The following is a 144,179-nucleotide window of genomic DNA, read 5'->3' as shown; positions in this document are numbered from 1 at the left end:
TAATAAAGAATTTGTAGATATGGTAGAGGAATTTTTAAATATGGTAGATTTTAGGTTTGAGTGGTGTGAAAGAAGTTGATAGAAAAAAGACCTCCGAGATTTAACGATAAGAAAATGAATCACAAATACCTAAAATCCAAAAAAAAATTATATATATATAATTATAATTATAATTATAATTTACAGTGAAATGTGACATGATAAAATTTCTCATTCATGAAAAAGCAGCTTTAAACTATTAAACATCTTACTTACAACCCAAACATATCATGGTTAAAATAATAATATTTGTATTAATTGTGAATATATATAATATTTATTAAAACAAATGATATTTATAGCTTAAGTTTTTAATCTTTACCCTATATATGATTTGGTTTACATCTTTTATTAAATTAAAAGTATCCCTGCAAGGAACCTAATGCTTTTTGGGTTTTGAAGAATTAACGAATCAATATAAAGCATTACTTCAAACACACGCTGGTTTGGATTCTTTGTTAATCATTTTAAAATTAAAACTAGTATCACGAGGGATTAGTTCACCATTAATTATAATTGCAGGATTTATTTAAAAAATAGTCTATATTTTCTATATCTTCCTTTTCCTAATTATTCTTTTATGGCTTTTTAGCTTAAAAAAAATTAGTTAAAAATTAAAATAATAATTTTGTGTTATCAAATTTAACCATAGTTTATTAAATTTTGCTAATTTTATTTTAGATACTTTATCAACTTTTTAAAATGGTGTACTTATACTGTTATAAATTTTGAGGTTTTTTATACAATTTTTTTTGGTTAAATTTGTATAAAATTAAATAGAAAATTATTGAAATTATAAATTTACATTGTAAATTTTGGATAATATGAATGTTTAAAAAATCTAATATTAAATTTATTTATATATTTAAAAAACAAAAAATCAAAATGTAATAGAAACTTTTTCACAAAATTTAAAAAAAAAAACTAAAATACATTTTTAAAAAAATAAAAACTAAAAACTAAAAACTAAAACTTTCCATGCGAACAAATAAAAAACTCATGTAAGTTTGGAAAGCCATTTTACCCTACTCCAGAGACAAGCACACTTACACATTGGTCAATTTTATGACATAACAATACCCTTGTGAATCAATATTCACATTTTACATTAGTTTCTGTATAGGCAAAACGTACCACTACTTTGAAAATAAACTTGAAATATAGATCATGTGCTTACACAATTAACAAAATTATAAGTCAAACCATGCACATACTTAAGAAATTACTTCCAAAACTGTAAGTCAAACCATGCATATAGTTATACAATTACTTCGAGTAATATTCTTTTAAATCACCCTACCTCTGGAACTCTCAACAAAGGATTTTCATACAATCAAAATGAATGTTTGGAATAACTTTATTTTGCTTATAGTTCTATTTTGGAAGTTCTTCATGCAGGCTTCTAAGCAGTGATAACTGCATATTTTACTGGTTCCTGTTTGAAGCCGTCCAGCCATAGATGAATAGGATTTGCACCTTCCATAGCCTTGAATGTTGTCCAAGAAGCCAAACCAAATTACTGAACGATAATCAAGTGTGAAATTTAGGGCAATCTAATAATCAGAAAAGTAATCCAAATTTCAATTATCGACTAAGTATATCAGCCAACATCAAACTGAGATCTTTAGGTAACTGAATCCTTCTTTCGATTATTTGTAGACATGAATGACATTATCTTCTTATCTTAATCTATTTACTAAGGATAAAACATACCAAAAGGAATGTGAGGACCATTAATCATAGCAGATTGTAGTAAAAGGGAGAACCGGAGTTAGTTTGTCTATTATTGTCGAAAAAAAGGGAACTACATTTTCTGACCAGTCTGCAATTTTGATATTCTGCTAGAAAAAGCTTCAATTAATCAGAACTCTACAAAGTGCAATCTCTTTTATTGTCTTACTTGATTTGTTTCACAGCAAAACTACGAGTTCACCTGTACTGACAAAGCTTGAGCCATCCTCACATAGTCAGCAGTGGAACACCAAGTAGGAAGGCAACATGCACGACTAATGTTGTCCAAGAGCTCCTGATGTCAATTCAAAATTTTTGATGTCACAGCGCAACACTTAAAATGCCTCTAGCTGAACTGGAAAAGTTTATTCTGCTAGCTATACATGCATGCACGTTCAGTGATTTCCATCCTTTCTAATTGTTGCAGACTCTTTTTAATAGTTTTGCATCTATTGCATGCCCTATAATGTATGCTGGAACTTCATATTCACATGGGTTTCAATTGATGCCTCCATCGAAGTAGACCCATAGCCTAGTTGCAATCCACATGGCTTAGTTGCAACCATGTACATTGTAACTAAACTAAAGGATGCTTCACCCTAAGTGGCATTGTAACATTTTAAATGATTAAACCAAGCTGAAAAGAGTTGCAATAGTACTCTTAGTGCAAATGCAATTCACAGTTGATTATCCATATACCTGCTCACTAGGCTACAGAGAGGTCTCCCCTTTCAAGAAGTCTCTATGGCAGTAGGTCGTCATTATTATCAAACCACCTGGAGTGACTACTCGCGCCAGCTCTTGCATAAACTGTTAAATAAATCGAGACATAGACATCATTTTCTATTTCTAGAATTGCATAATAAGTAATACATTATATATTATGTGTTTAAACTCGGACTCATGTCAACTTACCAATAAAAAAAGAAAAAAACCAATCTTAGCTCAACTTTTCTTTATCTGACATGTGCTCTCCACTCTCCATTGCCCATCTAGATGTTAAACAAACATGGGAGCAAGAACAATATGAATGATAAAACATGAAAGTACATTTTTTATTAACAGGAGATATACATTTATAGTACATTGTTGTGACCATTGGGTTTCACATCCCAGGGTCTCTTGGACTCCTTTTGTCCATTCAGCTTCCACACTAACCCATTGAGGATTAGGTGTCCAACATTCCCCCCTTAATCCGAAGGGTTATGTATGAGTCCAAGAAGAGAGCTGTAATACAAAATGTGCAAAAATGCATGGCAGCACTAGGCTGAATGTGCTCTCTAAAATGTTGGTATAAAGGGCAGTTGTTTAAGGATGACCACCAACACTGGAACGCTTAGTGCAGTTCCCAGAACTCTTCCAAAACTGGCAAGAAGCTGAAGTCTTCTGCTAGAGGAAGTGCTCCTATTGTTTTGAAGAGGGAAACCTTCAACGGTGAAAGGGAGGTCTCACCCTGCATAAAAGGGAGAACTTCAACCTGAAAAGGGAAGTCTCAACCTATGGTGGTTTAAGGATGACCAACAACTCTGGAATGCTTAATGCAATTTCCGAAACTCTTCCAAAATTGGCAAGAAGCTGGAGTCTTCTGCTAGAGGAAGTGTTCTCAATTATGTTATTGGAATTCTTTCGAAACTGGCAAGAAACGGAAGTCTTCTGCTAGAAGAAGTATCCCAGATTACTAACTGAAGGCATGTTCACGGGCATCTTTGTTTCTGGCTACAACTCTGAAACTGGTGTGGCAGGTTGTGGCTCAGGCTCACTTGATGTGGCTTTGAAGCTTGTAGATGACCATCATTTCCCCCCTGTCAGATACAAGGTGAGATGATGGAGAAAACTCAACTGCAAGATTGTTTAATACTCTAGAACAAGTTCTGACATGCGTTTGGAATATCTTCTTGGCTGTTGATGCCCATTGCCAAGAAGCGATCCATCCAAGATGAATTTTTGTTCTTGCAGGACATTTGTTTTTGAAGCATCTGTTTGAAGAATGACTGGTTTTATGACAGTGCTTACATGGATGAAGATCAAAACAGTGATCTTTCATATGGCCAACTCGGTCACAGTGTTGGCATTTTACAAACTGTTGTTGTTGTTGTTGTTGTGGAAGAGGGGCAGAGTCTGGAACAGTTGAAGCTAAACTGTCATGAGGAGCAGGTGAACTGTCATGAATGAATCCAGCACTCTGAAACTGAATGGGCTTTTAGTAGTCTGGAATATGGAAGGACAAGTCCTTGTCATATCCAAGACCAGTTCTATGCTTGTTGTGGACAAGTTGTTCCCAAGGTCTGATGATGGGCTTGGGAAGTGCAGACTGAGTTTCTGCATCTGCATGTAAAACTACTGCTTTATTTGAATGAACTGTAACATTATTGACTTGCTGCTAATGGGTGGTTGTCTCAATGTTCTGAACAAAAATAGGTTTAGAATGATGTCTATTTTGATGTAGCTCTTCTTGCTGTAGCTGTGATTCAAGCTGCAAAAAATCGATCTTTTCCTATGTATGTTGCAAGCAAGTTTGAATGTCAAAAATAGTTTCCTTGCTAATGTTGATTGTGCTTTCGGTAGTTGACATAATTAGAGTTCTTAATAACTCTAATAAATTGCCAATTTGATTCATTTTTAAATTTCAGTAGGTCAACTCAATTCATGAACAATAATCTAAAATAAATAAAACTCACTTCGCAACCTTCAATGTTTCAAACTAGCCCAGAGAGCAACACCAAAATTTTACAATACTAATGTAGAGAATACACCAGGTAATTTATCCCAATGGACAAAGATTGAATGGGCTGATCTAGGACTGTTTGAACCCAACTTGGCACTCCAAACAAGCTGCTCAGGAATCACATCAGTTTGTCCCCTTCCAAGAATGAGCTGCTACAGGAATAGGAAATGCAGCTCTGTAGTGATAGGCTGCTAGCTTGCTACAGAGATGAGAACGGATCGTCTTTATTTCAAGAAAAGTTGTCGAGGATGTACAAGTCTCCACTAACAGGTTGGAATCCACATACAGAAGTTGGGTGTCTAGGGAGAAATGTAGATCAAGTGGCAGGCATAAAAAATTTGCTATGGCCAACCAGATTCAACTAAGTGGCATAGAAAAAACCATTAGTGCAGTGCTCGATTGATTCGATCTACACTTGATAGAAAACCTAGATATGTGCAGTCTCTCGAGCTCACACCCTGTGTAGGTCTACGCTTCAAATTTGTTTTAGATAGCACATTTATCTGTGAACAAGAATTTGGTATTGAGATAGTTGTACGATCTGGTACACTTCCTTTGCACAACGTATTTCCACATGAATAGGACAATTCAGCGAATGCCGACGTCAGAGAGGAAAAAAAAACAAAAACCTTGAAGTGTAGCGATCGGCTGGATACTCTTAAGAATAAGTGCCAGCAGAATAAGTTTTAGCAAAAAATAGGCCAATAATTTGAAGCTTTTGTCACTGTCGATGTTGAGAAGTCTCCTGGACTATTTACGACACCTATTACTGCTTCTTAGGAAAGCTCTACGCTATACAATAGTTCAGTAACTTTTCCAAACAAAAAGAGCAAACATGTCAAGCCAACAGCGTGAAATATCAAACTATGGTATGGAGACCGTTGTATGGAAATATATCACGTGTAGTGGTTAGCACTCTGGACATTGAATCTAGCGACCAGGGTTCGGCTCCTGGTAGGACCTTCACGTTGTATGGAAATATATCACGTTGAGGTATGGAGACCGTGGCTCGTTTGCTGGAAACTATTTTAACCAATCAAGTAAATGAAACTCTCTCAGTTTTGGCAATCTCCTTGATACCAAAAGGCCTAGAAATGACTCCCTGTCAGATGCTACAAAACTGAATGTTCTTTGCGAGATAGAGCGACCACCACTTCGTGAAACGATCATAGACTTAGACCAGCTCAATCGCACAAGCTCTGAATCGTTCATTCGTGCCATTTTCGATGTAATTTTGTTAAGGAACTCTTCCCTTTTTCACTGTCATAATATCTTCTAGTTGGTTGTAGCAATCGCTAATGAAATGTCATTGCAGCTTTTTAGATACATAGATTTTCCCCTGTGTATCTGTTTCATGCACTGTACCTTCAACTACAACATCTTATGATCGTCATGTCGAACGAAAGAGATAACTCTTGTGGTATGTCTTCGGGAAGCACAGTAGTTTTATATTAACATCAACTCATGTGGCATTTTGTCCCTATCAAATCATTTCACTGTTGCACCTGTGGTAGCGTTTTGGGCCGGACCCTCTGCAGCTTCTTTACTCGATTCCTGCAAACATTTCCGCTGCCACCACCACTCTGATACCACCAACTCTTCCAAGTTCCTAATAAGGGTGCGACGTCAATGACATCCTCTATCCATGAATTACTTGTATGTTAATGAATGACTTCTCCTTGTCCCTCATGACAGGTATTGCTCTAGCTTCTTTTAAATCTTAATGGCTCAGCTGTAAAAGCCTCTGTAATTTTAGCTCAATAAGCCTGCCAGGTCCTCTACCTTTCCCTTGCCTATTTCACATCCTTCAGAAATGCGAGATCCGAAATTCCTCTGACCCGCAGTTTATCCCACAAGCATTTACTTTATTCGCAAATCCAAATCAAATAATAAAACCCTTCTCTCCTCGTGGGATTTCCTGTACTCTGACCGCATTAAAGGGTAGATGAACGTTCATAAATTTTCATACAGTGTTGATATATAAATTTACAAATATCAATGTAGACAATTTCGTCATTTATTTACAACATCTTTTGCATAAGCTGCTGCCAATCAAGGGTATTTTAATTGGGATTGAGGAAGAGCACTATGGAGATTCACACGACTTGTTTCACGAGCCTGTGAAGCAAGCGAGCTGCAATATTATATGAACAGAGATTTTGTGAGCCAAGACATATCCTTTGACGGCGAGATTTCCACGGGATGGAATTTGGAAGCAGCAGACTTCTTGTAATCGACACAAAGACTCATTAAGGCTGTATAAGGCGTCGATTTTGTGTTGCAAAATATGGGTGCAACATTTCAACATGGAAACTACTGCATTATTTTTTTTGAATCTGCAGCAGAATTTCCAGAATTGTTGTACACTTGTATCATATATTGATGGCAACAGAGATTTAAAATCGACTTATGGGGAGAATATAATTCCAAAGTGGTTGTATATGATCTATGCATGAATACCAGAAACTACATCATTAACCTTGACTGTCGAGCGGTATAACCGAGTAGTATAGAATAATAGCAGAGAATAATAGAGAATCACAGGTGAATAATAGAGAGAGAGGAGCGTTTTGTATGCAGAGAGCAGCGTTTTGTATGCAGGTGGAGCAGTGACAGGAGCAACGTTCAGGCCAGTGGAAGCGTCAGAGCAGGAGAATAATGATGCGTTCAGGCCAGTAGAAGTGTCAGACCAGCGCTCAAACATTTCAATGTCAGGCCAGCGCTCAAACGTTTCAAACCAGGTCAGGATGACAGCGCAGAAGAGCAGGGCGCAAGTTTTATAAATGGTATATGGCAAACAGACAAACATTCATGGACAAACACCTTCTAGCTGATAGAGAGCCAGGTAAAAGGAATATGGTAGACAGAGGTCAGGTAACGCAGAACTGACATATATATAGAGACCACAAAACAAGTTGCTCAAATTGGAGCAGGACCAGCAATCGCCCGCTCTGATACCATGTTAAACACACATGGGAACAAGAACAATATGAATGATAAAACATGAAAGTACATTTTTTATTAACAGGAGATATACATTTATAGTACATTGTTGTGACCATTGGGTTTCACATCCCAAGGTCTCTTGGACTCCTTTTGTCCATTCAGCTTCCACACTAACCCATTGAGGATTAGGTGTCCAACACTGGAAAAGGCTGGTCTAATGCATTAACCAGTTGAAAACAAACCTGTGTGAACGTCGACAAATCAAAATCCAGTTTCAGTCTAGAAAACTTAAAATATTGGAACCAACATCAACTCAATCCAGTTTCAGTCTAGAGAACTTAAAATATTGGAACCAACATCAACTCATTACGATCTAAATTGGAATATCTCAGCTGAGGTTATTCTATTAATTAATTAAGATCTAAATTGAAATATTCATATTAAAGTTAAGTCATTAAATTCCAAAATATTATCAAAATTTACTATTTACCAATTCAACTAACCAAATTACCTTTTAATACAACAAATTCCAAAATATTATCAAAATCTACCTTTCACTAACTCAACTAACCTAATTAGCCCTTTAGTACATCAAATTCTAAAATATTATCAAAATCTACTTTCCACTAACTCAACTAACCTAACCTTTAGTGCATTTACCTTACTAGCGAAGGTGCTTCTTTAGGTGAAAATTTTCATATACCTTACTAGCAATCGTACTTAGGTTAGCCTTTAGTTGAAAATTTTCATATACCTTATCACCGAGACCTTCGGCAGCAGTAAGGGCGGCGGCCCTTTCAACCTGCCATTCGCTGATAATGATGCCCTCAACATGGGCTCCATACTTCCTACTCAAATACCGCAAACTCCCTCCTAATCCACACCCAACATCCAGCACACGCCATGGCTATTTCGATTCCTCGTCTTCAACACAACAAACAAAACTTTCACGTCCAATAACAGTCGAAATCTCACTTTCAATCACTCACAAAACTAGCCCACTTTAAAAATAAAATTATGATAACTCCCAAGTGACTGTTTAAGTAGTGGACCAACTTAACTAAGTAGCACCGAAGACAAATCCATCAATCAACTACCCAGAGAAACGAACAATCAAACTATCACTATCGTGGTAAGATCGGCATCCTTGACTATGACAAAGAATTTATCACTATCATCACTATGGCTGATCGTAGATTTTAGAAATATTTTATTAACAACAGCAAAGTTAGAAGATATTACCAATCTTACTGTTGTACATTAAATCGTGAAATATTCCCAAAATTTATACTCCAGACAAATTCAAAACGATAAAACAAATCTTTAAAATCAAATCAATACTTGTATAACAAACCAAAGGACGATGGTACGAAAATTTTCATGGCTACTTGTAACTAGAAATGTCTGCAAATTTTAGAGCCTCTTCCACCATGTTGTCAAGCGGAGAAGGGACGTCGTAGAAGCCGACGTGTAAGTGCTCCCCACGCACACGAGAACTGATCGTAGAACTCCGCAACATCCGAAAGCACCTTCTCGACGCTCACCTCACCATTCTCCCCCGACATTCTGAATACAATCAGTCAATCAATCAGTCAGTCGCTCCTCAGAATCAAACACAACACAGAAGACTGAATCCCACACCACATATCAAAAGGTTCGTACATTCATCTCAATTTATAATGCTGGATTACAGCGTTATCATCGAACATAGTCATCAAACATCAAGATCCAATATTTCTTATTCAACTGGTAATTAAATAATTTTTTGTCTACTAACTCCATTGAACATCTGTCTCCAACATCATATTACTGTTTTCTGGATCTTTAAGATCCGCTCCATTTCTGCTGAACGTCGACCGCCACCACCGAATGCTCATTGTCAACATTATTTCCGTATCATCCTATCACAATAAAACGAGTGCTGCTGGAAACGGACCCAAGGATTAATAAAATAAATTATATATTCCCTGTACTGGCATACTCCCTGCCCACGCAGATACGCGACTCTCAAGTCTTTCAGTGTGAAATCAAAGAGAAAGTCTCTCTTTCGAAGCAAACCAAGTCATCTTTTTGGCGTTTCCCTACGGATTCTAAAATTTGATATTTTCAGTGGGACAGTCTGGTTATAATCCTCAGTGACCATATTCCAATGGAAGGTCATGTCAAAAGCACTATCAAGTGTTAAAAAAATAACGAAGTCAGGTACATTGTCCATGTCAGATCAATCTTGAATGAGCGATTACGATCATTCATCCCCTTTCAAACAATAATGGCCAAAGAACATTATAATATCTTACTGAACAATCCATTCTTTGATAATTAAAAGTTAAACAAGAAGATTGGAAGCTAAGATTCAATAATATAATCGGTATGATAATTTGTACTTTTTTTTGTTTTCAGTAGAAAAAAAACGCTACTTCTACAGGATTACGTTACAGTTTCTGTCTTTCTGCGATATATCTCTGTTATTTTTTTCCCTATTACATCTTTCATTTTAAATTCTTTCTGAAATAAAAAATACATCACTTTAATTCATCAACAATTTCCATTCTTCTTGTAGTGTCCTATCACTTTAATTCATCAACAATTTCCATTCCTCTTGTAGTGTCCTATCTTTTTCTCCTTCGGTAATTTGTATTCAAGACCCATTTCCATTTCCATTATTTATGCCAGGAAATCCAATAAAAAATGCGATCAAAGTTTTCTTAATCAAGTGGTTATGAGTATTTTAAAAGTTCTAAGTTAATTAAGAGAGGAGAAAAATCACTTATGATAGATCAAGTGGGTGTGAGAATTTTTATTAATTTTAGATTAAGTGGTTGTGAGTGTTTTTTAAGTTGTAGGTTAATAAAGAGATGTCACTCTAAAGATATTATGAGTTAAAGAATTTTTTATCAATTTTTGATAGATTAAGTGGTTGTAAGTTTTTTTAAAAATGGTAGGTTAATTAAGAGATAAATTTGTAAAAAAATAATCACTCTAAAGATATTATGACTTAAAAAAATTGTTTTATGTTAGAATTTTTATCATTTTTTGATAGATAAATGGTTATGAGAATTTTTATCAATTTTTGATAGATAAGTGGTTGTGGGTTTTTTTTTAATGGTAAGTTAATTAAGAGATGATCCTGTAAAAAAAAATAATCACTCCAAAGATATTATGAGTTAAAAAAAAATTGTTTCTAATTAGAATTGCTAGAATTTTTATCAAATTTTAATAGATCAAATGGTTATGAGAATTTTTATCAATTTTTGATAAAGTGGTTATGAGTTTTTTTTTTTTTTTAATTGTAAGTTAATCAAAAGATGAATAAAATCCCAGGGAATACAAATCTAATGTGACTGAGAGTTAAACAAAACTGAAACATAACTTTTATCAAAAGTAGAGATGTTTAAAGCAATTTTTATTTCACAACCATTATAATTGATCTTTGCCTTTTAACAACGGATAATAGGATTATTTTATTATATTAAATTATTATGTTATTTAATCAAATTTAAATTAATATAAAAATCATATCAATAATTGTATTTTTATTTTTTATTATAAATTTGAATTTTTTTGTTTTATTTTTTTATTTATATATAAATTTATACAAGTAACACATTTCTCTATTCAAAATGTATAATATATTTTATTTATGTTTATAGAATTAACACATTAATAAATATGGTTGATATACTCCCATAAAAATACATCAAATGATTATTAGGTCTATAGTTTGGATTTAACATTAATATTAATATTAATATTAATTATTATATAATTATAATTATTTCTTTTCAACTAGTGACCTAGTGAGATATGTATGGAAGGTTTGAATTTTCGATCGCTTGGGTATACAAAGGCTTGCCAACATGCTTTTGTCAATTATGCTACCACCCATAGACATTATATAATGATATAAGTAACAATTAAGTTCTATAGTATTAGGTTTAAGATATTATATTTTAATATTAGACTTTTATTATTGTAGTTTTAATATTGTTTTTAATATTGCATTTTAATATTGGGACTTCAGTATTAGGTTTTAATATGAGTTATATAAGTTAAGTATTCAACTAAATAAGTTTTAATTAACATTGAAGGCCTAGTTTTTAGCCATAATCTTTTGCTTACAACCTTAGTTTTTTTATTCTGGTAACCTAAATTATTCTTGAAATTAACATTGATCCATAGCTAGATGATATGTCAGAGTTGATCACTAGTCAAGAGAACACCAAAGACCACTCTATCGAGATGTATGCACGTTAATGTTAATATCATTAAAACCCTTATATTAAACCCAACATTATAAAACATAATATTAAATCAAATATCAAACCTAATATCATAAGAACTAATTTTAAACCCAATATTAAACTATAGTACTAACCTTAATATTATAAATCTTAATATTAAATCCAATACTATAAACTAAATATTAAACCCTAATATTATACCCAATAATAAACCTAATCTTACAAACCCAATACTAAATCCAATATTATAAACTCAATATTAAAACTTAATATTAAACTCAATATTATAAACCCAACATTAACCCCTAATATTAAACCCAATATTATAAACCCTAATATTATAAAACCTAATTTTGTAATGTTGTAATGTGACGTTGAATAAATTGTAATATAATGTAACGCTGTGACAATTGAATGTCAACTATAGGTGTGAAAACAGGAAGGTCAACTTCTGAGCGGCATAACTTTTGCATATGGACCTTGATTGGCGCACTTCTTGCATTGTTGGAAAGGTCTCTATGTGTAGAATAGCATGAAAAGTTGCACGCGGAAGTGCTAAAGTTTTGCCCTCAAAAAAGGTCATTTGATACCTCGAAACACTCTCAGAAGGTTTCAAACCTCGTTTCACCAAACTAGGTCCTGCCAGTAAAAACGACCCTGTAAGTTGATTCATCCACTTTTTCCACTCAAAATGCATCAATATAGATGAAAAAAAAATATAATGATCCAATTCTGATCAACAACATGAGTTTCTAGGCAAAGAAATCAGATTGTGTGCATAATTTTGGAGGTTGCTTCATAGATTTGTTTGACCCAAAATTCAAGAGCACTCTCAGTTGTCAGAGGTCACAGAATCGGGGAGGAATTTTGGCAAATTTTGAGGTTACCTACAACAAAAATATTATGTGCCTATCAACATAGATTTTGAGGCTCCTTTAGTGGGATTTTCAACGTAGTTTTGGTTAGAGCTGAGGAACAAAATTTCAAGGAATATTTATGTTGTTTTTGGCACAAAATTTGAGGCATTTTCAATGGGGTTTATGCACATAATTTGAGGAAAATCTCATGTTGAGTTATATGACTTTGTGGGGCACAAATTTCTACATAAACCTAGGCAATGACATCAGCAAGAAAAGAGAGATAAGTTTGCTTTATTTTTGTTGTGTAATTATTTACTTTAGAAGTAATTAAATCATCTTTGAAGACTGGTTTTCCCATTCTGGGTTTTTCCAGGGACATGGACTAGAAATAAGTGTCTATTTTATTGTTATGTACTTGCATTTAATTTCTTGTATAAATTGATAATGTCTAAAGAGTAGAGTAGTCTTATATTTTGAGTTAAATGAAAAGTTAACATTTATATCAGCTTATGTTATGTTGGGTTTGGGCATTAAACCTCATTCAAAAACTTGACACTGGGTTGGGGATACAACATACAAAAATTCTACACCCAATTATCCAAACTAGGACTTGCTAGTAAAACATGGCCTTGTACATTGATTCTTCAAAGTTTTCCACTTTGAATACACTTAGATGGATGAAAATAATATAATGATCCAATCCCAATCATATACAATTTTTTTGTTTTAAATTAAAATGGTGAATCTTTATTTTCATAATTGCATATAATTGTTTGCATATATGTTTTCAAAACATATATTCTTTACCTTGTTTTCTAAATCAAAAAATTTAAGTGACCCCCCAACTCCACCAAGGGAAACTCAATTGGTGATGATCGTGATGATGAACTATTATGTTCCAAGAGGTTCCAAGTTCAAATCCCCTTGAGTTTATCCATGGGTCACGTGGTGGGGGCAACATGGTTCACCAAGAGGTTATAGTGGCAGTTGTTGGAATCGACCCCGTGTCACACGTGTATGAGACTAGATTGATTGCCAATTCCTCTAGATACTACTACTACAACAACAACAACAACACAATAATAATAATAATAATAATATGAGAGAGAGATAAAACATTTATATGGTATGATGCTCAACATAATGAAAAATTGCAATTCCTTCCCTATTCAATATGGAAATGACAAATGGCACTTCAAAAACCAACACAAGATATGCAATTTTGCACTATATGTGTTTGTGGGTGTATGGTTATAATAAATAAATTATGAAATGTTAATGCATCATGCAAATTATGAAAGAAATCTAATACCAATCCAATATGAACCCTAAATTTCCAATACTAATTTCCACTCATTGATTTGAACAATAATGTCAATAAGTTTTAAAGATGAAATATTACAATTGTTGAAAAAAGTTCTTAACATCTAGCTAAAAACTTTGTTTACATTTACATTTTCTTAAATGGTGCTATTCAGTTTCATGATATGGGTTAGTTAGAGAATCAATGTATTGGTTTATACCCACCAATAACTAAACATTAGAGGAAATTTCAGCCTAAAAGTGGCATTTTAAGTAAAAGTAATAAAATAAAACATGTTAACTCATTCAGTTTATCATTCCAATGTCACAATATTGAACCCAATATTATAAACTCTAATATTAAACTCAATTTTATTAACCCTAATACTAAATCCAATTTATAAACCCAAATATGAAACCCAATATTATAAACAATAATATTATAAACCCTAATATTGAACCCTACATTATAAACCCTAATACCCCACTATTATAAACCCTAATTTTGTAATGTTACAATGTAACATTGACTAAATTGCAATGTAATGTAACATTGTGAGAATGATTGTCACATTGAGACAATGTTTGTTGCAATGCGATGTTGGATATATTTATATACCCAATATTATAAACCCTAACATTAAACCTCATATTAAACCCTATAATAGAAACCCTAATTTTGTAATGTCGCAATGTGAGATTGAATAAATTGCAATGTGATATACATTGCAAGAATGATTATCACTTTGATAGTGATATTGGGACAATTTTGTCACAATGCGATGTTCGATATTTTTTTGTACCATTCCAACATCACAATATTAATCCCTAATATTAAACCCAATATTAAATTGTAATATTAAACCATGTATTAAAAACTACATTATAAACTCTAATATTAAACTCAATATTAGAATCCCTAATATTTAACCCAAGTTTTGTAATGTTTCAATGTGAGGTTGAACAAATTGCAATGTAATGTAACATTGCGACAATGATCGACACATTGATTGTCACATTGCAACAATGTTTGTCGTAATGTGATGTTGGATATATTTATGTACCTAGTATTATGAGCCCAAATTATAAACTCTAATATTAAACCTAACATTAAACCCTAATATTGACCCCAATATTATAAACTCAACGCTAATATTAAACATAATATTATAAATGCTAATATTAAACCCAATATTATAAACGCTAATATTAACCAAATATTATAAACCCAATATCAAACCTTAATAATAAACACTATATTAAACCATAATTTTGTAATGTTGCAATGCAATGTTGAGTAAATTTCACTATAATGTAACATTGCGACAATGATTGTTACATTTATTGTCATATTGCAACAATGTTTGTTGCAATGCAATGTTACATAGATTGTTGTACGAGTCCAATGCCATAATATTAAACTCAATATTATGAACCATCAAATTATCGAAATCTAATCTTATAAACCCAACCTCATAAGCCCTAATATTAAACCAAATATCAAAAAAGTATTATAAACTCTAAGGATAGTCACTACAACAGTGTCCCAAAGTGCACCCAAACCTGTCCAAATAACAAGTTTGTTGCTTCTTGTCCACTAATGGTATTTTTACAGGTTATTAGAACACACATCTTGCTGAACTTGTCAACTACCAAGAACAAGTATTCATGTCCCTTCCTGGTTGTCGATAAACCTCTAACAAATTCCATGGAAATGCTTTCCCTAGGGTGAGTAGGTATAGGTAAGGGATGATATAGACCATGTTTCATGTTGCTAGGCTTGTGGTACAACAAAGCCTGCATCCTCTTATGAACTTAGATACTTTCTCTTGCATCTTGGGCCAATGCACATACCTCTTCAATTTAGCCATGGTCTTCCCTACACCAAAGTGCCCCGCAACCTTGGTGGTGTGAGACATTCTAATCATCTATATAGACTCACCTTTAGGAACACATAGCTTATCCAGTTTGTAGAGTAATGCGTCCTGGAGATGGTAGTCAATGGTATTGTTGCCATCATGCACATGACTCTGACTTTGCAACTGTTGATACACCTCCTTGAAGTCCTCATCTTCTGAACATGCCTCTCTATATGCATCATTGGCGAATGGCTCCATGTGCATAAGAGTCCCCAAAATTTTAATCTTCGATGTGAGTGGCCTTGTAAGCATATCGACCAACTTATTTGTGCTTCCCTTCTTATACTTGATCACCAAATGACTAATGTAAAAACCACATCCACTTGTAATGTTTGGTCTGTTGTAGCTTACTCTGGGCCTACAATTACTATAACAACCAGAGATATGTGTGGATTATTGTCTCCTTTCCCATAAAATAGTAATTTCAACTCTTCACATCTTACACCATGGCATAGACCTGCTTATCGTAGGTAGGTTGGTTAAAACTTGCCCCACGAAATACTTCAGAATGGTAGCAAATTAGCCTTCCTCCTTGCATCAAGATAACTCCCATAGCATACCCACATGCATTTGTCTCCACTTCAAAGGGCTGCTGCAAGTTTGGTAATGCCAAAATTGGTGCTTGACTGATCTTCTTCTTTAGCTTCTCAAAATCCTTCTGCTAACCTTTTCCCCACTGGAAACTCTTGCCACTTGTTGTTATGGCTTGGAGTGGTGTTGCTACAACTGAAAATGAGGCTATGAATTTCCTTAGGTACTGTTCTACCCCAATGAAACTCCTGGCCTCAGAAACATTAGTAGGCATCGACCATTTCATGATGGCCTCCATTTTGGAAGCATATATCTTCAACTCTCCTCCACCAATCACATACCCGAGATACACCAAATACTGATGCGCAAACTCAAAATTCATGAGATCTGCTAGCAGCTAGTGCTTCTTTAATTTTTCCAACACCTGGGTCAAATGTGAAATATGTTCCTCCCATGCAATACTATATACTAGTATATCATCTAGATAGACAATAACAAATGAATCTATAAACGAGTGCAGCATATCATTCATTAATATCATAAACTTAGTTGGTGCATTACATAGGCCAAATGACATAACTAACCACTCATACAAACCTTGCTTGGTTTTGAAGGTGGTCTTCCATGCATCTTCTCCTTTGACTTGAACCTGGTGATATCCAGACTTCAACTCCAGCTTGGTGAAATACTTTTCTTGTTGCAACTGATCTATCAAACCGTCTATCCTGGGCAGGGGGTATCTGTTCTTGAGCATGATTTTATACAACACTCTGTAATCTATACATATCCACCAATTCCCATCCTTCTTTGGCACACTGATGATGGGTGACCCACATGGTGATGTACTCAGTCGAATGACACCCTGTTCCAACAATTGCTGCAACAGTTTCTTCACCTCACTTGCTTCTATAACAGACTACCTATACAACCCAATATTTGGCAATGGGGAGTTTGGCAATAATTGGATCTCGCAATCCACTTCTCTCTTAGGTGGTAACCCTTTAGGTTCTCTGAAAACATTCTTGTATACTTGTGAAAACACCTTCAATTGTTGTTTTTATTTCTTAGTACACCCCTCCAGAGATGCCTTGCCTCTTGTTGTCTCCTCTTTAGACTAAATTTCTCTTAAAAACAATAAAACATACTTCTTGCTGGAACTGATCAATTTCTTGGCTTGGTTGGCACTTACTAGTGAAATTTTCAACTTGCTTTTGTGTGCGTTGATTATGAACGTTTTTCCATCCTTGATGAGTCGGTACTAGTTAGCTCTCCTCATGAATATTGCATCATGCATGTACATGTATGGACCCCCAAAACTCAACTCCACATACATCAAGGGGAACCACATCCATATCTACTTCATCAATAAAATCAACGCTGATAGCAAATCTAATTTTGCACTGTTTTGTTACCTTTAGCTTTGCATCCTTATTTACCCATCTTGGTGGATGGGTTTGGATGATCACGAACATCCAACAAAAACTTCTTGACCATCTTTTCTGGAATGAGATTCTCTTGTGATCCTGAGTCCAACAAAGCATCAATCTTTGTCTTCTTGATGTGTATCTTTATATGAAAGAGTTTGGTCATTTCTTTCTCTTCATTTTGTTGAAGGCTACTAAGATTGACCTCCTTTTCCACAGATGTACAAACGATCTTCTCATCTACATCCAAGTTGCTTTCAAATTTGTTGTTTGAATCAATGATCATGAGATTATTCTTCTTATTATCTTTCTTCTCGTTCTTTAGGTTTAGTTCTGTATGCAGCTTCCAACACTTATCCTCTATATGACCATCAATGTTGCAGTGGTTGCTAGGATCTTTGCAATGCTGTGTTGTGGCTGTTGTCTTTTTATATTTTCCTGCTTTTGCTTCTTCTTCCCCTCCTTATAAGATTCTTATTGCTCCTTCTTCTTTGATCCACTTGATTGTGCTCTTTTCAAGCCTATGTTCTGCAGGTACTGTCCCTGTACACAAGCCTCATCCACTGATTTGGGATTGAACAACATCACTTGCTCATGCAGATGGCAATGCAATACCCAAAATACTTGAGGAGTACATTGATTTCTTTGGAGAGATACCCAACATTACAACCATCTTTCTAACTTTTGTGGTGTGTTCATGCATGCTTTGGCCCGACTTTTTCCTGAAGTAATGTCGCCAAATCCACTGGTCCTTCACGTACCCAATCAGATAAACTATGAATTAATGATGGTTTTGAAATCTTCCAACTTAGTCACTAGAGGTTCTCCCTCCAACCTCAAGGTTTATGTGTGGCTCTCCCTCCAAGTCAGTGCATGGCCCTCTAATTTCAACCACGTGAATGAGATCTTTTTCCCTTCCTCGATCTGATGGATGCTGAAATAAACTTCCAGGTTTTGCAAATGATGGTTTAGCTCCATTGCATCGATCTTTCCATGGTACGACTTGATATCAACTTTTATGTCCATTTTTAACAGGGATTGATTTACTACACTCGAGCTAGGTTGATCTCTTACGAATTCTTTCTTTGGTTGGCTTTCCGTGTCTTCCCGATCACCTGATCCCCCTTCTGATTTATCCTCTCCATCTAAACCCCCATATCCTACAAATATCCCCATCTTATTGCTTAGGTCTGCCATTAGGAGGTTTACATTTCGTTTTATATCCATGACTTGTTGTTCAACAACGAAAACCTCATCTCCTTAGGATCATGAGGTTCATTTACAAATTCATCGACCGTGATTAAGGTTTTACAATTTTTGGTCTGGTTGATATAGATCCCTACAATCTCCACAAAATACCCAAAGAAACCTACTCTGATACCAAATGATCCATAAACTACTGTGGATATTCCACTGGATAGTTTGTCACAATATATCTAATAATATTATATTAAAACTCTGAAAATTCTACACTATTACAATTTTTTAAACTTTAAGATCTGTGGATTTCACTATAATTAGTGTGTGCATGTGAATGGAATTAAATATAAAATTAGAGAAAAACAAATTAAGCACACACACACACACACATAAGACACAAGATATGTTCTCTGGGAAACCCTTTCGGGAGAAAACCCAGCTGGAAGGTGAGGCTGGTTCGCTCTCTTTCTTTGTCTAGAAATATGTTTGCAGGTACAAAGAAGGAATGTTTGTAGCCTATGGGTTGCTAAAGTGTATAGATATTCTCTGTGTGCTCTACCCCCTATCTCCCTTGACTATCTTTGCTCAGTTGTGGAACAAAATTCTCTCAAAAGAATGGAATGCCTCTTCCTCTTAGTGGTTCAGTTATAATGAAGCCTAATAGGCCACTAGTGATTAATTTTGAATACATCAACTCTTAACTAGTGTTACAAAATAGACTCTTTTAGAGTCTTTTACATCACAAACACGTGGTTATCCCCTTTTCCAGGAATAATGGGAGCTGACGCGACATCCTCTCGAACTATAGGTGTGAAAATAGGAAGGTCAAGTTCTGAGTGGCATAACTTTTGCATATGGACTCTGTTTGGCGCACTTCTTGTGTTGTTGGAAAGGTCTCTATGTTTAGAATAACACAAACAGGTGCACACTAAAATGATAAAGTTTTACCCTCAAAAAAGATCATTTTATACCTCAAAACACTCTCAAAAGGTTTCAAACCTCATTTCACCAAACTAGGTCTTGCTAGTAAAAGTGGCCTTATGAGTTGATTCGTCCACTTCTTCCACTCCAAATGCATCAAGATAGATGAAAAAAATATAATGATCCAATTCTTATCAACAACATGAGTTTCTAGGCAGAGAAATTAGATTTTGTGCATAATTTTGGCAGTTGCTTCATGGATTTGTTTGACCCTAAATTCGAGGGCACTCTCAGTTGTCAAAGGTCACAGAACCAGGGAGGAATTTTGGCAAATTTTGAGGTCACCTACAACAACAAAATTATGTGCCTATCAACACAGATCTTGAGGCTCCTTCAGTAGGATTTTCAATGTAGTTTTGGTCAGAGTTGAGGAACAAAATTTCAAGGAATATCTATGTTGTTTTTGGCACAAAATTTGAGGCATTTTCAATGGGTTTTATGCACATAATTTGAGGCAAATCTCATGTTGAGTTATATGACTATGTGGGGCACAAATTTATATGTAAACCTAGGCAATGACATCAGCAAGCAAAGGGAGATAAGTTTGATTCATTTTTGTTGTGTAATTATTTACTTTAGAAGTAATTAAATCCTCTTTGAAGACTAGTTTTCCCCTTGTGGGTTTTTCCAGGGACATTGGACCAAAAATAAGTGTCTATTTTATTGTTATGTACTTGCATTTAATTTCTTGTATAAATTGATAATGTCTAAAGAGTAGAGTAGTCTTATATTTTGAGTTAAATGAAAAGTTAACATTTATATTAGCTTATGTTATGTTGGGTTTGGGCATTAAACCTCATTCAAAAACTTGACACTGGGTTGTGGATACAACATACAAAATTTCTACACCCAATTCTCCAAACTAGGACTTGCCAGTAAAACATGGCCTTCTACATTGATTCTTCTAAGTTTTCCACTTTGAATACACTGAGATGGATGAAAATAATATAATGATCCAATCCCAATCATATACAATTTTTTTGTTTGTTTTTTATTGTTTTGTTTTAAATTAAAATGGTGAATCTTTATTTTCATAATTGCATATAATTGTTTGCATACTATATGTTTTCAAAACAAATATTCTTTACCTTTTTTTTTAATCAAAAATTTTAAGTTACCCCCCAACTCCACCAAGGCCAACTCAATTGGTGATGATCGTGAAGATGAACTATTTTTTTTTCTAAGTATTGCTAATTGTATTAAAAGAAACAAAAAATATAATTACAAAGAGGCCACAGCCTCAGTCGTTAGCATCGAAGTCCATCAGGAGTATCTGAAATGCCCCATATTTGTGGAAACCAGTTTTCCATAACTAAAAACCATACAGATAACCTGAACCCAATCACCAAAGAAACCAGAAGAAGTTTTGACACAGCATAACATGACACAGCTGAAAGTATGACAGATTCGCCGATTGATTAGACAAAAAAAAAAAATCAAATGACTGGAACATACCAGTCAACATCAAAGACCTGAGATGGTGCATGGGTGGTAGAAGATGCCACATGGATTCACTTGGGCTTATGCTGGTCAGGGGTCTCCTCAACAACGATGTAAGTGTACTGGTACCAAACTTCGTCCGCCTCCGCCACGCCGCCTTCCTCCACGCCACTTGGTGGCTCCCTCACAGGAAGAGTGTCGCTCGAGCTACTGGTCATAGCTACTAGAAAAAAAAGCACCAACTAAGTTGCCACCTGGTGGACGAATGTCTCTAGTGTGTCCTCCTCTAGCATGCAAACCACCATGCCAAATTCCCTTGCCTTCTTCCATCGGGAGCAACTCAGAGTCGCATCCAATTCCCTGTCCTCGTTCCTCCTAAAGCTGCGTTTCAGAATTTCTCACAGGAGAATTGTGTTGCTTGTTCTCTTCCGAGAAGACAATGGTGACATTGGCCGTGATGACAGGCCTGTTCAGGTTTCTCTAGAACCTTAATTGAGTCGAGTGAGGGACCGAACTGGGGTGCAAAGGAAAAGTGGTTGTATGAAGCCTAAAATCTCTGTGCTCATCAGATGAAGCCTGCCCATGACCCTGGCCACTGCATGTCTAAGGATAAAGTCTGAGCGGTGAGCTAGGAGGGGGAGAATTTTCATGGAGAGGATATGGAGAGGTTGGTTCTGAGCTCTGCGTTGCCTGTGGGTGAGTGTTGCCACCATGGGTACCACCTCTGCATCTCCTCATTCGGTGACGGACCATATCAGTGTGGTGGGTCTGGAATTCAGTGGGAGAGAAAGCCTGGAAGGATAGCAGAGTATGAACAACAGGCGACTGGGTGGGATTCAGAGGGCAGAGCCCGGAATGGGAATAATGATGCCCATTTCCAAGGTCAATACAGCACAGAAGCCAACAACGTCTTCCTGTTACAGTTCTACTGCAGGGATTTACAGCAAGGGGCGGACAAATTGTGAGGGAAGGAGGGCAAGCTGAGGGGTTGAAGGACTCCATGTTATGTCAAACAGTGTCCGGATCTCGGCTTGAGCAACCATTTAATGCATTATGCAGGCTGGCCTACTCTCATTTCAGGTGGACTTGGGATGGTGCGTTGGCTACCATCTGTCTGGTCTGAACGCCGCCATTCCATCAAGTCTTCATTAATTGCTTTGGTTGTCACCCGCATCCGGGTTGAAGATGAACTATTATGTTCCAAGAGGTTCCAACTTCAAATCCCCTTGAGTTTATCCATGGGTCATGTGGTGGGGGCGACATGGTTCACCTGGACATTATAGTGGTAGTTGTTGGAATCGACCCCATGTCACATGTGTATGAGACTGGATTGATTGCCAATTACTCTAAATACAACAACATAATAATAATAATAATAATCCTTGAGTATATATATAGATAGATAGATAGTTGAATTGATATGAGAGAGAGATAAAACATTTATATAGTATGATGCTCGACATAATGAAAATTTGCAATTCCTTCCCTATTCAATATGGAAATGACATATGGCACTTCAAAAACCAACACAAGATATGCAATGTTGCACTGTATGTGTTTTTGAGTGTATGGTTATAATAAAGAAATTATGAAATGTTAATGCATCATGCAAATTATGAAAGAAATCTAATACCAATCCAATATGAACTCTAAATTTTGAATAATAATTTCCAGTCATTGATTTGAACAATAATATCAATAAGTTTTAAAGATCAAATATTACAATTGTTGAAAAAAGTTCTTAAAATCTAGCTAAAAACTTTGTTTAAATTTACCTTTTTTAAATGGTGGTATTCAGTTTCATGATATGAGTTAATTAGACAATGGATATATTGGTTTATACCCACCAATAGCTAAACATTAGAGGAAATTTCGGCCTAAAAGTGGCATTCTAAGTAAAGGTAATAAAATAATAAAATAAAAGTTATAAATTTTGGAAGGAAAAGAAGAAAACTACATATTTTAATTGTAGTTTTTGGCTTATCTCTTTATATGTTTACTCAAATTTCAAGTTTAGATACTCATTGGATGAGGAATTAAATTCTACATCCAACGAGTACCAATTATGCATACTTATGAGAAGACCCACATTGATAAAAATTGAAGATACATTAAAAAACGTGTTCAACACACTTTTTTAATGTATCTTCAGTTTTTTTATCAATGTGGCTCTACTCAAAAATACACATTTTTTTTAAATTTATCTTCAATTTTTATCAATGTGGATCTATTGAGAAGTATGTATAATGGTACTCGTTGACATGCTTATTTAATGTATCTTCAATTTTTATCAATGTAGGTCTTCTTAGAAGTATGCATAATGGGTACTTGTTTGATGTGGTATTTAATTCCACATCCAATGAGTATTTACACTTGAAATTTTAGTAAACCTATAAAGAGATAAGTAAAAAATACAATTAAAAAATAAATAAAAAATAAAATTCCCTCCAAAATATTTACATGTACCTCTTTTTAAATTTAAAGGATTTTGATTGGTTTACATATTATGTATGTGAAAGTTCCATGGGCACTTTTAGGCTAAAAAATTGTCTAATGAGCATTAGATTTATTAATTAAGGATAACATATTTGTTTTGATTGTAATAAAAAGTATGAGGGAATATTAATTAAGTATAACGTATGGATTTTTGTCTTAATTTATGTGAGAGCTTCATCCTAATTAAGATTTAAAGGAAAATATGGAAAATCCAATTGAATTTAATTCCCTCAAATGTTATTAATAGATAATATTCATAGATCCCAACTCATATTTAGAGAAATAAAAATTGCAAAATTTAATTCTCTCAAAATTTAATTTAATTCAATTCAATTCCTTTAAGATTTGACATGAAAATAAACTATGACACTTTAAAAAACAAAAAAAATACAATGTTGCACACTGTGTGTTGGGGGAGGGAATCCCACTCATTAATTTAAACAATAATATTAATAAGTCTTAAAGATGAAATATCACAAATGTTGAAGAAAATTCCTTGCATCGAGCTAGAAACTTTGTTTACATTTATCTTTTTTTAAATTGTTTTACTTAGTTCCATGATATGGTGTAAATTAGAGAATGGATGTATTGGTTTATACCTATCTATAACTCAAAGAATTGGATGTCCTAATTAAGGTTAAAGTAGTTGTTTTGATCATAAGAAAAAGTATGTTGAAGTATTAATTAAGGATAAAGAATGCAATTTTGTCTCTAATGCCCCCCTATGTGAGAGTTTCAATAGTGATTGAATTTTAAAAAGAATAAAAAAAAAAGGAAAATCCAATAATTTAATTCTTTTGGATTAATATTAATAGATAATATTCATCAAAAGGCTAGATATTCAAAAAATACAACATGTTAACTCATTTAATTTATAATAAAATCGAATGCAAATATTAAAATGTTTATTGTTTAATTTATTAGTAAATGAGGTTTCAAGTCATTTTTCGCTTTAGGTTAAAACTCTAAATTCTAATTTAAAGAGATAAAGAATGCACAATTGGATGAAAGGCCTTCCATATTCAAAATAGAAATAGAAATGATATATAGCACTTTCAAAAACAAACAAAATAAAATAATAATGTCTTACCCTATATGTTTATTCATTTGTGGTTTTAATAAAGAAATTGTGAAATGCTAATACATCATGCAAAATATTAAAAATAATCAATACCAATCTATATAATAATTCCTTTTTTGATTTATAGAATAATATCAATAAATTTTAAAGATGAAACTTTATAAATGTAAATAAGCGAATGTAAATTGTAAATTGTGCTACTAAGTTTCATGATATAGTGTAAATTAGCAAATGAATGTATCGAAACTTATATTCACGTATAACTCAGACCTTGTTTTTATGGTAACTAAAAGTATGGTGGAGTGTAAATTACCAAATGAATGTATTGAAACTTATATTCACCTATAACTTAGACCTTGTTTTTATGGTAACTAAAAGTATGGTGTAGCATTAATTAAGTATAAAATATGAATTTTGTTTCTAATGCCTTTTTAATGTGAGAGTTTCAATTGAAATTGAGATTTAAAGAGAAAATAAATAATTGATATTGATAAATAATATTCATGAAAAACATTAAAAATGTAAATATTAATATATTAGTTATTCAATTTATAAAAAAAAAATAGAAATTCAAAACTGTAAATATAATAATATTTTTTATTTAATTTATAAATAACAAAGTCTCAAGGGGTAGCTCTTTGGTGATCACCATGATATGAAGTCTTTGTAAAGTGTGTGGTTCAAATTCAAATCTCCCATGAAAGCTTTGTGATCCATCTATGGGGTGCAATTAGTGATCACCATGATATGAAGTCTTTGTGAAGTGTGTGGTTCAAATTCAAATCTCCACTAAAAGCTTTGTGATTCATCCATAGGGTGCACATGGGTTCACCTAGAGACTAGACACATGGATTAAAAAAAGAACCAAGGAAAAAAATATTTGAAGTCAATTTCCCTTTATATGAGAATTCCCAACTCATATTAAAAGATAAAGAATTCAAAATTCAATTCAATTCAATTCAATTCCTTGAAATTTTTGTTGATATATAATAATCATAATTATGAAATATTAGACATACAAAAATGTAAATATTAATATGTTAATCATTCAAGTTTTATAAAAAAGAGATGGGATGTGCAAAAATGAAAATATTTAAATGTTTTAAAAAAAAAAAATTAGAGTTAATTCTAGATTTGTTTTTTCTTGAAAAGACAAAAATCAATGCTTTGAGTTAAAGTGTTGCACTTTAAATAGTATATTAGTGTAAATCCAGGATTAGCTTAGTGACATGTATAGAGATCAAATTTCTCAAGGTGAAAACCATTTTTAGATTGAAGAAATTTGGAAAAAAGTTTGCACGTCAAGGAATTTGATCACTTTAGATACATGATACTTCCTAAGTTAAGATGGATCCACACTAGTTTTTTGTAAGGTGTCCTTTAACCTTATTTTGGTCACAAATTATACTAATAAATAATATGTATTTATCACCACTATTGAAAATCAATGCTTTTAGCATTAATTTTGGGATATCTGATTGAAGATCTAACTCTATCAATCACCGATCACAACTACTCTCTTATATGGGTGTGGGGTTTGGAAACTATATATATTCTAGTAGTAGATTGAAACAAGATAGAGAGAGTGTTTGTTACAATGTTTTTAAACATTTTTGTGGGAAGAAATTAATGCATCATGATATTATTCTTGCAAAAGTTGACACAACCCCATTCAATACTTTTATGATTTTTCCTATCGTGGTCTTCTTAGATATCAAATCTCGGTTTGAGATTGTCTATGTATCAGGGAGAACATGGGATCAATTCATGTTGGTATGTGAAAGGCCATTTGTTGCTTCACCTCATTAACCTTGACAATGATAAACTACTCTGGCATATCATAGCTTAGAAAATTGATTTCTCCAAAAATCCAATACTACCCATATTTTGTATCTTCGTTGCAATGATGGATCCATTCTATCACTAAGGTATAGTAAACTTTAGCTTTATTGCAACTCGAGGGTCCCTTTTATCTACCTTAGAGTTTGCTCCCAACAAAGTTGCATAGAAATAGATCATCTAGGAGCATCTTATTTTCAATATTTGATCCTTAGAGCCTTACAACAAGGACTTTCATTGCAGCGTCTTTTGTATTGGCTTGGCTTTTGTTTCATGTGGTTTCTTTTGTATTGGCTTTGGCTTGGCTTTTGTATTGGCTTGCCTTTTGTTTGATGTTTGGTGGTTCAGTAGCATGGCCATTCTCTTGTTTTTTCTTTATGGGTTTTTGGTGGTATGGATTGTTTTGGGTTGTTTTTGTTTTTTTTCCTTTCATTTATTTTCTTGTCTGTGAACTGCTCGGCCAACCAATTTTATTTTGCTACCAAACGTTAATAAATAAATAGAGACGAGCTGAAATCATGATCTTTATTTAGGGCGTAGTCTACTCATGTAGCGTTCCGAGAAGCTGTTTCTCTCTTCAAGGTAAGATAAAGACTACATTCAAATTTCAATGTGTTATTCCTGAATCCTTCGTATAAGTAGGTAGGGCAATCTTCTCTTATTTACGATGGTCGTGTTGCAGGTACATAAAACCTGTCAGCAGTATTTCTCTCTTTATCATTGTGACAAGTGTTCTTTAAATCTAGGTTTGCAGTTAATTATTTTTAGTTGAGTTGTACATCTTTTTACAGAAATTCATTATATGTGATACTGAATGTAGAATATCGCACTGCCGGTACGAACAATCAGGTAGATCAGCGGCTGTTCTCTTTGCAGTTAGAGACACTTCAGATGGCGGAAATTTAGGAGGAAGAATGGACAATGGCCGATGGACGGACCCATTTCAGTTCAGGTAAGATGCTCCGTGGAATTACCTATCTAAATTTCATTTGCCGATGGATGGACCCATTTCAGTTTAGGTATGATGCTCCGTGGAATTTATTACCTATGCTCAAATTTGTTCACTTCTTTGCATTCTTTTAATCAAAGCGGCTTCTGCCCAAGATACCTAGTGGGAAAGGTCCCTTTCAGAACGACATTCACTGTTGATTCGAGGAAATGTAAGAGAGGATTTGAATCGACGAAGAAAACAGAGGCGGAAGAGGAAAGGAGTTCATTGGCGAGAAGTTATTCAGAATGGTGGCAGGGACAACTTCTGCCCCTCTTGGGTGTTTCATTGCTTCTCCCCCAACTTCTCTTCATTCATTGGATTCAATTTCTGTGTCTGTTTTTACCATTTGTTGATGAAATTTTGTGTCGGCACATAATGAAGCAACAATATTGCAAACTTAGGAAGCTCCCAGTTAAATGTTCGGTGGCTCTGTTTATGCTCCAGTTTTTATAAAATGTTTAATATTAATCCTATTCACATTATTTTTATTCTCAACTTCCAATGGTGCGATCCCGGCCTGTGCGGGTCCATCTCATCGACTTCTCCATTTCTCGGTACGATTATATAAGGTCCCGTTTCCTCCTATACGGAGGCCAGATCGAATGAATAATTTTTTCCCCGATTTACTCTAGCGGGCATGCTACCGAAGATTGCGCTGACCTGATCGACAAGTGGGAAGTGGGAGGCTCTTGCAAGATACAGGGCTATCAATTTGGTGAATTCAACCATTGGCATTTTCAGTTTCTATAACCATTCAATGTAGGTTTGGATATATGTTAGTTTTATCAAATTGCTTATAATTAAAATTTTAAAACAATAAAATTTTGGTAATAGAAAAACAAATAAAATTAAGAAGTCAAACTCTTTTGTCATCTTTAAGATATGCATTACATATAATTATAAATCTGGTTATATTATTACATATATAGTTATGAATCTGGTTGTATTATATATAAGTATTACTGGTTATATTATTACATATATAGTTATGAATCTGGTTGTATTATATATAAGTATTACTGGAACCTAAGTTAGAGTTGACCTTGGTGTTGGATTGGTTATAATTTAGTCGAATAGAATTGATTTATTTTTACTTTGGCATGTAATTCGATATAAGTATTTTTATTTTACATGTTAATTTAATTTTCAACTAAAATAATTATTTATTTATATAATTTTAAAATAAATATATTATTAATAATTAATTATTCAAATAAAAATATAAAATATTTTTAATAAATATAAATTATATCTATGAAAATAAATAAACATTATTAATAATATTTATATTTTATATTAAATATATAATTATTTAATAGTAAATATTAAAATAAAATTATTTAATAATTATTATGCACAAAAATTATAATTAACAATAAAGTAAATAATATTTCATAAAATATGAATACAATTCTAGTGATCCATCCCTATAAAAATGTATTAGATTTTAGAACGTGTATTCAGAAAACCTAATTATGGTACTATATTATTTACGTCCTTATTGCATCACTACACTTGAATATTTAGTGCCTGGAAGTGAGGGTGGGTGCAGGCTTTACCACTTACACATAAAGTTGAATGAATTCTCATTAACTTGTTTACAGTGACAAATGTAATTTTATATTTATTTTTAATCTACAATTTTTTTCAGGATGGTTATTATATGTTATTATATACAAGTAAGTCCGTAATTTTGTATCGATTTTGTTTTGTGAATTTTTTTTTCACTTACAAGATTCTTTTGATCCATTTATATCTATGGCCTAGTTTTGTGTATAAGGTTAAAGTTGAGTATAAGGTTAAAGTTGAAAAACACTCAGATTAAGTATATAAGTTATTATTATTAAATTCTAGATTTAAGAAAAAATAATCTTTTGTAATTAAAGAATTTTTTAACTATATTGCTATTTAATACCACGGTTATATAACTTTTTCTTTCATCTTCCATTATGAGTATGTTTCCTTAAGATGACTTATATAACAATACAATATATTATCTTTATTGCATCTTGGATGATGTTTTGAGTAGTATTTTAATGCAATCTCCTCTCCACTTTAGAATTTATCCACTGGGGAAGCAAAATTAGATGTGTTTATTTTCACTTGTATCTTTCATGTTCGTTTAGTTTGATTCTTTTTCAATTTATAGGTTTATTACAAAAAAAAAATTAAATTCAAAATTTATGTAATTTTAGACGGAAAAATAAACATCCAATTGAGAAGGTTTTTGTGGTTAATTTGTGATGCAAAGAGGGATGCCTTGCTTATGCTCCAATTTTTTGAGTAACCAAGGATACCTTGCTTATGCCCAATTTTTGTGGCAACTAAGGGTACCTTTGCCAATGCTCCAATTTTTGCTTCTAGTAAGATTTACTTTCCATTTTCCTCTTTAATTAACTATTTACTAGAAAGTTTGTTTTTTTGTTTGTTTGTTATAGTGAGGACTTTTGTTAAAATGAAATTAAAATTCATTGTGATATGTTATCATGTGTGATTGAAAAGGCAGTCTATTGTCTAAGATCGATATACTTTGGGTGTTTATTGTATGTATGTTTAACATTTATGATATTTTCAGTTCTCATAAGCATTCACTATAGGTACACTATCTATGTAATAGAAATCATAAAATTTATTTTTGGATATATGTTAGTTTCATCAAATTGCTCATAATTAAGATTTTAAGACAGTAGAATTTTGGTAATAGAAAAGCAAATAAAGTTAGGAAGCAAAACTAATTTGCTATCTTTAACATCTGCATTACATATAATTATGAATTTGGTTGTATTATATATAAGTAGTATTGGAAGAAAAGAAAGTGTGAAAACAGTTTATGTTAAAATTTTATATTATCTTTAATTTATAGTTAAATTAGAATAAAATTAATTTATAATATAAATTAGAGTATGTATATAAATTAAATGATTGGTCAAATATAATTATGAATCATATTGTATTGTATATACAAATTTTACTGAAAAAGATAATGTGAAGAAAGTTTATGTTAAAATTTTATATTATTTTTAATTTATAGTTAAATTAGAATAAAATTAATTTATAATATAAATTAGAGTAGTTATATAAATTAAATGATTGATAAATTGATTATTTTTAAAAACTTTTTTTAATAAAAATATTAGTATTAGATTTTAAAATTTATTATGTAATCCAATATAAATTGTATATATGAATATAAATAAATAGATAAAATACATATTATCAAACTAAGTAAATCTCTTGAATAATATGTAATCCAATATGAATTATATATAAATAAAATATATATTATAAAACTAAATAAATTTGTTGTACCAAAATAAATTTACATCTTAAATTCTTAAAAAAATAATTCACATCTTAATTTTTCTTAATCTCTCTAAGTGCTTAATAAAAAGTAGGGTTAAAAAGAAATTCACATCTTAATTTTTCTTCAATCTCTCTGAGTGCTTAATAAAATCTAGCGCTAATTTAGAATTCAGTTAATTTTACCTTAATTAAACTGGAAAAGAATCTATTAAGCTGAACCAGCCATTTCACATTAATTAGTCTGAAATAACACCTTTTGTCAAATGACTTCCAGTTTTGGCTACGTGGCTTTGTGATTCTTCACTAAGGGAAGCACATTTTTTTTCCTTTTTCTTGAAGTAGCTGGTGGCCTATTTCAAAATTTTGCAGGTATCTATCGTAGTTTAATCTAAGGGAAAATTTGCCAAAGGATTAGTCAAAAACAAGAAGTTTGTGTGAAAGGCTTCAATTATTTTATACTGATACTTGTTTGGCATAAATAACCATTGTATACAATTTAGATCCTATAGTTTAGGATCATAATTGACCAGTATAAGGAAAGCTATAACTACTGAGATAAATCACATATTTTTAGGGATTCTAGTGATTCTCGTCTATCTGTACAGCTAGTGGTAGAGACAAATTAGGAACTTGAATTACGGAGAACCAACTTGGAGATAATTGCTCCCAATTGTCAATACTCCCCCTCAAGTTGGTATGTATATGTCACTCATGCCAAGTTTGTTGAGACAGCCATTGAATGCTTGGTTTGACATTGTTTTGGTTAGCACATCAGCAAGCTGGTCTTGAGATCAAACATGAGGAACTTCAATCAACTTTGCTTCTAGTTTCTCCTTGATAAAATGCCTATCAACCTGAACATGCTTAGTTCGATCATGTTGAACTGGATTATGAGAAATATCACATGATTCCTTGTTATCACAGTATAACTTCATAGGACCGACTTGCTTCATATGCAAATCCTGCAACAAATTTCTGATCCACAAAAATTCACATATTGCCTTAGCCATTCCACTGTATTCGGCCTCAGCACTAGATCTAGCAACTACCTGTTGTTTTTTACTTCGCCAAGTAACCATATTTCCTCCTACAAAAGTGAAGTAGCCCGAAATAGAACGTCTATCCTCAATTGACCCAGCCCAATTAGCATCTGTATAACCTTTAACATCCAAGCTATGAGATTTTGTCAATAAAATTCCCTTTCCTGGAGATGACTTCAAATAGCGTAAGATCCGGATGACAGCATTCATATGTTCTTTGCTTAGAGAGTGCATGAATTCACTGACAACACTTAGTGCATAAGCTAAATCTGGCTGAGTATATGCAAGATACATTAATCTTCCAACCAATCTCTCATAGTGCTCCTTGTTAGCAGGAACTTGGTTTGGGTGCACACCTAGCTTCAAATTTTCTTCCATAGGGGTGCTAGCTGGACTACATCCTATCATGCTAGTTTCCTTCAATAAGTCTAAGGCATATTTCCATTATGACAGAAAAATACCTTTCTTTGATCCTGACACTTCAATTCCAAGGAAATACTTCAATTCCCCAAGATCCTTTATTTCAAACTCACGGGAAAGCTACTCTTGCAGTGCATTCCTTTCTTCAGGATCATCTCCAGTTACTATCATATCATCAACGTACACAATGAGGGTTGTGATTCGTTCTCCATTATGTTTCAAGAAGAGAGTGTGATCTGAGTTACTTTGCTTGTAACCAATAGACCTCATAAAGCTAGTGAACCTTCCAAACCACGTTCTAGGAGACTGCTTCAAGCCATATAGAGATTTTTTCAATCTACAAACCTGTTTATTGCCTTTAGTCTATAGCTTACAACCAGGGGTCAACTCCATATATACTTCTTCTTGGAGATCTCCATGTAGAAATGCATTCTTTACATTGAATTGATGCAAAGGTTAGTCAAAATTCACCGCAAGACATGGTAAAATACGGACTGTATTAATTTTGGCCATTGGTGCGAATGTCTCCATATAATCAATTCCATATGTTTGAGTATATCCCTTGGCGACAAGTCTTGCTTTGAACCGTTCTATGGTTCCATCAGCTTTGTATTTAATGGAGAATACCCACCTACATCTAATAGGTATCTTCCCTTCAGGAAAGTCAGTGACTTCCAACGTTGAATTATTTTGAAGAGACTTCATTTCTTGATTCATTGCCTCCCTCCATATAGGATCTTTCAAAGCTTCCTACACACTGTTAGGAATAGCTACAATAGATAATTGATTCACAAATGCCTTACTCTCATTTGACAGTCTATGGTAGGATACATAATTGCTTATGGGATACTTAGATTTGGAGTTGAGAACAGGTTCATAGCTAACTTTGGGTTTCCCTCTTGTGACTCGATCTGGTAACATTTTTAAGTGAGGTTCAGATTTAGAGTTTACCTGAGGCTCGACCATGGAATTTGCTGGAGAAGACAATTGGTTTGATGGTACATCATGAGAGGAGGAAGACATAGATGATACTTCCACTTCCATTTGATCCGAAACCTCATTCTCCAAAACTTGTTGCCCATCAGGACAATCACTTCTGTGAGTTACAGTGTCACCATCACTTGGACATTCATCACTAGTTTCCAAATGGTCACATTCACCCCTACTGTCCAAATTATCTCCATTTATAATATCAAAGTCCAAAGAATGATGCAAAGTCTCCATTTCATCTCTATTCTCCCCCTAAAGTGGAGACGCAGAGGCGGAATAATACATATCATCTTCATGAAAGACCACGTCAAGTGTAACATAAATTTTATGAGAAGAGGGGTGATAACACCGATAACCTTTTTGATGCAAGGCATAGCCAACAAAGACACACCGAAGGGCACGGGGTTCCCATTTTTTTCTCAAGGGTTTGTGAAGGTGCACAAAGGATACACACCCAAAAACTTTAGGGGACAGATTCGGTATGGTAGGGGCACTCACAGTATTATGGATAACATCAAAGGGAGTTTGAAATTGTAGTGGACTAGAGGGTACACGGTTAATGAGATAAGCTACGGCCGTAATGGCTTCTCCCCAATAACTAATAGGCATATAAGACGAAAACAAGGAAGCACGAACAACTTCAAGAAGGTGACGATTTTTTCACTCTACTACCCCATTTTGTTGAGGGGAGTAAGGGCAAGTCATCTAATGAATAATGCCATGTAAATTCAGGTATTGTTTCAAATCTTGATTAACAAACTCTTCACCATTATTAGTATGAAGAACCTGAATATTTGATTAATATTGGGCGGCTATTATTTTGTGAAATTGCTGAAACAGGGAACTAACTTCATTCTTTGATTTCATTAAACAAACCCAAGTCATGCGAGTATGATCATCAATAAAAGAAACAAACCAACGTGCCCCACTCAAAGAAGAAGTATTTGCAAGTCCCCAGACATCAGAGTGAACAACCATAAAATCTGCTGGACTTTTATGCATACTAATGGGAAATGGGACACGGTGACTTTTAGCCAGTTCACAAATGTCACACTTAAAATCTAAAACATTTAATTGAGAAAAGAGCTTTGGAAACAATTTCTGTAAATATCCAAAAGATACATGACCTAAACGCCTATGCCACAACCAGACTTCTAAATTCTGATGTGTGTCAGACTTACTAGCTGAGAATACTCGAGCCAACTGATTGGAGCTTGCCAACAGTAGATCAAGATAGTATAGCTTTCCTCTCCTAGTACCATAACCAATTGTCTTTCGAGTCCGAATGTCTTTAAAAACACAAAGGTTAGGCTAAAATATCACAATACAGTTTAAAGTGAGTGTTATTTGAGCAACAAACAATAAGTTATGATTAAGAGAAGGAACAACTAGAACATACTCCAAATTCAAATTTTGGGTAAGAGAAACTGAAACTTCTCCAACCACAGGAGAGGGAGTACCATTGGTTGTGGAAACTATATGGTGGTCTGAGGATTTCATGGACTGAATATGTTTACTATAAAAGGTCATGTGATCTGTGGCACCTGACTCAATTATCCATTCACTATGACTAACAAGGATAGAGGTATGAAGAGACTTACCAACATTCCCAGAAGTAGCAATGAAAGAAGAGGCTTCCTCAGTAGTGCTGGTGTTGGTGGAGGGCTCAGCGACAGCAATAGAAGCATGATGATTTGAATTTAAATTTCGCTTGCGAGGTGCCTTGGCAAGATGCCACCATTCTGGATATCTAATTAATTCATAGCAACATGACTTTGTATGCCCGGTTTCTCCACAGTGAGTACATACACGTTCTGATTTTGTAGCCCCTATTTCATAGCTACAATTTTGTGATCCAAGTGACCGATTTTGATCGGTTGTGTGATTCAGCGGACCAAAAGTGCGATATGGTTTCGAATGTGTTTGCGATTGGTAAGGCTTGCCTCGACGAGCCACCATAGCATCGGATTCAAAGTGTTTAGGTTCACCATGAAGTGCAGCTCAGCGAATGGCATCACGACGAACATATGCATAAGTTTCTTCAAGATCGAGTGGAGGATCCTTTCTGAGAATCTCACCTCGAATTTGTTCAAAGCCTGCATCGAATCCATTCAAGAAGATATGAAACCATAGTCTCTCAACTGATTTTTTATAGGCACAACATCTTCGGGATCCTTCATGACAATCCTATCACGATGATCTAGTTCTTGGAAGATTTCTACTAGATCAGCATAATAGGTGGAAAGAGAACGACCAACCTATTTGGTGGAGGATGCCCGTTGATTCAGTGCAAAGAGTTGTGATTCATTGGACCCATCATAGAAAGCTTTAGCAAGCGCAGTCCAGATTTCACGTGCAGTAGACAGTCTAAGATAGTGCTTCATAAGCTCCAGTGACATAGAAGTCAGCAACCATCCTTTGACCTTTTGATTTTCAGCGTACCACTTTGCATAGGAAGCATCAGTAACCTGCGGAATAGGTGTTTTACTCATGAGGTATTCAAGCTTCTCATGCCCTGCGATCTGCGTTTCCATGATTTGGGACCATACATCATAATTAACTTCGGTAAGGATGATATTGGTGGTGAAACTGGGGTTTTCTAATTGAACATGAATAGTTGGTACAGAAGATGATTCGGGTTGATCCTTAGTCATGATGCGAGGGGTATATGAGAATTTAGGCTATGAGGTGAAGAACTTGGCTCTGATACCAAGTCAAAAACAAGAAGTTTGTGTGAAAGGCTTCAATTATTTTCCATTGATACTCGTTTGGCATAAATAGCTGCTGTATACAATTTAGATCCTATAGTTTAGGACCATAATTGACTAGTATAAGGAAAGCTATAACTACTGAGATACAATCACATATTTTCAGGGATTCTAGTGATTCTCGTCTATCTGTAATTAAGAACTTGAATTACAGAGAACCAACTTGGAAATAATTGTTCCCAATTGTCAACAGGACCAACCATTAACATGAATTTACTCGTGATTTACTAATTGACATGTTGAAAGGTGGATTAATACAACTATTGAATAATTTCGCGTTTCTCTTCAAGTTTCCGTAAGGATAAATTATAATGAATAGACTATTTTAACTGTCTGTTTTGTCCAGATAACTATATTTTCTCTTCAATGATCAGCTTGAACAGCAAATGAGAAGACGCTCCCAGAAAATGAATTTTCAGGGAGACATGTCTGCAATATCCTAAAAAGCTATTTTGATCTTTATTTAGCTTTCCGAGAAGCTGTTTTTCTCTTCTAAAGGTAAGATAAAGAGTACGTTCATTGTGTTCTTTCTTGGAATATCTTTTTGAGTTGAAGAAGGGCTTATTTAGAATGGCCACGTTGCAGATACATAGAACTGTTGGCAGGTACATAAAGCGGTATTTCTCTCTTTATCCATTGTGACAGGTGTTCTTAAAATCTCTGTTCATCTTTGCATTTGGCTAATTTGAAGTTAATTATTTCTTGTTGAGTTGTCGTTCATTTTTACAGAACATTCCCATTCACTATAGGTGATACGGAAACATAAAATTATATATGACATTTAGATTCAAAAGCCCGATATTGCACTACTGGTATGGACAATCATTTCTAATTTAGGGATTCTTATTTATGCCAGGTTTAATGTGAAGGAGTGTTGCCCATGGTGAGCGTGGTGAGAAGTTATTCAAAATGGTGGCACGGTCAACTTCTGCCCCTGTTTGGGCAATTCATTGCTTCTCTCCCAACTTTTCTTCATTCATTGGATCCAAGAGTGAAGCAGGTCAGTCTCTGTTTTTTGTTGATAGAATTTCCTGTCGACACAAAATCAATCAATAGTATTGCAAACTTAGGAAATTGCGAGGAGGTCATTTGAGATGATTAAGTCAATTTAGCTGGAGTTGACCTTGGTGTTGGATTGGTGATAAGTTAGTCGACTAGGATAGTGCAGTCGCGCGGATTAAATGGAGAGTTTGGTCTTGTGATCCAATTTAGGACTATGTTCGCCTAAAAGCTAATTGAATCTTCAATATCTTAATCCTAGTAGTTGAATCTCACGCCGGTAGCATGCAGGTGTGAGTTTAATGTTTCAAGTATTTAGAGATAGCCTTAGAATATCAAATTAGTGGCGCCCTCCGCCCTCTCAAGCATTGTGAGATCTGTCCGTTTAGATTCTGTATCTTTTAGGTCGGTTAAATGTTTCTGTAATGAACATAAAATTTCTGAAGCTTCGGAATGGAATATGAACATGTAACCAGAAATTTGCACAGTTATATTGAGAGGCTTTTTGTGTTTCTTTTGCAATGCAGAGGGGTGTCGAGGAGGCAGCTGTGGAATTTCCCTTTTAAATATTCGAGTGGGTGTCTGTTTATGCTCCAATTCTTCGTCTCGTTAAGATTCAATTCTTATTTTCATCTTCAATTCGTCGTTTGTCAAAACGGAGATAGACCCCACTGTGATATTCTATCATGTCTGATTTTTACCATTAAGATAAGCTGGAAGAGGCAACCAGTGTATGTATTTAGTGTATGTATATTGCTGAGTGTTAATTTTATCAGCAGTTCTCGGAGGCATTCATTGAGCTCTTGGCTTGGTTAGCAGGGAGACCATGAAATTGGAGTACCATTAAGGTTAAATTAGAATATGGTTAATGTAGAGTGTAAGTATTATTAAGGTTAAAATTGGAGTAAGGTTAGATTTAAATCTGAGTAGGGAGATCAAAAAATTATATTATCATTATTATTTTTTATTCAGATTGAAATTATTGTGGGATTAATTTAGATGTATTCTTTTGGGTATATTAAAATAAATTTAGGGTAATATATTTTTTATATAAAATTTTAAATTTACTATATTTTATGAGAAAAAGTGTTACATTTTTAAATGTTTTTTATATATATATATATATATATATATATATATTTTAAATAATAATTTATGTAGAAGAATGTAATAATTGTTTATTGATGTATTATTTTTTTAATTTTAATTAGAAATAATTTTAATATATTAAAATTAAAATTAAATTTAAATAATTTATAATTTATAATTATGAATTAGTAATATAATATAATATAATTATAAATATAAATAAGAAATATTCAATATTATTTTAAGAATAAATTATTTAATATTATTTTTTTTAATAATAGTTAATTTATTAATTTTATATTTTAAATTAACCATTAATAATAAATATTTAAAATTACATTTTATATTAAATATTTTTTATTTTATAATGATGCTAAATTTTATGAAAGTGTATGCACAATTTTCTTACAAATTGTAATTACTTCCGCATGTGGAGTTAGTTAAACATAAAGAGTGACTTAACTAAGTGATTGAGTGATTGAGTATTTTTGTGTTAGTGAAGTCTAATTAAGTAATAGACATGTGGCTGCATGTCAAGGTGAGTAGCTAGCTAGAAAAATATAAATACTCTTGACCAGGTTCATTGTAAGATGTTTTGTGTGATTAATAGAAGAGTAGCAACTCATGATTAATAGAAGAGTAGTGACTCGTGATATTTGTGTGAATTCGTGTTTTGTCTCCTAGTTCATTCCAACAAATTGATATCAAAGCAAATCAAACCCCATATATCAGAGAAATGTAGCCGCAGTCTGCAAAGAAAGTTAATTGTTTATTATTAGAGCTGGAGGAGCCACGATGTGTGAGTATATTTCGCAGGAGATATTCGCGCGTGTGTGAAATCACAACCTCAGCCTGCATAGCCACGCTGTGTGCAAACATCAATCACAACCAATCCTCGAGGAAGAGGTAGTGAGTCCCAGTTGCTAATTAAAGAGAACCACACGTGATGTAGCCGGTACAGGAAAGAACGAGAGAAAAGTCACATTAGAAAAAATTAAGAGCATGCTGATTTCCTTCCATTTTGGTAGCGCAAGCATGTTGCGTTGAATTCTTTCGATTTTGGTACCGCAAATTCATCGTGATATTTGTTGAACGTCGAGCGATAGTCAAATCCAGAGGAAAAAGGCCGCAACCACAACTGTAGCAAGCCAAGTATCCTTTTAAGGTTCGTATTCATGAACCCGATTTGAAACTATATTTTTCAGATATATTTTTAAAGTCACGTGGTGTTTGCCCTCGTATGGTATTAAAAGATGGTCTTTTGAAAAATCAAGCGTAAATTAGTTTTAAAAGAAAAAATGATTATGGAGGTTTATGAAAGGATTATTTGAATGCGCTGGAGACAAGGTTTTTTTTGTGGTTTTGAGTATTTTTGAGTTGTCAACACCATAAAATTGAAACCCATTATTCAAGCATGCATATGGATGAAGAATATGCAACAAAGATTGCAGAGAGAAAAGTTGAAGCCTCTGTGTTTATGTGTGAAACAAAGCAAGAGTAAATAAATGTTCAAGGACTCCACTATAATGTGGATGATACAGATGATGGTGAATCCTACTGTGATGAGACACATGGATGATGACTGCAAAGTCATATGTGAATTGGTGAATTGAGCCACCGCTGATGGATTTGGTGAAGTTGAAATTGTGAATGAAATTGACAATGAACACATGCATACTCGGATATCCCACCATAGTGTGAAAGATCATTATGTTGATGATATTTGTAGTTTCTTTTTTGAAACAAGGATTAATTGTGACAATATGGTAAGTGCAATGTTTGATGAAACATTGAAAGTTTGAAGCTAACATTGTAGCAGCAACATATGAAGCAGTTGGAACTCCTCATGAAGCAGTGTGTCATCTATCAGCAGTTGATGATCAAGAACATGATAAAGTGATTGAAGAATTTTTTATTAAAATTTCCGCTAACAGCATAACAGTGGAAGACAACCTCCATGCAGTTGAAAAGAAGGCATATGTATATGTAAAGCAAGAAGCTCTCACTGAAGAGAGCCATATTAAAGATGTTTTTAACATTGTTTTTGAATATGCAGGAGTTCAGAATAGCATGGGCAAAGAAGTTGAAAACAAGGTTGTTAATAAATTTGATGTAGATTTGAAGCTTATTGAAGAATGGATTCAGAAACCAATAGAACAAATTGATGTGAGTCTTAAAGCAGTAGCTAGAATAAAAGAAATTAATGAAATGGTGAATAATGATCTTGAGTGTGCAGATAACACGGAAAAAGTAGTAGTACTTGATGATGGAAGTGAAAAGAATGATATGGATGTTTTTGAAGACAAAAATGAATGCATTGAAACCATTTTTCAACAATGGAGTAAAAAAGAGATAATATTTTTCTATCAAGAAATATGGCAGAAAGAACGTCATGAATATGAAGCACAAGAAGCAGAGAAAAGAAGATAGTTTGAAGATGCAATGTTTTGGCAGTTGGACTAATATTTGAAGAGGAAGGTGTAGTAGACAAGATAATATTGTGTTTCAGCACAAATTCAAGAAAAGTAAAAGAAAAATTGATGCAACAACAAATAAAGGAATATGGAGCCTACAACAATAAAGCGCAACAGAGAATGAAACAATTTCAAGGATATAAAATTTGGAAGACGAGAAAAAAATGCAAAATTGTGAAAGTCTTGAGCCATTGTAACCCTAGTTGAGACATAGACCAGCAGACAAGTTTGAGTGATAGCTGAGTCAATTTCTATTGTAAGCCTAGTAGATATAGTTGAGTCATGTTGAGTTATGTTGAGTCATACAGTCGTAATTAAGGGGGAGTGTTAGAAATTGTAATTACTCCTGCATCTGGAGTTAGCTAAACATAGAGAGTGAGTTAAGTAAGTGATTGAGTGATTGAGTATTTGAGTGTTAGTCAAGTCGAGTTAAGTGATAGACATGTGGTTGCATGTGGATACATGTCAGATGAGTAGCTAGATAGAAAAGTATCATTGTAAGCATCATGTTTTGTGTGATCAATAGTAGAGCAGTGGCTCGTGTTATTTGTGTAAATTCATGCTTTGTCTCCTTCGCCTTTCCAACAATTTTTTCTTTAAATTTGAATTTATACTCATTTAAAAATAAATTAAAAATTAAAACAATAATTTTGAATGACTAAATTTAATTATAGTTGTCAAACCAGGCAGTGACTCCTCAAAAACAACTTATTCATATTCATTCAGGTTGGTCTTTATTATATACATGATGGAGATACTGTTCACTTCATCTCCTGATGACTATTCATATTTCTTATTATTTATTTACATTAGTTACACTTATTCACCCAATCTTGATGATTAGGTGTCAACATTCCCCCCTTAATCTGAAGGGATGTTGGTGAGTCCAAGCATCGTTATGAATCGTTCATGCTTTTCTCTTTCGAGCTCTTTAGTGAAGATGTCTGCAATTTTCTCATTAGTGGAACAATGGCGAAGATGGATTGTTTTGGCCTCAACATGATGTCGAATCAGATGATTTTTAGTATTGATGTGCTTTGTTCGATCATGAAACTTTGGGTTCTTGGCCAACTTTATTGCCAAGGTATTGTCAATCATGAGTGGAGTCGATTGTTCTTGTTTTACCTGCAAATCTTCAAGAATTTTCCTAAGCCACGCAATTTCTTTTGTTGCCTCAGCTGCTGCCACATATTCTACTTATGTTTTGAAATCTGCTGGAACTAATTGTTTGTGTGATCTCCAGGAGACAACTCCTGATCCAAGACTCATAGCATAACCTAAAGTAGATACCCCAGTTTCTTTGTCTCCATTGAACTTTGAATCAGAGTATCCAATCAATCTGAAGTCGTCCACTTGTGTATACTTGATTCCAAAGTATTGAGTTCCCTTCAAGTACCTTAGAACTCTTTTTGCAGTAGACCAATGTCCCTCACAAGGCTTTTGCATAAACCTGGAGAGGATTCCAACAGCAAACGAAATGTTTGGTCTGGTAGTAGTTAGGTAGTTGAGACTTCCTACAAGCTGTCTATACTTTGTTGCATCCTCAAATTCTTTTCCTTCAATGGATGTGAGCTTTAAGTTTTGTTCCATTGGAGTAGTAAGAGGATTGCATTCTGTCATGCCAAACTTGTTCAACAGATCTCCAATGTACTTCTTTTGGGAAAGGAATATGGACTTTGGATGTTGAGCTACTTCAATACTAAGATTGTAATGAACATAGCCCAAATCAGTCATTTCAAAACCTTTTTTCAATTCCTTCTTTATGGATGCAATGTAGCTTTCATTGTTCCCTGTCATCAAAAGATCTTCTACATATACCACAAGATATACAACTGTTTTTCCAACTTTCTTGACAAATAAAGTTGCATCATCAAGATCATAATGTTTGAAATTGAGTTTTAGAAGATGCTCTAGTTAAATTAGTTCCAAACTGTTTGAGGAACTAATGGTGAGTTAACAGTCCATTGATGCATGCATGCATCCAACTAGTGTTACTCCATTTAACTAAAGATTCCCTCATCAGAAACTCATGCATGTCTATTTTGAGAAAGACCGAGTTGAGATTAAAGTCAAGGACGGTGTTCTATTAGTTACATATGTTTTCTTATAAATAAAACTCATGCATGCAGAAGGAATTATTCCTTGAGGATTGTGTAGTTCTAACAGTGTGTGAGATAGTGTTCCACTTGGTTGAAGGAAAATCATCCCAGAGAAACAACACAAGGAAATAGGAGCTTGAAGGGTAAAGAGGAAGGCTTGAGAGAAGCCAAGATTGACTGTGAGCATCTGTAAGGATTGTACTAAGAGCTTGCTAGCTGTGAGAGCTAAGGCTTTGTATAATTCCTATGTATTTCCACCTTGTATGATAATACAGCTAGTGGGGTTTTTAGTGAATTCCCTACCTAGTTTCCTTTAAAAGGGAAGGTGCCCCAATGGTGCTTCAGACCTCTAGAGAGAAGTGCAATTTATGAACAAGTGATTTACCATCTCTCTTTCATGTAGGGGACATTTTCTTGGGCCTTCCAAACTTTTGCATCGAATATTATTGCATGTGAAAATGGTATTTCTTAGTGCCAACTATGTGAAGTGGATGGATTTGGGGGGAGCCTTGACCTTCCAGATAATGCTCCACTATGAAGGTGGTGGGTCTTGGATTTGTTGGTGGTTAAAAATCAATTCATATGCCAATTTAATTGAGTAGGTACCCTAGGTTGGATTTTCACTCCAAGCATTTGAATCCTCTTCTCACCTTCTCTTGATTCTAGCCTTATTTAGTTGAAGTCTCATCTCCTCCCATTGGATTGTTGCTGGCCCTATTAGCCCCAAGTTGATATTGCTACTCTAGACCTAATCTAGGGATTGGTGAGTGTGTGGGAAATATAGATCTACTAGGTGCTAAATGCCTTTAAAGCTTAAAAGCCTCCATGAGCTCACCTGGCATTTTGTAGTGTACCTCTTTTCCTATCCAAAAATTTGTAGCCACTTGGATGCTAGCCTTGTTTCCTACTTTCCAAATTAGGTAAGATCCAATTAAATGGTAAGAAGATGATATATCTTTCCAAAAAATTTACCCCCTTTTTTGGTTCTTGTATGGGGATCTCATTCAATTTGTGATAGTTCTGAGGGAAATGTATTTTAGATGTAGGATTTCCTACCATAATCTTTTTCTTGTGAACAATTTATAGCCTCCAAATTATTGAGCTTTACGTTAAATGCTAGCCAAACCTCCAAAGCCTCCGATAACAGCTTTAACATCTCTCTGTATATTGTAGACATTTCTTTATCCTTGGGTTCAAAATTAGGAAGGCCACTTTATTTTTTAACTTTCTTGGTTAAAGAATCTGGAAAGCCTGAAGCATTAGATGGATGTTTTGCATGTACTGTTACTCTGATCATGTAACCTCCTACAGTTGGAGTCAAAAGTGGCATATCCATAGATTGAACATGCCCCTTTGTGTCTGATGTTGCCTGTGCTTCTGCTTGATGTTGTTTTTCCCATGCAACAACAAGCCCAACGAGCTCTATAGCTAGATGTCTATTTTCTAGGGGAGTGTTTTGATACAGTCCAAGGCGACAGAGAGAATTTAGCATCTATGACACAATTTGGGCTTGGTAGCTATAAAACAAGTTTGAATGTCATAAGTAAGCTAGAAAATGTGAACCAAATTAGAAATTGAATGGCACTCTTCAACTAGTATTTCATTCATATAATGGATCCTTAGAGGTATCTTGCTTTCTACCAAGAGAAATATATGTGATAGTTGTTGTATGAATATATGCAGAGCTCAGTTAACTATATCCTTGTTGTCTGGCTGGGACATTTTTTAAATCTAAAGAAATGTGTGAAGTATGGTTTTCACAAGAACTTCATGAGCCTGAAGATATTGGCAAAAAATAACAAAGGCACACGACTTATTGGCACTTTCCTTTTGAGTGAGACAGTTTTCCACTAAATTTTCAAGTTCCTTTTTATGGTCCATAAGATCATTAAGGACATACTTCAACAAGTTGTATTAAAGGAATTTATGATATATCACAAGTACCACTGTGTGTAGAATTAAAGGAATTTATTATGCCAGATACTAAGGAGGATAATCTGTGTAGATAATATTATCTTAATGAGTAGCTATCCATAAATTGTCTTCAAATCAAGGCATATGATTGGTGAAGGAGAGGATCGTCATCTTGTTGGATAGACAACATCAATAGCTGTATCCAAACTTCATAGTTCCCTTTGAATATCGAGAATGCAATCATCTGCAACATGCTATTAATCCAAGGATTTTATAGCTTCGTCTTAAGGTGATCATATGGCCTTAAGTCATGAGGCAACTAATCCATAGTGAGGAAAGATATTTTGCATTTAGTTTCAAGAAAACTTTTGGTGACCACCTAGTAAAACTGTGAAATAATACCATCTTGTAATTTCACTTAGTAAATAAAAGTGAAAGATCAATTTCACTAGATCTGCTAACTCTTTAAAAATCTAAATGAAATATTCTAGATATTTTCATAATATTAGTGATTTGTATTTGATCTAATATTAGTTGTACACATAAGTGTTGAGAAAAGGTGGTTGCTCAGATTAAGGAGATTAGTTGCTAAGTTAGGGGAGATTAATTTTCTCAATTAGAGTCTGAGAGCATAAACAGAACAAGATGAGAGAAGTTTTATGCAAACATTTTTGAACATCAAAAAGACAAGAGATTAGAGAAAGATCAACTGAGCAGATTCAAAGCACAGGAGAGGAGCCAAGGTCATATCATAATCCATATTGAATAGTGTTATACAACAATTCAGTAAAGTGTGGGTTTGAGTATCCAACGACGAGATAGAGAATACCTGAGTGTCCAGGAAGTGGGAAACCTCAATTTTGATGTGTCCTTGTAATTTTTTGGTTATTAATGATAAGCTAATTTGAAGGACAAAATTATGTGTGTACTTGAAAAGCTATTCTGCGTCCACTGTTTAGGCTTTCCAGTTATATGTGTGACTGTTGCATGTTTATAATTTTATTCAGTTATTAAAGTAATTCAAGATTTGAGTTATTTGAGAAGAAACATAGGACAATTGTCCTCTTGAATTAGAATAATCTTACATGGTATGAGAGCATTATCTATAATTGAGATCCTCAAGGGTTTAAAACAATAGATCAACTACCAGAATCAAAGACCAGGAGTTAGAGGGTTTCATTATTGTTGCTTGAAGGACTAACCACTCTTGCGGGTATATTTTTTTTGTTTTATTTTCATATCTGAAAAGTTTGTAAAATAGATCTCAGAGATGGAAAAAGCTACATCAAAACTCTTTGAATATGCAAGTAGATAACCTCCACATATAAAGGTAAAAACAACTCTTTGAATATGCAAATAGATAACCTCCACACATGAAGATGAAAGCATATTTTAAACATGTTTAAAGTGGATTAAAATATAATAATAGAAAAATCAACAAAAATCTTGATACAATAATAATTCAAATAATTCTATTTAACAAAAATATATTAAAAATCACTATAAATTAACATTAATAAATAAATAAATAATTTATATAAAATCCCAATTTAATAATAAATAATTACCTAATTTATAAATGATTTATGTATAATCTTAATTTATATCAATTTAATGTGAGTTAAAGAATTGAGATAAACCATTATTATCCCACACACTTAAGTTCATTCCTTTGCCCTCTCTCCATTTATGAAGCCGAGGACTATCACAATACTTCCAAGAAAGCATTTGACACATCAGCTAGATAGCCACAACAAGCCAGAGAGCAAAGCTATCTGTGTAAATACTTGTTCATAGATTCTCTCACATTTGACTCATATCAAACAGTTCCGTAGGGGGCAAAATGGGAGGAAACCAGAGCTGCAGCAGAAGCTACATCCCTAGAAGGAGCCAAAGCCCTCCTCATAGAAGACGTTACGAGGATTGTAGCGAGAGCAATCAATACAAGGAACGAGAGAGGTTTAGAGACATGCACTCCATTCTACCCACTATCCTTATGGTCCAAAATATTTCTCTAGACACGAGGTTCGTATCTTCATGTTTTCTTCTTAGTTTGAGGTTTCATACCCAATATTTCTAATGAAGTTGTCTTAAGTCAGCCATTCTTGGCTATACATTTTAGTCATTGAACAATGTATTGGGTCTTCAATCTTATTTCTTAAGTAAAAAGACTATTTTGGAATAGATTGTGGTTTTATATGTGTTTTTTTCGGGGGTCTCATTAAAATCATCAAGGTCTGATAAATTTAGGGCTTGTAGTTTTTTGGTTTATTTTAAGCTTCGAAAATGACAATGTGGTTCTGTATGCAACCCCATGACGAAGAATAAGTTTCCATGTTGAGTAGATAGGGTCGCTTAACTGTCATTTTGTAGTGATAGTTTAATTAGATTGAATAACTTGGAAACCAGCCCCTGAACTTGGGGGTTTGCAAGGGTAAATAATTTTCTTAAAGAACCTTGGGGAGCGACTTCAAGGGTAATGATTTTCTTAAAGAACCTTGGGAGATACTTTAAGAGAATAATAAAATTTGTGGGATTTAATTGAACATATTTGTCTTCAATTTTAACAAACGAAAATTACATAACATCATGCAAAATGGATGGTTTCTTATAGGAAACCTATCTCATTTTACTAATTCAAATGACACTATTTGAAATAATCCTAAAATTTCCTTTGAATATAAAACAACCATAACTAACATTTGCGAATTTTTTATTAAGTTTTTATTTTGAGTTTTAGCAGGGATTTCTTCTGTTTCATTTCCAAAGTGGCTTAAGAGAATTGTCAAGACATGAATGGCTGGTAGGATTAGTATGGTCCAAACTTTGAAGGGTTGCCAAAAATATAGTAGGTTTTAGCTCTTTTTTTATTGAGAGGGCTATCGAAAATACATTATGTTTTACCTTCTATTTCTAGTTATCCAGATGCATTTCAACGCAACATTTTGTTTCCAAATGGTTGTAAAAGAATTTGAGGTTTTAACTGTGTTGTTAGTTATTTTGATATATTCCTATACATTCGTCAACACTTATCTTATATAAAAAAGGTTGAGGAGTTTGTGTATTATTTGACACTTGTTCCCACCGAAATAAAAGAGATCATTTTATGCTCCTCTCCAAGGAATTAATTGTTAGTTGCTTTCTTCAAGTGTTCCATCTTAGCAACAAAATAATGAGAAACCAAATGATAAACTAGAATGAAGGATTATAACAGGATTTGGATTATTTTAAGGGTTTACTATTATTGTGAAAGTTAAAAATCCCATCACTATACCCCAAATAAGTCAAAATCAAAATAATCAAGGAATTGAAGGAAATGAGAATTAGGAAATGTTAAGGAATGAATTTTTGTAAATGGGTAGGGTAACAGTCCAGAAAGTGCTAGAAACTCAGTGTATACTTTTTATGAAACTGCATGAAATAGGGAAAATGCCAAGAAGTTGATTCTAGCAACTTCTGCAATTTCAACTTGCCCGCAAGATTTTTTTGGAACTTCGACCTACCCAACACATTCTTTTGTAATTTTGATATGCCCAACAAACTCTTCTGAAAATTTGACTTGCCCAACAAATTCTTCTGCAACTTCGACTTCCCTAGCAAATTCTTTTGCCCATCAAATGTAGAAAACCTAACACGAGAGAGAGAGAGGCCCAAAAACTTAGATCTAGTTCTTCTCCTTCCTTTCCATCTTTTTACCATCTTCTATCTTGAGAAGATTGAACTTTATTTTGGTGAGTCATAATGAGGTTGAGTTCCTTCTTATTTATAGGCTTGTGAGGGGTACAAATTTCTCTCTTTAAGCCGACTTGTCCCTTCATGTAGGCTGACTTGATCTTTGTGCCATGACGAGGTCTTGGAGGATCTTTTGATTCTATTTTGAGGGCCTCTCAAGGATATTTTGAGAATCACTTTCTCAAAATCATCGAGAATGCGATAAATGATGGGGGTGAGAAACAAAATTTATGTGATCAATAGTTAATGGAATTATTACCATCTTGGAGGTAAACAAAGCATATGACTAGGTTTATTTTGAACAAAATGATTTGTATTAGGAAGCTTAGCTTCTATTTTAGAGACAAGCATAAATGTTACTACAAAATATCAAAAAATAGTTTTAGTTCCTTCCTTACTATGTAAAAATAACACATAAATGATCATAACTTGAAGAGTTTCTTTAAATTCTCTTACCTCAAGTTTCTATGAATAGGAACTATCAAGGCAAGTGAGGGAACCCAACCTTAAACTCTATTAAGAAATAATAATCCCCTAATTGACATGCCAATCTAGAAAGTCTTCCTGCCAAATAATAAAGGCCTCTATCTTTTCTTGATTAATCATGATGCATGTTGATGTAGTAATGTGTTAGGTTCCTATACCAATAGGAGTCATAATTTTTTAATGACTGAGATTAAACCTGTAATATGTACATACCTTTGCTTTCTACAAATGTTTTCCATATTCAAAAAATTAAAAAATGTAAAGAGGGTATGTCCTAAAAGAAAAATCAAATGACAAAAAGAATAAAATGTCAAAAAAAAAAGATAAAAAAATGAACCCCAAGAAAAGAAAACACAATGAAAGTGTGCTAGTCAAAATTCCACTACTATTTACTTTTTGTGCAAAATAAATGATTGCGTGTAGCTTGTAATCTTTGCCACAATCCATGATAGTAAAAATGTTTAAACTTGACTATTTCATGTTTCAATTTCATGTCTATAGTTAGAGAATAAAATCTAACCAAACTATTTAATCTTGGAAGATAAGTAGATTAGGTAGAGTAAATAAAAGGAGCTCAACTGTTTAATCTCAGCCCTTGGATGTAATAAGGTTAGATTTAGTTAGATTCCCATTGTAAAGAAAAGAAAAATGTTTGATAAGGGTTTGCTAGCTTAAATGCGCCCTAATAAAGAGAAGTAAAAATGGTAGGATGAGTAGATGGGTATGTAGAAGAAAGGTTGTAGAATTGTGATGATTGTTAGACAAAAGCATATTTATCACCCTCATCATGAAATTTCTAAGTATGAATGAGAAAATGGATTGGCATAAATTCACAAAGTCAAATTAATTAATTTCCCCTCACTCATTTCACCCTTTACTTAACCAATTTCCCACAATAAGTTTGAAGTACCCAAAATCTTAAGTCAAAGGGCTCATAGCATTTCTGAGACTTCTGGAGGGAGCGGACCTTCGGCTCAATGACTTATACGTCTTAAGTAATAAGATCCCCTCAAAATCATTTATCCCTTCAGTTCATTCATTTTCCCTTATAAATCCCTTTTCCTAAGGTCAAACTCTATTTTTTCCTAAGGAAAAGAAATCACCCCTATGGACACCCCTTTTTATGAAAACCCACAAAAATACACTTTGCCTAAGTTATAATGTTTCTATGTAAAAAGCAAATGAATCACAAAAATGCATTGTGCTTAGCGCAATCCATTTTCCGCCTTTTTCATATTAACTTTTAATATTATTTATGTATTAATTCCCGAAAAATAAACCCTTTCCCATATATATTTACCAAACCCCTTTAATATTAATATCCCTACCCCGAAGTTTGAAAAATAAACTTTATATTATCTTAAACCTGACAAATGACATAATTAATCAATCTTTGATTAATTAAAGTCAAACCATCCACCAATCATATCTCGCCCAACGCTTTAATCCCCGCCTTAACCCCCCATTAAGCTAAAACGACCGTGCCTAAATGCTCGTTGGGCCCCTCCATTACCTTCCATGCAATTGCCATGCCCAACCACTACACGATATTTCCCCTCCCCATGCGACAGCCCATGCTGATTTCGGAAGGGCCCGAAATCCTAACAATACCCGCCCGAAATGGGTTGTTTTCTGTTGGGCCCCCGAAGTGACGTGGCACTCAATGAATGGAATCGAGTGGCCTCCCCCCAATACCGCCAAGCACCCAAAGGCTGTGCAAAGTAAACCACTTACTGCTAGCCTGCTACCTGTCAAAACAATCACTGTTCACCTCGCTATGCAAAAAATTGTCACTATTCACCCATACTCGCCAAACTGAATTTTCACGCATAAATCCAAAAAAGCCCCAAAGCATTGTTTTATCATTTTTTTAACTGTAATTTTCCATGCACGCGCCTGTGAACGTTGAATGCCATCAACTCACGTACACTTTCACTTAGAAGACGCCAAAAGCTCCCAGATTGCCTTCCAGCCTAATTGAAGCCTTTTCAACCATTCAAAATTTCTAGTTACCTGGTTCAGACCCAATTTACTCCAAATTCTAGGTATTTAAGCCAGAATCCACTAAAAGCCCTATTAATTTCCGAACCAGTCACTAAGCTTTCTTAATTGAAATTAAAGGGAAATTCAGTAACTTAAAACCCACCTGGAATTGAACCATCATTACCTTAAAGACAGGAAATTTACCTTCCCCATTCTTAAATCCACAAGAACTAAGAATGGTTGCCCTAATTGCCATGGATGTCAGGCCAATTACTACTCCTCACCTAGACCTGGATTACCTTCCCCTTGCTAACAAATAATTCCAAATCAAGGACATGTCTGTCCATGAATCCCCTCTTAAATTATATTGTTGATACAGAGACCAATATCTAAACCATGCTGATAAAATAGGTCTTTAGGAGTCTAATTTGTCCAAGTACCAATTCCCTGAGGTGCACATATTTCCAGAGATTGTCCATTATTGCCATGCAAACTACATTCCTAGTCAAAGAGCAGTGATGTCTCCTGACCATACCATACTTTTCACCATCACTGTCGAGTCAATCAATGAAATGTTGCAGCTGCAACCAGGGCAGAACTTAACCCCTATTTCCATTAGAGACCTACTAGACAGCTTTCCCAAGCTTACCACTACCAATCTTGCTGAAATGTTCCAATCTTTTATTGTAGAAGAAAAACATATCCCAAAAGATCCTCCCCCATACATATATACCATATTTTCTCAATTTAGCTAGGACATTGTAGCAATGATATCTAGTATTTTAGGCTATACCACCAGTGAGTACATAGATGAAATCATCTTAGCCTTCATGTCCATTTTCTCTCCAGGACAGCCTCCTACTGTCATATATGATTATGCCAAGTTCATAGTTGACAAAATGCATGACCAATTCCTTAGAATGAGTACTGAGAGATTTTTTAAGTATTCTTCAGTTTTGTGCCACCTTTTCTTACATTACCAAGCTGACAAGTTCCCCTTCACTCTCCAAAAGCTTGATAGTAAAAGTTATCCTAGGTCAGTGATTTTCTAGACTCCTTTGATCCATAAGTATGATCCCCCATATCCATACATAGACTTCATAGATATTTTTGTATATCCAGTATTGACCATTCTACTAGGAAGTCCTCCTCCAAGAATCAGTTCAGATATCAGGAGGATCCTGCAACTGTCAAAACAACACAAAGTGGGAGATTGGTACTTGTACCAAAATCATACAGAAATTAGGATCTATGGTTGTGAGTCGGCCGCAGATACCTCACAATGAGGTTATTTGCTCTGGAGTACTACAGACAGATAATCAACTAATATGAGGTGCATTTTATTAAGGCCAAAAAGAAGGCCCAGCTCAAAATCAAATATCAACTAGGCCCCTTTGTATGTAATAGCCGAGAAGCTGGAAGAAAAGCAGATGAAATCCTTCAGAGACTTAAACTAAAATAGAGCTTCATGTGGAGATATGACCCTTGTGACTTCATCTGCAACAGAAGACAAAAAAACAAGATGGCTCCCTACATTAACCACCAAATCCTTGAGATAGAGAAATATGCAAATCAATTGGAATGGGTGGAGAATAATTTAGTAGACAGGGATAGCACTGAAGTTGCAGTTGAAAATGATCTAATTGATCTAGAGAAAAGGCTTGATGAGGGTTCTTTCCTATAAGTGCCAGGAGAATCTAAAGTCCAAGGAGAGTCTATAATCCAAGAAGAATCATAGGCACAGGGAGCATCTCAGGCATAGAGTGAATCACATAAAGAAGAAGAATCCAAGGTGCAAGAAGAGTCAGAACAGACAGGCATATCAAAGGAATTGACTCAAACAGGTATATCAGAGCCCATCATGAGTACTCCCCCCACCTTGTAAACTCCTCTAAATGAGGAGAAAAGCCTCAAAAGGAATACGGAAGAGGCCACCACATCAGGCAAAGCAACTACACAAATGTATGCAGAGACTAGCCTAGTCAAAAGTCAGAGGTTAAATCATGTTTCTGAATAGCAATTCATAGAAGAAACAGTTGAGGCCACCAGCACAGAAAGAGAAAAAAGCAGGCCTGCCACCCCTTCTAGGGGCACACTAGAACCTTCCATATCACATACTTAGATGTTGGAAAGGCAACAGAGTGTTAAAGTGTCCTCATTTAGTATGCTAGCTGACAGGGACCAAGACATTAGAGAAAAGTAGAAGGATATAAAAGCCAGGAATGAGAGGCTAAAAGCCCAGATTTATGCATAGTACCTAAAAATGGCACCTATAAACTAGACAAGGCTTATGTCAGCCTATGATGTTAAAGAAGGCAAAATGCAAATGACATTTGTGAAACCTACCACTCAGCAACCAAGAACAGCAGTTGACTTCAAGAAGATATATTTCTAAGTGTTGGCGAAGGACATACATCCTATTGACCAGATTGAGCTGCACAAGCAAACAAGGGAGATGATTCACTCCACCTTGACAAGGAAAGCCATTACACCTCACTAATTACAAAATTCCCTAAATAACATATCAGATCAATTCCAATTGGAGAAGGCCTGTTCACGGGCAAACGACACTAGAATCAAGTCCTTCGAGGACTTAATCATTGATTTGGAACATGATCCCAAAGATGTGAAGGCCACCAAAAAGTTGATAAAGAAGAAAAATGATGACATAACTGCTTTAAAGAAGCAACTCAAGATTCCACCATTACATCATCCACAAACAACAGAAGTCTTAGAGACCCAAAAAGGACAAGAAGAGCTTATGGACTTGGTCCTAAAGCTAAATGACCAGTTGAAAGAAACAGAGAAAGAATTGGACACATTGATTCAGTCCAAACAAAGTGAATTTGCCACCACTTCCACAACTGCCATTCCCACAGTAACAACTGCAGTTCCCTCAACACTAGCAGCATCTTTAGCACCAAAAAATCCACCTGCCATAGCACTGCCAGTCACAACTGAGCCTACAACAGCAGGTGCTTCAATAGAAAAGACAACAGAATTAGTGAAAGCCATGGAGGAAATGTCCATCCAAGAAAAAAACTTAAAAGGCTTAAGGAGAAACTGGCAAGCTTAGAAACTGACTGTAAGCTTGCCCAAATACAGCAGAGAGAAGAAACACAGAAAGCCCTAAGGATGGGTGAGAAGAGTAAGGTCCTAGAGAAAGATTTAACACTGCAAAAGCCACTAGGACAGACCAAGGAGATTCTTTGGGCCAATATCATTGAATTTGTCAATGATATTTGGCCATCAATTCAAGTAATATTTGAGCAAATAGAACTGGTGAAAGTAACCACTAAGGCTATTAAGAAAGTAAGGGAAGATTCAGGAGAGCAGCCTAAGGATGCTAATCAACTCATCCATTTCTTCAATAGCAAGAACAGACATGAACTTAATGAGATGGGCGTAGAAGATAGAACTAAAGTTATCTTAGAAGTTAAAAAGGTTCTTTCCAAAAGAAATCTTATGGTTAACCTAGAGGAATAATGCCATAACATGAAAGTAGGCATTGACAGATTCATGGCAAAGTTTCAAATTTTGAGGGATAAAGGCCTTCCTAGTCCTATGGTCATCCATGATAAACTTATGACCCAATTTGACTACACTGACAGATTAAGGAAATTGGCCAAGGATCAAGCAAGCACTTCAGGTATCAAGGCCTTGCCAACAGGGAAAGTATTGTATGATACTTTAGAGGATCTATTCTTTCTGGAGCATGAGATGAAGCACGTGTTTGTCACCAAGCCTAATTTTTCCAAATACATAGAGGCAGATGAGATCTACAGGAGAATGCTCAAAGTAAAGTTACCTGAGGATGAATGGTGGAAAAATATGACAGATTTACTATTAGTTACCACAGTAAATCTGAAGGCAGGTAAGAGACAGATAAACAGGGTCAAAGAGTAGTAGGTTAAAGAGTAGCAATGAAAAATGAAAGATAAAGATGATTCCAGCATACAAATATCAGCTAGCTCAAAGGGCTAAAACTTAATTGCAACAGCCAGCACTGTGATCTAGGTGGATGTTGGTGGCCACCCACCTATCCCATTTGGACCCCCACAACTGTCTCTTTCAGTCTTTTCAGTTTCCTAAATTGTAGCACAATTTACTATTTTTAACAGTTTTTCGGGTCCTGAACTTCCAGAGCCGTTTCGAGGCCCTAAACGACATTTTTTTGGAAATCTGGGGCTACATGGGTCCATGGACCCATGTTGCCTCCCAAAGTGGTAGTACTCGGATAGATCTTTCTAACGAGCCATCATACGCGTCAAACGGAGATCGTATGCCAAAGTTATGACCCTGGGAAATTGATGTACCAATTTACCCAAACGGGGCCCACAATTTGGCGTTTCATCTTCTAGGGTTAGGTTTCAGGATGTGAAGGGTTTTCCATTGTTTCTCAACAACAAATAGGCCTTCGAGCCTCATTGTAACACAGTTCAGAACAGTTCAGAGGCATGTAGCCACCACATCTCTTCTCAGAGATAAGCTACCATCGCCCTAGCTGGTTTATTTCCATTTCTGGTTGTAAGCATATTTCAGTATTTTCCATTAATGCAATGAAGTATTATTTCCGCTGCATCTTTGTGTATATGGTTATCTCTGTAATTTGTTGTGTTCCTATTTAAATCCGGATCAGTGGTATCAGAGCGGTCTGCTTTTTCTCTGTTTTTCTTTGCATGTCCCCAACAAGGTCAGGATATAAGGAGTTAGGGCTTGAACTGGTTGAACCTTTACAAGACCAGCCTCGCAAATCCTGACGGTCTCCCATGGTGGATGAGAAGAAAGACAAGGGGGTAGGAGATCCTACCAAAATCTTGCTCGAAGAAGCCCTCGAGTGGCAAAGGAATGCGATGATGGATAGCTTTGCGCAGATCCTTCAGCGGCTACCCAGAGGTGACGCATCGGCTTCCAACAGCTACTCTGGAAACGCCACACCCTTTAAGGTACAAGTAGGTTTTGAAATCCCCATATTCGAGGGTTAGATAGACGTAGATGCTATAGATAAATGGTTAAATATACTAGATGGGTATTTTTCTGTTCACGAATTTTCAAGTCGGGAAAAGATTGTTTTCGCTCTTCTCAAAGTAGCCCCCCACGTCAAGGACTGGTGGGAAACCTACTGCGAGCAGAAGGATGAAAGCACTGGCTCACTATTTTCAGCCGCACCCACCTGGAATTCATTCCGGGATGCCATCAAGGAGCAGTACTACCCTGTCGGAAGCTATGAGGATGAATACATAAAGTGGACCACACTGCGGCAGGGAAGGGACCAAGACGTGCCGGAGTTCACCAATCTTTTCCATACCCTTCGCACAAAGTTGGGTATCAAGGATTCGGAGCAACATTTGAAACTCAAATACCGTGGCTGCCTGCACAAGTACATCCAGGAAGAAATACAATTCTTGAACATCTCCTCACTCGGTACAGCATACCGATACGCTGTCAAAATCGAGCAAAAGTTCAAATAGAAGAAGCGAGACTTTGAATCTGCAAATCCGAAGCCCAAAGGACAAAGCCAAGGTGGGGTGACCCAAGACAACCCGTTGAAGCCGCAAGAAAAGAACAACACCACGAAGCCAAAGAAGGACACAGGAAAGTGGTGTGAGTTCCCCAAGAGTCCCACTCATAACACAAGTGAGTGTCGGACCAAGCAGTCGCTAGTGGCCGAGTTGAAGGCTTCCGAATCAGATGCATGTTTCGACCCTGAGTCGGAACTCGACAAGGGGAATGGCAAAGGGAAGCAGATCATTGATGCAGATCCCAGCGCCACTGTTGCCACCGCCAAGATTCAGAAAGATGAGCCCGAAAATCGAGAGGAAGGGGAGCGTCTTTTCCACTCACAGATGTGGGTGAAGGGTTCACGGCTACAATTCATTGTCGACAGTGGTAGCCAAAAGAACCTCATTTTAGCAAAGGTCGTGAAGCGGTTGGGCCTACTGACTACACCGCATCCACAACTGTACAGTATCGGGTGGCTTCACGAAGGACGAGATCTGAAAGTTCGCCAGCAGTGCTGCCTTCCCTACAGCATCAAACCCTTCATAGACAAGGTATTGTGTGATGTTACACCTCTGGATGTTTGTGATGTACTATTAGGCCAGCCATACTTGTGGAGGCGACATGCTGTGTATGAGTCAAGGCCTCGTGCTCTCATTATTTCTTTGAATAATTCATTATACAGGATACCAGAGGTAGCCCCACCTACTGCCACATCCTTGATCACTACCAAGAAAGGCAGCAAGCTCATGTCACAGACTAGGAAATTCATCTGTCTGGTTCACTGCCAAAGTAAGGGGAAGATCGTTGCTACATTCATGACCCCTGCAAAGGGTTCCTCCACGCAGCAGCAACAACAAAGGGATACGGTCATGAGAAAACACAGGAACGACTTCTCCTCACCCACAGGGGTACCACACAAGTTTCAAGTGGGCAATAAAGTCTGGTTGCATCGACAGAAAGAACGCCTTACCAGAACCCATCAGAAGCTCAGACCACTCCGACATGGTCCTTACAGCAGTACCAAGGCTATGGGGAACAATGCTTTGGAGCACGTCATTCCTCCATTCCTTCGCCTGCACCAAATGTTCAATGTGGACCATCGTCGACCATGCTTCCCACCATTACTGGACACATCAGAGATTGCAGGACAAGTTCAACAGATGGAGGAACTCAACGCAATGGGGACCATTGCTTCCTAAGGGGGGAGGAATGATCCAGGTGGATGTTGGTGGCCACCCACCTATCCCATTTGGACCCCCACAACTGTCTCTTTCAGTCTTTTCAGTTTCCTAAATTGTAGCACAATTTACTATTTTTAACAGTTTTTCGGGTCCTGAACTTCTAGGGCAACATGGGTCCATGGATCAATGTTGCCTCCCAAAGTGGTAGTACTCGGATAGATCTTTCTAACGAGCTATCATACGCATCAAATGGAGATCGTATGCCAAAGTTACGACCCCGGGAAATTGATGTACCAATTTACCCAAACGGGGCCCACAATTTGGCGTTTCATCTTCTAGGGTTAGGTTTCGGGATGTGAAGGGTTTTCCATTGTTTCTCAACAATAAATAGGCCTTCGAGCCTCATTGTAACACAATTCAGAACAGTTCAGAGGCATGTAGCCACCACATCTCTTCTCAGAGATAGGCTACCATTGCCCTAGCTGGTTTATTTCCATTTCTGGTTGTAAGCATATTTCAGTATTTTCCATTAATGCAATGAAGTATTATTTCCGATGCATCTTTGTGTATATGGTTATCTCTGTAATTTGTTGCATTCCGGTTTAAATCCGGATCACACTACCACAATATAAGGGACAGCATGATGCAGTTTTCCATCTATCTCTATCTTCATGCTTGAAGATATTTTTATTTCCTTAATTAAATATCAAACTATTATGAGATACTTTGTAATAATTTTTGTATAAATAATTCACATTTTGAAGTATTTAGGGTGGATTCAAAGACATTTCTATAGACTTTCCATTCAAATCAAAGTATTATTGTATCAAAAACTGGATTGGCTTGCTGGATCATGGAATAAAGTTCAGAGATTTTACAGGATCCTTGTGTAAAGTGAAAATCAAATAAGTATTTTCTCATGTGTATTATTGTTTTTCCTTATGTTTCTTAATAATCATATGTGTTTCTATGAAATCTGAATGTTAAACTAGGAATGATATTTCAGAATTTTCTTCAATGCACTCTGTCTTGACTGCTTACATTCTTAATGTTTTCTACTAAACTATCTTAGCTAGGGAATTCTTATCTGCTTCTTAGATTCCATAGTTTCCCTTGTAGTCTATGTAGCAAAGGATTCTTAATTGCCCTTTGTTAATGATCACTCCTTGTTCCTCATTCTGATCCCGGTCCAAGGGTTATTAAGTGCCCTTTTACTCTGGTCAGAATCATTCCATCCATCAACCCTTGAAGATTTGCCTTTGGTTTTGCTAGCCTGCCCTGTAAACACTTCCTTTAATGATCTGATCCAGTTATGCTATCCTTTTATTGACTCTATAGCCCAATGGCTTGAAGAAGCTAGCTCTACCCATCTATTCCTAGAATTCCACCATCCAACCAAAATCAAAACCTTATGAACATTAAGAACCAGCCTAAAATCCCACCCAAACAATTTTAAATTATAAAGAGAGAGCCCTCTCTGGACTTAGGTTAGCTAGAACCTGAGTCTGAAGATTGGTTTGTGGTTACCTTCGGATTATTCCTTCTTTTGATAACTTCTAGGGAAAACTTCTGAGTGATAACATAGTGGCGACCATACTGGGGACTCAAATCCTTTGTCTTAATAAACCTTTGAGAAATTTCAAGTATTTATTTCAAGCCTCTTGAAGGGTTTATTAGAAGTTATTGATGAAAATTTCATAAAAAGAAAGTAACTAGAAAAGTTTGAAATTATGGCTTCAAGGAGAACTCATTATACTAGGGCCAATCCTAATCCAAACCCTGCCCCAGTATTTGATAATCCCAACTTGATTTCAAGAATATCTAGAAGACAAGAAAGTTTAGTTTGTCCTACACCTTCAACCAAAGTAGATTCATGCCCTGATGAGTGGTTGTTTTTAGAAGACCTCCCCTTTGATGAGTCATTTGACCTTTCCTTATTTAGAACCAAGTCTGAAAGTGCACTTGATGACATAGTTCTAGATCTAGAGTTTATTGCAAATCTTGAAGTCCAAAAGGAAAACCTGTCAATTGATCAATACATTATAAATTCCCCTCAGTCATCCCTTACTACAACTAAAATCCCTGAGCTTTCTGAAATAGTTTCAAATCCCTTTAGTTAACCATTATTCCCTTCCACCTCTGAAGTTCATTCCTCACCTCCATTTATACCTTCACTTCCCCACCAACTTATCATTATACATCAGTCACCCATTACTCCCAGTTCTCCATCACCCACTGTATCACCTCTTGGTACCCCAACTCCACTTCTTAGTCCTACCCAACTTGGAGCCATGGCAAATAAATATGCTCCTCTTATGTTGCCTGCTCCACGTGGTTCCATGCCACAAGGTTACCAGAATAAAATTGTCCAATTCGATGCACAGGAACTTACACAGCACAACAACATACAAACAAAATGACAGATTTCTTTGAATTACATGAAATTGATATTGGAGATATGCAAATGAGACTTTTTTCTCAGACTCTAGTTGGCGATGTAAGAACATGGTTTAGATATTTACCTGCTAATAGCATAGACACTTTAGAAGTATTTTATCAGCAATTTTTAAATAGATGCGAAAAGAAAAAGAACTCTCTACAGATCCTTTTAGAATATGAAAACATCAGAAGAGGACCAAATGAAACAATCTAGGATTATTGTACCAGATTTAACAATATATACAATGCAATACAATGAATCTCAGACCCCCACCTGGTTTAGCTCTAATAAAGTTTCCTAATGGGTTTGATACTGATATGGCATTTCAACTAAGAGAGAGAAATCCTCCTACCTTAGAAGACATGCAGAGTGTAGCAGTTAGTGTAGAAGCTAATTTTCTAGCAAAAAGAGCTAAGGTTAGGAATGAAAGGAGAGGACCATTGAAAGATGAAGCCTCACCCTCTGACCTTAAAATAGATGCCCTAGCCAAAGGAATGGAAAAACTGATAAATAGGATAGAGAACATTGAAAGGAAGCCTCACTAGGATAATCAACAAGCACCTCCAGTGAGAAATCCACATTTTAGAAAGAATCAAAATCAAAACACTTCAAAAAATGGACCTGATCAAAATATTAGGCCTCATTTTCAAGAAAACTATGCTGAAACTTCCCATTCAGAAGACTCTGAACAAGACACACAAATTAACTTAATGGGATTAGATGAGGAGGAAACTATCTTTTTGACTCAAGATGATTAGGAATTACATATGCTTCAGCAATTACAGACCCAATCCAGAGAATCATTCGAATACAAGCAAGGTTATGATTCTTCTATCTTTGAAGTGCACAAACAGTACAACTTGAGGTGTCAAAAGAACACTGATACTCCTCACCAAAATAAGAAAGAAGTACCAAATCAACCTAAGAAAATCAAAATAGTTCCAGTTACTAAAACTCTCCAAATCCTCTCTAGACCAAATCAGAACCCTTCTGGTCCCACCATTGTAGATATAACCAATGACCAACCCCATGATAATCAACCATCCACTTTAATCCTCTCCAAGGAGACAGTGGAGGAATCTCCAAACACCACAATAGAAAATCCATATAAAAATACTTCAAATGCAGAAAAAGAAGACCAACCTACTCCAAATCCTGCCATGAAAATTCCAAATCCTCAAATAGAGAAAGCCCCTTGTCTTTCAATTTACAAGCAGAGGTGGCTAAGGTAAAAATCTCAGTCCCCTTAACAGAGTTGATTAAAAATGAAACTTATAAATCTCAAATAAGCAAATCCTTAAACTTTGTTGAGAATGAAGATTCTGTTAACTTGTTTGATGATCAGCCTGAGCTTATATTCGATCTTGATGTTAATGGCAAACCATTAGAAGGAGGGATACCACCCTTTTATATTAGCCTTAACATTCATGATAAGATCTTACACAATGCAATGTTAGATTCTGGGGCTTCACACAATTTAATGCCTAAATCTGTTATGGAAAAATTGAACTTGGATATCACTAGGCCTTACAAGGACCTGTTTTCATTTGATTCAAGTCAAGTAAAGTGTCTAGGGTTAATCAAAGACCTGTGTGTTTCCTTAGTACAATATCCTACTAAGACCATTCTCATGGACATAGTTGTTGCTGATATACCACCTAAATATGGCATGCTATTGTCTAGATCATGGGGGGCTAAACTCCAAGGATCTTTGCAACTTGACATGTCATATGCCACAATTTCAGTCTTTGGACATCCTAAAAAACTGTATAGAGAGACTCTAATGAAATATGTAGTGAGTAGCCAGGCTAGGCCTCAAAACTTTCCTACCTATTCCATGCATTCTGACATTGATTCTTTAAGAAACTACTTCGAACATCATTATTTCATAACGAAAAGAAATTGCAGTTACAGTTCAAATTGAAATTGTCCAAACTCAAGAGATTTCAGATAAAAAAGATGATCAAGACACCTTAATCAATGAAGATTTTGTCCCCCCAGACAAGAAGAATTATGGACATGAAATATTATGGCATCTTGAATTTGATGGATCAATGAACAAGTTAGGGGTAGGAGCAGGAGTGTGGATTTATAATTCAAAGAATGGTTATTCAGAAGGCCATGCTTACAGATTGAATTTCAAATGCACCAACAACATGGCTGAGTATGAAGCACTTATTCTAGGTCTCAAATTGGTTACAAAGTTAGGAGCCATAAGGGTGTCTATTATGGGAGATTCTGAGTTGGTTATAAAACAAATTAATGTTGTATATATGACCAAAGACCCTAGATTAAGTTTTTATAGAGGAACAATTGTAGAAATATTGAACACTTTTCTAGAAACTAAGCTTGCAGTCATTCCAAGGAAACATAATATGCAGGCTCATAGTTTAGCAATGTTCACCAGCACTTGTAAGTTACCATTCCACCCTAACCATCAGTAGACTGCTGAGGTTAATCACAAACCTGCTATCCTAGATAACTTGAAAAAATAGCAAGTATTCACTAATGACCAATAGATAAATAATTTTTTAACGTTACAGGAGGAATTTGTAAATAGTAATATAGATATTGACATAGCAGTAGATCCTGATTTTAAAGATAAAATAGAAATTAACAAATTAGAAGATGAAGAGATAGATAGATTTCATCCCACAAAGTTTACAAAATCAGATATTCAAAACCTAAAGCAAGTTGAAATTGAAGATATAATTAATGAAAATTTTGAAATCATTAATCTCAAAGACAACTTTTTGCCCAAAGGATTGACCCCTTTGGAAGACTTGTTTGACTCAAATGATGTCCCTAGAAAACCAAAAATGGAACCCTTAAAATCTGATATAGAGGAGTGTAATATAGGTACTGAGGAAAATCAAAAATTGATAAAACTTTCAAATTCCTTACCTCCTACTGAAAAAGTGAAATACATTGAATTGTTAAAGAAATTCTAAGATATCTTTGCTTGGAGTTATGAGGACCTCAAGTCCTATGACACCAGCATAATACAGCACACCATTCCCATAAAAGAAAACCAGAAACCTTTTAGACAAAAGCTTAGGAGGATTAATCCTATACTATTGCCTTTTATTGAAAAGGAAATTAGAAGAATGTATGAAGCCAAGATAATAGCACCAATTAGGTTCTCTGATTGGGTTTCCAATTTGGTACCAATAAGGAATAAGACTAGTGAGATTAGACTATATGTTGACCTCAGGAATCTCAATAAATTTTCACTCAAAGACAATTACCCTCTCCCTAAAATGGATCATATATTGCAAAGGGTAGTAGGGTCAACTAGAATCTCATTATTGGATGGGTTTTCTGGTTACAATCAGATTCTAGTTCACCCAGATGACCAGGATATCAAATATTTTAGAGTTTACATTTTATATTCTCATATAATAGCTTATGTCCCCAATGCAGTAGTCAAGGATATCCTAACTCAGTATGGTCCAGATGGAAAGAGAGGGAAATGGATTGCTACTATATTAGAATATGACCTAGAGATCAAGCCAACAAAGTTAATAAAAGGCCAAGGTTTAGCCAAGCTCATGGCTGAATCGAATGGTCAGGCCTTAGACATAAATTTTATTGCAGAAATGGATAATGGAGAGGAGATGGCGACTCCACCAATCAGCCAGGCCTTTATTGAATCACCATGGTATTCTGACATCATATATGTTTTACAAAATTTACAAGCTCCTCCTGAATTATCCAAGACCAAAAGTAGCCTCTTAAAAATGAAATCTTTAAAATTTTGCATACTTGACAATGCTTTGTTTTGGAGGAATCATGAAGGTATCCTTCTTAACTATTTATTGAAATAAGAATTTGACAAGGTGTTACAAGAGTTTCATGCAGGTGATTGTGGAGGACATATTTACTAGAAAACCACTGCAGACAAGATTCTTAGAGCCAGTTTCTATTGGCCCACTTTATTTTCTAATGTAAAGAAATTTGTAACCTCATGTCATAAATGCAAAATTTTTTAAGGAAAGAAAAATATTTTACCCCTCCCCCTGAAATGAATATCTGCTGAAGAACCTTTTCAACAATGGGGTCTTGACTTCATTGGTGAAATCCACCCACCTTCCTCTGCAGAACACAAATGGATCCTCACTGCTACAAATTATTTTACCAAATGGATAGAAGCCATACCATCAAGGCAAGCCACTGACACTGTTATAATAACCTTCCTTCAATCCAACATCCTATCTAGATTTGGGTACCAAACCAAAATCATCATTGATAATGCAGCAACCTTCAAGTCTAAGTGAATGATTGATTTCTGTAATAAGTACCATATAACTTTGGGCCATTCCACAGCTTATTACCCCCAAGGAAATGGAATAGCAGAGTCCTCAAACAAGAGTTTAGTGAATATAATCAAAAAGTTGTTAGAAGACAATAAGAAAACATGGAACAAAAAGCTAGTATATGCCTTATGGGGAGACAAGCTAACCACAAAGAAATCCATTGGTACTAGTCCTTATCAATTAGTTTATGGAATGGAAGTTGTTTTCCCATCATCCTTGGGAACACTAGGGATGAACCTGCTCCAAGATTTGTAGGGTGAACCAAATGACATCCAAAGAAGAATCAACCAAACAATTCATTTAGAGAAGACCAGGGAAGAAGTGTACATCAGATCTCAAGTTGTGCAGGAAAGGATCAAGAATGATTTTGATAAAAGAACTAAGGCAGCATATTTTTACCTAGGGGACAAAGGTTTGAAATGGGACTCAAGAAGAGAGGATAAAGGTAAACATGGGAAATTTGATTTCCTATGGAAAGGCCCATATCTCATCTATGCATTTAGAGGTTATAATGCTTTCTTCCTCGGAGAAATGGATGGCACAGAAGCAGAAGGAGGACTAGTTAATGGTTGAATGCTTAAACACTACATTGAACCTAGTCACTGATTTCACTAATCATTTGTACATATTCTGTTCTTCAAAAGTCTAGAGTTGATTGGATAGTGATTCTTTAAAGTAGAAGCCCAAAGAGAAGGCCCTAAGCTTCAAAGGTTTTACTATCATAAATAGAAATAATGCAGAAAAGTGAAAAGGGAAAAGTTGCAGAGTGACATCACAAAAATTCAAAAGGCCATTGATCTACAAGTTCTTGACATTTCACCAGGAAATCCCATCCCCAAGTGGAGCCACTATTAGTTTCCTATACCAATAGGAGTCATAATTTTTGAATGACTAAGATTAAACCTATAAAATGTACATACCTTTGCTTTTTGCAAATGTTTTCCATATTCAAAAAATTGAAAAATATAAAGAGGGTATGTCCTAAAAGAATAATCAAAGGACAAAAAGAATAAAAGGTAAAAAAAAAAGATAAAAGATATGAACCCGAAGAAAAGAAAGGACCATGAAAGTGTGCTAGTCAAAATGCCACTACTATTTACATTTTGTGCAAAATAAATAATTGTGTGCAGCTTGTAATTTTTGCCACAATCCATGATAGTCAGATTGTTTAAACTTGACTATTTCATGTTTCAATTTCATGTCTATAATTAGAGAATAAAATCTGACCAAACTATTTAATCTTAGCAAATAAGTAGATTAGGTAGAGTAAATAAAAGGAGCTCAACTATTTAATCAGAGCCCTTGGATGTAATAAGGTTAGCTTTAGTTAGATTGACATTGTAAAGAAAAGAAAAATGTTTGATAAGGGCTTGCTAGCTTAAATGCACCCTAATAAAGAGAAGTAAAAATGGTAGGATGAGTAGATGGGTAAGTAGAAGAAAGGTTGCAGAATTGTGATGATTGTTAGACAAAAGCATATTTATCACCCTCATCATGAAAGTTCTAAGTATGAATGAGAAATTGGACTGGCATAAAGTTCACAAAGTCAAATTAATTATTTTCCCCACTCATTTCACCCTTTGCTTAACTAATTTCCAACAATAAGTTTGAAGTACCCAAAATCTTAAGTCAAAGGGGCTCAGAGCATTTCTCTGACTTCTGGAGGGACCGGACCCTCGGCTCAATGACTTATAGGTCTTAAGTACTAATATCCCCTCAAAAACATTTACCCCTTCAGTTCATTCATTTTCCCTTATAAATCCCTTTTCCTAAGGTTAAACTCTATTTTTTCATAAGAAAAAGCAATCACCCCTATGGATACCCCTTTTTATGAAAACCCACAAAAATACACTTAACCTAAGTTATAATGTTTCTATGTAAAGAGAAAATGAATTACAAAAATGCATTATGCTTAGCGCAATCCATTTTCTGCCTTTTCATATTAACTTTTAATATTATTTATGTATTAATTCTTGAAAAATAAACCCTTTCCCGTATATATTTACCAAAGCCCTCTAATATTAATATCCCTACCCCGAAGTTTGAAATATAAACTTTATATTATCTGAAACCCGACAAATGACATAATTAATTGATCTTCGATTAATTAAAGTCAAACCATCCACCAATCATATCTTGCCTGATCCTTTAATCCCCGCCTTAACCCCTCATTAAGCTAAAACCGTTGGGCCCCTCCATTACCTTCCGTGCAACACCCGCGCCTGACCACTATACGATATTTCCCCTCCCCATCCGACAGCCCATGTTGATTTTGGAAGGGCCTAAAATCCTAGCAATACCCGCCCGAAATGGGTTGTTTTCTGCTAGGCCCCTGAAGCAACGTGGCGCTCGATGAATGGAATCGGGCAGCCTCCCCACAATACCACCAAGCTCCCAAAGGCTGTGCAAAGTAAACCACTTACCGCCAGCCCGCTACCTGGCAAAACAGTCACTGTTCACCTCGCTACGCGACAAACTATCACTATTCACCCATACCCGCCAAATTGACTATTCACACATAAATCCAAAAAAGCCCCAAATCATTGTTTTATCATTTTTTTTAACTGTAATTTTCCATGCACGTGCCTGTGAACATTGAAAGCCATCAACCCACATATACTTGCACTCATAAGACGCCAAAAGCTCCTAGATTGCCTTCCAACCTGATTGAAGCCTTTTCAACCGTTCAGAATTGCTTGTTACCTGGTTCAGACCTAGTTTACTCCAAATTCTAGGTATTTAAGGTAGAATCCACTGAAAGCCCTGTTGATTTCCAAACCAGTCACTAAGTTTTCTTAATTAAAATTAAAGGGAACTTTAGTAACTTAAAACCCACCTGGAATTGAACCACCATTACCTTAAAGACTGGAAATTTACCTTCCCCATTCTTGAATCCATAAGAAATAAGAATGGTTGCCCTAATTTCCATGGATGTCAGGCCAATTACTACTCCTCACCTGGACCTGGATTACCTTCCCCTTGCTGACAAAGATTTCCAAATCAAGGACACCTATGTCCATGAATCCCCTCTCAAATTATACTGCCGATACAGAGACCAATATCTAAACCATGCTGATAAAATAGGTCTTTGGGAGTCTAATTTGTCCAAGTACCAATTCCCTAAGGTGCACATATTTCTAGAGATTGTCCATTATTGCCATGCAAACTACATTCCCTGTCAAAGAGCAGTGATGTCCCCTGACCAAACCATACTTTTCACCATCACTGTTGAGTCAATCAATGAAATGCTACAACTGCAACCAGGGTAGAACTTAACCCCTATTTCCATTGGAGACCTACTAGATAGATTTACCAAGCTTACCACTGCCAAGCTTGTTGAAATGTTCCAATACATTATTGTAGAAGAAAAACATATCCCAAAAGATCCTCCCCCATACATATATACCATATTTTCTCAATTTGCTCAGGACATTGTAGCAATGATATCTAGTATTGTAGGTTATACCACCAGTGAGTACATAGATGAAATCATCTTGGCCTTCATGTCCATTTTCTTTCAAGGATAGCCTCCTGCTATCATATATGATTATGCCAAGTTCATAACTGACAAAATGCATGACCAATTCCTTAGAATGAGTACTGAGAGAGTTTTTAAGTATTCTTCAGTTTTGTACCACCTTTTCTTATATTACCAAGCTGACAAGTTCCCCTTCACTCTCCAAAAGCTTGATACTAAAGGTCATCCTAGGTCAGTGATTTTTTGGACTCCTTTGATCCATAAGTATGATTCCCCATATCCATACATAGACTTCATATATCTTTTTGTACATCCAGTAGTGACCATGCTACTAGGAAGTCCTCCTCCAAGAATCAGTTCAGATATCAGGAGGATCCTACAACTGTCAAAACAACACAAAGTGGGAGATTGATACTTGTACCAAAATCACACAGAAATTAGGATCTATGGCTATGAGTTGGCCCCATATAAAATGCCCAGATACCTCCCAATGAGGTTATTTTCTTTGGAGTACTACAGGCAGATAATCAACTCAGATGAGGTGCATTTTGTTAAGGCCAAAAATAAGGCCCAGGTCAAAATCAAAGATCAACTAGGCCCCTTCGTATGTAATAGCTGAGAAGTTGGAAGAGAAGAAATGGAAATCCTTCAGAGACTTAAACTAAAACAGAGCTTCATGTGGAAATATGACCCCTGTGACTTCATCTACAACAAAATACATAAAAACAAGATGGCTCCCTACATTCACCACTGAATCCCTGAGATAGAGAAATATGCAAATCAATTGGAATGGGTGGAGAATGCTTTAGTAGATAGGGATAACACTAAAGTTGCAGTTGAAAATGCTCTAATTTATCTAGAGAAAAGGCTTGATGAGGGTTCTTTCCTATAGGTGTCAGGAGAATCTCAAGTCCAAGGAGAGTCTCAAATCCAAGAAGAATCACAGGCACAGGGAGCATCTCAGGCATATTGTGAATCACATAAAGAAGAAGAATCCCAGGTGCAAGAAGAGTCAGAACATACAGGCCTATCAGAGGAATTGACTCAAACAAGTATACCAGATCCCATCATGAGTACTCCCCTACCTTGCAAACTCCTCTAAATGAGGAGAAAAGGCTCAAAAGGAAGAGGGAAGAGGCCACTACATCAAGTAGAGAAACTACGCAAACATACGCAAAGACCAGCTTGGTCAAAAGGCAGAGGTTAAATCCTATTTATAAACAGGAATTCATAGAAGAAACAGTTGAGGCCACCAGCACAGAAAGAGAAAGAGGCAGGCCTGCCACCCCTTCTGGGGGCACACTAGAACCTTCCACATCACATACTCAAATGTTGGAAAGGTAATAGAGTGTTGGATTGTCCTCATTTAGGATGCCAGCTAACAGGGACCAAGACATTATAGAAAGGTACAAGGATATAAAAGTCAGGAATGAGAGGCTAAAAGCCCATACTTATGCACAGTACCTAAAGATAGCACCTACAAACCAGGCAAGGCTTATGTCAGCCTATGATGTTAAAGAAGGAAAAATGCAAATGACATTTGTGAAACCTACCACTCACTAACCAAGAACAATAGCTGACTTCAAGAAGACAAATTTCAAAGTGCTGGTGAAGGACATACATCCTATTAACCAGATTGAGCTGCACAAGCAGACAAGGGAAACAATTTACTCCAACCTGACAAGGAAAGCCATTGCAGCTCATCAATTGCGAAATTCCCTAAATAACATATCAATTCAATTCCAATTGGAGAAGGCCTCTTCACAAGCAAAGGACACTAGAATCAAGTCCTTAGAGGACTCAATCATTGAGTTGGGACATGATCCCAAAGATGTGAAGGCCACCAAAAAGTTGATAAAGAAGAAAAATGATGACATAGCTGCTTTAAAGAAGCAACTCAAGATTCCACCATTACATCATCCACAAACAATATAATTCCTAGAGACCCAAAAAGGACAAGAAGAGCTTATGGACTTGGTCCTAAAGCTAAATGACCAGTTGAAAGAAACAGAGAAAGAATTGGACACATTGATTCAGTCCAAACAAAGTGAATTGGCCACCACTTCTACAACTGCCATTCCCATAGTAACAACAACAATTACCTCAACATTGGCAGCATCTTTGGCACCAACAGCTCCACCTACCACAACACTGCTAGTCACAACTGAGTCTACAACAGCAGGTGCTTCAACAGAAAAGACAATAGAATTAGTGAAAGCCATGGAGGAAATGTCCATCCAGGCAATAGAACTTAAAAGGCTTAAGGAGAAAGTGGCAAGCTTAGAAACTAACTGCAAGCTTGCCGAAATATAGCAGAGAGAAGAAACATAGAAAGCCCTAAGGATGGGTGAGAAGATTAAGGTCCTAGAGAAAGATTTAACACTGCAAAAGCCACTAGAACAAACCAATGAGATGCTCTAGGCCAATATCATTGACTCTGTCAATGATATTTGGCCATCAATTCAAGTAATATTTGAGCAAACAGAACTGGTGAAAGTGGCCACTGAGGCTATTAAGAAAGTAAGGGAAGATTTAGGAGACCAACCTAAGGATGCTAATTGACTCATCCATTTCTTGAACAACAAGAACATACATGAACTTAATGATATGGGTGTAGAATATAGAATTGAAGCTATCATAGAAGTTAAAAAGGTCCTTTCCAAAAGAAACCTTATGGTTAACCTAGAGGAAAAATGCCATAACATGCATGTGGGAATTGACAGATTCATGGCAAAGTTTCAAATTTTGAGGAATAAAGGCCTTCCTAGTCCTATGGTCATCCATGATAAACTGATGACCCAATTGGACTACATTGACAGATTAAGGAAATTGGCCAAGGATCAAGCAAGCACTTCAGGTATCAAGGCCTTGCCAACAGGGAAAGCATTGTATGATACTTTAGAGGATCTATTCTTTCTGGAGCATGAATTGAAACACTTGTTTATCACCAAGCCTAATTTTTCCAAATACACAAAGGCAAATGTGATCTACAGGAGAATGCTCAAAGTAAAGTTACCTGAGGATGAATGGTGGGAATAGATGGCAAATTTACTATAAGTTACCACAGTAAATCTGAAGGCAGGTAAGAGACAGATAAATAGGGTCAAAGAGTAGCAAGTTAAAGAGTATTAGTGAAAAACGAAAGATAAATATGATTCTAGCTTACAAATATCAGCCAGCTCAAAGGGCTAAAACTCAACTACAATTGCCAGCACTACCACAATAAAAGGGAAAGCATGATGTAGTTTTCCATCTGTCTCTATCTTCATGCTTGAAGATATTTTTATTTCCTTAATTAAATCTCAAACTGTTATGAGATATTTTGTAATATTTTTTGTATAAATACTTCACATTTCGAAATATTTAGGGTGGATTCAAAGACATTTCTGTAGACTTTTCATATAAATCAAAGTCTTATTGTATCAAAAACTGGATTGTCTTGTTGGATCGTGTAATAAAGTTCAAACATTTTACAGGATCCTCGTGTAAAGCGAAAATCAAATAAGCATTTTCTCATGTGTATTATTTTTTTTCCTTGTGTTTATTAATAATCATATGTGTTTCTATGAAATCTAAATGTTAAACTAGGAATGATATTTCAGAATTTTCTTCAATGTACTCTGTCTTGACTGTTTACATTCTTAATGTTTTCTACTAAACTATCTTAGCTAGGGAATTCTTAATTGCTCCTTAGCTTCCATAGTTTTCCTTGTGGTTTATGTAGCAAAGGATTCTTAATTTCCCTTTGTTAATGATTACTCCCTGTTCCTCATTCTGATCTCAATCCAAGGATTCTTAAGTGCCCTTTTACCATGGTTAGAATCATTCCATCCATCAACCCTTGAAGATTTGCATTTTGTTTTGCTAGCCTACCCTGTAAACACTCCCTTTAATGATCTGATCCAATTATGCTATCCTTTTATTGACTCTGTAGCCCAGTGGCTTGAAGAAGCTAGCTCTACCCATCTGTTCCTAGAATTCCACCATCCAACCAAAATCAAAACCTTATGAACATTATGAACTAGCATAAAATCCCACCCAAACAAAGTTAAATTATAATGAGAGAGCCCTCTCCGGACTTAGGTTGGCTAGAACCTGAGTTTGAAGATTGGTTTGTGGTTACCTCGGATTATTCCTTCTTTTGATAACTTCTAGGGAAAAATTCTGAGTGATAACATGACAATATCAAGACATTGTCTCATTCCCCCCACTAAATGACTGAATGAGATTTGTAGTGAGAGCAAGGCCATCTATAAAATTTACATTAATCAATTTCTCCCCATACATGAGCGGAATACCTCAAAACGTTCGTTATAAATAAGAATCTTAAAGGAGAAATAATAACGCATCACTACATTACCACATAAATATGGGGCAAATGGTTTGGATCGTTGATGACATTGCATGTGGGGTTTGGTCTATGGTTTGTACTGGTTCTGTATGTTGATTCAACCCCTTTTATGGTATATAAGTTGGAAGATCATTTGCAATGTCGACCAAATTCGAGTACCAGAGTAACTGGGTAAAGGGGTTGAGCTTTTATATGAAAAGGCCATGGATCCTGGCCAGTCTTCATGGTGGGGTTATTCAGTTATGGCATTATCAGATGGGAACATTGATATATTTGATGAGCATGATGGGTCTGTTAGAGGAGTACATTTTCACAAGGATTAGTTATGTTTCTGTCTATAGGTAAGCCAACCGGCTTGGATATTTATTGCATGTTTTGTGGTCCATGTGAACATCTTTTTTATGTATTTCAAACATTGAGCAACACTTTGAAACTGATCACCAAGGTTCAGTTTTCAGTAGTTCCATCAATTGGAGGATTGATATGGGTTTCAATGGATACATTTTATATCCTAGAATGGTGGGTATTTAACACCTTGGTGACATGGAGAGGGTCTTGAAGACATTGGTGTTGTGTGATTCCCTCATGTATTTTGAAAAAAATTTCATGGATCAACTAGGAGATTACCTTTACTTTCTTTGTATTGTAAAATGTCTGGAAATTACACATGTCTAGTGGCATGTTTCGTAGTGGTGTCAATTGGGTCTAGCTTGGGTGGTTGGGAAGAAAATGTTATATTTCCCTATTTTTGAGTCAATTTTTGTTTAGATCTATGAGGAATATCTCAGTCTCACTACTGGACGGAGGGTGGGGTGAGAAATTACACGCAAGGAAAAATAAGGTCGCAAGGTAATCAAACTAGTATACCTAGTTTAAAACCTTCTGAATGGGCGGGGAGTGGGCTAGATTACAAGTCCTTGGTGATTTTGGTAGGCTTATAAATATCTCTCATAATGTAGCCACTTAGCCAAAGGAGAGCTGCAAGAAAAATTCCCACCCTAACCCATCCAAGGAACAAAGTTATTTTAGAATTGGTAGGTTTAGCGAAGCTTCCCAGTCATGTAGCTTCTTATGTAGACATTGTGCGTGTATATTTAGGACATCTAAAGAGTAGTGTCTTCGATTGTAAATGATATTAACTACAAGTCATCTGACATAACAGTCAAAAATACAATTATGAAAAGTTGTTATAACTCCAATTTACTTGTTAATGTTACAGGGAATGACTTTAAGATCAATATATGGAACTACAATATGCACCACTGCCTATATACAGAGAGTTAAGTTGCAAAATGAGTATCCTTAGATTGTTAGTGCCAATGACGAACAAACAATCAAGATATGGAACTAGCAATCTTGAACTTATATCTGACCTTACTGGTGACTTTTTTCATGTAATACGTGCTTCTTTTCATCATAAGGAAGATTTGGTCATTTGAAGCCCCCTGGATCAGACTGATTGTGTATGGGATATTTGTGCTCCAAGGAGGAAAACCGTCTGCTGATGATATTAAGGTTAACACAAATGAACACGGATATTTTTGGAGGGGGTGATGTTGGTGTCCAATATGTTTTGGAATCTCATGACTGTGGAGTGAACTGGGCTGCTGCTTTTCATCCCAGCTTATCATTGACTATGTTAGGAGTAGATGGTCACCAAGAAGATTGAATGGCATGCAGATTCATTTTCTTGGTGAAGTTATGTCTATTTCCTTCTTTTTTTTGGGTAGGTAAGCACTGACGAGGGATTTGAACTAGTGACCTTTCGTAAGGAGTGCCTTAACAGTGCACCCATTCACCATCAATCCAAAGCCCCGTGGGCTGAAGTTATGTCTATTTCGTTAGAGATAACTTAATTTTTTTTTTCTAATACTCCTCTTTCTTGAGTAGCATCTTAGTTTGTATGTAATTCATTTGTGAAAAGTTAGTTTGTTATGTTCTCGGATACCAAGGCCTCGCAAGTTGGATAATTTAAGCGAGCACGTGAAAAGTTTGTAGATAATTCATTTTTGAAAAGTTAGTTTTGTTCTCAGAGATCAAGGCATGGGAACTTGAATACTTTAGGAGGGAACGTGAAAAATTTGTAGATAATTCGTTTGTGAAAAGTTAAAATGTTTTTTTCTCGGGTACCAAGCTTGGGAAGTTGGATATTTTAACTTTTAAGAGGGCACGTGAACTATATGTCTCATGTGATGTTCCATCGACGCCACGACATTATTGTTAAAATTTAGAAGATAAAAGTATCTGAGTTTGAGATTTATCCAAGTATTGTAGAGGTGTCCAAACATTTCGTAAAGACCATGATTACTTCTGGATCCTTGTAGCACATCTTGATATGAATCTTATTTCTGTTGGGCATGACCGTGGGATGATTGCTTTCAAGTTAGAAAGAGAAAGATCTACTTTTTTTGTTTATCAGGGCACCTTATATTGCAACAATGACATTTTTTGTTGGCTCATCAATTTGGAACTCAAAAATACTCTCAACTTATACAGATAAGAAGGGATGGATCCATGAATTGGATCAAGGATGATGATCATTGTTGTTTAGCCCCATGGAGAATGTTGTCCTAATACGTTTGGATGTTGATGGTGGGTGACATGAACTTATTATTGGGCTAGAGGATAGTGTTGGGACTTGGGAGAAGTGATGCAATGCAGGAAGCAAAGACAACAACTTTGAGCACCCGCTACCTTTTTTTCTTGCAATCAATCAGAAGTCATTGACATGAGTCATAACCAAGTGATAAAAAATCACAAAAATAAGGTGATGAAGAAGTCGAGTCATCCAGTAACTATGGATACAATTTTCTGTGAAGGAACATAAAACCTTCTTCTTGGGCGAGAAGATAGTGTTGGGACAGAAGAGTGACACAATGCAAGAAGAAAATACAGCGACCTTGGTTTTGCAACAGAGGATTGAACTTGGGGACCTCCATATTCCATTTGTTAAATACATTTAGTCAGATGACATGGAAGACATAGCCTTGCTGAGCAAGCATGCAATCATCATTGGAAGCAAGAAGCTTGTACAGTGTTCTCCACATAAGATTATTTGTGTTAAAACTTAAGAGTGGTGCTTGGGGTGACAATTGTTCTTTGTTGTCTTCCAAACAGAAATGGTGGCCTTATTGGAACACTTGATGTTCAAGTATGTATAATGAAGGTGTCTGAGAATTCTGTCAATTTCCTAAATGAGTTGGAAATAACTGTGTCATACATATTGATGCATAGGTATATATTCAAGCTGGCACTGATAAAAAGGAAGTATGACAATGTTATGAGCATGATTAGGAACTGATTTGTGGAGAGGCGGTAATTTCTTAGCTGCATCTGAAGGGCTTCCCATCAGCAACTCTTCACCTTTTCAAATACGAGAAGGCATGATTTAACTTATCAATGTATGGTGAAACTATTCAAATTAATGTTGCTTCTGCAAAATAGAGAGATTTTAAGGTCACTAGTATACACTCGGAACTGAGGCCCTTTGGTAAGGAAATGATGGCATTATTGAATATGCTCAAGTTAGGAAGAGAAAGATCTACTTTTTTTTGTTTATGTGGGCACCCTATACTACAACAATGACCATTTTTTGTTGGCTCATCAATTTGCAACTCAAAAATACTCGCAACTTATACAGATAAGAAGGGATGGATCCATGAATTGGATCAAGGATGACGATCATTGTTGTGTAGCCCCATGGAGAATGTTGTCCTAATGTGTTTAGATGTTGATGGTGGGTGATATGAACTTATTCTTGAGCCATAGAATAGTGTTGGGATTTGGGAGAAGTGATGCAATGCAGGAAGCAAAGACAACGACTTTGAGGACTTGCTGTCGTTTTTTCTTGCAATCAATCAGTAGTCACTGACATGAGTCATAACCAAGTGATAAAAAATAAAAAAAATAAGGTGATGAAGAAGTCGATTCATCCAGTAACTGTGGAAACAATTTTTTGTGTAGGAACATAAAACCTTCTTCTTGGGCCAAAGGATAGTGTTGGGATAGAAGAGTGACACAATGCAGGAAAAAAAGACAGTGACGTTGGTTTTGCAATAGAGGATTGAACTTGGGGACCTCCATATTCCATTTGTTAAATACATTTAGTCAGATGACATGGAAGATGTAGCCTTGCTCAACAAGCATGCAATCATCATTGGAAGCAAGAAGCTTTTACAGTGTTCTCTGCATAAGATTATTTGTGTTAAAACTTAAGAGTGGTGCTTGGGGTGACAATTGTGCTTTGTTGTCTTCCAACTAGAAATGGTGGCCTTATTGGAACAGTTGATGTTCAAGTATGTATAATGAAGGTGTTTGATAATTCTGTCAATTACCTAAATGAGTTGGAAATAACCGTGTTATACAGATTTATGCATGAGTATATATTCAAATTAGCACTAATAAAAAGGAAGTATGAAAATGTTATGAGCATGATTAGGAACTGATTTGTGGATAGGCAATGATTTCTTAGCTGCATCTGAAGGGCTTCCCATCAGTGTCTCTTCACTTTTTCAAAGACGAGAAGGCATGATTTAACTTATCAGTGTAGGGTGAAACTATTCAAATTGATGTTGCTTCTGCAAAATAGAGAGATTTTAAGGTCACTAGTATACACTCGGAATTGAGGCCCTTTGGTAAGGAAATGATCGCATTATTGAATATGCTCAAGTTAGGAAGAGAAAGATATACTTTTGTTGTTTATGAGGGAACCCTATACTGTAACTATGACCATTTTTTGTTGGCTCATCAATTTGCAACTCAAAAATACTCTCAACTTATACAGATAAGAAGGGATGGATCCATTAATTGGATCAAGGATGATGATCATTGTTGTTTAGCCCCATGGAGAATGTTGTCCTAATACGTTTATATGTTGATGGTGGGTGATATGAACTTATTCTTGGGCGAGAGGATAGTGTTGGGACTTGGGAGAAGTGATGCAATATAGGAAGAAAAGACAACGACTTTGAGAACCTGTTGCCTTTTTTTCTTGCAATCAATCAGCAGTCACTGACATGAGTCATAACCAAGTGATAAAAAATCACAAAAATAAGGTGATGAAGAAGCCGAGTCGTCCAGTAACTATGGATACAATTTTCTATGCAGGAACATAAAACCTTCTTCTTGGGCCAGAAGATAGTGTTGGGACATAAGAGTGACACAATGCAGGAAGAAAATACAGTGACCTTGGTTTTGCAATAGTGGATTTTACTTGGGTACCTCCATATTCCATTTGTTAAATACATTTAGTCATATGACATGGAAAATGTAGCCTTTATCAGCAAGCATGCAATCATCATTGGAAGCAAGAAGCTTGTACAATGTTCTTTGCGTAAGATTATTTGTGTTAAAACTTAAGAGTGGTGCTCATGGTGACAATTGTTCTTTGTTGTCTTCCTAACAGAAATGGTGGCCTTATTGGAACACTTGATGTTCAAGTATGTATAATGAAGGTGTTTGAGAATTCTGTTAATTTCCTGAATGAGTTGGAAATAACCGTGTCATACAGATTGATGCATGAGTATATATTCAAGCTGGCACTGATAAAAAGGAAGTATGACAATGTTATGAGCATGATTAGGAACTTATTTGTGGATAGGCAGTGATTGCTTAGATGCATCTAAAGGGCTTCCCATCAGCGACTCTTCACTTTTTCAAAGACGAGAAGGCATGATTTAACTTATCAGTGTAGGGTGAAACTATTCAAATTGATGTTGCTTCTGCAAAACAGAGAGATTTTAAGGCCACTAGTATACACTTGGAGCTGAAGCCCTTTGGTAAGGAAATGTTGGCATTATTGAATATGCTCACTAAAGATTAAATAATTTTGAAAGGCTTTCATTTTTCATCTTGTCATGGACAATATTGATAAGCTTTTGAAGATGTTGGGGGTTGCAGAAATATAAAATGATGTTATGGGTTAGTTTCATAATGCCCATATGTGAGTGCATCAGTTCATGGGCTTACAAAGATTGCTAATTTTCTTGTACTTAATAGTTAGGTGGAAATCTTCCCACTCTGCCATCTAGAAATAAATCATCACTTATTGTGCCTCATCCATCAATTTGTCGCAATTGTGAATGGTTGTTATTGAGGGTTACCGAAGGCATTTTTGAGGGTGGGTTGGATAATGCAGGGGTTGCAGTACATGAAGAAGAGAATGAAGGAGCTGCATCCAATAGGGGTTAAGACCTTGACACTTCTAGTGGGTTGGATAATGTAGGGGGTGAAGTCCATGAAGAAGAGAATGAAGGAGCTGCATCCAATAGGGGTTAAGACCTTGACACTTCTGGAGTTGAAAAACAAAATGGCGAGGTTGTAGTGGCCGATGATAGAGAAGTGAGAGGAGACAATGATGATGAAGTGGGATGGGATGTAGAAGATTTGAAGCTCGCTATAGATGTCTAAGATGCAAATGTTACAAGTACAACTCATAATGTCATTAGTTATGCCATCACCATGTATGCCAGTAATTGAAATACGGATACAAAAAATCTTCTCTTGCAGGCGAGAATGCAGCTACTAGTAACATTAATATGGTGATGCAGCACTCAAGTCAACAACTTGGTATTAAGAATTTCACTCCATTAAAATTTAAAACCTTTGTTTTTGGATCTTTACATGGGTAGCCATACATACCTCCCTATATTTGTTTCTGCACCGTGTTCTTCTTAGCAATAGAGGGAGGCTTTAGTTAGACTACTAGCTCAAATGTCAAAGGTCCATGAGCTTTGGTATTTAAGATTTTTCTATTAGATGAGAAAATTAGACTAGCTTACAAAGCCACAACAAATGGGAAGTTAGCTTACAAGCCACAACAGATGGGAAGTTTAGTGAAACATTAAGGTTATTTCTTAAAATCTTGCATGCAATTCCATTTATTGATGTAGATTCTATTTAGGAGGTTGAGAAGGTGAAGAAATTGATTGGAATTGATAAAGAATGTGTTATTGGTCTTCAAGTGGGGATCAAGAGGAAGTTAAGGATCATACTGTCGAACAACAAGAGTTTGTAGCCTATTTTACTCAATGCAACATTCAAAAATTCCATTTGAGGTTGGCTTTACCGAATACCATAGGTGTTTTCTAGGGAAGTTCAGTGCAACTGCTAACTTGGCTTGATAACTGCTGGCAAATGAGCCCACCGCAAACCATGCAACAAAGGTCCAACAATTTCTGCAGGCATGTGGGAGGCAGTTGCAAGATGCTAAAATCATTGAACTATGACTTCAGAAATCCTTTTGTTGTTTTTGGAGCAACTTTTACACCTCTATACCATGGTTAGAAGTATGTGTCATGTCCACATTGTACACAAAACTTTATTCCAATCATAAAGGGAAATATATGTGCTATATGTGAGCTTGCAATTGTGTTATGGGTCTTTAGATGCAGTTCAAGAGAAGGGAAGTTAAGGATGATATTGTTCAACAGAAAGAGCTTGCAATTTATTTTAGTCATAGGAACCTTCAAAGACTCCATTTGAGGTTGGCTTTTTTGAATACCATGGGTGTTTGTTATAAGGGATGGATTTAGTACAACAACTAACTTTGCTTGATGACTATTGGAAAGTGAACCCCTGCAATCCATTCAACAAAGGAACAACAAGTTCTGTACACATGTGAAAGGCAACTACAAGATGCCAAAAAACTAAATTATGATTTTGACTTCAAAAATCCTTTTGTTGGTGGTGTAGTAACTTTTACACCTATATACCATGGTCAATCAGAAGGATGTGACCTGTCCATATTGTACAACATGCTTTGTTCCAGTCATACAAGGAAATATTTTCCCTATATGTGAGCTTGCCATTGTGGGTTTCGATGCTTCTGGGTGTTGAATGTGCATCTTTATTTCAAGAAATTTCATTACCCATGCATATTTCCATATTAATATTGCACTCTCTACCTTTGAGAGCCACGTTGACAGATATGGCAGGACAATCACTAACAAGTCTTGGACAAACTTGACGGTCTTCTTAAGAGACTGGAGGAGGTTGTTTATTGATCACTGAAATGATAGTAGAAGTAAAACTTTCCATGTTTTTTCATTGTTTACAATTTTCAATTTCAACATGTGTTTTTGCTTCCCTTTCTTAGTCTTAGACAATGAAAAGTGCTAGTAATTTAGCTTTAGGTCTAGAGAATTTTTTATAGACCCCCCCGGGTGTTTATCCTATCTTTATCATGCAAGTGTTCTAGTGGTTTGTCTGAGTAGAAACATGCACTAGGGTCTTATTATTCAACATAAGAAAGCAATGTAATTGTTTAAATGCTTTTTCATATGTTGGTCTTGTCTGAATCATAACTGGTCAAATCGCTCCATTGGACTGGGCATGGTATTGAACCAGCTTGCTGACTAGACTGGTACCTAATCAATACAAAATGTCCCTAATTGGTAGGACAAGAGACTTAAATTTTTATCAAATTTCTGAATGAATTTTTGTGTACATGCACATTAGACTTAGGTTTATTGTTTTGATGATGACTATAGATGCAAATTAAACATTTGTGATTTTTTCTTAGTTCCTGGAAATCACAACCCTCTCTTAATTATGACGCAAAATTTATAACTCTGAAGTTGTTATGTGTTTTAATGAAAACTATTTTACAAAATGCTTAAAAGAATTGGTTTGCATCTACATAACTTTATTCATGTCTATACTTGTATGTTGGCAAAAGGGCTTTAGATTTGGGTTTCTATATTTGTTTACATGGGTATTCTAAGTTCAGAACATATCCATCACTTTTACACTAAAAAGGCTTGGAAATTCTATAGCCAGTTATTTGTGCTACATGCAGTTGAAAATGTGTCACTTATTTGCTGAAACCAAGGCATCTTCTAATGCAATTGACTCACAATAGGAAGGAAAGATATGACACAATTTAGATTTTCATTATTTGTATATTTACCTGTCTATATGCTGAAAATTTTTTTGTGGGGTATATCATATTCACGCTGCCTAGGAAACTTACACCATGTGGCTTCATTCCTAATCTCAAACTAAACCTCACAGCCAAATACTGCTTCATCTCAGGAACAAATTATAAGGCCTTTAGGGCTTCAACATCTAGGACTCTTTGGTCTTCTTTTTTCTTTGGAGGCAAGGTCGTTTTCTCCTGAAAACTCAACGCATGTTATATTAGGATCCAAGGGACAAAACTTGGTGTATAAATAAAAAGCACTACTTTCTACACATGTTTTTATTACCAAACTAGGTGCACCAAACCTTTTTTAAATCCCAAACACTAGTAGTAAAATTGTAGCATTTCATAGTAAGCCTCTAAGTCTTCTATAGCTGATATCAGAGGAAGAGATTGCTGTAGCAGTAGAAGGAGAGATTACCATCAGAAGTAGAGGGTTTCAAGAAACAAATAAGTGATAAGGGGAGTACGTCATTTTTCCAGATCAAAAATGTATCACAAAAGGGGTATTTGGGCCCTCAAGGAAAAGAACGGGGGCAATTTTTCCCAGCATGCCAAACAATGTCCTTCATGGCTCCTTTGCTTTGCTTGATGGGGAGGAAGGAATAGGATTGATGAGCAATGAACGTGCTCAAACAAAAACCTTGGTACAATGAGCCTATGCCATTGTGAAATTATTTCTCTTGTAGATATTTATGCCCAGAGATCCAATAATTATGACAATATGTATTACCTGTGTCACTTTTCTTTCGTTAGGGTCAAATGATGCCATAAGATGAAATAGATCAGATATCTTCATAATCCAGGTGATAAAAACACAGTTGTCATAACTTCACTAAAATCACACAAGTTTCTATGAATATAGCTACTGCTGCAGGAGAGGATTCCCTTCTTTGATTTGGTTACAGATGCAGAGGGTTTCACAACTATGCCAAGGTTGAATTTTGAGCATCATCAGAGAATTTCCTACTCCTCTCCTTTACTTAGTTACATCATTCAATACTCAGTACTGCCATATTAATATTCTTATGTCAATATTGTTTTTGTCCTCAACAAGAAGCTCATTAAGAGATACTCTCCTAGGAGTATAGATGAGAGAAAAATGAGACATAGTTGATGTGAAAAGATCCTTGTAGAAAAAATGTAACTGAGTCATCCATTAAACTGCTACAACAACGATATAATATACTATGATTGTGCCATATAAGAGAGTGAGGAGAAAGTGTCATAAAGTTGAGTATTGAACCAAGGGTATGTTAGGATATTCCGACACATAGGATATAGTTAAGTTCAACTTGGTCTAGTGTAGAGTTAGGTATAGAGTTAGGTAAAGTGTGTTTCTTTACCGTTGTACATTTTGTAACTTACAATCCGACGGTCACGATATGTAGTGATCCGACGGTTCGTTCTCTCCTCGGTATTACCGACACTTGATCCGTGGCTTGACACCCGATTGGTCCATGAGTTCTATTTAAAGCGCATGGAGGGTCATTGTTCGGGTAATTCGTGCATGAGAGAAGCTTATGTAAATTTTCATTCTTTGATTAATAAATTGCCTGTAGTACCCACGTTGGGACAGGCCGTGGACTGTTTCCCTCTTTGAGGGTTTTAACCACGTCAAAAATACTGGTGTATTGATCTGTGATCTGGTTGTGAGCGGTGTCCTTTTGGTATTCTTTCTGAGGAACTTACCCTGTAAATTCCTACATGGTATCAGAGCTATTTGAGGGCCGCGTCCGTTGGTGATCCAAATCTGAAGCCGGTAGAACTGCATGCGGCTGTCGTTTCCTAGATCTGTTGTTTCTGACTGCTTTCGGGCCGAGAGGACTGCTTTGTTGCGTTCGGAGCATCTGTTCCAGTGAGGAACCCCTTTCGTTTCACGCGAAAAGGTTTCTGGTAGCCCTAGCTGCGTCATTTTTCAGATTGGGAGGTATACAGTGTTTTTTGCAGTTTACTGTTATTTTCTCTCTGCTTATTTCGGTTTCGGTTTATTTAGCCTTTTTTTTTAACCGGATCTATACCTTTCATTTCTGCGTATGCTCTTTGCCCTGCGACTCTGTGCGATCTGGGCAAATCAGAAACAGAAAGGAAGGATTTTTCTCATGCGTATGCTCTTTTCCCTGCACCTTAGTGTGATCTCGGAAAATCAGAAACATTGAGAAAAATATTTAGTTTTTCGGCTAAAGCTAACTTTGAGATTTTTTTTTTTAAATTTCTAGTTTTTTGGCTAAAGCTAACTTCGAGCCGCAAGGTTCATTTTTCTTTGCATATTCGTGTTGGGTTTTGTGTTTTGTGTTTTGTAGGGAAAAAGAGCTTTCTCAAGGCAAGCACGCAAACCAAGGCCCCCCCCACTCACTCTCTCTCTCTCTCTCTCTCTCTCTCTCTCTCTCAAATTTTTTGTATAGATCAATTGGTTCAAAGCTATTTTAAGAGAGTAGAGGTCTTTGGTTCAAGTCTCCATTTTTTGGGGGCGGATTTTTTCATTCCCGCACATTCGCGCACTTTGCCGGCAACGTCAACAATTTTTTTTCAAAAAGCCATAACTTCTTCATCCGGAAGCCTATTTCAGAGCCGTTTTTTTTTAAAACCGCCTATTTTTTTGAGATCTATCCATTGGAACACTTACTTTCAGCATCTTCAGCTTCATTTTAAAAAAAAAAATGGAAAGTCCATGCCAAGTCATTCTTGACAGCACTAACTACTTCCAATGGGTAGCCTACATGGAAGATTTACTTAGAAGTAAAGGTCTCTTCAGAATAGCCACAGACCAAGAGAAGAAACCAAAAGATGAAGACAAGGCTGCAAAATGGGAAAATAGACAAGATCAAGCACGTGGTTTAATAGGGATGTCTATTTCTCCTGATCTTAGATTCCACATTGCAGAACTTGAGACTCCTCATGAAGCATTAGAAAAACTCGCTAAAGTTTTTGGGATTAAAAATGAAATTAGAGCCCATCAACTTGAAAATGAGTTGCTTACTTTGGATCCTAATAATTTTTCTTGCATTGAAGATTTCTTGTCCAAATTCAAGACCCTTAGATATCTCTTGGAAGGTGTTAAAGTTAAGAAAGAAGATGGTAACCTTATTTATTCCATCCTTACTAAGTTGGGACCAGCCTACTCTGTATTTGTTTCCACTTTCCATTCTACAAGGGAAGCTTTCATTTGTCAAGGAAAAGACTACAAGGCCCCTTCCTTTGACTCCTTTTGTGATTCCTTAATAAGAGAACAAGAAAAACTCTTACACCTTGGTCTTCTTAATCTTGGAAACTCTTCCACGAAAGCGTTAGCCGCCCAGCAGCAACCAAATTCAAAGAATCCTAAGAAGTCATATCCTCAAAAGAATGGTCCTAAACCAACTCAGCCTCAAAATGAAAGATCATTTCAGCAAAATGATAAGACCAATAAAAACAAATGGAAGAAGACTGATAGACATTGTAACTTTTGTAATCGAGATGGCCACTTAGAATCTAAATGCTTTAAGAAGATGGAAGCCTTGGAAGCCGCAATGAAGAAACATAACATCCATGTGGAGCCTACTTCAACTTCAACTTCCGGAATGGCACTTTCTGCATGTCGTTGTCAATCATCTCAGTCTGGTTATGCATTAAATGTATCTTCTTCTTCTTCTCATTCTCATGAGTGGCTCATTGATTCTGGAGCCTCTTATCACATGGCCAAAAACCAAGCCATGTTTTCTTCTTTAAATGATTGTAACACCAAAAATATATATGTTGGTGATGATAGATCTCTTAATGTTGTAGGGACTGGAACTGTTCATCTAGACAATGGTCAGTTTAATGATGTATTATGTGTTCCAACCTTATCCTGCAACCTTCTATCTGTCTATCAGATAACTCATTCAGGTGAAGGTAAAATTGTTGAATTTTCACCTCATGATGTTGTAATCAAGAATCTAAAAGATCCTAAACAGATTCTAGCTACTGGTCTTGCTGATGATTCCACAAGGTTGTATAAGTTTCACAACTTTGGGTCATCCAATCTTCCCTCAGTATTTGTTGCTCATAATGATGAAGTGAGCAAACTTTGGCATGAGCAATTTGGTCACTTAAAATATCGCTCCCTTCAGCATCTATGTAAAGAAAATATGGTGACAAGTCTTCCTATGGTATCTTGCAGAGATGGTGTTTGTTCCGGATGTGTACTCGGAAAACATCATCGGGACAGTTTTGACAAACGTGCCTCTTGGCATGCCTCAGCCCCTTTACAGCTTGTGCACAGTGATTTATGTGGTCCTCTTCCTGTTGCTTCATTCTCTGGCTGCAAGTACTTCTTAACTTTCATTGATGATTTCTCCAGACGCACTTGGGTATACTTCTTAAAACTCAAGAGCGAAGTATTTAACACATTTTTGGCCTTCAAAGCCTTTGTTGAAAAACAATCTGGACATCAAATTCTTAAGCTAAGAACTAATAATGGTGGAGAATATGTTAAAAACAAATTCATCAACTTTTGCACCGAAAATGGAATTCAAATGCAACATACTGTTCCATACACTCCACAACAAAATGGTGTAGCTGAAAGGAAAAATCGCACCTTAAAGGAAATGGCTAATTGTATGCTGCAATCTAAAGGACTCAGTCTTAGTTTTTGGGCCGAAGGAATTAATTGTGCAAATTATATAATCAATCGCACTCCTACTAAGGTTCTAGAGAATATCACTCCAGAAGAAGCTTGGAGTTCCATTAAACCAGATGTAAGTCACTTTCGTGTGTTTGGAAGTGAAGCATGGGCCCATATTCCAGATGAAAAGCATAAAGCTTTAGAACCTAAGAGTGAGAAATGTACTTTTGTTGGATATTCTGAAGATGTAAAAGGCTATAGACTTATTCCATTTAAGTCCAAAAATTTTATCATTAGAAGAGATGTACAATTTGATGAAAATAAATCAGCCTGCGAGCCTAGTCCGGTGGATGTGCCACCTCTTCCTATCTCTTCTACTTTTGAAAACATTTCTTCTTCAGATGATGAAAGCGAGGATGATAATCCTCCCCCACCTTCTCAGGATCCTCAACTTCCAAGATGGGTCCGTGCTACTCGGGATGCAGCAGGTGATCTTGCCGGTGATCCTACAGATCAGCGACGTACACGTTCTCAGTTTGAAAGAGCCTCTTCTTTACTGGCTCAAGCTCCAGTAAATCATGATCCTGACACTTTTGCAGAAGCTTCAGGCCATCCACATTGGGAAGCAGCTATGAATGAAGAATATCATTCATTGATGACAAATGATACATGGGATCTTGTTCCTCTACCAAAGGGACGCAAACTTGTTAGATGTAAATGGGTTTACAGAACCAAGTATGGACCAGATGGGAAAGTTGATAAACATAAAGCTCGTCTCGTTGCTAAGGGCTTTTCATAGGTTGAAGGCATTGACTACACTGAAACCTTCTCCCCTATTGCCAAAATGAACTCTATCCGCCTTGTTCTTTCCCTTGCTGCCTCTTTAAAATGGGAAGTCCATCAGATGGATGTTAAATCTGCCTTCTTGCATGGGGACTTGCAGGAAGAAATCTATATGGAACAACCCATTGGCTTCATACAAACAGACTCCAGCCTTGTTTGTCGACTTAAGAAATCCCTTTATGGCCTCAGGCAAGCTCCTCGGGCTTGGTATGCCAAAATGGATAGCTTTCTTTTAGAATCTGGCTTTTCTAGGTGTCATTCTGACAATACTGTCTACACCAAGAAAGTGGGCAACTCTCTTATCATCCTTGTTCTTTATGTTGATGATCTTATTCTTACTGGTAGTGATCCCAACCTTATAAACCATGTGAAGTCCAGCCTTAAAAAGAAATTTGAAATGACAGACTTAGGACACTTACACTATTTTCTCGGTCTTCAAGTCTTGCAATCCAAGGAGGGTATTTTCCTTTCCCAGTCCAAGTATGCTTGTGATATTCTTCGTCATTTTCACATGGAAGACTGTAAGCCAGCCCCTTCTCCCTTTCAGTCTGGAGTCAAACTTTCAGTCTCCTGTACTTCTCCTGAAGTTGATGCTACCTTATACCGTCAACTTGTAGGAAAACTCTTGTATTTAACCCATACTCGTCCTGACCTTTCCTTTGCTGTTGGCCTTGTTGCTCGTTTTATGCAAAACCCCCATGAAAGTCATTGGAAAGCAGCCAAAAGAATACTTCGTTATGTTCGAGGTACAGTACAGTTTGGGATTCATTACAGTGCCAAAGCAGCTCCTCTATTAGTTGGTTTCATTGATTCTGATTGGGCTGGTGACCCTGATGATCGGAAGTCTACTGCCGGTTATGTCTTCACTCTTGGTTCAGGACCTATTACATGGGCTTGTAAGAAACAGGCTGCCAATTCTCTTTCGTCAGCAGAAGAAGAGTATCGTGGTGTCGTGGAAGCTAGTAAGGAAGCCTTGTGGCTTCGTCAGATCCTATCAAAGTTTGGCTTTGAGCAGCAGCATCCAACCACACTTTGGTGTGATAATCAAAGTGCCATTCAGCTATGCAAAGATCCAGTCCAGCATCAGCGCAGCAAACACATTGAACTACACATGCACTTCATCACAAAGCTCATTCATGACCATGTTCTTGAAGTGCAATATTGTCCAACAGATGATCAGGTTGCAGACATCTTCACAAAGGCTCTCACAGAGGCGAAGTTCACTAAACTTCGATATATGCTTGGAGTTCAGGAAGTTGTCACTAAGGGGGGATAGGCTCTAGTGCCTCCTTCCTTCTCCTATTGTGTCATATTTGTAAATCCTTCAATCCTATCCCAAGTTGTTCTTAAGGGGGGATGTTAGGATATTCCGACACATAGGATATAGTTAAGTTCAACTTGGTCTAGTGTAGAGTTAGGTATAGAGTTAGGTAAAGTGTGTTTCTTTACCGTTGTACATTTTGTAACTTACAATCCGACGGTCACGATATGTAGTGATCCGACGGTTCATTCTCTCCTCGGTATTACCGACACTTGATCCGTGGCTTGACACCTGATTGGTCCATGAGTTCTATTTAAAGCGCATGGAGGGTCATTGTTCGGGTAATCCGTGCATGAGAGAAGCTTATGTAAATTTTCATTCTTTGATTAATAAATTGCCTGTAGTACCCACGTTGGGATAGGCCGTGGACTGTTTCCCTCTTTGAGGGTTTTAACCACGTCAAAAATACTGGTGTATTGATCTGTGATCTGGTTGTGAGCGGTGTCCTTTTGGTATTCTTTCTGAGGAACTTACCCTGTAAATTCCTACAGGGTAATGCGAGCTATAAAGAAGATTATACACCAAGTTTGTTGTACCGAGGTCATTCCATATATACAAGAATGCTGAGAGTATGTTTACATAAAGTGCAGAGATCAACCGAGATTACTGTATATGAATGAAGCTGAGATCAATGTATACAACGTGTAGAAATTATATTATCGAGACTGTACACTAAGGAGACATAGATGAATAAAGATTATGCAAATAGAAAGTGTTAGCAGAGGTACACTACACCCCTTTGATGCACAAGAAGTTCAGTTGTCAAATGATCAATGAAGGTGGTGTTAAAGTCGCTGCCCAGTTCTATATTCTAGCTTCCACCTAAACAATGAATGGGAATATGCCTTTGATGGCAATGGCTAGATGCTCCCTAGATTTACAAAAGAAGAGGGCACACTAAAGGCCCCAGAGACAAAGTAACACCTATCCCTTAGCATTTATGATATATCATGAGTACCAGTGTGTGTAGAATTAAAGGAATTTATTATGCCAGATATTGAGGAGGATAATTTGTGTAGATAATACTATATTAATGAGTAGCTATCCATAAATTGTCTTCGAATCAAGGCATATGATTGGTGAAGGAGAGGATCATCATCTTGTTGGATAGACAACATCAATAGCTGTATCCAAACTTCATAGTTCCCTTTGAATATCGAGAATGCAACCATCAGCAACCTGCTATTAATCCAAAGATTTTATAGCTTCGTCTTAAGGTGATCATCTGGCCTTAAGTCATGAGGCAACTGATCCATAGTGAGGAAATATCTTTTGCATTTAGGTGTTTATAACACTATTCTACATAAGATTCGGATATCAAAATCAGGGTCCCCTGCAGATACTTCTTCAAGGAACCTCTGATTTCAAGGTGAGAGTTGCCTCAAAAGAGATTGTTCCACAGTCTTATGAACTTTCTTCATCTTAACTGTTCTTCAACGTGGAATCTTCAGGTGTGCTACATCTCTTATCCAAATTGCTGCAAAATTTTTGTTTATAACTGAAGATCCCTGTAGATTCTTCATAATAGATAATTCTTCAAAGGATAAGTTATTTGACTGTCTTGTTCACAACTTCGATTGTGAACAAGACTGCAATACTGTCATAATTTTGCAGAAGCTTCTACACCTTGTAAAAAGGTCATGAAGGATGTTGAGTTGTATATGATGAGTGTTTATACCTAGAGTAGTGCCACATGTAAGGTATCCAAAAAAAACTTTATTGCACAAGATAGCTTCAGGTATTTTAGGAGAACCATTTTTTTTCTTGAGAGATCCAAGATCTGAGTTTACTGAGGTGATTTCAGTAGAATCTCAGTTCTGCTAATAAAATACTCTGATCAAAAGCTTTCACACTTTCACTTCTTGAAGGTAAAACATGATAGAGGAAAACACAATGTCCTTCATGGCTCCTTTTCTTTTCTTGATGGGGAGGAAGGAATAGGATTGATGAGCAATGAACGTGATCAAACAAAAACCTTGGTACAATGAGCCTATAATTTCCACTGTGAAATTATTGCTCTTGTAGATATTTATGCCCAGAGATCCAATAATTATGACAATATGTATTACTGGTGTCACTTTTCTTTCGTCAGGGTCAAACGATGCCATAAGATGAAATAGACCTGATATCTTCATAATCCAGGTGACAAAAACACAGTTGTCATAACTTCACTAAAATCACACAAGTTTCTAGAAAATTAAAGATTTTAAGCAAAAATGACTAAGTGGCTATTTTGCAACAGCTTTCTGTGGCAATTGGTATCATGCTGGCATATCTGTTTGGGTTGTTCCTTGGTTGGAGGGCTCTAGCCATTGCAGGTAAGTTCCATTTTCAGTTGTGTTGGATGTTGGAGATTACTTTTACTTGAATGAAGGGAAGGTTTCTTGTTAATAGATATGAATTTGTAGTTGAAGGGCCAGTTTAGATGAATGTTATAACTGCTTTAAGCAGTGATTGGCTGTCCTCACTCAGTTGTGCTTCCTAGATGTTATTATGCCTCTCATTTGGCCAAGTTTCTTAACAATCTTTGCATTCTAATTGATAACTATTTAAAATCATATTTCCTCTATGTTTTTTTCTCTCTATCTGATCTTCTTTCCAAGTGGGAACCTTGCTTTTATCCCAGAGTCTACTCTTTCCGTGTTGATTAGATTTGAAGCTTTGGAGAAATGTTTATTTTCCCATTATTTTGTGTTTGTGCAGGTGTAGTTCCTTGTGCTCTTTTGGTTCTGGGGTTATTTTTTATCCCGGAATCTCCAAGATGGCTGGTAAGTTTTTGATAATGAACTTTATGTTTGTCAATTGACTGAGTTGGTGTTAACCATGTTAAACCTGTCACCATATGTCATGCTATGTGAAATCTTAATATCAAATTTAATGTTCTTATGAGTGTAGGCTAAAATTGGTAATGAAGATTTTGAAGCCTCATTGCAAGCTCTTAGAGGCAGTTAGGTTGATGTTACCCTAGAATCTGTTGAAATCAAATAACATTTCAAAACAACTACATTTTTATCATTTTCCATGTCAAATTCATATATGTTTCTATTGTTCCCTTCTTGACTGATTGCTTATCAGTCACGTGTAGTTGCTGAGTAATGGATATCTGATACTATTCCAATGGATTTTTAGCTTGGTTGGTTTTAATTTTTTTTCAGTCTGTAGTTTGAATTTTTTGCACACAAATTTCCAACAGTCTATATGAATTTCCCATCAAGGTCATATTTGTCACTAATCTGAATATTCTTTCCTTTCAGAGTGTAGTGGAGACAGGAAATCAACAATCTAGAATAAATTTTTCTAAGATCTCTAAACGAAAATATGCAATGCCTCTCACTGTAAGTCATATGTTCGCATAGTTAAGAATATGATAGGCTTATATGATTTTTCTGAGTGCAAGATTCTGCAATTCATAATGTTTATAATTTCTTTTCTTGGATAAATCACATAGATAATTTTTCGGTCGACTCATTTTTAATCACACAATGTGGTTCATGACCGGGACTAAGATGATTTTGTGTTTGCTCATGAGTTTTCATAAATTGGTTGCTATTTTATTGCTTACTTGGCAAGAATATGATTACAAAAGTAAAGTATCCTTGCGTTGTATTTATTATATGCAGGTTGGCATTGGGCTGCTTCTTTTACAACAGTTGAGTGGAATCAATGGTATTATGTTTTACAACAGTTCCATTTTTAAGTCTACTAGTGAGTTTACTATCAACTTCCTATTAGAAAGTATGGTACTTGTGATCTGGATTCATATTGTTCTATTGGTAAAAACATGAAGTAATTGCAAAATATATATTGGCATCATGGACTTCTAATTTGGATGGGAGTTAAACATAGGGAATCCTTTTTGTATCTTTATAGCCTTTCACAATTAGAGGGTTTTAATTTTTAACTAAGGACTTAGATCATTCATGTGATCTTTATGGCCCTTCTATTGATTTTAATTCTTATTGTATATCACACGCTTGCCTAAGAAAATCTGTATTGATTTCAATGTTTTATCATTTAAAACAAGAAGTTCATCTGGTAATGTTGCAACCCTTGGACTTGGTTATATTCAGGTTGCTTTCTAATCCTAGGGCCCTACTAATTACAATGCATGCTAGGAATGTTTCACTATAATAAAAGGTTTATTGTTCCTCATCTTAATCATGTGAAAGTTGTTGGACTATTTATGTATAGGTTATTATGATTGACGTTAGTATTGTGTTGATTGATGAAGCTGGTAGACGTATCCTTCTTATGGTGAGTAAACAGCCTATTTAGAAGAGGATCGTTTAACTTAGTCAATTCAATTTTTTTGATATGACATGACGAGTGATGTTTAGTTTAAATATCTCACATAATTTTTTAATGATTTCAATAGATCTCCTCTGCAGGGATGGTTGTTTTTCTTTTCTTGGTTGGCCTTGCCTTTTATTTAAAAGCAATCAAACTCTCACGATGATATCTCTCTGTTACTAGTATGATGAATAGAATCATAATAGATTATCATCAACTTATTAGAAAATGGGCTTTTGACATACATTAGATTCTATAATAATCTTTGGAAGATTGAAATGCTAAAGATGAGTTCTTGGTGTATCCTGACATCATCCAGAGCCACCTAGCAGGAGAGTCACATCTTGTAACATTCACTGGTATTTTGGCAGCCACAAGTTTGTTGGTAAGCTCCACGTTTAGTTGGTAAATAACTTACTGAAATTTACGTTATTACATTGATGTCTTTGTTATGTTGAAGTTTTATATAATTTCATTTTTGTTTTCTTTGTACAGGTTTACAATGTCTCTTTCTCCCTCGGGATTGGGGTTGTCCTCTGGGTATACTAATATAAGGTTTTGAATTTTTTTTTCTAGAGATATAATCTGCCTCTCTTTGCACCTTTTGGGGAAATTTCTAGTTTTAGTAAGTTAAAAATATGGTCTGCATGATTATAGTTCTTATAAATATTATAGATCATGTGTGATATTTTTTTTTATATTTTTGGTTTAAATGAATGGTTATAAATGTAGTTTTCAGGACTGTCATAACTCTTCATGTAATTCTTTAAAGTGTGCTAGCTCAATGGAAGAGCACCCGCCTTATAAGCAGGAGGTTGGTGGTTCGATTCCACTATGCACTAACATGAATTAATCAACGGTTTTGTAGTTTATTTTTAATTAAATGTTTTTTATATCGATTTATTTCAATGGTGAGATATTTCTGGATTCATTGTTTTATATTGTCTCTAGAGAGACAAAAGTGATATTTAAATAAAAAATTTATTGTCTCTAGAGAGAAAATAGCTAGTATTAAAGACATATTGTCTCTAATCTGAGTGTTGTCTCTAGAGAGACAAAAATGAAATTGTCTCAAGAGAGACATAAATGAAATTGTCTCCTAAGAGACAATAATGCTTGTGTTATATATTGTCTTTATAGAGACAATTTTTTAAGACAATAATCTTTAAGACAATAATTTTTGAGACACTTGCTTAAAGACAATAAACAAGTTTTTTTTGTCTCAAGTTAAGGCAATTTACCCAAAAATTGTCTCAAATATTGTCTTAAAACTCCCCCTTATGTAGTAGTGAATGTTTCTCATTAAATTTTTTTAGTTCATTAAGTGGGATCAATTTTTTACACGATTTATTCAAGTGATGTGGATGAAATTTATGCAGTAACTTGTAATGAGCATGTTTAGCCTTGCAATAGAAAACTAGAAGTATCTAAATAATTCAGCATTGCAAAATGTTAACTAAACTACATGGATTTTACTAGAGTCAGCAATCCCCAGATTCAATTGCATAACTTCTTTTATATTTTTATTTTTGGCAGATAATATAGTCATACTTTATTGTGGAGTGAAATCAATGCATCAGAATTATTGAATCTTTTGAAAGGATGAAGCAATTTTTTGAAGATCAGATTTTATTGGCCATGACCAATATTAGAGTTTTCATGCTAGAGACTCATGCTACATTTTCTAGTTCAACATTTAGATTAAATGTTGGAATGTGTTTTCTATATATTTTCTTGCATAAAACAACAAATTTGATTGTATTTTTTCTTGTGTTAAGAAATTTAAAATTGTTATTTGAATACTTCCTTGCATATGAATTCTATTTTAAAATGGTAGAAACTTGAAGCCATTCTTTGGCATTGTAGCGAAGTGAGTCAAGTAGAAAAGCCCAGGTGTTTTTGTTGAAGTTTGTTGCAGATGCAATTGGAAACAAGCTTCTTCTTGCATTTTAAATATTTGCAAAGCATCCCATGCATTGGGGTCACTCGGTCGATGTTTTAAATGAAGAGAATCTGAATGTTGGAAAATTAATCTCAACCACCACGTTAAACACTCTGACACCATCCATACTTGTTAGAAGTATTTTTACAGGTTGTGATTTTGTTTACAGGCTTAAGGACTAAAGTTTGAGAAGAAGTACATCACTCACTATTCCACAACACACCAGAGAGTTTAAGGCACTTAATGAGTAATGAGTTTTGATAAATACCGATGGGCAAGCATTCACTCCGTGATTGCTACCCACACTCCAAAACACCTACAAGTTCAAAAAACCATTTATTATGTAAAATCACCCAGGTTGTGTCTTAATGATTTCTCTGTCATGAATTAATTATTCAAATGTATGTTTTGTATAAATATGAATGTAAAATTCATTTACAAGGTTGAGCCAGAGAGAGGGTGAAAGTATGAGAGGTACAGAGAAAATTGTGGAACGAATTTTGGTGGGCGGCTTGAAAACAATAGTTACTTACTATGTGTTACTTTGCAATCCACGTAAATCGCAGTAAGATCTTTCTTATTTTACTTGTTGTAGAAGACTCTCATTTATCATGGGAATGTATTTTCCTATCCTTTGAAATATAATCAAAAGTATGTAATATAATCAAAAGTATCTTATGTTGTGACTTTTACTCTATTTTTTGTGTGAGTTCTATGTTTTAATTAACCCTTTGTATAGTTGTCATTTCCTTGCTGAGTTCTGTGTTTTAATTAACCGTCTATGTAGTTGAGATTTTCTATGTGAGTTCCATGTTTTAATTAACCCCTTGTGTAGTTGTTATTTCCTTGCCGAGTTCTATGTTTTAATTAACCCTTTATGTAGTTGAGATTTCCTTGCCACAACGAAGACTTGCGTTGCCACAACTGATTTCTAAGCCAGACTCCTCTACTTTGCCCTTGTAATTTCTAAGCTAGACTCCTCTCCTCTGCCCCTATAAATATTTTATAACATGGTATCAGAACAGGTTATCTGTTAGTGTAAAAATAAGTGTTTTTACTGGCAGTTAAAATTGTTTTGAGGGCAGATTGTTTTTTAGTATATTGAACAGCAGGTAGAAAGTTTTTTTTACACTTAGAAATGGAAACATCAAATACAAGGTTGACTAATCCTAAAATATGTGAGTTTAATGGCAAAAATTATGATTATTGGGCTATTACAATGAAGACCCTGTTTTCTTCCCAAGAAATTTGGGATTTCGTGGAGAATAGTTTTCAAGAACCAGCAAATGCAGCAACATACGATGCCTTGTCTCAAGCAAAAAGGAATGGGATTTGTTGAGGGACAACATGCTACATATTTCAAGCAGTTCACGAAATTGTTTTCCCAAGGGTTGCAGCAGCAACAATGAAGTCCAAGCAAGCATGGGTTACCCTCTAGACAGCCTACCAAGCCATGGAAAAAGTATAGTTAGCAAAAATGCAAATGTTGAGAAGAGATTTTGAAACACTTTGATTGAAAGAGTCTTAGAATGTACACTCATTTTTTACACATCTAATTGGGTTGGTTACTCAAATTATGTCTCATAGTGAAACACTTGAAAGAAGAAAGAAGAATAGTTGAAAAAATTTTGAGAAATTTGTCAGCAAAATTTGATACCATTGTTGTGACTAAAAAACAAAAAATCTCTCACAATTTCAGTGAATATACATCACTTATTTCCATAGATAAGTATCATGGAATAATCACTAAGTGAACTCACAAGTTGCCAATCAAATGTTGCATGATAAAATTTCCCATCGAAGGGAAAAGTAGTTGTCGAATCTATTAAGTTCTTTGAAGACAAAAATATCATGACTAAAATAATAATGTTCACTTTCATTGAGAATATATAAATATTTATTTATAAAAAAAATTATTTATAACCTAAGTTTTAATGTTCACCTCTATATGAAAAAATTATTTATAACCTAAGTTTTAATGTTCACCTCTATATGATTTGGTTTACATCTTTTATTAGACTTTCTAAATTAAAAAATAAAAATAACCGTGCAAAGAACCGGATGCTTTTATTAGCCTTTCTATATTGATATTACCGAATCAATATAGAAAACCACTTCAAGCACACGCTGGTATAGATACTTTGTTAATCATTTTTAAGCTAAAATCCATATAACAAATGATTAGTTCACAATTGATTATAATTTTAAGATTTTTGAAAAAAATAATTTAAACTCTCTAATCTTTCCTTCTTTTTTTTCCAATGGGTTTTGCTTAAAATTTAACTAAAAATTAAAACAATAATTTTGAATTGTTGAAAACATAATTTCAACCGCATGCGTACAACGCCCAAACCGCCGCAGCGAAACCAGAAACTACCCCTGTCAGATTTCGGACCGCCTTTTGGTGTGGAGTGGTTTCCGTATAATCGACTCCGATACAATGTAATGCAGCCACGTGGTCCTCTACATACATCAGCAGAACTGACTTTTCGGACGCTAATGTTCAGCACAAAGGAGCCTCCCAAAATCTTTGTCCACCATCCGATTCACTTCGATGTTCTTCGCCGTCCATAAATCAAACCTGCATACGAGCCTGCATCGAATTAATTACATTGCGTGGAGTAAAACTAAAGTTTGGTTGACCGCAATTTTTTTATTAATGCATTGTCATAGGTGTAGGTAATGTATTTAAGTTTTTATATACGCATATATTAATATGCATAAAAAACATGATATATTGTTTTTTTGTTTTTGTTGCGTTGAACATTGTAATATGAGAGCTCGGGGGAGCGAAAGAGAACAGAGAAGAGTGCACAGCAGTGCATAAGTTATGAACTGAACAACATGTCAAGCAAGGAGGAGATGAACGCACAGCAGTGCGAAATATAAAAACCTGAGTTTTGTTGGTTGCTCAAAAAAAGGGAAGAACGAATGAAGATTTGTATGGTGTGAGCAGAATTTTTTTTGTGAATGTAATGTAAGATTTACTACACATGTAAAAATTTATTTTACAGTAGTAAATGTAAAAGGATTTTACAGCAGTAAATGAAAATGGGTTTTTACACACCAGCAGTGTAAATTCTCAGGTGGAGAAAGAGTAAATATTTTGTTGGCTGAATGTTATTTTTTTTTGGTGAATCCCTCTGAGTAAAAGAGGATGAATATGTATCAGACATTTTGTTTTAATGAATAGAAATCTTTTTCTAGGTGTGTAATACTCTGTTCTCAGACAATTTTTTTTAAAGCTTCCTGTGCAAAAGATCCTGTGGAGAGAAGGAAACAGAGCATTGCCTCTGTGTGTTCAGTTTTTATTTGTTTTTGGGATTTTACCAGAAAAATCCCCAACAGTGGTATCAGAGCAAGCGTAGGCTCTTTGAAGGTGTTCAAGAAGCTGAAGGGAGGAGTCTTTTGTTGCAGCAATAAATCTTCTCCAGCAAAGTGAAGTCTCAGGCAAAAGATTCAGGTATTCCTCAAAGTTTTCTTTTTGTTACTGTTGAAGCAGTCAGTGTTTTTAAGATACACAGTCAAGAAATTGAAGCATAGTTGAGGATGCAAGGAATGGCTAGCACAAGCACTAGCATGGGTATGTTTAATACCCAGCTCCCACAGTTTAATGGGAAGAACTATGACTACTGGTCAATAACCATGAGAGCTTTATTTATCTCTCAAGATTTATGGGAATTAGTTGAATCTGGGTTTGAAGAACTAGCAGATGAAAATCAATTTAACAACTTAACTCAGGGAGAGAGAGATCTGCTGAAGAGCAATAGGAAGAAGGATGCAAAAGCCATTGTATTGTTGTATCAAGCAGTGAACCAGAGTGTGTTTCCAAGGATAGCAGCAGCTAAGACATGCAATGAAGCATGGAAAACCCTCAAAACAGCCTATCAAGGCATGGAGAAAGTAAAGACAGCAAAACTACAATTGCTAAGGAGAGATTTTGAAAATCTGAGCATGAAGGAGTCAGACACCATTGACTCATTTTTCACACATGTAATTGGTCTGGTCACACAGATAAGGACTCATGGAGAAACCCTTGAAGAAAGGAGGATTGTGGAGAAATTGTTGAGGGTCCTACCCTCAAAGTTTGATGTGATTGTCACCACCATAGAAGAGACAAAAGATCTCTCAAACTTTTCAGTTGATGAGCTTCATGCATCACTGATAACACATGAGCAGAGGCTGAGTAGAAATGAAAACTCATCTCTAGAGCAAGCCTTTAAGACCCAGATGTCTTTTGGAAGAGGAAGAGGTCAAGGCAGAGGAAACAAGAGAGGAAGAGGCAGAAGCCAGAACAGAGGTGGAAGGAACAGCCCAGCAAATTCTCAAGGAAGAGGCAGCAATCCAAATCAGAACCAAGGCCAAGGCAGCAACCAACAAAGAGGACAACATCATGCTCAAGGACAAAGGTATGAAAAATCCAATGTCCAATGCTATTATTGTAAAAAATATGGGCATTATGCCAGTGAATGTAGGAAGAAGCAACATGATATGAGTAATAGACCAAATGCAGATGTCACTAGAGAAAACATCAGCCAGGATAATGTATTGTTAGCTTGTAACATGGCTAAAACAAACAGTGAGGACATATGGTTTTTAGATTCAGGTTGCAGCAACCATATGACAGGAAACATAGCTCTCTTTTCTGCCCTAGATAAAAATATGAAATCAGAAGTCACACTAGGAACTGATAGCAAAATTTATGTTATGGGAAAAGGAGAGGTAAAAATATTTACAAAGCAAGGAGAAAAGAAAACCATAGCAGATGTCTACTATGTCCCTGTAATGAGATGTAACCTCTTGAGTATTGGACAGCTTGTTTAAAAGGGTTACAATGTTTTCTTTGAGAATGATGTATGCACCATCATGGATATAGCACCCAACAAAAGATGCATTGCTGAAGTGAAGATGATAAGGAACAGGATGTTCCCTCTTAGAATAAGGGCAGATTTGAAAAACAAAGGAGAAATTGCAGCAGTCACCCAAGAGGCTTTCCAAAGCGTGCCAAAGGATGAAAATTGGTTGTGGCACTTGAGATTTGGACATCTCAATTTTGGAGGTCTAAACTTGTTAAGCAGAAAAGGAATGGTAAGAGGACACTACAACAAAATAGGCAATTTGCGCCAGATTTAGCACCAGATTCTAGTGCATTTTTTTCTCAATTGGGATGAGCAACTTGGTGCTAAATCTGGCTCTATTGTACAATTTTTAAAGCGTCCTTTTTTGCACCAAATTTTGCATCTTTTTTACGCCAAATTTTCCATCATTTTCTGCATCATATTTTGCACCAAGATTTTCATTTGGTTTTACAACAGGTTTTGCTTCTAGTTTTGTGCCTTTTTTTGCATCTATTTTTGCATCATTTTTTGCTTCCTCTTTTGTGGAATTCTTTGCTTCTATTTTTGTGTCATAATTTGCATCGATTTTTACACCATCTTTGACATCTTATTTAGTGCCTTTTTTTACATCCAATTTGTGCCAATTTTTGCATCTGGTCTTATGCCATCTTTTGCTTCTAATTTTGTACTTGTTTTTACATCTATTTTTGTGCCAATTTTTCTGCCTTTTTTTACACCATCTTTTCCATCCAATTTTGCACCATATGTTGAATCTAATTTAGTGTCAAATTTCGCATGCATTTTTGCACCATTTTTTGCATCCACTTTTGCATTTTATTTATCTCCCTTTTTTGCATCCTATTTTGCACCATATTTTGCATTTAATTTTGCATCATTTGTTGAATCCAATTTAGCATCATTTTTAACACCATTTCTTGCATCCAATTTTTCATCCTTTTGAGCATCTAAATTTGCATCCTATGTTGAACCATATATTGCATCCACCTTTGCATCCCATTTTGTGTCTATTGTTACGTTCACTTTTGAGCCATTTTTCGTCTACTTTTGCATTTGTTTTTGCACCAAGTTTTGAATGATTTGTTGCATCATTTTACATCCAATGTTGCATCTCAATTTGCATCCAAAATTGAGCCATTTTTATGCCCATTTTTGCACCATTTTTTCTTCTTTTGTGTCCAATTTTGCACCATTTTTTATGTCCAAATTTGCATCCTTTTTGGTATCTAATTTTTCATCCTTTTTGGCTTCCAAATTTGCATCCTTTTTTCTGCCACATTTTGTGTCCACATTTGCATCTCATTTTGCACCTAGATTTTAGTTGGAATTTTCATCTAGTTATGCATCATCTTTGACATCCTTGGTTTCACCATTTTTTAGTCCCATTTTTCATCTTGTTTTGTGTCTTTTCTTACATCCTTTTTGCATCTTAATTTTACACCATTCTTTGCATCCTCATTTTGGTGTCCATTTTTGCATCCTTGTTTGCACCCAATTCGGTATCCTTTCATATGCCCTATTTTGTTCCCTTCTTTGTGTCTAGTGTTGCACCCTTTTTTAATTTTACTTTAAAAACCTTTTTGTGTCATTGTTTGCATATTGTTTTGATGGCTAGTTTAACATCCAATTCTACTCCCAATTTTTCATCCATGGTTAAATCCACTTTTGGCTTCTTGTTTAGAGTTTTACTTTTATTTCCATTTATGACCACCTCTATGGGTTCATTTTACTAAGTTCATTTACATAGTGAAATATATTAAATTTTCTAAATATCATTTTGCTGTAGGATTTAATGCATGGTTAGATGAAAACAAAACCCTCTCAGTTTATCTCAGAAACCTAGGACAAACCAATTAAGAGAAAGGTTGTTCTAAGGCTTAGGATTCTTAGTAGATCAAGATGTAGAGTATAGATTAAGAAAAAGAGAATGAATTCTTGTGAGTCCTCGCATGCAGGTCTTCTTGGAGTTTTTCGTATAGCCAAGAAGTGCTCCTAGCTAGCTCCAAATCTTGGTCCTACACATAAGAGAGAGAATAAAGCAACCTTCACAACATAATATCTTAATAATCAAAACTATAAAAAACATATAAATATTATTGAATAAATAAATATAAACCAAAAACCCATGCATACATTAGTTAAATAGAAGAAGTAAAGAATGAATAGAAACATATGGAAGGAAGAACAACTGATCTATATGAATAAAGGAGTTGGAGGAAAGTTACAACAATCAGATATAGTTGCAACATCACCTCCCCCAACTCATAGCTCCAAAACTCTCCCTCTCAAGACAGATCTCAAGAGCGTGATAATACAAAATTCCCATCATTTTTTCAATGGCCAAGCCTCTAATATATAGGAAAGTGGAGGCTATGAAGATTTCCAAAATTCCTCATTAGTTCAATTTGGGAAAAATCTTTTGGGTGAATAATGTTTCCTCATATAAAAAATGAATTTTCCACTTTTTAGATGCTTTTGTGCTTAGGAAAAAGCTTCTCCATGCTTTATGGCTCTTTCCCACTTTTGTATGCTTTTATTTTTTAGGAAAAAGCTAAAGATGAGGATAAAGAGATTACATTCCACCATATGTTTCCGAAAGTGACCAAGAATGTCAAATTCAAATTCTAGTTTGCTTATGTTTTAGTTTTTTTTTAAATATATATTTAGTTTTAGTATTTTTTTTTTCTAGAAAAATATATTTAGTTTTTGGTATATTTTTCTATAAGAAAAATTATATTTTGTTTTTATAAAAATGGATTTTAAACATTTCATTCATGCTAAATTTGTGATTTTATGATAGGAGTTTAAATTATATATAGTAAAGTAACTTAATGTCATGTGTCGTGTTGCTGAGATGGGTGTTATACATCTCTTTCTTGCTAAGTTATAGAATGTGCTTGGGTTTTCTTAATGCAATAAAACTAATTATGTTCTTCATGATATCTTGAAATGTTCATCTTGAACTAGGCTAATAAAACAATAAAGTTAAAATAGGTTTTCCTTTGTCCTTTATAGATCTTTGTCCCCATTAATCTTTGTCTTAATAGATTAATTGTCTTGTGGTGGCCTTGAGTGGTCACTTCCATTAGTTGCATGCTTTGTAGTTTTCAATTAGTGACATTTTTTAGGCTTGATAATATGTTATTTAATTTATCAAAATGTGTTATTGTCCATATTATTGTTAAATATTAATATTAAATATGTTGATTTTTAAGCATGTTTTAGCAAAACTTTCCCAAAATGTTTATAGATTGTATTTTATAATGCAATGATTCTTTGCTTGATGAAATTGTTTTGGATATTTTTTTTAATGATTCATTGATTGATGAAATTGTTATGGATATTTTTTTTAGTATATTACATTGTATGTGATAAAGTCAAAAATCACCTCTTTTTTAGATTTTCATTGATCAATTTCCCTTAAGGCCATCAAGTTCACCATTTGGTCCCAGGTTAAGGAAATATAGGAGTCATGAAGTGGAATTGTCCAAGCACTTAAATCTTGAGACATGTTTCTTTTTAGTCACTTTATACTTTCTTTCTATGTAAATTTTTGATGAAAATAGTCTTGGAACATGAGGGGCGTCAATAGTAAGCGAAAACAAACTCCTAAAAGAAAAATGGTATGCAAAGCACCCATAAATAATGTTGATATAAGAAGCAAAAATATTAAGTGAGGTTCAACCTCATATAATTAGAAAATGGGGGAGGAATTTCCAAGTAGTAGTGATTGATGCTTAGAGATACTTGGGTGGAATGGTTATTATTTGAAATGATTAAGACATCAAGGTTACCAATATGTTTACCTCTTTTCGCATTATGAAAATACAATTTTAGTTAATTGACATTGAGGGCTACTACCATGTATCCAATGTCTATGACTCCAATATCGCAAATGGAAAACCTCTATTTCTCAATTCTATTTCTAGCACAAGTAATTTATACTCCCCATCTCCATGGATTGTTGGGAGTGACTTCAATATTATAAGTGTCTCGAGGAAAAGAAAGAATGAATCGAAATGTTTAACAAGATATTTTGTAAGCTATACCATTAAAGCCACAAAGTAGTCTCCATTAAAGTTGTCAAGAAATGAGTCTCCAACCCACACATGTGGATCAATGAGATGTAATACATGTGTGTGTGGTTACGAACTCAATACACCTCTATAATAACTCCACAAACTTATGTATTTCACTCTGTCACATAAATTGACAGTAGTGTGACATAAGTAAACCAAGAGTAGACATGAAAGCCTTAGGAAACAAACATTCCTTAGATCCTCAATTAGGTGCTTAAATGATGAAGTGAAAATGCAAGGAGAAAAGAAGAATTCATGATTTAACCATCACATACATGTGATCAAGTGTGACTAGGAGTGTATATATTCATATATTTTCCAAAGAGGGAGTGAATACATGAGTTACCATTTATTGGCCCTTATTTTTCTTTCTTTTTCATTTTCTTATATATAGGACTTAGGGAATAAGGTTTTCATAAGTTTGGCACAACTCATAGATATAAGATATACATGAATTTTCACTTCAACCTTAGAGTTTAGACTTTAGAAGAATGCTTCAGGAAGAGTAATATTAATTTCTTGCAAGAACATATGAACATTAACAAGGAAGCATTGGAAGACATAGATGCAGATGATAACATAAATGAAGACTTCTAGATAATTTACAGGGTATGTAATTCATGTTTAAATAAGGACAATTATTACGTCCCATTTTGAAATGATTCATTGTTATTTGGTTGTAATAGTCATTTAATTACCATGTTTAGAACTCATAATCTAAATTGGTGTTTTGAATATTCTTATAGGTATACTCATTACTTGATGCAATTAATGTCATTAAAATGTATGTTAGTTAATATGGTTTGTTGGTTGGAAATAACAGGCAAGGTTAGTTAGATAAGAGTTACTATGGTTAGTTTCATCTATTAGTTGAAAATGGTTAGAAATGATATGAAGTTATGACTGAGAAAAAATGAAAATAATTTATGTGTGTATAAATTGTCACATATTGTGCATATAGACAAATATAGCTTAACACACAAATATAACTTGTTACGTTGAATTTATGGAATTAATTAACACAAATATATTAAACTACACTACAATAAAAATTCGAATTATTAAGGATATTTGGATGGGTAATGAAGGTGATTCAAATTGTCTACTGAGTTTATTCATTTTTGTGATCAATAATAACTTTCCCACACGCAAGTAATATTTTCCCCGTATAGGGAATCCCTAATGGCATAGGGTCCCTATCATTGTATTGTTGTCATCGTTATCATCATTTAATCATCATCCTCATTGCCATTGTCATCGTCATCATATTCACCATCGCCACCACTATCATAGGTCATTTTTTGATGAGGATTATCATCATATCTTCCTTGGTTTCTAATATATATATGTATATGATGATGATGAGAAAAAAAAAATCATTGGTCATAAAAGGTTACCATACTAGACTATCTTTAAAGGTAGATCAAATTATTTTTTTGCACACTTCCAAAACATATGGTTTCTATTCCAAGGTAGATCTTGAACACATTGATGAAGGCAACTTTGTCTTGGATGTATCATCCAAGCATTCTGTGTATTTACAAGTTCACTTGTCATTTTCATTATTTTTTAAAATGTTAAATATTTTCACGCATGATATACTGAATAGTTAATGGACACTACAAATAGTTTCCCCGGTTGATATTATTCTACTTATATGCTCTTTGTAACTGAACAAAATTATTAATTTTGTCTTGAGAATTAGACTTGTAGCACAAAGAAAATGGTTGGGAATTATTTAATGGCTATATCAATTCACAACTACTAACAATTGTTTTTTCTTTCTCCTTAAGTTTTGCAACCCAATTTGACTTAAACTTGCTTAACAGTGAAAAACCATTTGTCAATACTTCAGGTTTTACAAAATTCCTATAAACAACTATATCTACTTGGTAATCTAAAAAATATCAACAAATTCACAATCTCATATATTGGTCAGAAGAGGCTATCATCAAATTGAATCAAATACCAAGAATGATCTATGTCTGCTAAAACCTATAATCACATTGTTTCCCTAATAGCAACTAAAAACTTCTATACCCAGTTGTTGAACTTTTGCAACCAATTATAAACCTTCAACAAGAAGTAGTTTTTTAACGAGAATTATTGCCATATCTTCCTTGGTTTTACGAGGAAAAAGAAATAAAATTTCATTTGTTATCAAAGGTAAACCAAATTCATTATTTGCATACTTCCAAACCTAGGGTTTTGTATCCAAAGTAGATCCTAACCACATCAATGAAACAAACTTTGTTTTTATGTATCATCCAAACATTATGTACAATTACAGACTCACCTCTAATCCATTGTTTATAAAAATGTTGAATATTTTCATACATGATATCCTGAATAGTTGGACAATGCAAATAGTTGTCATCGCTATTCTTCCATTTATATGCTTTTTGCAACTTATTTGAAAGAGCAATTTTGTCCCAACAATTAGACTTGTAGCATAAAGAACATGGTTAATACATATGATTCGACCAAAAACTAGTTACTACCAAAATTCAACCAAAAAAAATATTACTGCATAAAAATAGAATTAAAAACAAAAAAAATAAAAACAAAAATTTCCCAAATTTAAAATAAATAAATGATAAACTTTTTTTTACCAAAATTTAGTGATTTTTTTAGTGCTAATACTAACATCACCATTACAACAAGATATTTTTCTAGTGCTAATACTGCCATTACAACAAGATATAAGAGGGATATAATGCAAAAAGTTTAATAATAATATGTATGTAGAAGATGGTCTTCAGACTGGTGAATTCATGATAATCAATGGGACTACAGTCAAAATAATTGGATGTTATTTACTTTTTTACATAGATTGTCAAAATAATTGCATAAATCGATTTTTTTTAACCAAAATTTAACAAAAACTTTGCTAGTGCTAACATTAGAACCACCATTACAACAAGATATCTTTCTAGTGTTGACAACACCATTATAGTAAGATACCTCAAGAGAGACAGAAAATTTAAAAAGTATGATAGTAATATGTATCCAGAAGATGGTAGTGAAACTAGTAATTGTTCATTCTCATTATCATAATCATTGTCATCATCATCACCATCATCCTTGTCATCGTTATTGCCATCATTACATTATCATCATAATCACCATTCATGCCATCATCATCAGCTCCATCATCATCATCATTATGGACATTGTTTGCAATTGTTTATAATTATAGACGTTGTAAGAAATATCATCAACCCAAAAAATGTGATCAGTGCTAGAAAAGGGTTGTTTAGGACACATTGATATACGTAAGAGAAATAACAACTCTATTTTTGAGAGATGATCGATGATCATCATCATCACCACCATTATCATCATCATTGTCATTTTTATCATCCCCATCATCATCATTCATGCCATTAATGTTTTTGATGATGACCTAGATGAAAATGATGATGATGACACCAAAGATAATGCTTATGATTATTACAATGACAACATCTAAAATTGGGAAGATTCGCCAAGGTCATTAGCATCGTCATCATCATAATCATTGCCATCATCATCATTGTCATTGTAACCACTATCGTCTTTATCATCATAATCACAATTCATGTCATCGCCATCATCTTCATTTTCATCATTGTCAATATTATTGACATTGTCATCAATTGTTCATAATTGTCAATGCCATAAGGAATATCATCAATGCAGAAAATATGATGAGTGTTGGAAAAGGGATGCAAAAGCGAACATAGAAATGGGGGCAACAATAGAAGTAAAATTGGATGAAAAGTGGATACAACATAAGTAGATGCACAACAACATGAAAACCTAAGACAAAAGTGGATGCAAAAGTAGATGCAGTTGTCAATGCAAACTTGGATGCAAACATGAAGGCAAAAGTGGAAGCAAACATGGGTCCAATGGTAGGTGTAAAACTTGGCACAAACTGTGGTGAAACAAATGTGGATGCAACAACGGACACAAAAGTAGATGCAAAAATGGATGAAACAAAAGTGGATACAATAGGGGATGCAAAAACATACACAATATCTAATGCAAACTTGAACACAAAAGAGGATGCAAATGTGGATGCAAATGTGGAAGCAAATGTGGTTGCAATGGTAGGCGCAAGATATGGTGCAACAAAAGTGGATGTAACAATAGACAAAAAATATGCAAAATAAGATGCAAAAATGGATGTAAAAGTGGAAGCAAACATTGATGCAACAGGCAAAACAAAATTGGATGAAAAAAATGGATACAATGGAAGTAGATGCAAAAGTAGATACAAAACGAGATGCAAAACCCAATGCATAAACCTGACACAAAAGTGGATGCAAAAATAGATGCAATATTTGATGCAAAAGAGGATGTGAACATGGATGCAAAATTGGAAGCAAACGTGGATACAATAGTGAGTGCAAAACATGGTGCAAATTATGGCATAACAAAAGTGGATGTAATGATAGATGAAAAAAAAGAATCAAAGTATGATGCAAATGAAGATGTAAAAAGGGATGCAAAAAGTGAAATTTAAAATGGGTGCAACAGTGGATGCAAAATTGTATGCAAAAGTGGATGCAATAGAAGTCGATGCAAACGTAGATGCAAAACGAGACACAAAACCCGATGCAAATCTTGGTCCAAAATTGGATACAAAAAGGGATGCAAAAATAGATGTAGTAGTTGATGAAAACCTAGATGCAAATGAGGATGCAAACGTGGATGCAAAATTATAATCAAAAGTGGGTGCAAAAGGAGGTGCCAAACTAGGCACCAATTGTGGCACAAAAATATTAGATGCAATAGTGGGTACAATAATAGATGCAAAAGAGGATGTAAATATGGATGCCAAACAAGATGGAAAAGTGGATGCAACAAAAGTAGATGCAAAATTATATGCAAAACTAGACACAAAACTCGATGTAAAACTTGGTGCAAAAGTGATGCACAAATGGATGAGAAAATGGATGCAAAAAATGATTTAAAAAAGGATGCAAAAAAGGATGCAAAAGTTGATGCAAGTGTAGGTGCAAAAAGTGGATGCAAATGAGGATGCAAAAGTATGTCAAACAAAATTAGATGCCAAAATTGATGCAAAACTTGGAACAAAACTTGGTGCAAAGGATGACACAAAACTTGGCATAAAATTTGGTGCAAAACGTGTTGCAAAACCTATTGCAATACCTGGTGCTAAACTTGGTGTAAGATTTGGTGCAAAACTTGATGCAAATTTTGTGTCAAGTTTTGCACCATATTTGATAAATGGATGCAAATAGCACCAAAAATGGGCTCTAGATGCAAAAAAAGAAGTAAAAAGGGACGCTGATCGCTGGTTTTGTTGTAGTGGGATTACCATTGATAGAGAAACCGGACAGCCTTTGTGAAGGTTGCATTTTGGGAAAACAACATAGAGAAAGTTTTCCATCAGGTAAAAGCATAAGGGCAAAGGCACCCTTAGAGATCATCCACTCAGATTTATGCAGACCGATGCAAGCCCCATCATTAGCAGGCAGCCAATATTTCCTAACATTTATTGATGACTTTACAAGAAAAACTTAGGTATATTTTCTTAAAAACAAAAGTGAAGTGTTTGAAAAATTCCGAAATTTCAAAGCACTTGTGGAGAACCAAAGCGGGCTGCATATAAAAGTTTTGAGAACTGATAGAGGAGGTGAGTATATCTCCAAGGAATTCCTACGATTTTGTAGAGAAAATGGAATTCATAAACAGTTTACAGCTAGGTACACCCCACAGCAAAATGGAGTTGTTGAAAGGAAGAATAGGACCATCATGGATATGGCGAGGAGCATGCTGAAGGCAAAGCATTTGCCAAATGATTATTGGGCTGAAGCTGTAAATTGTGCAGTGTATATTTTGAACAGGTGTCCTACAAAAGCAGTGTTGAACAAAGTGCCGGAAGAAGCATGGAGTGGGAGAAAGCAAGGTGTCACCCACTTGAAAGTTTTTGGATGTGTGGCTTATGCACACATTCCAGATCAACTAAGGAGGAAGTTGGACAGCAAAGGGGAGAAGTGTATTTTCATTGGATACAGTGAGGAATCCAAAGCTTACAGGTTGTATATCCCATCTACCAAGAAGTTTTTTGTCAGCAGAGATGTTCAATTCATTGAGGAGGAAGCTTGTGATGGAAGCATAGAGAAAACAATGAATGTTAAAAACTGTTTGTCTCATGATGAAGATGATGAGGAGGTGGCTGAAATGCATCCCCAAACAGCAGCGCCAACACAAGGACAACAAGGGACACCATTGAGGATAAATGAAAGTGCTTCTCCAAGCACACCACAAGGAGGAAATTCAAGTGCATCTTCAAGCACTTGCACACCAAATGAAAGAGGTAAGAAGTTTAGAAATCTAAGTGACATTTATGATGAAGGAATGAATTCCTTATTTGCCTTGTATTGTCATGTTGATGATCCTATTCATTTCGAAGATGCAATTAAAGATAAGAAATGGATAGAAGCTATGGATGAGGAGATGAATGCCATAGAGAGAAACAAAACATGGGATTTGGTTGAGCTACCAAAAGGCAAAGAAGTCATTGGAGTTAAATGGGTCTACAAGACCAAGAGCAATGCTGAAGGTAAGATAGAAAGGCACAAGGTAAGGCTGGTTGTCAAAGGGTACAAGCAGCGATATGGGAGAGATTATGAGGAGACTTTCACACTGGTTGCAAGAATGGAAACCGTGAGAGCAGTGCTGTCCATAGCAGCACAAAACAAATGGAAAGTTTACCAAATGGACGTGAAGTCAGCATTCCTAAATGGAGTGTTAATGGAAGAGGTTTATATTGAACAACCTCTAGGCTATGAGAAGAAAGGTGAAGAGCACAAAGTGTGCAAATTGAAGAAGGCTCTTTATGGGCTAAAGCAAGCGCCAAGAGCATGGTACAGCAGGATAGATTCCTATCTATTGGATAATGAATTTGACAAGTGTGAAGGAGAACCCACCGTCTACATCAAAGAAAAAGATGGTTAAATTTTAATTGTTGTCTTATATGTTGATGATGTTATTTTCACAGGTAATGATGATCATCTCATTGAGAATTTTAAATCAGTCATGAAAGAGGAATTTGAAATGACTGACATGGGTTTCTTGAGATACTTCTTAGGCATAGAAGTAGATCAAAATGAAAAAGGAATTTTTATCTCACAAGCTAGATATGTAAATCAAGTGTTGGGCAGATTTAACATGCAAGAATGCAAAATAGCGATCACTCCCACAGTAATGGGATTAAAACTCAGCAGAGAGGACATCAGCAAGGATTTTGATCCTAGTTTGTACAAGAGTATTGTTGGCAGCCTTATGTATTTAACAGCAACTAGGCCTGACATTATGTTTGTTGTTAGTTTAATTTCCAGATTCATGGAGAGGCCAAAGGAGGCACATTGGTAGGTAGCAAAAAGAATTCTGAGGTATGTCAAAGGTACCAAAATGTTTGGCATATTATATAATGTCTCAGAACATTCAGATTTAATTGGATACACTGATAGTGATTGGGCTGGAAGTGTAGATGATAAGAAAAGAACTTCTGGTTATGTCTTTCACATGGGTTCAAGAGCCATTTCATGGGCTTCTAAGAAGCAGTCCATTGTAGCATTGTCTACAGCAGAGGCTGAATATGTGGCAGCTACAGCAGCAGCATGTCAAGCAGTTTGGATGAGAAGAATGTTGAGGAGCTTAGGCCAAGAGCAGGCAAAAGCAACAGTGATTTTTTGTGACAATAGCTCAGCTATTGCATTGTCAAAGAATTCAGTGTTTCATAAGAGAACGAAACACATTGATACAAGGTTTCACTACATCAGAGAATTGGTGAACAATGGAGAAATTGTCTTAGAACATTGCAGGACTCAAGAACAAGTAGCAGACATTTTGACAAAGCCATTGGATCAGAAAAGCTTTGAATTTTTGAGAAAGTGTCTGGGTATGACTGAATTCCCAGCAGTTGAAATTAAAGGGGAGTGTTGAAAACGTAATTTCAACCGCATGCGTACAACGCCCAAACCGCCGCAGCAAAACCAGAAACTACCCCTGTCAGATTTCGGACCGCCTTTTGGTGTGGAGTGGTTTCTGTATAATCGACTCCGATACAATGTAATGCAGCCACGTGGTCCTCTACATACGTCAGCAGAACTGACTTTTCGGACGCTAATGTTCAGCACAAAGGAGCCTCCCGAAATCTTTGTCCACCGTCCGATTCACTTCGATGTTCTCTGCCGTCCATAAATCAAACCTGCATACGAGCCTGCATCGAATTAATTACATTGCGTGGAGTAAAACTAAAGTTTGGTTGACCGCAGTTTTTTTTATTAATGCATTGTCATAGGTGTAGGTAATGTATTTAAGTTTTTATATACGGCATATATTAATATGCATAAAAAACGTGATATATTGTTTTTTTGTTTTTGTTGCGTTGACCATTGTAATATGAGAGCTCGGGGGAGCGAAAGAGAACAGAGAAGAGTGCACAGTAGTGCATAAGTTATGAACTGAATAGCATGTCAAGCAAGGAGGAGATAAACGCACAGCAGTGTGAAATATAAAAACCTAAGTTTTGTTGGTTGCTCAAAAAAAGGGAAGAACGAATGAAGATTTGTATGGTGTGAGCAAAATTTTTTTTGTGAATGTAATGTAAGATTTACTGCACATGTAAAAATTTATTTTACAGTAGTAAATGTAAAAGGATTTTACAGCAGTAAATGAAAATGGGTTTTTACACACCAGCAGTGTAAATTCTCAGGTGGAGAAAGAGTAAATATTTTGTTGGCTGAATGTTATTTTTTTTTTGGTGAATCCCTCTCAGTAAAAGAGGATGAATATGTATCAGACATTTTGTTTTAATGAATAGAAATCTTTTTCTGGGTGTGTAATACTCTGTTCTCAGACAATTTTTTTTAAAGCTTCCTGTGCAAAAGATCCTGTGGAGAGAAGGAAACAGAGCATTGCCTCTGTGTGTTCAGTTTTTCTTTGTTTTTGGGATTTTACCAAAAAAATCCCCAACATGAATGACTAAATTTAATTATAGTTAATTAAATTATATATATATTATAAACTTTTTTAAATGGTGTAGTTTCACTATTGATGTTTTTGTTTAGTTGAATTTATTAAAAATTAGATAGATATACTGTGAATTTTATAATCTAAATGTTTCAAAAAAATTTTAAAATGTTAAATCTATTTATATTAAAAAAAAAAAAAAATGATTTTTCTTATAAAAAAAAAAAACACCGTCCCAACCCAAAAACTACTTTAAAAGTCAAAGACTCTCTCTATGTGAACAAATCAAAAACTCCCGAAGTTTCGAAAGCCATTTTACCGTACTCCATAGAAAAGCACACTTACAGTTTAACCAAATTGATTACATAACAATACCCTTCTGCATCAATATTCACATTTTACATTTAGGTTCCCTAAAGGCAGGGCATGGCTTGCTACTACTCCCAAAATAAACTTGAAATACAAATCATCCGCTTACTCAATTAACAAAATAATAATAAGTCAAACCATGCATATAGCTGTACAATTACTTCCTGTAATAATATTTTAAATCACTCCACCTCTGGAACTCTCAATAAAGGATTTTCATACAATCAAACGAGCATTTGGAATAACTTTATTTTGCTTTCACGCATTTTACTGAGCAGTAATAACTGCATAGTTCTATTTTGGAAGTTCTTCATGCAAGTTTCTGAGCAGTGATAACTGCGTATTTTACTAGTTCCTGTTTGAAGCCGTACAGCCATAGATGAATAGGAGTTGCACCTTTCATAGCCTTGAATGCTGTCCAAGAAGCCAAACCAAATTACTGAACGATAATCAAGTGTTAAATTCAGGGCAATCTAATAATCAGAAAAGTAATCCAAATTTCAATTATCGACTAAGTATATCAACCAACATCAAACTGATATCTTTAGGTAACTGAATCCTTCTTTCGATTATTTGTAGACATGAATGACATTATCTTCTTACCTTAATCTATTTAATAAAAGATAAAACATACCAAAAGGAAAGTGAGGACCATCAATCGTAGCAGATTGGAGTAAAAGAACCTTACCAGCTTGTTCGAGAACCGGAGTTAGTTTGTCTATTATTGTCGAAAAAAAGGGAACTACAGACCAGTCTGCAGTTTTGATATTCTGCTGGAAAAAGCTTCAATTAATCAGAACTCTACAAAGTGAAATCTCTTTTAATGTCAACTGTCTTTGATTTGTTTCACGCCAAAACTATGACTTCACCTGTAGTGACAAGGCTTGCGCCATCCTCACATAGTCAGCAGTGGAGCACCAAGCAGGAAAGCAACATGCACGACTAATGTTGTCCAAGAGCTCCTGATGTCAATTTAAAAATTGTGATGTCACAGCGCAGCACTTACACATGCCTCTCGCTGAACTGGAAAAGTTTATGCAGCTAGTTGTACATGCATGCTTGTTAAGTGGTTTCCAACCTTTCTAAATTGTTGTAAACTGTTCTTAATCGTTTTTCATCCATTGCAGGCCCCATAATGTCTCCTGGAACATCATATTCACATGGTTTTCAATTGATGCCTCCCCTGAAGTAGATCCATAGTCTAGCTTTTCAGAGAGAAAAAGCATCATTGTATTATATTGAGACAATATAAAAGCTTCAGAAAATACAAAAGGGTGGATCATGGAGCAGTCATGATAGAAGCACAATAGAAGCATCGAGGATAGATACAACATTATAGGTCCATAAAGAGACAGACCTCTGAACATCACAAGCCAGATCATGACATATTGAACTGAGAAATTTTATAGGTCAGCCAAAAGGCATGTCAAATGCATCAGCAAAGGTTTAAACCAAAAACCATTTCAGAAGAAAAACAAAGAAGCATCAAAATTTAATAACCAGGGATAAAGAAATCCTGGACAAAACAGGAATTCTCTTCCTCTTTTACTTCCATAGACCATGACCCAGAGTCTAAGAGCAGACCATCCTTGGATAGGCAATCAGCTTGGAGATTCTGTTCATGACCAATGAGTTGAATGGAACAATCTCTCGTGAGTCCCCATAAGAACATTATCTTGTCCATCCAGCCTGCCATGTGAGGGCTCCTTATGCGGCAAACACCATTTACATGATCAATCACCTGCCTAGAATCACCATATATTGAAATAGCTTGAACATCAAAGAAAACACAGAAGGCAAGAAAGCCTGCTAGAGCTCTAGCCTCAGCCATCCTTTTAGAGCCTGATCCTCCATTCCAAGAAATTAGAAATTGAAGCTTCTCGTCCATGCAAATGAGAATCCACAGCCGGATATATTTTGTTGTTTAGCTCCGGCAAAGAATGCACTAGGGAACCTATTGAGGAAACATTCTTTTTCTTTCGTGATTGTATTCTTCATTTTGGGCTGCCTTTTTGAAACTGAATCATAGATGGCAATGATGTGTTGCAGAATAGAATTAAGGGGTTCCTTTGAGTCTTTGAAGATTTTACAATTCCTCCACTTCCATGCACACCATAGCACAATAATAATGAGAAATCGCCATGGCTCTCTTTGCCCGCTCCACCATTCGAAAGCTGCATGGGTAGAAACAAAAGCAACGTGAGGAAAACCATAAAGGATAGCTAGATCATACCAGATTTGCAGAGAGGATTTGCACTGGAAGAACATGTGGTAATTGGACTACTCAGCAGATTCGCACATCGAACACCTGCTTGGACCGTGCCAGCTTCTTTTTCTTAAATTATCCCACGTCAAATTCTTGTTGTTGAACACCAACCACGCGAAGCAGATTATTTTAAGGGGGCATCCCGACTTCCAGAGGGCCACAGGAAATTTTGAGCTTGAGTGAGAGACCTTTGAATTGATCATATCAGAGTAAATATCTTTTACCCGGACCGACAGTTGAGCATTTGGCACAGTCCATATTAAGTGATCAGCCGACCCAAAGCGTTGAAACCCACAACCACTGAGAGCATCTTTGACAGAATTCCATGACAAAACCAGACTCTCCGGCAAACAAAGATCGTTGGCATCCTTCCATAAAGGGGCAGAGCCATGCCAGGTGGATATGAGCTTGTCCCATGTAAAGATACCATTCCTGTGAAAGAAGGATAAAAGTCTCTCGGGAATGGATATGTCTTCGTGACCACACAAAATGGGATCGATACCAATTAATATTCTGCTACCAGAATGGATCCTCCACTTCAGATTCTTTAAAAAGTATTGCTCAATCTTCCGAAGACTAAGCCAAATAGCAGATCCATGCTTGGATCCAATCGATCCTGTTCTGAACCAGTATTCCAGATTTTTACCTTTCATGTATTTCAATTTAACAGTGATACTCCATGGCCCTTCCCCGAAGATACCTCTCCACAGCGATTTACATAGGAGCGCTTTGCCAAAAGCCCTTAAATCCATTAATCCCCAGCCACCAAGGCGCTTGGGTAAAGAGATTCTTTCCATTTTGGCGAGATGGAATTTCCGCTGTTCTGACTTACCGCCCCAGATAAAATTAGCCGAAACCTTGTTCATCTTGTGAATGATGCTTGCAGGAAGGTAGAATAAATGAGCCCAATAAACAGCCAACTGCGATAATACTGCTTGAGATAATATAATTCTGCCTGCCAAAGAAAGACTCCTATATTCCCATGCCGAAATATTTTTATAATATCTCTCTATTAACCATTGCCAATCAGTCTTGGAGTATCCCTTAGCTTTGAGCTGAAAACCTAGATATTTAAGGCCATCCTTGAGCGATCTTGTCTCTATACCAAACAACTCAGAGATCCATTTCACCAATTCCATGTTGATATCATTGTGAAAGAGGGTGGATTTCGCCTTGTTAATTAGAAGCCCAGTGGCTCTTTGGAATCTATCAAGAATGTCATTTAAACATATCCACGAAACCCTGCAAAGCATTGCAAATATGAGCACATCATCAACAAAGAGATTGTGCGATATGAAGTTATTTCTGCATATCTTGACAGGCCTGCATCTATTTTCAGAGACCGCTTTGTTTATGTGGATGCTGAGAGAGTTCATTGCCAGGATAAATAAGAGAGGCGAAAGGGGGCATCCTTGACGAAGCCCTCTTTCAGCTAGAAAATAAGAGGAAGGTATTCCATTGATGATGACCGCGTAGTTCACATTTTCTATGCATGCCATGATCCACCTGATGGAATTAGGTCTCATTCCAATCTTAGCCAATAAACATCTAATAAACCCCCAGTCTAAATAATCATAGGCCTTCTGCAAGTCAATTTTCAAGATGGCCGCATCTAAATTTTTTGATATCATAGAAAACAGACACTCCTGAGTATTAGCCACGGCATCCAAAATATTCTGCCCTTTTAGAAAAGCATGTTGATCCTTAGTGAGGAAGGAGGCCAGAGTTGCTTTTATTCTTTCAGCAATAATTTTTGTGATGATTTTAAAGGTAATATTGCATAATGAGATCGGTCTGAAATCATGAAAGGATTCCGCATCCACCTTTTTAGGAATTAGAGCAATCAGAGTGGATGTTGTGATGTGGTGAATACTGCCAGACATTCTAGATGCTTCAACCATCCTCAGTAAATCTTGCTTAATGATATCAAAAAAATGAGTAAAAAATTCTATTGTCCAGCCGTCCGGGCCTGGGCATTTGTCCTTTTTAAAGGCCTTCATCACTCCAAGAAGTTCATTCTCTGTAACTGGCTGAAACAGGGACTCATTTTTTTCATCATCAAACATTTGAGGAACCAAGTCGATACCCCATAGAATGTCCTGAAAAGCACCGCCATCCCTTCTTCTATATTGACTCTTAAAATGTCTTACAGCTTCCCTTGAGATGTCTTGTTGAGAGACAAAGAATCCCCCCTTTCCATCACTTATCTTCCATATGGTGTTTTTCTCGCGTCTGGCGTTTGCATATTTATGAAAGAACTTTGTGTTCCTGTCCCCTTCTTTGAGCCATATTGCCCTGCTTTTGAGCCTCCATGAAGATTCTTCCTGCTTCAGCAAAATATGTTTTTTTCTTTCGAGCTCTCTTATGCGGCATTTCATGCTAAAAGGACAAGAGTTTGCATCCATAGATTTTAAAATGCTGTCCAGCTCCCGTTGTGTTTCCTGAATCGCCTGCCTGTCCTTTTTCCTTTTTTCAATTTTCCATTCTTTTACCACCTTTCTCACAGCAACCATCTTGTCTCTAAAAGTCAAAAACGGGGGAGACATAGCTCTAGCAGATAAATCCTTCCATGCTTTGGTGATGATATCATTAAAAGCTGGGTCTTCTAAACATGTTCTATTGAATTTAAATGGGTACCCCTTTCTGAATCCTTTTTCCCGCCAGCTAAGAAGAATTGGCCTATGGTCAGATACAAATGCATTCCCAACTGATGAGAATGGCATGCCCAATTTATCTATAATGCTTACATGCACTATAAACCGATCAATCCTTTTGGCAATATACGCCTTTTCTGCTCTACCATTATCCCACGTTGGCTTCATTTCTGATGGGGCGATATCCACAAGGTTCTTGTTCAGAAGTTCAAACTTTATGCGGTCTGCAAGCGGATCCCTTTTTCTGCAACATCCCCAACATTCATCAGAGCTTAATGTTACGTTTAAGTCACCTGCAATCACCAGAGATTCAATATCAAAAATTTCTGAGGCAATTAACTTCTCCCAGAAAGGAGTCCTATTCTTATAAGGCGTGTATGTGTTTAAAATATTTATAGGGAAGCCTTTCCCCTGATAGAAACTAAGATAATAATTCCAGCGAAACACTTGTAAGCTTTGGCTCTGATCCATTGAGGATCCCATAATGCTGCCAGCCCCCCTGACAGACCTCTTGCCTCAGAGGCTACCAGATACCATGAAGGGAACATTTTCCTAAAATAAGAAATGGAAGCATGGCTGTTGTGCATAGTTTCTTGGATTAAAATTATTTTCGGCCGAGCTGAGTAGAAAATATCCTTTAGCGCCAAAAATTTTAGGTCTGCGCCCAGACCTCTAATATTCATAGATATAATGAATGTCATTTGGAAGATTCTCTAGCCGCGCTTGCTCTAAGAGGCTGAGACTTTGACATATCATATATGGGAACATCGACCAGGGATAGGTTCCTTACCCCACTGTCTGTAACAGTAGTCCTCCCCCTAAAATGTCTGCTACCTCCCCTGTGCTTCTTTCTCACAGTTATATTCTTTGCAGAGACCGGGCTAATGAAAGGAGAAGCAAGATTCCTTGGTTTATGGATAGTTAATGGCTCCAGCTCGAGAGATTTTCTGCTAAGGAGAAAGTCTAAATCACTGTCACACAAATTGGTTGGAGACGAAGCTGGGGAATTTACAGGAGTGACAGCCGCAATTGGCTCTTTTCCTTTCTTCGATGATAAAAGATTTTTATCAGGTGTCGGAGATGAGGATGAAATAGGAATGGGGAGGGACCCCAGAGAGAAATCCTTAAGCTGAAAAGGCACAAGGGAAGGAACGGCTTTGTCATCTCTTGGTTCCGGAATGGGTGTGCATTGAAAAGCTATAGGTCTGCTCATCATAGGGCAATCAAACTTAACCGGGCTGTCAGGTCTGGCTTCGGGGATCTGAGAAAAGTCCTGTGACAATACCCGCGGAGATAAGGAAACTTTAGGATCCAGATTTGTAGGACGTTGTTCATCCAACAATTCTGTCGCAGATAAGTTGGCAGAATAAGAATTTGTCCTCGCCTTTCGATGAAAAACCATGCTTTTTGGAGCCAAATGCCGAGGACAATTTTTTATGAGGTGGCCTATTTTGTGGCATGCGGAGCATCTGAATGGGATGCCCAAAAAATCCAGTCTTTGATTGATTTTCAAATCTCTCCATGCTATCTCAATGTGATCTGGACATCCCCCCCTATAGGCCTTCTCTATGAGAATCCACGCTATTCTCTTCTCTTTCTCTCCCAAACACCATGGATCTACGTAGACAAATCTTCCAATTGAGTTGCCTATCTCCTCGAGGATCTCCTTGGACCACATCTCGAAGGGAAGATTTGGGAGTTTTACCCAGATCAGGTTATTTGAGGGAGTGTTTTTCAACGGATCATACCCAATATACCACCTATAAAGAGCGAGAAAACTCCTTCTAAAAACCCAAGGACCCTTGAGGATAGCTTCGACATTAGCTGCATTCAAGAAGTGAAAGCAATACCACTCCTTCATGAGGTTAGAGATAATGGGAGTGTATCCGATCACTGGTTTCCAATGGACTGCTAACCATTTCCTCATCTCGGCATCGTCCATTTCCGGAAAATGCCACCTACCGACCAAGGCAAGATTCTGTAAACTTTCAATTCTTTCAGTCAGATGAATGCTGTCCAGCTTGATAGCAGAAGGCGGAGCAGTGGTTTTGACAGGGTTCCGGGATTTATTATAGCAGTTCATATGCTCGTGTATAACCTTTTCCTCCTGTTTAGAGTTGTCTCTCCTCCGGGAAGACCGTCCTTCCCTCTCCCTATCAGCACCATGCAAAGACGGTTTAACGACCACGTCATCCAGGGTTGATTGCCACCCCCCGGATAGCGTGGCATTCTCCCAAGCCCTCTCAGCCATCAGAGTGGCCCGAATCAAAGCCTCCGTGGTCGACACATCGGACCCACCGTCCATGTGCCTCCAAAAAATCTTTCTCCTTGGATTAACAGTCGGGACACTTATCAAGATTAGATTTCCAAATCCAGTTTAGTACAAGAATTTAAACACCCTCTGACTAAACTCTAAAAGAGATACCTGGATTATATAAATGTCAGGTGAGGGGAAATATGTGAGGATGGAACCGATCTGACACAAGGACATGCGGTTAGAAGAGTCGAGAAAGCGCCAAGATGACACTGGGAAGAAAACTCCAGAATTCAAGGCAGGCTCGAACCCAGAAAAACTACTATTTGGCCAGATATCATAACTATGGATGACGACACCACTCCAGCAAATTGACCGAAAAGGGATGATCCTAAATATTCATAACCCTCACGTACAAGACAGGTCATCTAAAGGACACTACCCCGATCCCAATGAAAATTTGAAATTTCGTTCAGAAATAGGGATCCGGTCACGTGAAAAAATTCCGTTCCCGAAAAAGTTTCCGGTAATGGTGGGAGCTGCTGGTTCTGGACAGGGTGGTCTTCAGTGACTCCGACGCCGAAACTTCTGTGGATAAGCTAACAAGAGGGGGATTCATGACAAACTAGACAGCAACAATATACCTCGACAATGCACCACCAAGCTCCGATTCTAAACCTTATGTCTGAGCATGGCTTGTAAATTACTATAAACTTCCTCAGTTTTTGAAAGATTGCCGAGAACATTTTGAGGATACCCTGAGGGAGTAAACAAGCTAAAAAAACATGCTTGATATTGACAGTCCCTTCCACATTTGTCCAGGAAAGGAACTTCCCATTCTATACATGAGTAATCTTAGACAAAAACCAAAATTGTCACACAAGTTCTAAAATAGACACTATTTACATCATTGCATTGCGAAAAACAGTTTAAGAAGTAGTCACAGCATTCCATGACCATGCCATTGTATGAATCCACAACAATAATAACTATATTCCTATTAACTGTAATTTGTAAATCAACAACAACTTTCAAAGATGAAAGAAATACTGACCTCTTTCCGGACGCATGCCGAGGGGAAAGCGTGAAGAAGAACGCCAACATAAGCGTGAAAACAAGTGGGATTGGAGCCAGAACGGGAGCACCAGGGAAGAGTGAAAAAAATGAAAGCTTCAGCTCTGCATCTGGCCAGCCAAGAAACTTAGAACAGAGCCATGAAGCTGGTTAAATGGTGCAAAGAAGGGTGTTGCGAGTCTCCGTTGACAGAAGAGGTTGTATACAGGTGCCGACAGGTGCCTGCACGTCGATAGGGAGTAATGCATGGGAAAGTAACAGCTAGCAGCCTGGCGGAAGGGATCGTGAAGACATGCATTGGTCCATTTGCAAACCTCCTGTCTGTGATTGGTCGAAGCTATGGCAAAAGAGCTGAGGCGTTGGCTACTGGATTACTTCGGCTCGCTTCCCCGCTCCGGCACGTGCCCCTCTTCAAAATGTCTTGAAATTGAGTCAGATCCATAGTCTAGTTGTAATAGTTCAAGTTCATTAATGATTTAGTTCGGTTTGAATTTGAATTTTTTTAATGAAATTAGCCATTAAATTCGTTTATATATATATATATATATATATATATATATATATATATGAGAGATAAAATAGTAAGAAATCAAAAATATTATAACAGATATGGAAATTGTAAAAATAAATTACAAACTTGAAATGTGACATGAAGTTTTGAGTTTTGATTTATAAAATTAGTCAACTTCTATAAAGTTTGAGTTTTTTAAATTAACCAAAATTCAAACTTCAAAATTAAAGTTCCATAAACTTGGTGACATACTTGGTGACATAGGTTACAATCCACATGGCTTAGCTACAACCATATATATTGTAACTAAACTAAAAGACCCTTCACCCTAAGTGGCCTTGTAATATTTTAAATGTTTAAACTTTAAACCAAGCTGAAAAGAGTTGCAATAGTAATTCACAGTTGATTATCCATATACCTGCTCACTAGGCTGCAGAGAGGTTTCCCCTTTCAATAGGTCTCTATGGCAGCAGGTCGTCATTATTATCAAACCACCAGGAGCGACTACTCGCGCCAGCTCTTGCATAAACTGTTAAATAAATCGAGACATAGACATGACTTTCTATTTCCGGAACTGCATAATAAGTAATACATTATATACTTGAAATTATGTGTTTAAACTCAGACTCGTGTCCACTTACCAATTAAAAAAAAAAGAAAACCAATCTTAGCTCACCTTTTCTTTATCCGGCATGTGCTCTCCACTCTCCATTGCCCATACCACATCAAATTGCCCATCTGGAAAAGGCTAGTCTAATGCGTTAGCCAGTTGAAAAGAAACCTGTGTAAACGTGGACAAATCAAAATCTCCAGTTTCAGTCTAGAAAACTTAAAATATTGGAACCAACAGCAACAAATTACGATCTAAATAGGAATATCTCGGCTGACGTTATTCTATTAATTAATTACGATTTAAATTGAAATATTCACACTAAAATTAAGTCATCACATTCTAAAATATTATCAAAATTTATCATTCACTAACCCACCCAACCAAATTAGCCTTTTGTGCATCAAATTCCAAAATATTATCAAAATTTACCAACCCTAACTCATTTAACCTAATTAGCTTTTAGTGCCTTTACCTTACTAGCGAGGTGCTTCTTTAGTTGAAAATTTTCATATACCTAACTAGCGATCGTACTTAGGTTAGCCTTTAGTTGAAAATTTCCATATACCTTATCGCTGAGACCTTCGGCAGCAGTAAGGGCGGTGGCCCTTTCAACCTGCCATTCGCTGATGGTGATGCCCTCAACATGGGCTCCATACTTCCTACTCAAATACCTCGAACTCCCTCCTAATCCACACCCAACATCCAGCACACGCCTTGGCCATTTCGATTCCTCGTCTTCAACACAACAAACAAAACATTCACGTCCAATAACAGTCGAAATCTCAGAGTAGATTTAAGGAGTGGACCAACCCAACTAAGTAGCACCGAAGACAAATCCATCAATCAACTACCCAAAAAAACAAACAATCAAACTATCACGATCATTATCATGGTAAGATCGGCATCCTTGACTATCACAAACAATCTATCACTATCATCATTATGGCTGATCGTAGAAATATTTTAATATTTTATTAACAACAGCAAAGTTAGAAGATATTACCAATCTTACTGTTGTACATTAAATCGTGAAATATTCCCAAAATTTATACTCCAGATAAATTCAAAACGATAAAACAAATCTTTAAAATCAAATCAATACTTGTATAACAAACCAAAGGACGATGGTACGAAAATTTTCATGGCTACTTGTAACTAGAAATGTCTGCAAATTTTAGAGACTCTTCCACCATGTTGTCAAGCGGAGAAGGGACGTCGTAGAAGCCGACGTGTAAGTGCTCCCCACGCACCCGAGAACTGATCGTAGAACTCCGCAACATCCGAAAGCACCTTCTCCACGCTCACCTCACCATTCTCCCCCGACATTCTGAATACAATCAGTCAATCAATCAGTCAGTCGCTCCTCAGAATCAAACACAACACAGGACTGAATCCCACACCACATATCAAAAGGTTCGTACATTCATCTCAATTTATAATGCTGGATTACAGCGTTATCATCGAACATAGTCATCAAACATCAAGATCCAATATTTCATATTCAACTAATAATTAAATAATTTTTTGTCTACTAACTCCATTGAACATCTGTCTCCAACATCATATTACTGTTTTCTGGATCTTTAAGATCCGCTCCATTTCTGCTGAACGTCGACCGCCACCAACGAATGCTCATTGTCAATATTATTTCCGTATCATCCTATCACAATAAAACGAGTGCTGCTGGAAACGGACCCAAGGATTAGTAAAAGAAATTATATATTCCCTGTACTGGCATACTCCCTGCCCACGCAGATATGCGACTCTCAAGTCTTTCAGTGTGAAATCAAAGAGAAAGTCTCTCTTCCGAAGCAAGCCAAGTCATCTTTTTGGCATTTTCCTACGAAATCGGATTCTAAAATTTGATATTTTCAGTGGGACAGTCTGGTTATAATCCTCAGTGACCATATTCCAATAGAAGGTCATGTCAAAAGCACTATCAAGAGTTTAAAAAATAACGAAGTCAAGTACATTGTCAATGTCAGATCGATCTGTAAGGAGCGATTACGATCATTCATCCCCTTTCGAACAATAATGACCAAAGAAGCATCCATTATTTGATAATTAAAAGTTAAACAACAAGATTGGAAGTTAAGATTCAATAATATAATCGGTGTGATAATATGTATTTTTTTTGTTTTCAGCAGAAAAAAACGCTACTTCTTCCAATTAACGAAAAAAACTAGTACATGATTATGTTATATTTTCTGTCTTTTTGTGATATATCTCTGTTATATTTTTCCCTAATACATCTTTCATTTTATATCCTTTCTCAAATAGAAAAATACATCACTTTAATTCATCAATTTCCATTCTTCCTGTAGTGTCCTATCACTTTAATGCATCAACAATTTCCATTCCTCTTGTAGTGTCCTATCTTTTTCTCCTTCGGTAATTTGTATTCAGGACCCATTTCCATCCTTTATGCCAGGAAATCCAGTAAAAAATGCGATCAAAGTTTTCTTAATGAAGTGGTTATGAGTATTTTAAAAGTTCTAAGTTAATTAAGAGATGACGAAAATCCCCATGATAGATCAAGTGGTTGTGAGAACAAAGTTTTCTTAATCAAGTGGTTGTGAGAACAAAGTTTTCTTAATCAAGTGGTTATGAGTATTTTAAAAGTTCTAAGTTAATTAAGAGATGACGAAAATCCCCATGATAGATCAAGTGGTTGTGAGAATTTTTATTAATTTTAGATTAAGTGGTTGTGAGTTTTCTTTGAAAGTTGTAGGTTAATTAAGAGATGACCTTACAAAGAAATAGAGTGAATAGTCACTCTAGAGATATTATGAGTTAAAGAATAAAGAATTTTTATCAATTTTTGATAGATCAAGTGGTTGTGAGTTTTTAAAAATTGTAGGCTAATTAAGAGATAACTCTGTAAAAAAATAATCACTTTAAAGATATTTATGAGTTAAACAAATTTGTTTGATGTTAGAATTTTTATCAATTTTTGATAGATCAAGTGGTTATGAGATTTTTTATCAATTTTTGATAGTGGTTATGAGTTTTTTTTAAACTGTAGGTTAATTAAGAGATGACCCTGTAAAAAAAATAATCACTCTAAACATATTATGAGTTTAAAAAATTGTTTCAAGTTAGAATTTTTATCAATTTTTTTATACTCAAGTGGTTATGAGAAATTTTATCAATTTTTGATACATTAAGTAGTTATGGTTTTTTTTTTTTTTCTTTTAGGTTAATTAAGAGATGAATAAAACCCCACAGAATACAAATCTACTATCAAATGTCACTAAGAGGTTAAAAAAAATTGAAACATATCTTTTATTAAAAGTAAAGATTTTTAAAGAAAAATTTATTTCACAACCGTTATAATTGATCTTTGTATTTTAACATTGGATAATAGGGTTATTTTATTATATTAAATTATTATGTTATTTAATTAAATTTAAATTAATATAAAAATCATATCAATAATTGTATTTTTATTTTTTATTTTAAATTTGATTTTTTTGTTATATTTTTTTATTTATATATACACTTGTATGTATAATATATTTTATTTATGTTTATAGAATTAGCACATTAATAAATATGGTTGATATACTCCCATAAAAATACATCAAGTGATTATTAGGTCTATGGTTTAGATTTAATATTAATATTAATATTAGTTATTATATAATTATAATTTTGTTTTTCAACTAGTGAGCTAGTGAGACATGTTTGGAAGGATTAAATTTTCGATTGCTTGGGTATACAAAGGCTTTCCAACATGCTTTTGTCAATTATGCTACCACCCATAGATATTATATAATGATATAAGTAATAATTAAGTTTTATAATATTAAGTTTAGAATATTATATTTTAATATTATATTTTTATTATTGTAGTTTTAATATTGTTTTTAAATATTGCATTTTAATATTGGGACTTCAGTATTAGGTTTTAATTTGAGCTATATAAGTTAAGTATTCAACTGAGTAAGTTTTAATAACATTGAAGGCCTAGTTTTTAGCCATAATCTTTTGCTTACAACCTTAGTTTTTTGTTCTAGTAACTTAAATTATTCTTGAAATTAACATTGATCCATAGCTAGATGATATGTTGGAGTTGATCACTAGTCAAGAGAAGACCAAAGACCACTCTATCGAGATGTATGCACATTAATGTTAATATCATTAAAACCCTAATATTAAACCCAACATTATAAAATATAATATTAATTCAAATATTAAACCTAATATCATAAACCCTAATTTTAAACCAATATTAAACTGTAGTACTAACCCTAATATTATAAATCCTATTATTAAACCCAATACTATAAACTCAATATTAAACCCTAATATTATACCCAATATTAAACCTAATCTTACAAACCCAATACTAAATCCAATATTATAAACTCAATATTAAAACTTAATATTAAACTCAATATTATAAACCCAACATTAATCCCTAATATTAAACCCAATATTATAAACCTTATATTATAAACCCTAATATTAAACCGAATATTATAAACCCTAATTTTGTAATGTTGTAATACGACGTTGAATCAATTGTAATGTAATGTAACATTGTGACAATGATTGTCACATTGGTTGTCACAATGTGACATTGGATAGATTCCTATATCATTCCAATGTCACAATATTGAACCCAATATTATAAACTCTAATATTAAACTCAATTCTGTAAACCCTAATATTAAATCCAATATTATAAGCCCAAATATGAAACCCAATATTATAAACCCTGATATTGAACACTACATTATAAACCCTAATACCCCACTATTATAAACCCTAATTTTGTAATGTTACAATGCAACGTTGACTAAATTGCAATGTAGTGTAACATTGTGAGAATGATTGTCACATTGATACAATGTTTGTTGCAATGCGATGTTGGATATATTTATATACCCAATATTATGAACCATAATATTAAACCCAATATTATAAACCTGATATTAAACCCTATAACAGAAACCCTAATTTTGTAATGTTGCAATGTGAGATTGAATAAATTGCAATGTAATGTAACATTGCAAGAATGATTGTCACTTTGATCGTGATATTGGGACAATTTTGTCACAATGCGATGTTCGATATTTTTTTGTACCATTCCAACATCACAATATTAAGCGCTAATATTAAACTCAATATTATAAACCCTAATATTAAATCAATATTATAAATCTTAATATTAAACCCAATATTAAATTGTAATATTAAACCATGTATTAAAAACTACATTATAAACTCTAATATTAAACTCAATATTATAATCCCTAATATTTAACCCTAATTTTGTAATGTTGCAATGTGAGGTTGGATAAATTGCAATGTAATGTAACATTGCGACAAAGATTGACACATTGATTGTCACATTGTGACAATGTTTGTCATAATGTGATGTTGGATATATTTATGTACCTAATAATATAAGCCCAAATTATAAACCCTAATATTAAACCTAACATTAAACCCTAATATTGACCCCAATATTATAAACTCAATATTGTACCCAATATTATCAACGTTAATATTAAACATAATATTATAAATGCTAATATTAAACCCAATATTATAAATGCTAATATTAACCAAATATTATAAACCCAATATCAAACCTTAATAATAAACACTATATTAAGCCATAATTTTGTAATGTTGCAATGCGATGTTGAGTAAATTTCACTATAATGTAACATTGTGACAATGATTGTTACATTAATTGTCATATTGCAACAATGTTTGTCACAATGCAATGTTAGATTTTTGTACCAATCCAATGTCATAATATTAAACTCAATATTATGAACCATCAAATTATAAAACCTAATCTTATAAACCCAACCTTATAAGCCCTAGTATTAAACCCAATATCAAACGAGTATTATAAACTCTAAGGATGGTTGGTAGGGAGGCTCCAAAATGAAGCTAAGGAAAAATTTTGGAGGGTGGTTGTAGCCACTACAAAAGTATCCCAAAGTGCACCCAAACCTGTCCAAAGAACAAATTTGTTGCTTCTTGTCCACTGATGGTATTTTTACAGGGCATTAGAACACACATCTTACTGAACCTGTCAACTACCATGAACAAGTATTCATGTCCCTTCCTAGTTATCGGTAAACCTCCCACAAATTTCCTGGAAATGCTTTCCCTAGGAAGAGTAGGTATAGGTAAGGGATGATATAGACCATGTTTCATGTTGCTAGGCTTATGGTACAACAAAGCATGCATCCTCTTATGAACATAGATACTTTCTCTTGCATCTTGGGCCAATACACATACCTCTTCAATTTAGCCATGATCTTCCCTACACCAAAGTGCCTTGCAACCTTGGAGGTGTGAGCCACTCTAATCAGCTACATACAGTCACCTTTAGGAACACATAACTTATCCAGTTTGTAGAGTAATGCATCTTGGAAATGGTAGTCAACGATATTGTTGCAATAATGCACATGACTATGGCTTTGCAACTATTAATACACCTCCTTGAAGTCCTCATCTTCTAAACATGCCTCTCTATATGCATCATCGGTGAATGGCTCCATGTGCATAAGAGTCCCCAAAATTTTATTCTTCGATGTGAGTGGCCTTGAAAGCATATCGACCAACTTATTTGTGCTTCCCTTCTTATACTTGATCACCAAATGACTGATGTAAAAAACCACATCCACTTGTAATGTCTGGTCTGCTATAGCTTACTCTGGGCCTGCAATTACTGTAACAACTAGTGATATGTGTGGATTATTGTCTCCTTTCCCATCAGATAGTAATTTCAACTCTTCACATCTTGCACCATGGCATAGGCCTCCTTATCATAGGTAGGGTGGTTAAAAATTGCCCCACGAAATACTTCAGAATGGAAGCAAATGAGCCTTCCTCCTTGCATCAAGAAAACTCCCATAGCATACCCACATGCATTTGTCTCCACTTCAAAGGGCCACTACAAGTTTGGTAATGCCAAAACTGGTGCTTGACTAATCTTCTTCTTTAACTCCTCAAAAGCCTTCTGTTGACCTTTTCCCCACTGGAAACTCTTGCCACTTGTTGTTATGGCTTGGAGTGGTGTTGCTCTAGCTGAAAATGAGGCTATGAATTTCCTGAGGTACTATGCTACCCCAATGAAACTACTGACCTCGGAAACATTAGTAGGCATCGACCATTTCATGATGGCCTCCATCTTGGAATAATCTATCTTCAACTCTCCTCCACCAATCACATACCTGAGATACACCAAATACTAATGCGCAAACCCACAATTCTTGAGATCTACTAGCAGCTAGTGCTTCTTTAATGTTTCCAACACCTGGGTCAAATGTGAAATCTGTTCCTCCCATGCAACACTATATACTAGTATATCATCTAGATAGACAATAACAAATGAATATATAAATGAGCGCAGTATATCATTCATTAATATCGTAAACTTAGTTGGTGCATTACATAGGCCAAATGACATAACTAACAACTCATAAAAACCTTGCTTGGTTTTGAAGGTGGTCTTCCATGTATCTTCTTCTTTGACTTGAACCTGGTGATATCCAAACTTCAAGTCCAGCTTGGTGAAATACTTTGCTTTTTGCAACTGATCTAGCAAATCGTCTATCTTGGGCAGGGGGTATCTGTTCTTGAGCATGATTTTATACAATGCTATGTAATCTATACACATCCACCAATTCCCATCCTTCTTTCACACACTGATGATGGGTGACCCACATGGTGATGTACTCAGTCGAATGACACCATGTTCCAACAACTACTGCAACTATTTCTTCACCTCACTTGCTTCTATAACAGACTACTTGTACAACCCAATATTTAGCATTGGGGAGTCTGGCAATAATTGGATTTCATGATCCACTTCTCTCTTAGGTAGTAACCCTTTAGGTTCTATGAAAACATCCTTGTATACCTTTAAAGATACCTCCAATTGTTGTTTTTATTTCTTAGTACACCCCTCCAGGGATGCCTTGCCTCTTGTTAACTTCTCTTTAGACTAAATTTCTCTTAAAAACAATAAAACATACTTCTTTCTAAAACTTATCAATTTATTGGCTTGGTTGGCACTTACTAGTGAAATTTTTGACTTGCCTTTGTGTGCGTTGATGATGAACGATTTTCCATCCTTGATGAGCCGGTACTAGTTAGCTCTCCTCATGAATATTGCATCATGCATGTACATGTATGGACCCCCAAAACTCGACTCCACATACATCAAGGGGAACCACATCTAGATCTACTTCATTAATAAAATCAACACTGATAGCAAATCTAATTTTGCACTGTCTTGTTACCTTCAGCTTTGCATCCTTATTTACCCATCCTAGTGGATGGGTTTGGATGATCACGAACTTCCAACAACAACTTCTTGACCAGCTGTGCTGCAATGAGATTCGCTTATGATCATGAGTCCAACAAAGCATAAATCTTTGTCTTCTTGACTTGTATCTTTATATGGAAGAGTTTGGTCATTTCTTTCTCTTCCTGTTGCTGAAGGCTACTAAGATTCACCTCCTTTTCCATAGATGTACAAATGATCTTCTCATCTACATCCAAGTTGCTTTCAAATTTGTTGTTCGAATCAGTGACCATGAGATAATTCTTCTTATTATCTTTCTTCTTGTTCTTCGTGTTTAGTTCTGTATGCAACTTCCAACACTTCTCCTCTGTATGACCATCAATGTTGCAGTGGTTTCAATGGTTGTTAGGATCTTTGCAATGGTGTGTTGTGGCTACCGTCTTTTTATATTTTCCCCTTTTTTGCTTCTTCTTCCTCTCCTTATAAGCTTCTTATTGCTCCTTCTTCTTTGATCAACTTGATTGCGCTATTTTTAGGCCTATGTTCTCCAAGTACTGTCCCTGTACACAAGCCTCATCCACTGATTTGGGATTGAACAACATCACTTGCTCATGTAGATGGTGATGTGGGCCCCCCCAAACACTTGAGGAGTACATTGATTTCTTTGGAGAGATACCCAACATTGCAAACATCTTTCTAAATTTTGTGGTGTACTCATGCATGCTTTGGCCCGACTTTTTCCTGAAGTAATGCCACTAAATCCACTGCTCCTTCACGTACCCAATGGGATAAACCATGACTTAATGAGGGTTTTGAAATCTTCCCACTTAGTCACTGGAGGTTATGCCTCCAACCTCAGGGCTTATGTGTGGCTCTCCCTCCAAGTCAGTGCATGGCCCTCTAATTTCAACCACATGAATGAGATATTTTTCCCTTCCTCAATCTGATGGATGCTGAAATAAACTTGTAGGTTTTGCAAACAATGTTTTAGCTCCATTGCATCGATCTTTCCATGGTACGACTTGATATCAAATTTTGTGTCCACTTTTAACATGGATTGATTCGCTACACTCGAAGTAGGTTGATATTTTATGGGTTCTTTCTTTAGTTGGTTCTTCGTGTCTTCCCGATCACGCGATCCCCCTTCTGATTTATCCTCTCCATCTGAACCCCCATCTCCTACAAATATCCCAATCTTACTGCTTAGGGTCGCCATTAGGAGGTTTACATTTCATTTTATATCTGTGACTTATTTTTCAAGTGGCAAAAACCTCACCTCCTCAGGATCACAAGGTTCATTTACATATTTATCGGCCATGATTAGGGTTTTACAATTTTTGGTCTGGTTGATCTAGATCCCTACAATCTCCACAAAATACCCAAAGAAAACTACTCTGATACCAAATGATCCATAAACTACTGTGGATATTCCACTAGATAATTCGTCACAACATATCTAATAATATTATATTAAAACTCTGAAAATCCTACACTATTGTAGTTTATTAAACTTTAAGATCTGTGGATTTCATTGTAATTAGTGCATGCATGTGAATGGAATTATATATAAAAGCAGAGAGCAAAAAATTAAGCACGCACACACACACAAAAGACACAAGATATGCTCTCTGGGAAACCCTTTCGGGAGAAAACTCAGCTGGAAGGTGAGGTTGGTTCGCTCTCTTTCCTTGTCTGGAAATATAGTTGTAGGTACAAAGAAGGAATGTTTGTGGCCTGTGGGTTGCTAAAGTGTATAGATATTCTTTGTTTGCTCTACCTCCTATCTCTCTTGACTATCTTTGCTCAGCTGTGGAACAAAATTCTCTTGAAAGAATGGAATGCCTCTTCCTCTTAGTGGTTCGGTTATAACGAAGCCTGATCGGCTACCAATGGTTAATTTTAAATACATCAACTCTTAACTAGTGTTACAAAATAGACTCTTTTAGAGTCTTTTACATCACAAACACGTGATTATCCCCTTTTCCATGAATAATGGGGGCTAATGCAACATCCTCTCGAACTATAGGTGTGAAAACAGGAAGGTCAACTTCTGAGTGGCATAACTTTTGCATATGGACTCTGATTGGCGCACTTATTGCGTTGTTCGAAAGGTCTCTGTGTAGAATAGCATGAAAAGGTGCACGCTAAAGTGCTAAATTTTTACACTCAAAAAACATCATTTGATGCCTCAAAACACTCTCAAAAAGTTTCAAACCTCATTTCAGCAAACTAGGTCCCACAAGTAAAAACAACCCTGTGAGCTGATTCGTCCACTTTTTCCACTCCAAATGCATCAATATAGATGAAAAAAAATATAATGATCCAATTTCGATCAACAACATGAGTTTCTAGGCAGAGAAATCAAATTGTGTGCATAATTTTGGCAGTTGCTTCATGGGTTTGTTTCACCCAAAATTTGAGGGCACTCTCAGTTGTCAAAGATCATAGAACCAGGCAGGAATTTTGGCAAATTTTGTGGTCACCTACAAAAAGAAAATTATGTGCCTATCAACACAAATTTTGAGGCTGCTTCAGTGGGATTTTCAACACAGTTTTGGTCAGAGTTGAGGAACGGAATTTCAAGGAATATTTATGTTATTTTTGGCACAAAATTTGAGGCATTTTCTATGGGGTTTAAGCACATAATTTGAGGCAAATATCATGTTGAGTTATATGACTATGTGGGGCACAAATTTCTATGTAAACCTATGCAATGAAATTAGCAAGCAAAGGGAGATAAGTTTGCTTTATTTCTATTGTGTAATTATTTACTTTAGAAGTAATTAAATCATCTTTGAAGACTGGTTTTCCCCTTGTGGGTTTTTTCAGGGACATTGGACCAGAAATAAGTGTCTATTTTATTATTATGTACTTGCTTTTAATTTCTTGTATCAATTGATAATGTCTAAAGAGTAGAGTAGTCTTATATTTTGAGTTAAATGAAAACTTAACATTTATATCAGCTTATGTTATGTTGGTTTTGGGCATTAAACCTCATTCAAAAACTTGACACTGGGTTGGGGATACAACATACAAAATTTCTACACCCAGTTCTCCAAACTAGGACTTGCTAGTAAAACATGGCCTTGTACATTGATTTTTCTAAGTTTTCCACTTTGAATACACTGAGATGGATGAAAATATTATAATGATCCAATCCCAATCATGTACATTTTTTTTGTTTAAATTAAAATGGTGAATCTTTATTTTCGTAATTGCATATAATTGTTTGCATACTATATGTTTTCAAAACATATATTCTTTACCTTTTTTTTAATCAAAAATTTTAAGTGACCCCCCAACTCCACCAAGGGCAGCTCAATTGGTGATGATCATGAAGATGAACTATTATGTTCCAAGAGGTTCCAAGTTCAAATCCCCTTGAGTTTATCCATGGATCACGTGGTGGGGGCGACATGGTTCACCTAGAGGTTATAGTGGTAGTTGTTGGAATCGACCCTGTGTCACACGTGTATGAGATTGGACTGATTTCCAATTCCCATAGATACAACAACAACAACATAATAATAATAATAATAATCCTTGAATATAATATATATATAGTTGAGTTGATATGAGGGAGAGATAAAACATTTATATGGTATGATGCTCGACATACTAAAAATTTGCAATTCCTTCCCTATTCAAGATGGAAATGGCATATGGCACTTCAAAAACCAACACAAGATATGCAATGTTGCACTGTATGTGTTTGTGAGTGTATGAAATAAAGAAATTATGAAATGTTAATGCAGCATGCAAATTATGAAAGAAATCTAATACCAATCCAATATGAACCCTAAATTTCGAATAATAATTTCCACTCATTGATTTGAACAATAATATCAATAAGTTTTAAAGATTAAATATTACAATTGTTGAAGAAAGTTCTTAACATCTAGCTAAAAACTTTGTTTACATTTACCTTTTTTTAAATGGTGCTATTCAGTTTCATGATATAGGTTAATTAGGGAATGGATGTATTGGTTTATACCCACCAATAACTAAACATTAGAGGAAATTTCAGCCTAAAAGTGGCATTTTAAGTAAAAGTAATAAAATAATAAAATAAAAGTTATAAATTTTGGAAGGAAAAGAAGAAAACTACATATTTTAATTGTATTTTTGGCTTATCTCTTTAGATGTTTACTCAAATTTCAAGTGTAGACACTCATTGGATGAAGAATTAAATTCTACATCCAACGAGTACCCATTATGCATACTTATGAGAAGACCCACATTGATAAAAATTGAAGATACATTAAAAAATGTGTTCAACGCACTTTTTAAATGTATCTTCAGTTTTTTGTCAATGTGGGTCTGCTCAGAAATACACATTTTTTTTAATTTATCTTCAATTTTTATCAATGTGGATCTATTGAGAAGTATGCATAATGGGTACTCATTGACATGTTTATTTAATGTATCTTCAATTTTTATCAATGTGGGTCTTCTTAGAAATATGCATAATGGGTACTTGTTTGATGTGGAATTTAATTATGCATCCAATGAGTATCTACACTTGAAATTTTAGTAAACCTATAAAGAGATAAGTAAAAAATACAATTAAAAAAAAATTCCCTCCAAAATATTTACGTGTACCTCTTTTTAAATTTAAAGGATTTTGATTGGTTTACATATTATGTACGTGAAAGTTCCATGGGCACTTTTAAGCTGAAAATTCATCTAATGAGCATTAGATGTATTAAGGATAACATATTTGTTTTGATTGTAATGAAAAGTATGAGGGAGTATTAATTAAGTATAATTTATGGATTTTGTCTTAGTTTATGTGAGAGCTTCATCCTAATTAAGATTTAAAGGAAAATATGGAAATTCAATTGAATTTAATTCCCTCAAATGGTATTAATAGATAATATTCATAGATCCCAACTCATATTTAGAGAAATAAAAATTGCAAAATTTAATTCTCTCAAAATTTAATTTAATTCAATTCAAGTCCTTTAAGATTTGACATGAAAATAACCTATGACACTTTAAAAAACAAAAAAAGTACAATGTTGCACACAGCGTGTGTTGGGGGAGGGAATCCCACTCATTTATTTAAACAATAATATTAATAATTCTTAAAGATGAAATATCACAAATCTTAGAGCTAGAAACTTTGTTTACATTTATCTTTTTTTTAATTGTTTTACTTAGTTCCATGGTGTAAATTAGAGAATGGATGTATTGGTTTATACCTATCTATAACTCAAAGAATTGGATGTCCTAATTAAGGATAAAGTATTTGTTTTGATCATAATAAAAAGTATGATGAAGTATTAATTAAGGATAAAGAATGCAATTTTGTCTCTAATGCCCCTCTATGTGAGAGTTTCAATAGTGATTGAATTTTAAAAAGAATACAACAAAGGAAAATTCGAAAATTCAATAATTTAATTCTTTTGGATTAATATTAATAGATAATATTCATAAAAAGGCTGGATATTCAAAAAATACAACATGTTAACTCATTTAATTTATAATAAAATCTTAGAAATGCAAAAATGCAAATATTAAAATGTTTATTGTTTAATTTATTAGTAAATGAGGTTTCAAGTCATTTTTCCCTTTAGATTAAAACTCTAAATTCTAATTTATAGAGATAAAGAATGCACAATTGGATTAAATTCCTTCCATAATCAAAATAGAAATAGAAATGGTATATAGCACTTTCAAAAACAAACAAAATAAAATAATAATGTTTTACCGTATATGTTTATTCATTTGTGGTTTTAATAAAGAAATTATGAAATGCTAATACATCATGCAAAATATTAAAAATAATCAATACCAATCTATATAATAATCCCTCTTTTTGATTTATAGAATAATATCAATAAATTTTAAAGATGAAATATTATAAATGTAAATTAGTGAATGTAAATTGTGCCACCAAGTTTCACGATATAGTGTAAATTAGCGAATGAATGTATTAAAACTTATATTCACGTATAACTCAGACCTTGTTTTTATGGTAACTAAAAGTATGGTGGAGTGTAAATTAGCGAATGAATATATTGAAACTTATATGCACCTATAACTCAGACCTTGTTTTTATGGTAACTCAGACCTTGTTTTTATGGTAACTAAAAGTATGGTGTAGCATTAATTAAGTATAAATATGCAATTTGTTTCTAATGTCTTTTTAATGTGAGAGTTTCAATTGCAATTGAGATTTAAAGAGAAAATAAATAATTGATATTGATAGGTAATATTCATGAAAAACATTAAAATGTAAATATTAATATGTTAGTTATTCAATTTATGAAAAACATTAAAATGTAAATATTAATATGTTAGTTATTCAATTTATTTAAAAAAAAAAAAATCGCACTGCCAGTACAGATAATTATGTAGATCAGTGGTTGTTCTCTTTGCAGTTAGGGAGACTTCATATTGCGGAAATTTAGGAGGAAGAATGGACAATGGCCGATGGACGGACCCATTTCAGTTCATGTATGATGCTCCGTGGAATTACCTATCTAAATTTCATTTGCCGATGGATGGACCCATTTCAGTTTAGGTATGATGCTCCGTGGAATTTATTACCTATAATCGAATTTGCTCACTTCTTTGCATTCTTTTAATCAAAGCGGCTTCTGCCCAAGATACCCGGTGGGAAAGGTCCCTTTCAGAACGACATTCACTGTCGATTCGAGGAAATGTAGGAGAAGATCTTGGGCAAAGAGGAGACATGGCAGCAGGACAGTGGTAATTATTTGAATTGACGAAGAAAACAGAGGCGGAAGAGGAAAGGAGTTCATTGGCAAGAAGTTATTCAGAATGGTGGCAGGGACAACTTCTGCCCCTCTTGGGTGTTTCATTACTTCTCCCCCAACTTCTCTTCATTCATTGGATTCAATTTATGTTTCTGTTTTTACCATTTGTTGATGAAATTTCGTGTTGGCACAGAATGAAGTAACAATATTGCAAACTTAGGAAGCTCCCAGTGAGATGTTCAGTGGCTCTGTTTATGCTCCAGTTTTTCGTCTCTGTAAGATTCACTTATCATTTTCATCTTCAATTGGCCATTTGTCATAAAGTTTTGGGGATTTTTGGTATATTGAAGGACTTTGTCAAAATGGAGATAAACCCAGCTCTGATATTCTATTCTGTTATGTCTGATTTTTACAGTTAAAGATAACCTGGGAGAGGCAACCAGTATACGTATTTAGTGTATGTACATGCTTACTCTGAAGTGTTAATTTTACCTGCAGTTCTCAGAGACATTCACTACCTTCATGCCTTGGTTAGGTAGATACAATCTGTAGCTATGGGAAACCATGAAATTGGAGTAAGCTAATGGTTAAATAAGAATATGGCTAATTGTAGATTATAAACACTATTAGAATTAAATTAAAGAAGGGTTAGATTTAAATTAGAGTATGTAAACTGAAAATTATATTATTTTTAATTCACTGAAATTATTGTATGATTAATTAATTTAGATGTATTTATTGTGAGATTAATTAAAATATTAAAATAAATCTAAGTCAATATATTTTATATATGTTTTATTTTATTAATTTTATATTAAATTTGGAATTAAATATATTGTATAAAAGAAAAGTGTTATATTTATTAATTTTGTATTTTTAATCTGTATCCATAATGGTCTAATAATAATTTATTTATTAATATATTAATTTTAAAATTTTAATTAAAATTAATTTTTAGTATATTAAAATTTAAATAATTTTTAATTTACTGAAAATTTATATAATTATTTAATTTAAAAAATTATAAATTAATAAATATAAGTATAATATGTTCAATATTATCTTTTATTTTAATATGATTACTAATAATATGTATTTAGAATTACATTTTATATTAAATCTTTTCTATTATAATATTATAGAGTAAATTTATGAAAATGGAACCTTGTAGCTTTAATCTCAATTGCAATACAGGACCGTTATATAGAATGTAGTGTAAAGAGGCGGGAAGAGGACAGTTTGAATGGCAGCAACTATTTTCTTTACATTTAAGTTTATATCTTCTCGAAATAAAATTTAATGTTTTAATTATTAAATTAGATTTCTTACATAATTAAAAAAACTGGAATATTACTTTATTCACCCATTTTTACATCATTACTTTTTATCTATCCATTAACTCACTTCTGATATAAATAATAATTTAATAAACCTACAATTTTATTTATATTTTTATTATAACTAATAATAATAATTAGTAATACTTATATTTTATAAAATGTTTAATATTAATCCTTGGATATAGATCCCTGGCCTTTTTCCTCTCTTTTTGGAGATCTCATAAGGTTTTGATTTGTTTTTGGCTTTACATTTAATTTTATAAAAGTATTTTTGTTTTACATATTAAATTAATGTTTACATATATATTTAATAAATATAAAATTAAATAATTATTTATTTATATAATTATATATATATATGTGTGTGTTAATTAAAATATCATTTTTAATAAATATAAATAATAATTATTAATAATATTTATATTAAATATATAATTATTTAATAATAAATATTAAAATAAAATTAATTAATTACTATTATCCATAAAATATATAATTAACAATAAAATAAATAATATTTCATAAATGGATAATATATATAATTAACAATAAAATAAATAATATTTCATAAAATATGAATACAACTCTAGCCACCCATCCATTTAAAAAATGTATTAGATTCTAAAATGTATAGTGGGAGAATCTAATCACTGTACTATATTTATTGTATCACTAGATTTGTATATTTAGGGCTTGAAGGTGAGGGTGGAATGACAACAACTAAGGATAACATCTCCAACTATCTCTACACCATCTGTGTCTTGTTTATTATATATAAGTATGTAATTTTGTATTTTTTTCAGGACAATTATTATACAAGTATGTAATTTTGTATTGGTTTTGTTTTGTTATTTTTTTTTACTTAAAAAATTTCTTGTTATGGCCTAGTTTTGTGTTTGTATCTACGGCCTAGTTTTGTGTATAATGTTAAAGTTGAAAGACATTATGATTAGGTATATAGGTTATTTATATTGAATTCTTGATTTAAGAAGAGATAATATTTTATAATTGAAGGATTTCTTAACTATGTTTCTATTTAATACCATGGTTATATAACTTCTTGTTCCATCTTCCATTAGGAGCATGTTTCTTTAAGATGACTTATATAACAATACAATCTATTATCATTATTGCATTTTGGATGGTGTTTTGAGTAGTATTTGAATGCAATCTCTTCTCCACCTTAGAATTTGGCGATTGGGGAAGCAAAATTGGATGTGTTCATTTTCACTGGTATCTTTCATGTTCATTTGATTCTTTTCAATTTATAGGTTTATTAAAAAAGTTCTTTAATTTCAAAATTTATGTAATTTGAGAAGGAAAAATAAACATCCAATTAGAGTTTTCCATTGTAATTGAGATGGGTTTTGTGGTTAATTTGTGATGCAACTAAGGATACATTGTCAATGCTCCAATTTTTGGGGCAGCAACTATGCATTGTCAATGCTCCAATTTTTGCTTTTAGTCAGATTTACTTCCAATTTCCTCTTCAATTGGCCATTTATTAGAAACTTTGTTTGTTTGCTTGTTTTTTTTTTGTTATAGTGAGGACATTTGTCAAAATGAAATTAAAACCCATTGTGATATGTGATTATGTGTGATTTTTAGAAGTTGAAGAGGCAATCGATTGTCTAAAATTAATATCACTTTAAGTGTTTATTGTATGTGTGTATTAATTAACATTTATGGCATTTTCAGTTTCTATAAACATTCACTGTAGGTACACGGTCTATGTAATAGAAATCATAAAATTCACTTTTGGATATATGTTAGTTTCATCAAATTGCTCATAAATAAAATTCTAAAACAATAAAAATTTGGTAATAGAAAAACAAATAAAATTGGGAAGCAAAACTAATTTGTCATCTTTAACATATGTATTACATATAATTATGAATCTGGTTATATTATTACATATAATTATAAATCTGGTTGTATTATTACATATAATTATATGAATCTAGTTGTATTATATATAAGTATTAGAGTTGACCTTGGTGTTGGATTGGTTATAAGTTAGTCGAATAGGATAGTGCAGTCATGCGGATTAAATGGAGAGTTTGGTCTTGTGGTCCAATTTAGGACTATGTTCGCCTCAAAGCTAATTGAATCTTCAATATCCTAGTAGTTGAATCTTATGCCCATAGCATGCAGGTGTGTGTTTAATGTTTCAGGTATTTAGAGATAGCCTTAGAATATCAAATTAGTGGTGCCCTCTGTCACATATTAATCACAAACGACACTGCTCACTGTTCAGATGGTGTCGATCACTATTCAATAGTCGGCTAGTGCCAATTTCATCTGGCGGAGTTATTATTCATCCGTAGCTAGAATTGTGTATAAATTGCCATGTTTGGTAATGAATCCATCAAGATTTTCGTGTGATTTTGTTCTCTAATATGGTATCAGAGCTAAGGGTTTCGGTTGTGGCTACTAAAGATTGAGAGCTTTGTTTGGCCATAATCGAGTAAGCTCGGGTGGAGTGTTGTTCGAAGCCACAGTTTGGTAGGTACTATGTTTTTTGGTGACCCATTATTGTGTTGTCTATGTGACTTATTGAGACTATTGAGCGCAACATCGACAAGCATGGTGGTCGCTACTGGTGAGTGGCTGGTGATGGTTGGTGCATGTTGCAGATGCCATAAGTTTCTGTAAGCGTGTGTTTGGGGTTGCAGAAAGTTCGAAGTCTCATTCTTGGAGAGTAGCAACCATGTGCATTTGAAGACGCAGAGGAGGTCGCAGCGATAGCGTGGAAGATTAGTGCAACGGATGCTAATCCAATGGAGTTTTGCTCTCTGAGGTGAAAGCTACAAGTGTCAGGCTTGCTGTAAGTGAATCTGATTGTTGTTGGGTGTTGTTTCTAATATTTGTTGTGTTGCAAATATCGTAGTGGCTGCAACATTGAAGCAAACAATTTTCATGTTGCTTGAAAATCGTGAAATTGATTTGAGTTAGAAGGTTTCAGCCATTTTTTTTTACCTATTTTAAAATAAAGCAAATCAAGTTTGGTTTGTTTTTTTTGCTGGGAGAAGTTTTTAAAAGATTTTCTTTATTTTAAGTGTTGAGACTAAATTTAAAAAGGGGTGTTTGTTTTTAATGAGAAGATTATCATGGAGTGATAAGGTTTTTAGTATTTGTTTAATGTGGTAAAAAAAAAAAAAAAAAAAATTGAAATTTTTAATAGTGAAAAGGAGTTAGTAAAATTTTTTATGGTGCATGTGTGGTAAAAGTTTTCTGGGATTTAGTGAAATTGGGTGCATTTGGACTTAGATTTGGTGGTATTTTGGTGATTGGAGAAAGATTTTTTTCATCATGTCAAATTTGTTGCCTGATACTTATTTGAATGAATCCACCAAACTTGATGGAGGAAATTATGTGAATTGGAAATTTAAGTTGCTGACTATTTTAGAAGGTTATAATTTGTGGTCCATTGTGAGTGGGGATGAGCCCAAACCCACTGTTGCAGCTTCTATTCCAGATTGGGAGAGAAGGGAGATGAAAGCAAAGGTGTTGTTGCGTATGTCCATAAAGGACAACATTATTCCTCACATTAGAGATTGCAAGACATCAAAAGAAACATGGGATACATTGAAGGGTTTGTATGAAAAAACAAATACAAACTGGATCTTGTTTTTGAAGACTAAGTTTTTATCTCTAAAAATGGAAGCAAATGAAAATATAAGCAATTTCATATCTCGTGTCAAAGATTTAAGTGATAAGTTAGGAGATATTGGTGGAAAGGTGTCTAGTACTGACTTAGTCACCATCACATTAAATGGCTTAGTGCAAGATTACCAAATTTTTGTTTTAAGTCTTTCAGCTAGAGAGAAACCCCCTACATTTGATGAATTGCAGGAATTATTCTACAAGAGGAGGAGAGGATGAAGAGCTTTAATTTTTGCTCTAGTAGTTCAGATTTGGCGTTGGTAGCCAAGGGAAAATATCCATACAGAGGCAAGCCATGGGGCAAGAACAAAGGAGGCAAGTTTCAAGCAAAACAGAAAGGTATGACACGATCTAAATTTTTAATCGATGACAAGAGAAATGATGATTGTTATTATTGTGGCAAACCTGGGAATCATTCTAAAGATTGCTATAAAAGGAAATATAATGAGTCTAGGCAAAGAAGCATAAGGCATAATGGAAATTTTGTGGACAAAGACACCTCAATCAATGACGGATTTAAAAATATTAAATTGTTTGTTTCTGATGCTGCATTGTCTGTTGAAAACGATGATGTGAATGCTTGGTTCATTGATTCTGGTGCATCACTCCATATGTCTTGTAATAAGGAGTGCTTTGATGAATATTATCAAAACATTGATGGAACATATGTTTATCTAGGAAATAACAGATCACTTAAAGTTCAAGGGTATGGAGTAAGAGGTGTGAATTTGCCTAATCGACAAGAGAGACAGATCCATAATGTGATGTATGTTCCTGGTATCAAAAAGAATTTAATTTATGTTTCTACTATTGCTGACCAAGATTTGAAGGTGGAATTTGTTAAATCACAGTGTGTAGTGAAAGACATTCAAGATCAGTACAAGGTTATTGGTACTAGAGTTGAAGGCTTGTATAAGTTGGATGTGAGCAGGAAAAGTCATCAAGCGTTGGCATCTACAACAATATCAAAAATAGATTTATGGCACCAAAGGTATGGACATCTAAATCACAAAGATTTAATGCTACTTCAAAAGAACACAATGGTTGAAGGTCTTCTTGTCTTGAAGAATGATCATGTTGAATGTGAAGCATGTGTACTTGGAAAGCAACATAGGGAGGAATTTCCTATACATAAAGAAAAAAGGCAAAGGGAAATACTTGAATTAATTCATATTGATGTATGTGGACCTATGCAAACTAGATCTATTGGTGGAGCATGGTATTTTCTTATTTTTGTGGATGATAGATCTAGGTATACATGGGTTTATTTCATAAGAAAGAAGAGTGATGTTTTTGAGTACTTTAAAGAGTTTAAGAGTATGGTGGAAAAACAAACTGGTAATTACATCAAAATTTTGAGATCTGATCAGGGGGGAGAATACAAATCAAGAGAATTTAATCAATATTGTAAAAGCAATGGGATTCTGCAACAATTTACAGTGCCACATACACCTCAACAAAATGGAGTTGCTGAGAGGAAAAACAGAACACTAGTTGAATGTGCACGTAGTATGCTTCAAGGTAAAAATATTTCTAATGGTTTTTGGGCTGAAGCTATTAATACTGTTGTTTATTTGAAAAATAGGAGTCCAACCAAAATTTTAGAGCTTAAAACACTTTTTGAAGCATTTTATGGGTACAAACCAAAAGTGAGTCATTTAAGAGTTTTTGGTTGCAAGGCATTTGCTCATATTCCAAAAGATGAAAGAAGAAAACTTGATGCAAAGTCAATTAAGTGCATATTTATTGGTTATTGTGATGATCAGAAAGCATACAAGTTGTTTGATCCCAGTACTCATAGACTGCTTGCAAGTAGGGATGTGGTGTTTCATGAGAATGCAAATGAAGGTGATAGAATGAATAATACTGGTGTATGGCATGATACTGATGATTATGTCAAATTAGATACAAGTGTTGAACAAGAACATGAACAAGCATAGGAACAGGTACAAGTTCAAGAGCAAGGAGCATCAAGTAGTCATGACACTCCAAGAAGAGGAGAGGAGACTCCGCAAAGCAGAAAGAAAGATAAAAGCAGTAAAACTCCAAGAAGGTTATCATGTCAAAGTCAAGTACCTGTAAGGTATAAAGATTATGCATTAATGTCTCTTGTTATGAATGTTGTAGAACCTTCAAGCTATGAGGAAGCTAAAGAATATGAGGAATGGAGAGATGCAATGAATGAAGAATATAACTCTATAATGAAGAATGACACATGGGAATTAAAAAAGTTGTCTAAAAACAAAGTTACCATAGGATTCAAATGGCTTTATAAATCCAAGTTTAAT

The 144,179-nt window shown here is 35.1% G+C and overlaps 1 long non-coding RNA gene and 1 pseudogene across 6 annotated transcripts; one reads left to right on the top strand and one right to left on the bottom strand.

Annotated features, from left to right (window-relative positions):
- Positions 1-26,685: 26,685 nt before the first annotated feature.
- Positions 26,686-137,584, top strand: LOC149148685 (uncharacterized). 5 transcript variants are annotated; one of them, XR_016263559.1, is made up of 4 exons: positions 26,686-27,337; positions 27,576-27,707; positions 37,124-37,267; positions 37,794-38,196. It is a non-coding gene; the product is annotated as an uncharacterized LOC149148685 (long non-coding RNA). The 5 variants fall into 5 exon arrangements; XR_016263563.1 differs by lacking the exons at positions 37,124-37,267; positions 37,794-38,196 and adding exons at positions 136,760-137,160; positions 137,301-137,582 and having other exon boundaries at positions 26,694-27,337; XR_016263562.1 differs by lacking the exons at positions 37,124-37,267; positions 37,794-38,196 and adding an exon at positions 136,760-137,584 and having other exon boundaries at positions 26,899-27,337.
- On the bottom strand, positions 112,658-123,205 carry LOC149148686 (gamma-tocopherol methyltransferase, chloroplastic-like; annotated as a pseudogene). Its single transcript, XR_016263564.1, has 7 exons — positions 123,036-123,205; positions 122,445-122,614; positions 121,943-122,047; positions 121,685-121,795; positions 113,377-113,469; positions 113,196-113,277; positions 112,658-112,921 (listed from the first exon to the last, which is right to left on the bottom strand). The product of XR_016263564.1 is annotated as a gamma-tocopherol methyltransferase, chloroplastic-like (transcript).
- Positions 137,585-144,179: the final 6,595 nt, after the last annotated feature.

The sequence above is a fragment of the Pinus tabuliformis genome, chromosome 9 (genome assembly GCF_031772625.1).
Source record: "Pinus tabuliformis cultivar Carrire ecotype Pingquan chromosome 9, CPIR1, whole genome shotgun sequence".
Classification (NCBI taxonomy): domain Eukaryota; kingdom Viridiplantae; phylum Streptophyta; class Pinopsida; order Pinales; family Pinaceae; genus Pinus; species Pinus tabuliformis.
Note: the sequence above shows the minus strand (reverse complement) of the source record. Positions and strands in the feature narration are given on the sequence as shown.